Consider the following 125,624-nt stretch of genomic DNA (forward strand, 5'->3'; position numbering starts at 1 on the left):
ACGTTTTTCTTTATTTACAAAGAAGTTGGGAAATGGCATCGAGATATTTGAGATGCTCTTCTTTTTTAGGCACCACTTATTTATAGATTTGAAACAATTAATTGAGTTACAGAAAAAAACAATGTGTATTAATCATTTCAGTCAGTTTACCAACAAAAAATGGCACATATGCTAAGGTCTTAGCTTCTTAGATTTGATGCTGCTTTTTGGTGTTTATGTAATTTAATATTAAAGATGTTGGACCGTTCAGCCGGACACTTTTGTGACAGGTTGACAGGTTTTTGTTACAAGTTGATTTTATAACCTCAGTAGAGTAAATAATCGATCAAGCGATCAAGATGTTGAGCAATTAATCGGTAAGGAATATAATCTTTCCTTGGAGCTCTACACTAACCACACTTTGCCAGTCTGTAATGAAATATAAGTGACACAGTGCGAGCATTTAGCACCTCTGTCTTCAAACGCACTGGCAGAGTAGGATCTATATTTAGCCTCCAAAATCCCAAAACGGAAAATGGGGGAAAGAGAAAGTATGGATGCTATCAATACATCCTATACATCCTGATTGATAATTAATAATGCATATTGCTGGCAAACTATAGTTATTAAACTGTTATGAAGCACACACATAATTATTGCAAGCAAAGGGCTTGCAGGAAGCTTTGTAAAGCTACAATGGTTGCATTTTCCTGCTACAGGACATATGTCCGTGATTAAGACTTGAAGCATTTCCTCTTACAACATTTCAGAGAAACTATGAATACCCTTGGTTTTTTGGAAAACATTTTATTTATGAAATATCTTAAACAAGACCAGCTTCTGAGATTTCACTCTGGACAGACGTCACTTTTTGTATTACCTGGCTATAAAACACAAACCCAGTAAAACAAAAAACTCAACAGAAACACATACACAGTATTAGTCAAGTGCTGCATATACTGTGATTAAAGTCCACTGAGGCTTAGCAAGAAATAGACACAACCAATCATAAAGGAGATTTAAAAGTCTTATTTGAGATGCAAGAAGCAGAAAATAACGGCTCTTATTTAAAAAGGAATGTTACAGAGTTACAAATATAAAGAAAAAAGGGGTAACTGATATTTTGGAAGTGCAATATTAACAACCAATACTGACTTATCATTGATACATCAGTACTGATATGTTCACAGTCATCCAGATAGAAATAGCAGTGCAGTGGAAGCTTTACAAGCTGCATATTTGATCTACAGTTTGCCGTTTGTTTTTCTCATATTAAGGTTAATGTGTTTTTCTGTAGTTTCTATTAGTAATTCATACTTTTAAGTAATGCAGCAATTACTGTTATTAAGGAACTTGCAAAAAAATGTCTTGAGCAGCTCCCGGTCAATAAAGCATTACTCAAAATCTACTACCTAACAGTCCGTCTCTAAAAGCAGATTTTAAGTTGTGACTTGATGTAAAAACTGGTGTAAATTAATTTGTCTATCCATTAAGAAAAACATCTTCCTCTTTTATGTCCTTCACTCAGCAGGCCGTCTTAGCACCACATATCAGCAAACATACAGAATCTGGACAGTGTTGAAAAGTCCATCTGCGTCAGCTGTAAACACACACTTTGCCCCTGTCACTGCGGAGCCAGCGGGATGCCTCTTGCATCGGTCACCTGGCCCTCCTGGAGGTTCTTCACCAGCTGTGCCAGCCAGCGCTTGGTGGTGGTGTCGTCCTTCAGCACCTGGGCGAAGGTGCTGTCTTTCAGCTGGTCCGGCAGACACTGACGCAGCGCTTCTCTGGCCCTGAGGAAGGAGAAGCACATGTCACAAACCAATCTACTGTGTGTGCTTATGTAGTAATATATCCAGATGGCATACACATGTGTGGAAGACTCAAGCAGAGGAGGAGTTATTTCCAAGGTACGGCCTGTTTGTTATGGATCACCTGCTAATTACCACAGAGCCCTATATATCTATCTATCTATCTATATATTTTTTTTTAAAGGATTACCTCTCTTCTGCATTAAGCTTTCCTGATATGCATTATTGAAAATACTTAATGTACTTTCTTAGCTATAGTGGGCTACATCTTACCCATCCGGTTGATTTACATTTGTAAACTTCATTTAAATATAGCAAGCTTTCCAGCAGGAAACTGGTTAGTAGATCGATGTGCTCTGTGTCATACCTGGCATTTACGTGCTGTTGGAATAAAAGGGTATATGAGTTGCCTACTGGGAATGTTGCTTTAGAAAAAAACAAGTGTACTTCCAGAGAAATTCCTCATGTAAAAAAGCACAATAGCCCTTAAAGTGTTACCAAAGCTCAAAGAAATATTCTAAATTTGCTCTTTTTGTTCAACCAGGAGCCAAAAAGGACAAAAGCATCTATTATGTAATGGTAAACACAGGAGATGAGAAAGCTACTCTCAGCAACTGTGGCGCTCTAAAAAAGACATTCAGAACTAATTTGGAAATAAATCATCAATTATTTTTCTCATAATTTACTTATTGTTGTCATAACTGTGCAAACATTAAAGCATTATGGCTCCTCCTAGTGGCAAACACTGAAGATCAGTTTCTTCTATCATATTCTTTACCTGAAGCTCCAGACATAAGAGACTGGAGCCTATTGTACACTGAGAGACGTAGATATATCAGGTGACCACATAAAGTACACAATATATGTGCAAAACTGCTCAACCTGAGATTATCTGAGAGGCGAAGGTAGCAACGGACGACATGCTTCAACAGTCGAGCTGATGGTTCTTTAGAGAGCTGGAGGACCATTTTGCCCTGCAAATAAAAAGAAAAAGAAACAAGTCACGACAAAATTCTTTGTTTTGCAAAGACATCAGGAGGGTAAATTGATTTTTTTTTCTCATTTACTTTTTAGTAGGTTTTTTTCTTTTCAAAAACAAACGACGAAACAACAGTGGTACAAATGTGCCAACAAGACACAGAGCACACACACAAACAAAATACGCAGGTAAACTGATTGAAATCTAAATGTTTCTCAAGGGACACTTACAAGGATCATAGCAACGTGGGAGAAACGTTCATATGTCTGACATATATAGGCCAGGCCTGTGTCATCCAACAGGATCTTCTGCAGTATGAAAGTAGCAACCTGTAAAACAAAATGAGGTCAAACAAAGTGGGATAATACCTCAACTAACAACGATTTCACTTGGAGGAAATTTTGGAAAGCAACAGGGAAAGACAAGTACCGTCTTGGAGAGCTCACTCCCCGATTCCATGATGCGAAGACACAGTGGGATGATTTCAGTGGTAAGGAGGAAGTTAATCACTTCTTGTTCATCTGTTTTGACCAAGGCACCTGAAGGAAACACAGAAAGGCAGCTTCATAAAAATGATGAAGACTACATTTGCAGAACCTAAAATCAATTTAGAATTGATAGACCTAAGGAGATGTAAAGTTTACCTATGACACCAAGGCTGGTGAGACGCAGGTACTCAAATGGTCGGGTTTTGCTCACAGTGTGCAGAAAGGGGTAAAGGAAAAGAGGGATGTGAGCAGCCAGGAAAGCGGACCTGTTCAGGAACAGCATATATAAATGAGACAAGACTGTTAAAAAATATCAGACTAAAACTCCAAGCCACCTATATTTAATAAATAAGTGAAAAACAGGAAGTAAAAAGTCCCAGTTCTCAGATATTACATATTTCTGTGCCAATAAAGCACATAGCGAGATGCTGTCAAGCGGGAAACGAGTCATTTGTCATGTCTGATGAAAAAGTCAGTTCTGGAGCATTACATTTCACATAAACTAAAGATCTGTATCATCACATCTCACACCAAAATCCTTCAAACTAATCTTGTTAAGAAAAAAATCTTTCAATACTGAACTCTCCCTTACCGTGTCTCTGGGTGTGAGGCAACACACTGCAGAAGTGCCAGGGCATTGCACACTCTGTTAGACTGGTGAGCTGTAAGTGTGGGTGGGTTTATAGATGGATAGATGTTCACAATCTCCTAAAAAGAGATGGAAGGAAATCATTTAAACATATCAATAAGGCAACCCAACAGCAGATAAATTAAATATAAACATATAGTTGTATGCTTCAGCTTTGGATATTACATATGTCATACCTGCAGCAGGGCAGCAATGGTGCCACAGGAGTGCCAGAGCATTGGCGCCAGGTCTGGCACAGACTCGCGTTTCTTGCTGAGCTCCAGCAGGGCATTTTCTCTGGTCTCTGGACTGGACAACTCATTAATCCATTGGTAGATCTTCTCCCGATCTACCTGTGCCAGGGCTGTGACGTTTGTTACAGCCTGTGAAAAGAAGGAAAATGAGCAAAAAAGCATCACCATCCACATTTGCACATTACCAACCTGTACACTGTAATTGCACATTTACAACTCTGAAGAGGTTTATTTACACCTCTACCTCCCTGCAATGTTTGTTTACATTTAAGATATGTTGGTTTGCTAAATATTTTGTTACTGTTATTTATATTGTCAATTTTTAAATCTTTTTATTGCCACCTACTTTTTGTCTTCTTTATTACTTGAATACTTTATTTAATTTGCCTGTTTTGTGAGCTGCTGTTATGAGTAATTTTCCCCTTCAGGATCAATAAAGCTTTTCTTATCTTAGTTTTACATGTTAGATTTCTTAAGTAAGTTTACTTTTCAGATATGTTAGTTTATATTTTAAATTAATAAAGTTGAAGTTATTGTTTATTATTGCTGTTAGAATTCCTGGATGTATTCCTTTCTTCTCGTGTTAGGGTTATTTTTACTGTGTATTTATTTTGTCTGGTGCTGTATTCACTTTGATAACCTGCTGCTGTAACGCCTCAGTTTTCCAGTTTGGGATCCATCCATCCACCCACCCAACCACCCATAATTTCACAGAGATCTCACTACTGTATTACGAATAATTATTGGTTCACTTGGTCACGTTACAATGTTACAATTTCATTTAGCAGACGCTGTTGATGTCACAGCGAAAATATCAATGTTCTATTTAGTCAGTCATTTCAAACTGTGCAGCCAAACATTATTTAAAACCACAAAATGTTATTTTAAGCTTTGGCGGAGATCTCTTGCTGTCATGAGATACCAAATATGTCTGGGATGGGAGGGGGAGGCTGAGATTCTGAAAGCTAGAATATTTCCATAGGATGGTTTTTATTTATACATAGATATTTAGATCAGGGTGAACATTTATAGTTGGAAATACTAAACAATATAGGCACGACCATCTTAGAAAGTGTTCAGTATGATGGTTAAAAGAACAACCTTTAAGTGAGAGGAATGAATGGTCAGCCGGTTGGTAACAGGTAAACGTTACACAAGGCTAATATTAGATACTCACTGCTCCAGTCGCCAGCATCCTCCGAAGCTCTTTATAGCCCAACTGTGTTATCAAAGACTACTTTATCAGCTTAAGTGTAGTGAAGTGACGAAAAAATGTGGCGGCAATGAAAACAAAAAGTTCTCGTAACTAACGAATCCTGCGGGCAGCTAGCCCAAGCTAGCCGCTAACTAAAGGATTTGGCAAATGGAACCCAGCACGCGCGTAGACAAACATTACAACAACACCGTTTAAATGAGATAAGAGGTTAACAAAACGTTAATGTTCTAGTTTTGGTTTAGTTTTCACACCATAGACCCCTAAAAACTAAACGCTGCGGATCAGATTTCGTTATCTAGTGGCGAGTTTTTGTGAAGCAATGGAGGCAAGCTAAACACAAATAATTATGATATCGCGAGAAGGCGGGCCGACCAAGTCTCGGTTATCATTTCCGTTGTGAATTTTCACATTCCCGCCATCATCGCGCAGTGCTGCGAGGCGTCGTGTGCGGGTCCGCTGTCAACAACATACGTAGTAGGGAGCAGGTGAATGCCGGCAAAACTAACTTTCTTCCCTCGGAGGACCTACAAAAACGACATTGTTATATAAAGGTTTTTTTAAGAGCACATATCATCGACAGGTAAAGAACTGCGACGATGTAATCAAACCGTGACACTGTTTTCATCACCAAATTACAATCTGGCAAATTAGCCAGTTAGCTAGCTCCCGCTAGCCTGCTAGCTGACTTGCTAATGTCGGCCTCCTCCATCCATTCAGCGGCTGTAGATGAGCAGACGACATTATCAGCATCCCAGACATTCGGCTTGTTTATAGTGTCACCCTGGTTGGCTTTTATTAACTATTGTGCTAGTTTTGCACCTTTTATGACAGTTCGCTTTGTAGGAAAAACGTTAACGAATCTAGAAGTTAGCTTTAGTCACAATGTCTCGTGCACCTTCGTCCGTCTTTTCTGCCGCGGTAAAGATTGGCTAATGGGCTAGTTTGATGGCTAATGCAAACCAGGCTTCATTTGGTTCTCAATGGAACCGTTAGCAAGCTAACAGAAGTATGACTTTCCCTATGTTGTATATATTTACCAGTTTGCTGCTAGTGAATAAGCTGTCTGACACAATCAGTCCTTTACAGCCTGTCTGTGTTGTTTTGCTTTTGTGCTCTGTCGCTTGTGGAGTTTGTTGTGACTTTCAGCAAGCGCTCAGGAGGGAAGCGTTGCTCATAGGAAGCTAGCTTAAATGCACATATATTATAAACTGGGTAACGTTAACCAAACAAATTTAAAGTGTTTTGTGATTTAAATGAGATTCGATGTTAATAATTGTGATTTCATTTGAATCATTATGATTCAATCATTTCTTAGTTATTACTCCACGAAGCAATGGCAGCAATTACGGCAATACAGGGGCACTGTTATGGTTAAAGCATGTGATTTATAATGTACTCTCAGTAAAATTGCATTGGTAGTTACATTGTGGTTGTGCTGACATAGTCTGTTTAATATACCTTTTGTTTAGGATTTGTCTGATCACAAGTCCCAGCCTCCGAAGTGCACCAACTGGATACTAAGCCATGGCTACCGTAGTGCCCAAACTCTCCAGCGGTGGCGCTGTTAAGATGCGCTTTACAAGCATGGACCTGGGCACCACCAGATGGAAAGAAGGAACTTTTGAGATATTGGAAAAGGACAACAAAGTCAACCTCTGCCTTAGATTCAACTGTGGCGGAGCTTCCAAAAATTTTCAGGTATGGTTTAGTTGGTAATTATTGAAAATGGGTACCACGGCTGAAACGTTGTTTTGGATTCTGAAGCAGTATCTGTGATCACTTTATTTATTTGTTAATTTTCTGAGCCACCTGTCTCACCTGTAAGAATTTAATTGATGCCGTTTTTCAAAAGCAGGTGATTTGGTAGCTTATTGTTGATGAATGTTTTATACGTGGCAAGAGTTAGAAATGGCTTATTAAAAAATAAAATTGATACCACCACATTTTCTGCCAGTCTTCGAACTTGCAGCCGAGATAATGTCAAATGGAAAATGGAAAGAAGATGCTCCACATAATGAAGATGTGTATTAACATATGGATTTCTTAACACTTCTTGATAAAGAGACCGTGTTTAGGATTTAGGGAACACGGCAACGATCTGGTAGACTGTGTTCAGCCATGTTACTAGATATCCTTTAAAATCCTTCGAAAACCCTGCATTTGATTGTGCGAAAACAAGGCATATATGAAAAACTTTCTGAAAATCACTCAGAAAATCAAAGAAACTGTTAAAAAAAAATGACAGGTTGGGATGACAGGGAACTTGAAGAAGGAGAACTTTATAAAGGCCTTATACACTGTTTGATAACAGCGATCTCGCAGGCTTCTTGCATGTCACACAGTTCATTTCAACCTTGGTCACACGTTGTGTCAGATATTATACTTATCTGTTTCAGTTCTGCACTGAAACCAGATTAATGGGATCATAAGTTAATTTTAAAATCGTGCTCCCTTCAGTTGTGGAGGCAAATTGTAACTAGACCACTCAACAATCCTGAGTACCAATCATTCATTTAAAGCTTCACTCAAAAGGTATCAAACAGCCTTGGAGACTTCAAAATAGATATTTAAAAAAAGTTCTTCAGTCATCTAAAAAAAACAATCCAAAATTAATTTTGTGATGACACAGTAATGCCTGGTGATTGTTAACATCCCTCTGCAACGATCAGAAAACATTTAATGTCCCTCAAAGAAATGCGTCTTGTGTCACCAAGCACGTACATGTGCTTACACTGGTTTTTGCCCATTTCATTGGCATACAATGGTTTTCATGAGGCCCTTTTCATGGATGACATTTTTTACAGACATGATGGGAGAAGCACAAGTGATGACAAATGATCCCATTTTGCGACATATGCTAGTTCATTAATGATATTAGTAACACCTGCGCTTTTCCGACTAGTTTGAGTCTTGGAACTGTCATGCATTCTTTTCCGATACAGCTTGCATCTTGCAAATCAAACATTTTGTTGTGAAAAAGATTGTTCATATAAGTAGTAAACTGCTTTCAGGACATGAATCTTATATGTTTTATTTTTTCTTGCCCCCAGTTGAATCAAAATGTGAAGAATGTTAACCATAATATGAACCGAATCATACTGAATTTGAAGGACAACAGTGTCATCACACTGGATAAGATGCAGACGACTGTGGCTCAGAGGACAAAAGAATACCTGGAAAAGCTGATGCAAGGAAAAACGAGTAAGTACACCAGTTCTAATTTCAAGACATCACAGAACTTTGTTTATTGTTCACAGCAAGAATGATGAAACAACATTATATGTGATGTAGAAAGTAATTTTCTGAGCGTATCAATTTTGAGGAATATGAAGTCATATAACCTTTTATTTAATTGCATTTATCAACTGTATAATGAATTGGTACAGATTTGCACAATTTTAACACAAATTTATTAGCATATACACAAGCTGCAACTGTATGACTCTCCACCCTGTGAATCCCTTTTCCTGCGTTCCCCTTTGAGGGAAAAATACACCAAAATGGAGTTCATTAATTGGTGTTTTAATGTTATTTTAGTTAGACATGATGGCACATTAGTCTTACAGTAATTTCAAGTGATGTTGGAAAACATCCATTTACGTAGATGCAGACCTTATTTTGACACGACCAGTGAAATCTTGATAGAGCAGTGACATCAGCTGACTGAGCTATCAGCTGCCCTGAACTACAACTCACACTAACTTCCTGCTTAAGTCTCCTTATCCACCTTAAAAAGATGAGCACACGTCTTGTCAATCAGCACAGCTCGCAGAACGAGCAACCAAAACGAGTTTCACTGCAAAGGGCACTGCTAACGTCACTTGGCAGGTTGAATGCTTAGCGACAGCACATTTAACAGCATATGAATGTACCTGCAAGTGTCACTTTGGTCCAATGAGGTGCTGGTGTTGTGTACTCGTCAAAACCACTAACAATGTGTTGTCTGCCCATGACATCAAGGCCACAGCACTGTCATCAAACACAGACACGACGCACCCCTCCAGATTTTAGCTTTAATTTAAAGAGATAGTTCAGATTTCATGAAGGGGGTAATGTGAGGCACTTGTCCTGATAAGCTAAAGGTGTTTTTCATTTACAACCTTGTCCTGAGATGTCATTCTCTTGATATTGCAGTTTTAAAATCATCCCATGGAAGCGCAAACTTCAGTGTGCTTGGGAACCGCTCTGTGAAAAATGAGACAAGTCCATCAGGGGAGAGACAGGTGAGCAACAACACCCTTCCTTTTTTTTAAAAACACATTTTGACACTTACATTTGACTTAGATATTCAGAATCCTAACATCTTTCAGACAACACAGAGGCGGCAGGTTGTAGAGGGCCGGGAAGACACGACACCGCGGAAGCCTCTGGGCAGCCCGAGTAGAGCTGCCTCCACTCCTACTCGCACTGGACTCTCTGAGAACAGGTATTAAGGAAATTCATGTTGCAAGAGCTCTGTAATCTATGCCGTGTAAACAACATTTTGTCCTGTGTTCCCTGTAAAAGTCTTCCTGCATGTGACTGTCATCTTATTTTTTGTTTGGTTTTTATTTATCTGTAATTTAAGAATGGTCAGTTCAAGCTTGTAACAAGAATTGTTCCTTGTCATGTTTTTCAGGAGCGAGAAGAGGAAGAGACTTCTGAACTCTGAAAGTGACCTGACTGAGGACTATCCCAAGGAAAATGACTCCTCAAGGTAAAAGCTACGCGCCTCACTGCCCAGCCTGAACTGTGGTGGTGCTGGATACACACAGAATGACCTGACTTCTGTGGCCTTTTGTTAGACTCAGAGTTTTTTATGATAAAGACAGATACCAGAATGTTAAAATATACAGTAAAGTAAGTTTGTTTTGTAAGTGCATGAAAAAACTCTAAATATTCATTTTCTTAGCAACAACAAGGCCACTTCGGATCCATCCAGGAAGTTTCTACTGAGCTGCAAAGATAAGCTGAAGCAGGCAGAGGAGAACAGGAGCTCAGGTAAACCCCTACATCCACGAACCAACAGCAACTGAATGTTTACTGCTTATGATTACTATTATACTTGTGTTTTTTATCATGTCTTAAATATATATTTGCATAACTTCTTGAGATTTTAGATGCATATACTCTTTTGCAAATTGAGACCTTTAATGGCACTATATATAGAACAATAAGCTTTGTTTTCAGATGTAAAATTGACACAATTTTTCCTTCCTTTCAGCTCCACTGGGTTCAACACCACTTCAGCCAACGTCCTTCTACGGCAGCCGATCGGTGACTAAAGACTACGGCCAGAGCCACTCTTTCCTGGACAGGTGAGTTTCTTTTGTTGTAATGCACAAGCCAAAAGTGTTTAATGTAACGCTGAGCAGTGCATGCAAATATAATTCTGATGTGTCTTTTTCCTTATCTGGAAGGAAAACAGTGTCAAATTATGTAACATTTTTATATTTAAATAAGCAATTCAGCCTAATGATTACAGGAAAGATTAGTGGCTTTCCGAGATTGAATTGAGAAATTATAATCAAACTTTATAATCTGAACTAATCCCCTCAGGCAATCAAGTACAGCACAAACCACCAAGAGAAGCCTTATGCTGCCAAATCACTCCACTCCCTTCAAGAAGGTCCGACCCTCTCTGGACTACGGTGGCTGGAACAAACAGAGGCCTTCCACCCTGGCCCAGCCTCAGCCGCCACTGCAAGGGTAAGAGTTATCCTGATTCTCTCCGATAAATATGTGCATAACCTGAAGGTTTATCTGAAAGAGACTGGATTGCATTTATTTAAGATCATTTGAAACTAAATGAAACACGGGGAAAATGAACACAAGCTATTAAAGCCCTCATTCTTAGCTACTGCAAATGAAAAAATCTGCATCAAAGATCATATTTTTTGATTAAGAACAAGTATTAATAACACAATAAAAAACCTAAGTCCTGTAAAAGGTCAAGGTAAAAAATGAAAGGCCTGACATTTTTAATCCCTTTTTGTCACCCATGTGTAATACTTAAATTCATGTTTTGCAGATTTTCCAACCTTGGGAACACTTGCTACATGAACGCCATCCTGCAGTCTCTCTTCAGCCTACCGTCCTTCTCCAATGAAATGAGGCAGAGCATCCCATGGAAGAAGGTGCCCATCAATGCATTGCTCAGGTAATACATTAGGTCCATTGTTCTCAACTGGTGGGTCCTGGAGCTTATTTCAGTGGGTCGTGGAGGTGTCGCAAAAAGTCTATGCTGCGACATCCACTGATTGGGTAATCCCAGCTACAGTTACATTCTTGAAACTTGATGAGCCTTACAGTAGCTGCATTTATGTTTTATTTATTGTTTACTTGACTGTAATACTGTTGTGTTTTGTGAAACTGACATACTGTGATGTTTCATTCCGTCAATTTCAGAAATTTGGGTCACAATTTGTCATTGAGGAGGTGGTGTGGGGTCCTGAGGCTAGACCAGTTGAGAACCACTGCATTAGGTTATGTTGCCAGTAGCAGATGCTTGTTAAAAATAATTTAAAGACAAATTTATAAAATATTTCTTTGTTTTTTCTTAACTTCCTGCAGGCGTTTTGCTCACCTCATGGCTAAGAAGGACGTTGGCTGTCCGGAGACAAAGAAGGACCTCTTGAGGAAAGTGAAGAGTGCCATCTCCTCCACAGCCGAGCGTTTCTCTGGAAACATGCAGAATGTAAGACCTCCCTCTAGAAACAAAAGTAGAGACAGTTGTGGTCCACTTTGTACTTGAGAAGGTACCTTTTTAATAGAAGAAAAAGTTTCCATTTGTTATTGTAAAAGACAGAAACATACATGTTTACACATACAAGCATTAAGGGTTATATGTGCACTACATAGCAAAAGACCGAAAGACTTAACACCGAAAGAATCAGATGGAAAACAGGTTAAACACAATGAAAAGACAGAGAATAAAAGAGGTTTAAAAAGCATCAACAGGCTGTTTAATGGCCTATTGCACACAAAGGACTTACAGATGTTTACCGTACCACACACCCTACCTGAAAAATATATATTTGTATGATGGCAAAGCTGTTACCTGCTTCAGCACCTACATGTAAAATGGGATGGCAAATTTAAAGTATATGCAAATATTTTGCACAAAATAATTCACTGCATCAGTTTCCAGCCCTTTCAAATCAATATTTGCTATTGGCACCTGTAGCCTGAAGTCAGTGTAGATATTTGTATGTCAGTTTTGTACCTCTGAACACTGAAGACACTAAATTCTTTTTTACCTTCACACTGTCGCCTTTAGGATGCTCATGAGTTCCTGAGCCAGTGTTTGGACCAGTTAAAGGACGATGTGGAGAAAATGAACAAGAGTTGGACAAATGAAGCCGCAGCATCTTCATCGTCCTCCATGATGTGTGAGAACAGCCCTGATGCAACGACATCGACAGCAAAGGCAGAGCCTGGTGAAGAGGCGGACGTCTCCCGCATCTACACCTGTCCTGTGGCCGTCAACATGGAGTTTGAAGTGCAGCACACTATTACCTGCAAATGGTGAAGCCTGTCTCCAGCTTTACATCTGAATTTAGACACACTATCTTTGTAATGTAAAACAGTTATACATAAATACATACATATATATACATAAATAAATGCTACATTATACCTTAATGTTTTTTTTGCAGCTGTGGCGAGGTAGTGACCAAACGAGAGCAGTTCAATGACTTGTCCATCGACCTACCACGCCGAAAGAAAACCCTCCCGCTTCGCTCTATCCAGGATTCTCTGGATCTCTTTTTTAGGGTGAGTTGCTTGCATTAAATACTTGTAATTAAAGATTCATTTTTGAACGCTTTCTTAGATTGTTATGTTCCTTTGCAAGGAGTAATACTACCGTTTCGCTGCAGGCAATGGGTCAGAGGGGTACAGAATCTGAAATACGACGAGAATATACTCGTTTAATGTCTAAAAAAATCTTCAGGTGTGCAGTCTACATTTCAAAGCTGACGATTTTGAACTAGACATCTGAGGCAGGCGTCCTCGAATGAGGAAGTGTGGTTTAGCGAGCTCCCTGGCCAATGCCAGATGACACGTTTTACATTGTCTGGCGGAGGTTTTCCAGGGCCCATTCAAGAAGCGGATAGCGTCCTCCAAAGGCACAGAGCCAAATTGCATTTTTTTCTACCATAATGGCGTTAGCTCCCCATACAAGCATGACAGGATTGAGGTTGAAAATCAGGGAACTGGCCCTTTAAATTTGTACTTTTTTCCTTTTACAGATGGAAGAAATTGAGTACTCGTGTGAAAAGTGCAATGGAAAAGCAGCGACTGTTACGCATAAATTCAGCAAACTGCCCAGGTATCTATATCAGTCATATATCATGCCTATATCTATATCATCAAAGATTTGAAATTGAGCAGAAGCTCGTTGTATTGTAAACAAAAGTTTAGTAGCTGCTCTGCCAAAATTTGAATTACAACTTTTGATCTATTGATTAATGGACTTTTTCTCCCCTCAGAGTGCTCATCCTACATCTGAAGCGGTACAGCTTTAACGCTCAGCTGTCTATGAACAGCAAGCTGGGCCAACAGGTGGTGATCCCCAGATACCTGACCCTGCTGTCCCACTGCTCTGAATCCACAAGGCCACCTATTAGTCTCGGCTGGAGTCCACAAGCCTCAATGTAAGACTTCTCACCCCTCAAACCCTCACACCCTCAAATGAAATGTATAAAAACATTTCACACTGGGTAATTACATAGTGAGCTATTGATTGATTAATTAGGGTTTTTTGTAAACACTTTATAATGGACATGAAACCATTAGATTTGGCCCCTATTGGCTGACAAGATGATTAATTTATTGGCAGCAAGTAATTAGGTTTCTAAACGTTGTCTTTGTTGTCTCGAAGGTCCAGAACGCTGAAAACGTCACAGTTGGTTAACTCCTCCACAGCACCACTCCGGTAAGCACGGCTAGTTCTGTTAGACTCTCAAATATAATACTGAACCGTGAAAAAGAAGTGATTAAAAAAAGTGTTACATTGCACTGTCAACAAGATTTTGTTGAGCAAAGCTCTGAACTCCCAAGTGTGCATCCACTTGTACTCTAAAAGGTGCTAAACAGACAACAGAACAAGTGTGTTAATCCTCATATATAGCAGGACTAGGAAAAGGACATAAGTGTGCTGAGCCTTGGGTTTCTTCTTTTAATCACTGAACTTCTGAATGTGTGTAGAAGGATTGGAGGGAAAGTGGCAAACTCAAGTTGCACCTCTGGCCTCATGGACTCTGACTGTGAGGAGGAGCCTAGCAGAAAGGTGAACCAGAGCCGCAAGCGACGTCTCAGCAGTTGTCCTCCTGAAGACGACGACCGACCAGAAGAGGTGAGCATTTTCACCCAGGCCATTGTAACTCGACCTCCTTTTTTTGTCTCGTGCTGTTTTTGACACAGATGTATGTGTTTTCAGCGGGCAGCACAGCTTGATGCAGCTGACTTCAGTGGCATAAATGAAGATGAAATGCTCGCAGCCGTTCTGGAGATAAGTCGTCAAGAGGCCGGGCTCTCTGCTCCCGCCCCCCTGGAGGATGAGCCAACCAGCAGCCCTGACACGGGCTTTGGGGACACAGATGCTCATGACCTGGCCTATCATACAGATCTGATGGAAACTGACAGCAAACAGCCTACAGGTTGTCTCATATTATGAGGTTAAGACATTCATGAGTAGGGCTGCAACAAATTATTATTTTTATTAGCAGTTGTTGAAGTAAAGACAATCTAATGGGTGGTATAAAGGGTTATAGTATTCAGTAAACTGACTTGTATTTGTGTTGATCTTGCACAGATGTTCTGGATTCCCTTGACCTGACCATGGATGAGAACAAGGAGAACCAGACTCCAGAGGGGGTCCAACAGCAGGGGGAACTGGACTGGGTCCAGCAGTACAGTCTTGATCAGGAGAGGGAAGAACAGGAGCTGCAGCAGGCTCTGGCCCAGAGCCTCCAGGAACATGTAAGATCAACATCTACATGATATCTGGGGCCTTTTCTTACAGAATACAACAAGGGAGTTACATCTGAAAACCAAATTGATAACTGCAGTTCTCCTTTTAAATGTTTTAATATTTTTAAATATTCTATAGAATGTATTTGATAAGTAAGCAGACATGACCTGAGCATGCAATGATGACATTTCTTACACTCGATCTCAATAATTGTATTACTTGTCTCCACCTCTCCCCATACAGGAGGCCCAAGAGATGAGAGAGGACGATGATCTGAAGAGGGCCACTGAGCTCAGTTTGCAAGGTATCGTACTCAAAAATATGTATTATTATTTTTTGTTTCTTTGTAAGCTGGTTCCTGTTTGAATAAGTTAAAGTAGCGGTTGAGGCACCCAGTCAGAAATCTTTGACTGGTTGTTTACTTATGTCACAAGTCAATCCAGTTTTGCCTTTAACATAAGCAAATGAAACGAGGCTTACAACAGACATGCAAAACAAAACTTTAAAACAACTAACACGTTGTAGATTAAGCATGCAGGGCACATAATGACACTGTTTAATTAGACTCTGTGCTGTGACTGTGGCTGAATAGTAACAGTATCTCCTTCTCACCCTACAGAGTTTAACAACTCCCTGCCTGAGTTGCTGTGCTCAGACGATGATTCTGGTAACGAGGACGTGCTGGACATGGAGTACACTGAAGCCGAGGCCGAGAACTTGAAGAGGAACGCTGAGGTAATTAACATCCTCCTGCCACAAAGTGTCTGCCTTCTGAATATAAACAAGTAGAACAATCTAAATGATTGTAAAATGCTGCTTTGTTTTACTTTGTTCTAAGGCTGCATGATTATGGCCAAATGATAATCACGATTATTTTGATCAATATTGAGATCATGATTATTCATTTTTGGAACATCTTTTTTATCTTACTTTCTCATTTTAATAAACAAAGAAACGCTTTCAGTTCCATTTGTGCTGCCTTACGGCTCATGTACACATTTTGCATCAAACTTAAGACTTAACTGGGTTCTTGAATTTGGTGCTTCTTAAAGAGGCATAATGCAATGCAAATTGCATTAGTAATTCAGTCTGTCTTGTCTTGTCTTGTCTTGAGTTGGGTGGACAGGGTGTCCCTGTACGGCATCGCTGTTATAGATGTCTGACACTGTACATGGACAGAGAGTAACAACGTTATTCCTCTCGGCCTTCATACGCTCATCATGCTGCACTTTGTGCTGTTTTTTTAGGTGGTTGAACAAGTTACTTGTGTTGCTTTGCAGCGCAGACAGGTTTCATGCACTCTTTGCATATTATTTTTTCTTGCTCAACATCACTTGCATTAACCTGAAACAACTCCTTCAACAACCTCCAAACAACTGACGACGAGCCGCTTCGAGGGATGGGTGTTGTGGTTTAACGAGTCACTCGCTCTCTTCTGCTTTGGCTTAACAACAAGCAGCCTTCAAAACGGGGCCGAGATTTAGTACAAACACCGATGCAATCGGCACAAAGGCGCCAGTTAACTTGGTCAGTCATTAAACCAAAACACCAGTCTCTGTTGTTTACTCTTCAACTCTATGCTCATCACATGACATGCCAGCTCCCCCAAAAGTGAAGCCAAAACTCTCCATCGCCCCCAGGGGGAGTGTTTGTTAGTGTAGTGAGCGTTTGACTGATAGAGCAAATAGCTATAGCAGCAGAGTTTGCTACAGAAGGAGCACACATTTTAAACTTCAATATCGCCTTCTATCAATTTTGTAATCGTGGTAAGCCAAAATCGTGATCGGGATTAATATTCGATTAATTGTGCAGCCCTACTTGTTCCTACAATAAACTGGAAAACAACTATTGTGAACGACAAGAAAACTATACACATATTCCAGATGTATCGCTTTCATTCATACTAACCAGCTTCTCAACACTGACATTCACAGAGTGGAGACTTGGCCAACTCCTTCAGGCTCATCAGTGTCGTCAGTCACATTGGCAGCAGCTCCTCCTCGGGTAAGTGTGTATTTGTGCAGATGAATTCTATATCAACACGGCAAAAAACTGTATAGGAGTTGTTTTGCAGCCACACTTTTCTTAAAAAGGCAAGTCCCAACCATCAGAGGTGTCCCTCTACATGTTAAGATGCCTGTTAAGAGGTGTAGAAAACAGTTTGTCATGGTTTTCCATGACAAACTATTGTTTTGATTTCAACATTTTTTTTTAAGCTAACTTAACGTTATTTGATATATGGCCTGATCTGATATTTACACTGTGGAACAACTTCTCCTCAATAAGACGACCAAATTATCTACTTTATTGCAAGTTTGCTGAGCTGACAGAAGAAGCCCCACCCTTTGAGCTGTACACTTGGCATGCCAGTGAATTGACCTGTTATAGTCTTTGGTTGGATTGACTTACTGCCTGCCTTAGACATACCATAGCCCACCATCTGTCTTCATTTGAGTGTCCAAAAACAACCTTTGTGATTTTTTTCAGGTCATTACATCAGTGACGTGTACGACATGAAGAAGCAGTCATGGCTGACCTATAACGACCTGGACGTGTCGCGCACACAGGAAGCAGCCGTCCAGCGAGACCGTGACCGCAGTGGTTACATCTTCTTCTACATGCACAAGTGAGTTGGCAGAACAATCATGGGTCATTCTGTTACCATTGCCGTTTTTATTAGTTTTATTTTTATAATTATAATATGGAGGGATCTAACAGCCTACCAAACAGCAGATATAAACGCAACAACAGCCAGTGTGTTTACAATTTTTATGCAGCATGCTGGACACAACATTTCAAACTGACTGCTCTTTTACCATACAAGTCACTATGGTCACTTCTTAGATCTTGGTCTTTTGCAACTATCTTAAAACCAGATGAAAATTTTAGACATTGAACAGTTTGAAGTTAAGAAAAACAAGCTGAGCTAAAGTTAGCAGCAGCTCTGCGTGCAGCCTTGCCAAAGAACATTAAAGAAACAGCAATTTTTAACATGAATTCAGGGTTATAAATGTTTTTTTTTTTGTCTGTTTTTTATCAGTGCGTCTGTTTATTTTAGAGAACAGGAGACGTACAGTTTAGATAATTTTGCCCCCTGTACAATGAACATCGAATGAATCCTAACCTAAAAATTGAGCTAAAATAAGCCCTTTTTACACTGCGGTTCCGCCTCAGTGCTGTTACGAAGCTCCACCGTCATACAGCCTTTGCCATTTTTTATTGGACTAAGCAACGGCGGCATAAAGCCGCCCCAGTGTGTGTTTTTACACAGTGTTCCGGCGTTGCGAAATCAAAATGTGCGCGAGGTGTAAACAAACAGTGCGTGCTTCAAATACAGCACTGTTCCACCCTGCTGGCTCCGCTGTTTACTCAGATGCCGCTACGCCTGTGTTACTGCCTCCGATGCCAGCTCAGAGGTGGAACAACTTCGCCCCACCATTCCACCTTAGTGCGTTTTACATAAAAGACGGAACGTAAAAGAGGTGTAATAATCCCGCCATGAACTGCAGGGGCTATACTGACTGCCAGCTCAGCTCGCAGCCCCTCTTGCCGTCACGTGGGGACCGAGAAACACTAATTCATGCGTTTTTACTGGTTTTAATTGTCTTTACAGAAGAAATGAAAATATTTACGTAAAAATGTGTGATAAAACAAGGTTAGCACGTTAGTAAAGGATCCTCCTCACTCACTGATGAACCTTCTGGTTTCTTTAGGATTTCGTCATTATCAGGATGTTTCTCAATCTGGCAGCATTATCCAATTATTTAGCAAGATAAATATCCATGACAAACAATCCAGGAAAATATCATTATCAGATCATATTATTTGCCGTTTTGCCCAGCCCTAATGCATACTGGATAATGTATAATGTTTGATACTCTAACAAACATTCTTTTCTTGTGTGCCCTCAGGGATGTGTTTGAGCAGCTGTCTGAGATGGAGAGATCTGGAGCTAGCACCACATCAGAGGCAGGACGGAACGTCCTGCAGCCTCTCTGAGCACTTCATCTTGGGACAGCCACTTAAACAACAGAGCTGAACCTTGGTAGATGGAGTTGTCCTTTGAACAGCCTTGAGTACTACTGATTGCCGTCCTTTTTTGGGTCGTCTTCAGGCTCTTCTTCTCATCTACGGATTATTAGATGCTCTGCTAAGTCAACACCTGTAAATGCTAATACAGGTGTTTAACTTTCAAGACTTTTTAAGATACCAGAAATGCAGTTAAAATGTTCAGTGGATCAAAATTTTGCCTCCGTGTTTTGGGACTGGAGTTTTTCTTCACTATGATTTTATCAAACAACTGTTTTGTAAAAGTTTTTTCTTTGTTTCTTTCTTGATACACTTCTTTCAACTTTAATGCTGTTCTTTAAAACTTTCACTTAAAAGCAACTATCAAACACCAAGATGCTCATGGTGCTTCATGGATTGTATGTTTTGCAGGCCCTTTATTTCCCATTTAAACTAAATAAAGATATATTCTATGTTGGAGTATAAGCTATTATAAAGTTAGAGGGTTCTTGTATTTAGCGGGTACATTTGGTGCAATATTTACGTTCTCAAATCCGCTTTCTGTCAGAGTGTGTGTGAATGTTAGCCCAGTTGCTTTCTGTGCTTGACTTATGAACTAATATGTGCGTGTGTGTGTGTGTGTGATTGTCTTCATATTATAGATTTGAAAGAAAAGAAATCTGTAAGCTACATAATAACAAAGCCTGTTTTCATTGACGCTTCTCTCAGTAAAGCCCACTTTACTCTTCTGGGGTTTTGACCTTGTGCCTCCCAAGAATACCTTTATAAATACTGTATGTATACAAGCTTTACTTTGAATGTTGCACAACCTCGTTTGTTTTGGAAGATGTTTGTGGAACCTTCAACAATGTGTAAGCCAGAGTTTCTGTTTTAAAGAGCCAAGATTTTCTATTTATTGCAGCATAGGGGTTGATTTATCTTAATGAGCCCATCAAGATATGCCACGGCAGGTAGAAGTAATTAATACTAGACCACCAGGGAAGCCAGCTGTAGTGCAATGTCTTTCATGTCACCATCTTTAAGGCCAGTATGCAGTACTTAGACCTCTGCTAAATGTATTAAGCTAGTTCCTATCAGGCGTGCTTGCTTATAGAATGAATCAAATGGAAGTATTGTGATATTCCTGTACTAGTTCCAGCACTAAATACTGGTTGTACTTCTTTTTTTGTTACCACTGTAAAAATTAAATCACATTTCAGTACGCCATGGCCTTAAGTGTCACATGAAACAAGGGTCTCGTGAACGTGTTAAGACCACACCAAATTATTCCCACACACAAGAAAATATACGTATATCATTATGTTCTAGAAGTATGGGCTGAGTTTATTCGGGATCACCAGCCCTATACAGTTGGTGTTTGCAGTATGTTGCACCGGTTAAGACGTCAGCCTTGTCAGCCTTGGATTTACATTTCTCAAACAACGCGCTTTCCTGAACATCCTGTCCTACATGCAGTGTAAAGAGGGTATGAAGTATTTGTGAAGTAAAGACGAACAGCTTTTTCTATCCTTCATACACAACTGACTCTCCTTAAGCAGATTTTAATAAAATATTACAGTGAAAGTACAATGACTTTTTAATTTGATGTTTAAAAACACCCACATCTAGTCTTAAAAAAAAGATATCCACAAACAATCTGATGCACGTCCACTGCCAGGTGGTGAAAGTCTTAAGACAGTAGCTGTGACTGAGGAGGAGACGGCATCCAGTGTTCTTACATTTGTTTGTGAATGAGGCAGAACGTGAGGAAAACAGAAGTCCAGTTGGTTACAGGGTTGTGAGAAATATCGAGCACCATAGTACACTTAGTGTAGCTTAAAAAGTACGCAGGTGATGGTCACTGTCACCTGTCCTGAGTGCATCTCTTGGTCAGTGGTTCCAGATGTCTCCCTGTGAGTCTGTTGTACTCACTCAGAATGTAGCTTTCTCTCTGCAGCATCTGGAAAAATATGTATTTTTTTAATGTTTTGCATATGAGGAATTTTGAGAATTAAGTCAAACTTTTACAAGTGCCAGGTAGAAGAACATAATTGGAAGGACGGAGGTTCCTCAGAGGAGGATGTTTTTTTTATTTGAGGTCTAAACAAACAGTGGAAATGTTGAGATTCTGTCAAACTTGCTGCCAGGTGTATGAAAAATTGACCTTATTCTTGATGTTTCAACTGTATTCTGGAATTCCAAAATAATATTCCCTAACCCCCCGTTGTTCGATTTTCCAACTTGTGGATGATTGTTGTTGTACATTTGGCAGCTATCCTCGTGGAGAAGGATGGAATTACACCTAGGCGTCCATAACATCTTTTTTACATTTTAATATATAAGCAGCAACATTTCTTCCCTGAAACTGTTTCCACTACTCAAGATGACCAACAGACTTGGTCTTGTCTTCTTGATGATAAAAAAGTAACATAAAAGGTTTTTCCACAAAGAAATGTTGCTGATCAACTTTCTTTTCAATTACAAAAGGTCAGTTATGAGAGAAAAAAGAAATTCCATTCAACTAAGCCCAAAACTTTCTTCATTTCTGCATAGGGGTTAAATGACGACATGTGACTGTTATTGGTTGCACTGAAGTATTTTTAACATTATGATTATTTCACCAAGTAATCGACATACAAACCTCAGTCCATTCTTCTTCTGTCTCATGTCTGTAGCCCAGCAGGTGACAGATACCGTGTGCAGTGACAACCTAAAGCATGAAGCAAAAGAACAATTAATGCCAGCTAATGTCACTTTACATGTTCCTTTAAACATTCTTATCTCTAAAATATATTTATACATTCCTCATAATCTCCAAGCGCCAATAAATTGCTGTGAACCTTGACAGAAAATGTTGCTGCAAATCTGAACACATAACTGTAATCTCAGCCTCATTTGAAAAACATGATGTGAAACAATTGGCAGCCTTCAAATGAAACATGGTACACAGAGCTGATGCCACTCACAGTGAGGGCTCCATGCAGATCCATGGACTCCTCCTGACACTGTTTCATCACAAACTCCACTCCTAAGAAAATGTCACCAAGGTTCAGCTCATCTCTATGAAGAGGGCAGGGCAGTTTACCAGGTCTCAGGTCCTAAAAACACAAAAAGATCATTTCAATTGCGATCATTTATTAAAAAAAATGAATAAGTTAATTGTAATTAAAGACTTCTTGGTAAATCTGGTGAACTCATCGCAAAAGATGTAGTTGTTTATTCCGTTTCTAAGGGAAAACATACATCCCAGTGGAGGCAGAGGGCAGCCCATTAACAGCTTAACTGTCATTATCAGCATATTGTCATATTTACCTCATAGAATGGAAATGAGAGTACATCCGTAGGCACATTTTTCTTTCTGTATGTACTATTTATTTGCTGCATCCTGTGGTTATCTACGCAGATGATGCCCAGGTCGAATTTCTGGACGCCCAGTATGTGCCTCAGTGTGTCAACATCCCTGCGCAGTCTGGCGCGGCGAAGAGGCACCACCTTCTGGAGGTTCCGAAGTACGACTCCCATTTTAAAATTTGGTGTAAAAAGAGAAAGCGACTGTTTAAAAAATCATGAGACATAGGTGAACATTCAAATTATTCTACCTCCGGCGACCGTCTTCAATCCTTCAACGGTAAGCTTACGGGAAAGGTTGGTCGGTTTTGCGTTAGCAGAGAGCAATGTTCAACCAGGCAGTATTCAAGGTGACACGTCCCGGCACTTTGTATATATAGTTCCTCGAAACCGAAAAAATAAGCTTTGACTAAAGTATGCAGAAACAACAAAAACGTTGAACAAAATATTTTTCTAAAAATGGCAGTGGTCGTTCCCTCATTCAAGTCATTTCCGAGCATTAAGCCGTTCACAACGTTGGCATGATGGAACAGAGTTTAGCATTGAGGGGGAATCACAAATCGGACGGACCGGAACCGGAAATGTGATATCGTGTTTGAGCGGAACCAAAAAACACAACATAGCAAAGAAAGCTGTGAGAGGTGAGGGTTTTTCGTATAAAAATTACATTACTCTGCCCTTTTTTCTTTAAAAGAACAACGCGTTTTGTCAATATTACAACTTCAAGTTTGTCAAGCTAACTTGAGCAATGTTTGTGTTTGGCTTATACTAGCAGCAGAGCCACGCATTTTAATTTCCCTCTCTTTGCCTTTTTAATGTGCTTTTGACGTAATAGGATGTTCCACTAAAAGAAACGCGAGTGAGGGGAGCAGTTTACAGATTTCTGCTGCTTTAATGCCCGGATGAGAAACGTTTCTTTCAACAAATAGCCAACGTGCGCTGGTAACTGCGCCATGAATCCACCCAATCCATTTGGAAGTCCTCAAGGTGGAGCTTTTCAAGCTCCAAGCAACACCACGAAGACTAGTTTGTTCCAGTCATTTGGACAGCAAAGTGCTAGCAATCAACCCCAAACTATGGGCTTTTTCCCATCAACATCAGCGTTTGGACAGCCACCTGTCCTAAATCAGCCCCCAAGTCATGGGACTACAATCTTTGGACAGGCTCCTGCTTTTGGGCAGTCATCAACACAGCCTGCCCCGCTGCCTACAATAAGCTCAGCTCCAGCATTTGGACAACCATCATTAGGAATGAGTAGCTCTGGCTTTGGTGGCAACACTGCACCAGCTTTTGGACAGACTAGTGGATCGAACCAGAGTTCTGTATTTGGACAGTCACCTGCATTTGGGCAGCCTTCTGCATTTGGGCAGGCTCCAGGATTTGGCCAGCAGCCACCAAGCTTTGGCCAACAGTCCTCTGGGTTTGGAAACACCCAGGTGACCTCTGCTTCCACCCCTGCTGTAGGGCAACCTCAGCCTCTGGGTTTTGGACAGTCTGTGTTTGGACAGCCATCATCTACCAGTGTCACCACCAGTGTATTTGGCTCAGCTCAGAGTGTGACCCAGAACAGAGGCTTTGGAACAACTGAATTCAGTTTCAAGCCGGCTAATGAGGCACTGTTCAAACCCATCTTCAGTGCAAGCCCTGAACCTGCTAACCCTCAAACTACTTCAATGTCCAACTCACCTTTTGGCGGTAGTGGATCCCAGACAAGCTCCAGCACCATGATTAGCAGCAGCACTACCACCACCACCACAGGCTTCTCTCTATTGACTGGGGCCAAGTCAGGGCCTCTAGGCTTCAGCTTCTCACAGCCTGCTGCAGCCCCATCCATCTCTGCTCAAAACAATCCACTAACAACTGGCACTAGCAGTGGGCCTTCCAACACCCTCCAGTTCACCTTTTCCCAGCCAGCTGCCCCATCCAGCTCCAGCACTAAGACAACCACCACCGAGCCCACTACCCCATCATCTTTCAGCTTTTCAGCCAAAACAGTCCAGCCCCAGGCAGCCCCCCTTTTTGGTGGAAGTAATTTTGGTCAGCCCCCAGCTTATGGTGACACCAAAGCTAAAGCAGAAACTAGTACAGAGGAGAAAGGGACTAACCTTGAGTCTCTAGGAGACACAAATGTATTCGCAAGATTAAGCAAAGGCACCAAGCGCAAGGAAGATCCAGCAGTCCCAGGAGCTGGGCAGGAGAAGCCTGTCACAGAGGAGGATGTTCCAGGAGAGGCAGATTCTCCAAGACATCCCTCAAAGAGGCCCCTTATGAGGTCCCGTGGCCCAGCTGGAGGAGTATTTGGTAGGGCACTAAGCGGCCTACGAAGAGATGTCGGCAATCCAGTGAGGCGAGAGGTCACTAAGGAGACAGAGAGGGAAGACGTCCAAGCTCCTGGTGACGACCTACCTGCTACACCTCTCACAGTAACCAGGAATGAGCTGGAAAAAGCTGAACAGCCAGGTGAGACTTAGAAATCATATGCAGTACATGGATCAAAGAGAAATTTGATAATGATTTTTTTCCAGGGAATATGAAATATGCATTGCATTTTGCATATTAAATTTTCTTACCCGCTACTTCTAGTAGGAAACTCAGAGTAGTTTTTGGTTTTGATAAAGTACAGAAGTCCTTATCTTGCTGAACTGATCTTACATTATCTAAAAGACTGGATTGCATTTTTTTAAAAACTCACCCTCTTGTCTACCTGTTACCTATTATCACTCACCAGGCCCAGCAAAAGCCCCAGACCTGATGCCCGAGATCACAACCCCTGTGAAACGTGGCGTACGCAGGGAGAGCTCAGAGAGTCTGAGCGGCATGTCTCCCACAGACTGCACCACCATCATGTGCAGGAACGTGCCTCCAGCCCTCAACAGGAAGGATATAATGGAGAAGCACTTTGTACATTTTGGAAAAGTCCACAAGATCTTCTGCCGGCCTGCCAAAAACATGGCCATTGTACACTTTAAGGATCATGTGAGTTTACTCTATTGTTTCTACCCTCAGTTTCTTGACTTCAACTAAACCGGCAGTAAACAATAACAGTTCTTCCAATCTGGATCTCCACCAGCGTTGTTTTCTCAGTACACTTTATCTGCTTGAGTAAAAGTTTTCATAGCCGGAGTAGATTGCTGGTTTTACCACTTGTTATTTATACTTCTGATTCTTCTCCCTCTTACAGGTTTTAGTCTTTGTTATCACAAAATTATTTTGCGTTCTGTCGATGTTAACTGTCATCTCTTTCAGGGGTCAGCAGCAAGGGCGAAGAAGAAAGGCAAAGTCCTGCATAGACACGAGCTCCTACTTCTTTGGCAGAAAAAGAAGCAGCAGAGTAAATACAATACATTTATATAAACACTGAATTGAAATAATTACTTTTATCCAACAGTCATTGCTTTGATGTAATAACTTTTATCCAACCAGCTAGGGTACCTACAGACCCTAAAGGTATTCTTGTTGTTGTATCTCACAGGCGCTTTATTCTATCATTTAAAGTTTTCATGACTCATCAATTTGTGTTATTGGTGATTTTTTGAAATACCACTGCATTGAGGTCCCTAGGTCCTCAGGAAAAAGCACCCAGATCTGCCTATATAATAAACCATAGCTTTAATAAACATTTGCTATAATAGTTTTCTCTTAAAGCAGTTTATTCTTTGGGTCCTTCAAACCTCAGTTGGTAGCCCTTCAGTATTTTTGCAGTATGATTGTTTAAATTACTGTTTGAGGTCAGGACGTTGTTACGTACTGATGTTTATGTTATAATGTTCAATTCCCTCCATTTAGTCATGATATTAATTCTGAGTTGTTTCTCTTGTTCGTGCATCAGGTCCAGGTGATAAAGGGAGCAGACCTGCAGCAGGAAAGGAGGAGGCAGAGGAAGAAAGTACGGAGGACACTGGGTCGAAGGCGAGTTCTTCCCCTCTCAGAAGACCTGCATTTAGAGCTCCTGCAGTCAGCAGCACAGTGGCACTCAGCCGCAGGTACCACTTGCACTTTGTTTGCCGTTATTACAGTGTTTGTTGTACCTTTATTTAACAGGTCTGAACCATTGCACATATTGGATATAATTGAGAAAGTAGCTGTAGTGCTGTGACTGTCTAACATGCCTCTTTCTATGCGTCAGCTCTCCAGTGAAGAAGTCCTCATTGGCGAAGTCTCTGCAGTTTGACACCGAACCATCGCGAGACAGCAGCACAGAGGCGTCGGGCTCAGATCGCCCGGTCCCCTCGTCCCTCCTCCACCTCATCGGCCAGATGGCTGAGACCGCTGAGGACAAGTACCGCCTCCTGGAGCAGAGAGACAAGATCCTACGTCAAGGTTGAGCCACCTCTCACACCCATCTATTGCTGCGTTTAGTATTGCTTAAAAAAAATTAGAGACACTTTTAACTGTATGCGTAATATGTCCACACAGGTCGGCCCAAGAGGACGGACCTGGTCCTGTCGAAGGTGTTTGTGGGGACGTGTCCTGACATGTGTCCAGAGAAGGAGAGGTACATGAGAGAGACACGGAAACAGCTGAGCATGTTCGAGGTCTTCACAGATACTGAGATGGTAATAATGCATTCACACTGTTTGATCTGAGACTGTTCTGTGGGATGTTTCATAATGAAATCTGTGGTAGACTTTTGCAACATAGGTCCCTTGCTATTCTCCCTTTAAACTTACAATGGAAAGAAAAGAAGGAAATAAAGATAAACAATCTTTTTTATTCTTGTTGCATTTAATGGATATTTGGGTCTATCTGCATATGAATACAAATGGTAGACAGAAATTGAAACCATCCCCTCTTTTCCTCGACTAGGTGGATCACGCAGCAGCCATTAAGGAGTACAGTCGCTCATCAGCTGACCAGGAGGAGCCCCTTCCCCACGAGTTGCGCCCCCTGCCTGTACTCAGCATGACGATGGACTATCTGGTGACTCAGATCATGGATCAGGGTCATGACAACTACCGGGATTGGTATGACTTTGTGTGGAACAGGACCCGCGGCATCCGAAAGGTAAGGGCCTGTCTGAGATTAGCCTTCCTTAAAACTGGCTATTATCATGATTCAGTCTTGTTTTATTTACAGATGAAAATGATGCAAAACTAAAAACATGAGCGATTTTTTTAGGGGCAGCGGTTGTTTGTTGTTGGTTGTTTTTTTTTTATTTACCAAAATGAAATTGCAAAAAAATCCTTAGTGCAATGACAGGGCACTTGTGAGTGTATGTTGCATGGTTTAGTTTGTTGTTTGTTGAATTGTTTTCTTAACATGCATAGCTCTTTATTTCTGAATAGTTGATCTAATCTAACACGGATGTTTCATACAAATGTGTGAAATTTAGCTTTCAACTCCACAAGTATCAAGTTATGAAGCATGTTGTGTAGACTGATTTTAAATGCCAGCCGCTCCTCTATTGTACCCACAGGACATCACCCAGCAGCACCTGTGCTGCCCACACACGGTGTCGCTGATTGAGAAGTGCACACGCTTCCATGTGCACTGTGCTCACCATCTCTGCGAGGAGCACATCTCATCTTTTGACGCAAAGATCAACAACGAGAACATGACGAAGTGCCTCCAGAGTCTCAAAGAAATGTACCAGGACCTGGCAACACGTCAGGTCTACTGCCCCCGGGAGGCAGAGTTTCGCCAGTACAACGTGCTGCTCAAACTCAACGACGGAGACATCCTACGGTCAGTCAGCTCTAACTCCCCAACACTCTTTCTTATAGCACTTTGACTTTTTTTTTATACGTCTTGTTTGGTGAAGGCATGCTTTCTTACTCTTTTAATTTCCACACAGTGAAGTTCAGCAGTTCCGTGACGAGGTGCGCAATTCCCCTGAGGTGAAGTTTGCAGTGCAAGCTTTTGCTGCCGTCAACAGCAACAACTTTGTGCGCTTCTTCAAGCTGGTGAAAGGAGCCTCGTACCTCGCCAGCTGCCTCCTACACAGATACTTCAACCAGGTCAGAAACTGTTTCCTTCTTTGATGAATTTGACCAAAACCCCTTTCAACTTGTCTAAAGTGTTTTAACTTAAGGTGCTTTTCAATAGCAGGAACTTTCCCCTGGAACTAGGAACCTTTTGAGGAACTGTGTGTGTTTCGATAGAAGGAACCAGGGTCTAAATTTAGTTCCGGGGTAATTGATTTACCCCCTGAAAAGTCCCTGCTCAGGGTGTTGTACTTTCTAAAGGTCAAGGAACTTTCAGGGCGGGGCCTACAGTGCTGATCGTTTCTGATTGGTCGAGTACTCACAGCTTTTTACTTCACCCGTCATGTATAAAAGACTGCAGCTGCAAGCTCACTGTAATCATCTTACTTACGAGATTGTTTATCATTTGCAATACAATAAAACAAAAACAGCTTAAGTTAATTCTCCTCTATGCTAACAGGCTAACTGACGTGTCGCACAAATGATACCGGCCTGTTGGCATCATCTTTGTTCTGTGGCCTTCATCTTCTTCTTACCACCACCTTCTGGACTGGCGGTGTAGTGCAGTCACTTTTATTGCTTCTCCATACATCATTGGCCTGATTTGCATAATCTGCCTGGGACTTTGGGCTGGTGTGGAAACGTAGACAACAATGGGCCACAGGAACCATATAATTCCTTGAAAAGAAGTTCCTGGAACTAAAAGTTCCTGCTACTTTTGGTCGAAAAGCTTGTTGTGTTTTTTACCCTTTTATATCAGTTTTTTTTTTTACCTGCGTTCTTATTTTGTATGCTATTTTAGACCTATTCGTATCGTAGACTGCTGTTGTTACTAACAGTAATACTTACTGTATCGCATGCTAAAATGTTTGGAAATGTAACATGATGGAAACTGATCTAGCCAGAAGTTGAGTTGTTCAGTATTTATGTTCATTTAAATGTATCTTTTTGTGTGCAGGTCAGAGCTAAGGCCTTGAAAACCTTGAACATGGCCCACACGGTGGGTCCACGATCGACTGTGTTTCCTGTTGACGACGTAGTCCGCATGTTAATGTTCCCTAATGTTGAAGAAGCAACCGACTTCATCCAGCAGTACGGCCTGAATGTCCTTGATGGGTGAGTGTCTGATGTGGTGTGATCGACGTTTGAGCAACTCCCGAGAGAGGAATATCAAAGCATATTATCACTTTGTTTGTTTTGTGCCAATGTCCTGACAATCATATCTCAAAATATTGTTCACAGTATGGTGGAGCTGAGTCGAATAGCCTATCAGGAGCCAGACCTGCCTCTGTCCCAGAAGAAGTCCGAGGTCATCCTCGCTAAGAAGACCGTGCTGATTGGAGAGGTGGTGCACGGAGGCCCCCTCTCTAACCCTGTCCAGCACACCCCCGTCTGCAGCTTCGACTCCCAGAACAAGTATCGTGGAGAGGGCCCGCTGGCTGAACCCACCTCAAGCCAGTTTAAAGGTATATGCTGCACTTCTCCGAACATAACCCTCACAAGTTTTAAACTCTATTTGCAGTACATCATTAGAACCATTCTTATCAGTGACAGCTGAAATGTTGCTTTATTTTCTCAGCTCTTGCTGCCAGGATGGAGGTTAAGGCTCCACCTAGCGCTGAGCTGCTGACACAGGTCGTGCCGGTCCAGGTTCCAGACGTACCCGCTGTGTTCGGGTTGCCCTCAGCTGTCTCAGATGAGACGGGAGAGACCAGCCAACCTTATCACAGCCCGGCCCACGCAGCGGATCCCCAACAGCTGTTCCAGCCCATATCTCAACCTCAGCCTGTCAAACCGCCATCCCCTCCACCCAAACCTCAGCCGGTGTACAACAATGAGGTGGGCAAGATCATTAAGCACTTTATCCCTGAACACATGAGATGTTCCACGTGCAGAACTCATGAAGTCGATATTGTTATTTTTCCATAACTTCTCTTGTACTTGGATAATTTCTAGCTACAGTAATACAGTAACAGAACCTTTGCTCTGAACCGAGTGTTCCTTACTGATTGCAGAGAAGTGGTAGGAAGTAACTCAGTATATTTACAAGGTACATGATTACTATTTATGCTACTTTACTTGCACTGTAGTGCATTTCAGAGGGAAGAATGGCTCCTTTTACTTGAGTCCAGTTGTGTTAATTACAAGTAATTTACTGGATGTCCCTTTCTTCCACTGTGCACGTGACAGTAACAGTGCTGATTTTGTTCCCCTCAGGACATCATGGCTGTGCTCGACTGTGTGATTGAAGAGGTGATTGCAGCAGGAGCGAGGGAGGTCGCAGACGCCGGTGCCAGCTACGCCACAACAGCTCTTATGTAAGTTCAAAGCGATCTGCCCATCCAGCGTTTTTGTGCACAGTATGTAAATCATGTGCAGTGTGCAAAGGCTAGATGTTTTTTATTTACTTGCTATTTTGTGGTGTTTGCAGGGAGAGCAGCGTGCAGGTGGAGTCCCTGGTGGGCGAGGTGCTGGGACAGATGCTGCAGGAGATGTCCTCCTCTGAGATCAAGCAGGAACAGGAGCGTGTGGCTGAAGAGAAGCGGAAGCTTGAAGAAGCCAGGTTGGATAGAGGCAGCCTGATAATGACCTTTTGATTAGATCACACTGTATTTTTTATCATCATTAATGACAACACTTAGCTTAGTTTAGAAAGTGTAAACCAACTTCTACCCTGAAACAAAACACAGGATGTAAAATCATCATTGTTAGCTGTTTGTGTTTTTTATATTAAATGTACGAATAAAGTTTTAATCATCCGGTTATTGAAGCAGACGAACTTGTAAGATAAGGGCAGGGCTACACAATAATTTTATATTACAGGGAAAAAAACATTTCTTATCATGTTAGGTTTGCAAAAACGAACCACTTTTTATTTCTGATTAATCATTGACCAGACATCTTTATCTCAATATTTTTCCAATTTAAAGTCATTTTATTCTTACTTGTCAAATCTCACCTCCGTTTCTTTCTCCATGTCTGTGATGTCAGGAGGAAGCAGGAGCACGAGGCCTTCCTGGTTCAGTACAGCTTCTCTCTCTGCACAGAGCTCATCCATGAAGTCTTAGATGAGACCATCAAGGAGACCACCGCCTCTGAGATCCAGTAAGGCTTTAAAACTCAACCAAAGGCATATTATTATCACAACTAATTACGTTAATAATTATCATGTTGAAGTTTTAGGAAGTTTTTTTAATGAGTTTCTTTAATTTCTTCTTTCAGACAAGCAGTGAATGAGAAGGCAGACCGTGTGGCTAAATGCACAGATCAGGTCTGTAACAGTCTGGTTGAGGAGACGTTGAGTGCAGACATTGCTCTGCTGATTGAAGACATCCTTGAAGCCGAGCTGCAACGCATCCACAAGTACATCAAAAGGTAAGAAACGGAACATGTGGAAATATTTAGACCAGTATGTCACACTAAACTAAGAGTTTATTCCCCTGGTTCATTTTAGGTATTTAAAATTGTAATCTCAAAGATCTCAGTTTCATTCTCTTTGGCGGCACCTATGGCGATTAACAGTAATAGTGGGAGCACACTTCACAGATATCCAGACAGAGTCGCATGTGTGACGTCCACGGTTGGCTCCGGTTGTAACTCTTGATTTTCCTCGCTGATCGTCGCTTTCCTTTTAAGACTGTTTGCCTTCATCGGAAAGCAGCCGCGTAGCTCCGCCTACCCTCTCTGGCAGACCAACCACTGCTTGCTGATGGAATACACGTCACTAACTGGGCGCTGCTTGTGATTTTTTCCACAAAAGTCGCCACCGACACCCAGTCTGTAATACTGTAAATGCAAAGGCTTTCATCAGTGGGCCATCGGCTCAGTCACCATTGTGTTACCTCATTCAGTAGTGACTTGAGACAACCCTAACCCTTTATTTCAGTTAAAATCTTCGAGATTTTTACTTTAATATCAAGCCAACATGAACATCAGTTATACTTCAATCTGCTCTCCTCTCCACCACTAGGTGGCGTGATGTGGTCGCAGTGCGTCGGCAGCTGAAGAGACAGATGAGAGGTTTCCCTGCTGCTCCTTGCTGTGTTGACCCTCAGTTCAAACTGAAGGCTCTGGCTCCCAGCGCCCCCAGACAGCCCTCCATTGCAGATCTGGCTCGGGGTGTGGTCAACCTGGGCAACGCCGGCACCCTGGCCCTCTCCAGCACCAGGTAATCTCATCAGTAATTAGTGGTTTTGTCTGTGTGTTGCTGGAATTCACAATTATTGGATTTCTGCAACATGCATCTATTGTGAAATCAAGTTATCTTAATATAAGCATACTCAAGTAAATATAAAACATAAAGACATATTAACTGCTCCAGTAAATATGAAACATGTTCTGTATTTTCAATAGGTTGTTGAAAATAAGACAGGAAGTGATCCACCAGATGAGAGTCCATTACTACTATCAGCGGCTGCTCGAGTAAGTCTGTACTATGATTATTCATCAGTAAATTATTCATGTCTTTAAGCAGCATTTTGACTCTCTACATCTTTTCTCTCAGTGAGACAGTTTGGGCGCCGCTCGACCTGCCAGCACTGGTGACAGAAAACACCCCCAACCCACCTGACCGCATCTTCTGGAAGGCTGTTCTCCTCCTGCCAAGTGATCACGAGAGTGTAGCAAGCGTCGCCGACAGGTAAGCCACTGACAAATATGATAAGTCAGGTAGATGTTTGATTACCTTTTAAGTTAAGATTTAATGAATTCAAATCCACCCAGTGTTAATCTAAACCTTTCACTGACTGTGTCCTCATCCTGTCTGTTGTCAGGATCCTGTCAGACTGGCTGGAGGTGAAGCTCGGCGGTAGGAAGGCGTCGGAGCTGAGGGAGGAGCAGCCAGATGACGCCCTGCAGACCCTCTGTGTCACCAACACACTCCAGGATAGAGGCCATCGCACTCACAAGGTCCACATCAGCGTCAAGGTGGGGTCACACAGCTGCTTTTAGTGATGTCTACAGACACAAATATATGAAAGATAAATCAATGTTTTTTGTGTATTCAACACATCTTGATTGTGTCTTCCAGGCGTCCAGAGGCCCTCTGAGTGAAGACAGCCTGTCCAAAATGGAGGAGTGCTGCGAGCTCCACGGGACAGGAGCTCTGATCACGTTGCTCCCCGCCTTGCCGATCATGGAAGCGGGGCAGGATGAGCAGGATGTCCCTCTGCTGTCGGCCCTGCTGCAGCTCAAACAGCTGCAGCAGGCCAGCACCTGGCCCTGCCCGCTGCCCCTGGTCATACTGGTGCCCGGGCCTGACGGAGGAACTGGTCATACACAGAAACTGGAAGAAGGTAATGTATTACACTAATAGTAACATTTACAGGTTTCTAGTTGGTTTAAGTGATGGTGATTGGTATTAGCACAATCTGTGAATTTCTATTTGTAAGAAGAGTTTATGGAGGTTGCATGTGAGGCAGGATCTGTACAGTAGCTTAATTAATGTGATCAGAGTGTGTAAACTGAACTGTCCTCTCGCTGTGCTCTGTCCCTCTGTCCCTCAGCCCTGATGCTGCACACACTGGTCAAAGAACGCCTCATATCAGAGTACACATTCGTCTTCATACCGGAGACCACCAGTGATGTGCAGGGATCCAAACAGGTACGTCACACTCACACGTAGAGACACTCATGTCACAGTAAAACAGATCTAGTTTGCCTTTCACTTTCACAAGCTGAGCTTTGTTGGGAATTTATAATAACCATGTATCATATGGCAAAGTGAAAACAATGTGAAAGGCGTCACTGCTTCACACCTGAATCTACTCTGCAACTCAACTGTCCTCAGCAGGCGGTTGTTTTCTGCAAAAAGGCTCATAAAAACTACTGTATGCTACATGCTAACTCTTCTACTGATCACTCTTTAGTCACAGCAATATCTGGGACTTTATCTGGTAAATGCTCCAATATTTTTTTAAGATTATTTTTTATGGCTTTTGCATTTTTATTTATACGACAGCTGAAGATAGACAGGAAATGTTGGGAGTAGAGAGTAGGGGAAGACATGCACCAAATGATCAGCAGACAGGGAGTCGAACCTGCGATCAGTGCGATGAGGGCTGCAGCCTCTGTACATGGGGCGCCCGCGCCCCAATGCTCCCCTATTTTAAAGCTCCTGTGAGGAACTATCTGTTTGTGTCGATTTTGGCGCCCCCTGTGGACAAAGCAGTACCTCTTATCTCTTTGCTGATTTTGTCCTGTGTATGCTTAAGTGGTGGTTTTTAACAAAAAATCTCTTCCTGCTTTCTTTAACAGTCACATGTATCACTCGTTTTAAACTTCTGCCCTGGAAAATGTAAACAAAGGCAGCATGCAGTTAATCGCTCTGTCTGACACCTAGCCAGCAGTTGCAGGCACTAAAAATAACTATATAGAAATAATCAATCATGTCGCTGATGGTCTGGTTTGCCTTTGTAGCTCATATAGAGTTATCAGAATGAATTCTCATAACCAGCTAAAAACTCCTCACAGGAGCTTTAACTATTCTAACTGTGTCTGTCTGCTGGTTTGGTGGTGTATAGTAGGTTTTTAAACAGCTGCCTCCTAATACTATTAATACTAATGATAATGTCTGACTGAAACAAATTGGTATTCCTAATAGCCATAAAGTAAAATTGTTGCAAGAAAAGCAAAACATTATGATTAAACATCATAACTTTATAGGGCGGCATTGCTGCCTGTTGCTCACTGCTCAAAACTTATAGATGTATGGAAGCAGATCCTCCTTCACTGTGGCTGAAGGGGTTCAGAATCACTGCTACAGACTGATTGATAGTTTTAAAGCATTTTATGTATTGCTTATTAACATTCTTTAACTCCTCTCCCACCTGTTGTGTCTCCAGCTCAGTCATGCTATGCGTTGGCTGCTGGCCCGTGCTCCACCGCCCTTCCCTCTCTCCTGTCAGACCCTGGTGCAGCTCGTGGAGGCCAGCTTGAGTCGTGAGTTCAGCCCCAGAGTTTACGCCCAACGCCAGGAGCGAGCCGCTGCACGTCTTCCTTCCCAGGACCCTGCATCTGTCATCCAGCTGTACAACTCAGTCCTGGCTCACATCGCTGACAAAGTGTCGACCAAAGAGCTCAGCACACTTTCATGGCCGCCATTTGAGTTCTGCCTGCCTGACACCCGCAACTTTGTCCCTCATCTGGGCTGGAACTCTGAGCAGCACCTCGCCTGGCTGAGAGAAGCCATCCTCAGCTTGCAGCTGCCACGGTGGGAGACGGTATCTGGATCAGGTCAGTGACTGAGCGCGAGGAGAGTTATTAATAAGAGTTGTTCTGATACCAATAATAAGACCAGAAACGCCTCCAGTACACTGCAGAGTGATTAATTTAAGGACTCATTTCATGACTGATTCTTTTGCACTCAAGAGGAATTTATACAAAGATCAGTCCAGGAGAACAAGAATCTGTGTGTTATACTTCTTCTCCCTCCTCACTTTGTCATCTCTCCCTCTCTCTAGACTCGTGGTCCGAGCTCTGCTTCTCCGTCTTTCGTTACGCTGCTCAGATCCCAGTCTCCCATCGCAGTCAGCCTCTCCTGATGTCAAGGCTGGAGAACCTTCTGGAAAGGGTCAGGCTAAAGGGTCACCTCTCCCGAACCCCTGGATCCAAGACAAGCATGAGGTACCGGGCAGACAGAGACGAGACGGCATGCCCCACCCTCAGCCAGATTCCCTGGGACGACGTGCTGGTCATTTGCATCGACCACAAGCTGAAAGACTGGCAGATCCCCGGACCACCCGTCTGTGAAGGTGGAGACTTTCATGGGGAGCTTTATTTTACTGTGATTTAGAAAACACGTTTTGTAGACCTACTGATGATGGATGACCTTTCTTAAAATGTAATTGTTGGTTTGTTTTGTCGTTTAAGATGCCATAACGGAACATGGAGAGATCCTGATTTACTTCCCCACAGACTCTTTGAATGGCTTTGAACCACCTGAGGAATGGACCCAGGCTGTCAGACAAACCCACAAGGAGACACACCAAGAGAAGGAGGGGTAAGGAGGGCCAATAAATACTAACAGTTGTTTAGGATCTTTAATTTAACCTCAAATGTTCTATAACTTTTCACCTTGAGGAAGTTGAGTCTTCAAAAGTGCTCTTAAACCTTTAAAAGGTGGAGTTATTGCTGCAAAATGCATCCTTTTAATGACAATAAGTGGTTGTTGAGTTACCAACATCTGTTTGAAAATAGAAAAAAAAAAAAACATCTGTTGTTGAAATAAAACAGTGGAATTTTTATTTGGTAAATTTCACACTAATATCAGAACTATCAACATTTAAAACTGATCATCTCGAAGTTCTCCATTTCGTTGTATTTGGTCGAAACTTATGGCGATAAAGGCAATTGCAGGACTGTTTGCTTCATCTGAGCGTCGAGTTTGTTTCTTTTTCTCTGGATTTTCACTTCTTGTTGAAGTTGTATCTGTAGTCATCCATCTTTTCTTTGTTTGTTCAGCCATAGTAGATTACTGTTTACTCGCAACACTTGCAGAGACCGGAAAAGCAGCCGCTTAGCTCCGCCTACCCTCTCTGGCAGACCAACCACTGCTGGGTGATGGAAAACGCGTCACTAACTGGGCGCTGCTTGTGATTTCTTCCGCAAAATTCACACCAGACAGCCAGTCTGTAATACTGCAAATGCAAAGGCTTTCATCAGTGGGCCATCGGCTCAGTCAGCATTGTGTTACCTCATTCGGCGATAGATAGAGACTTAACAGACATTTATTTACATAAACATCTTTGAGATTATCACTTGAAATTTCACTTTAAACTTTTTTTGAGAAGAACCCAAGCTTTAAAAAACATAAAGCAAAGTGTGAGCTGCGTTAACAAGAACAAAGGGGGAAATCAGAAACACATTTTTTTAGGAAATACAGAAAAGAGGATTTGGTCTTCGTTTTTTTTACTGGTATCATCAAAGTTTAAAATTGTTGTATTGTGGAAATCCTGTCTTCCGATATAACCTGCTTTGGTCACTAACCTCACCTAACTTTTGGTGACTGGATTGGCAATTCTTATACTCTTCCATTGCTGTCTCCTTTTTCTCACTCTCTCTCTTTCCTCCATCCTCAGTGCGGGTGCAGCTGCCTGTGCTCCGCCCTTCAGTCTGTCCCTCAGACAAAAGTTGTTCCCCAGCCTGCTGGAGCCTCTCGAGGCCCCGACAGCCCCTCTGGACATCACTCACACTCCCACAGCGCAGGAGCTGCTGGCACACAAAGTCCTGCAGAGCTTAGAGAAGGAGAAGGCTGAGAGCAAAAGGTACAGATACAGCACTGATGGTAAAGGTGTCCTAGCAGCTAGACTTAAGGGAATGGAAAATTTTGCCAATTTGTAGGCAGGAAGGGACAGTAATTCATTTTAAAAGAAATACAAGACAGTTGAAGGAAAATTGGAAATTAAAACTCAAGTAAAATCACAAAAAGCTCTCTGATTTAGGTATGTTTGTCTTTGGGGAGCATCTCAAAAATGTCTTGTTCTTCCCTGAAGAACTGCGGGCCGTTTCAATTTGGATTAATGGTCCAGTCTCGTTTTTGGTCGTACTTTTCATTAACAAACTAATTTAATAACGTAATCGGTGACATAACTCAGATTAAGCTTTTGCCAGTGTTTAGTTTTAGCAAACAGAGGAATTAGACTCACAAAGAAAGAGGTGTTACTGCAATTATTATCATAAATAAACAGCAATATGTTTGTGTCATGTCTAACACACACACTAATGTCTACAGGAGCATGGAGCAGCTTCAGCGCTGGCTGGATGGTGACCCCTTGGACCACTTGTCCACACCGCTCTTCATCCCGTCCTCCACTCTGCTGTCCATGCCAACAACCATAAAGCTCCCGCCCACAGCCAGGACTCGAGAAGCCCCTCTCACACTGGTACGACATGTTCCCTCGCTTTACTCAGCGATTTAACAGCCATTCCAGGGGACAGGAAGCGTGAAAGTCACACCTACTGAGCTTTACACATTAAGACAATTTCAGTTGAATATTCTGCGTTTGACACGAGGAGCATATTTTATACATTTATAGACCAAAAAAGTCGTGTTTTTTTATGTGATTAAAGATTATTAAAAAATCTTTCCTAAACGTTGTAATCACTTAATTAAACATCGTCTTGCTTTGACCTTCCAGGAGTCAGAGCCTGACAATGATCTGTCGGCGAAAGCAGACTGGCCTAAAACCCCGCCTGTGTCGATGTCATGGCGACTGAAGGAACTCCAACGACAGATTGTGGCGAGCCAAGAGGAAGAACTGGCCTGCAGGCTGAAGCTGAGTGGTCTGCTGGGTATCGTCGACGACTGATGAACTTTTAAAGAAAATCTTTTTTTTATGCAAATATTTAAAAGCTTTGGACAAACTAAACATGCCCGCAGAAAGAGACTATTTAAACTCATTTCCTGAGCTCATGGCTGTGACCAAGTTCAGTCGGCTGAGAGTTGCAGACGTGTGCGTCTTATTATCTGTTTATATTATGTTTTGGTTTGTTACATAGATAGAAAATCAAGGTTTTTACTGTTTTTATTTTGTTCTATCAATTTAGCATTTATAACTTAAGTGTGTGTGTGTGTTAGAACAAACTCGGTACCTAACACTGTGTCATAAACATGATGAGATGCTGATTCCCAAAGTGTCTAAAACTCTGGAATCACTGCTTTTCTTGCCCGTCTTTAACACACATTGAATTCTTTGGATTATATATTTGTAAAACCAGCTTCAATCATAACAAGACTTCTGTGTTATTTGAACCAATTTTTGTACTGTCGACTAATGAAATTGTGTTAAAGCCAAATATTGAATAAAATGTTATTTTTCATTAAAGAAAAAGTTGTTCATCAATTTTAGTTAACATGCTAACTTCTGAAAAACATTACACCTGCTTAAAATCTGCATCTGGGCTTTGTCATTTTAAGTACGTTGGCTGGGGTGCAGGTTTAGCTCAGCGGTTAAATTGGGCGTCCCACATACAGAGGCCGAAGTCCTCGCTGTGGCGGCCCATGGTTCGACTCTTTGCCATGTCATCCCCCACTCTCTCTTCCATGTTTTTGACACTATCCACTGTCCTCTCTATAAATAAAGGCATACATTAAGCATGTTAGCAGTAATCTTACAGCACCACAGTGCCTAATAGCAAATTTTTTTGTGAAATTATGAGCGACAAAGTGAGAAAAACTGTTTGGAGATATCATACATTTCTGACAGCAAAGATACCTCCCACATAGTGAAAAGAAGAACAGACAGTTTGAGAGATTTTATTAGTTTTTATTTAAAATACTTCATCAAATACATAACCCAACAAAATTGGCTCTTTTATTTTTAATCTTTTATTATTTTAACTGGTGTGACTTCAAAGTTAGCACAAGAGCTAACCACCTGACTACAAACCAAATGGAGGCAGGAGAAGATGAAGTTCAGATTGAAGGGAGTGACTCATTCAGTTTGCATCTTTGGTCCATCATAATGTCAATGACTGTCCCTGAATTCCAACACTTTAGTTTAATGAGCTACAGATATGTAATGTGTTAGATACAAACTCATAATTACACATGGAATCACATAAACATTTAACACCTATGAACACAGGAGGTGAAAAGAGCCAGTTAAAGACGGGAACAAGATGTTTTTGTTTTAAAATCATAAATAATTCTGTTTTGTCATTTACAGTATGATTAGGACTCAGCAGGTGGCCTGTTACTGACATTTGTAGCTTATTTTTTCTTATCAGTAAGGACTAATTTTCAACATCAAACACCATGTATTATATTTTTAGAAATAAATCTGACGAGGTTGTGAAATATATATTTTCTATACTCCATTATTCAGGAAATATAGTTCTAAAGTGAGGATGAAAAGCCTCTACTAGGAATGTTACATTATAACACAAAGCCTGTTTGGCTTGGTACATTATTTAGTGTTCACAATACATATATATATATTTATACTAAACTACGCTTCCATGAGCAGATATACGATACATTCATAAACCTCGCTTTGGTTTACTTCTGTGTGAAAGATCGGTGGGAAAATAACTTTGTAGAGCAGAGGAAATTATTGCAGGTTCATTCAGATGAGAACTGTTTTCATCAAGTTGCCGTTGTGCTGCTGAAATTTGTGGGGGAATCAGATGACCTGCATACATTTGAACATTATCCACATTAAACCATAAACTTCTGTGAGAAAAATGTAACTTTGAAGACAAAAATAAAGAAACCAACTTGCCTCTATCCCAAAGAGCAACAAATTACACAACATAGATCCATTTTACACTTTAAAAAGTCTCTGAATAAATACAAACTGCTTCTATTGCATGTATTTCCACTGAAAAATACATTCGGAGTTCAGTCTTTGTTTCAAGTCTTCACAGGAAACGTGAAGCTTCGGAAAATCTGCCGACGACCTCGCAACAGTCAGAGAACGATCTTTGAGAATAGATGACGATATATGGAGACTGAACAGGCACATAACTGCAGCGTAGCCTGTTAGAATATATATACATTTACACAATCTGAGACGCATTATAAAGTTTATACTACAACATCCACGCACCTCACCAGCTCACAAAACTAACAGAGTAATCCAATATGTAAATACAACCAGAGAATAACATACAAACTATAACAGAACTAAACTAACACGCTTTGATTCAGTCTCGGGATACCACAGATGTGATGTAATATAGTGTAAACGTTGCATTACAGATATTGTATTTGTTTAAACGGTATTGATAAGGTGCTCACTCACACGTACAACAGAGGCGAGGAAGAGCGATGAAGCAGCGATTTACAGGCAGAAAGCAACACAGACGGGAAACTTCCTCCCACATGTCAGACAGTTTGGTTACGTATGTACAGAGTCGCTCCGGGGAAGCACGCTGGTCCACTGTTCTATAGAATCAAATGTATTGCAGGTGAGAGCAGCAGGTCTACAGCAGATTGTCCAGGCTCTTCTCAGCGGTCTCCTTTTCTTCAGCAGGAGCAGCTGGGCTGTATTTGTCGTGGTGCTGCTGCAGGATGGCGACGACGTCGTGGTGGCCAAACTGCACTGCTTCATCCATCGGCGTGTTTCCCCATCTGTGAAAAGAAAACACGGTAATATCACACTGGAAACACGCCAAGCAGTCACGTGACAGTATACATCCATCAGAGTTCACAACAGAAGGACAGTGTTACTGAGGCTGGGGAAATACAGTATATCCATCCATTATATATGCTGTTTATCCTGCTCAGGGTCGCGGGGGGGCTTTGACCTTTGACACTAAAGTCTGATCAGTAAATTCTTGAGCGGATGTTTGTGCCAAATTTTGAGGATTTGCCTTCCAGGCGTTGCTGAGATATCATGAAAACTGGGGCAGAATTAATGGCCAGAAAAGTGTCCCAGTGAAGTTGACCTTTGACCTTATGGGTAAACTCCACTTATTTTGCCATATTAGACATTGATGTGAAATCCTGTCAAAATTTGCAGATGAACTCTTGGCCAAAAATGTTTGCGAAATCAGTGACCTTTGACCTACCAAAATATAATAAGTTCATCTTTTATTCCAAGTGTATGTTGTGAGATATTCCCTGAAGGCGTCTGAGATGTCACATGCTGTTAATAAAATTGGACCCACCTGTCTCTGGGGACTGGGTTCACCTTGCAGGCCTCCAGGAGGAAGCGCACCACCTCAGCGTGTCCTGAAAGCAGAGCACATGTTACAAATGCAAAACATACATGTGCAACTTATACTGTACAGAGGATGTTAGGAATGCTTTCTCTGCAGCTCCTGTATTCCTACTACCATGTGCACTTTGTTTACCTGATGACTGCTCACATAATGAAAATAAAAGTATGCAAACAGACAAGAATAAAACTGCACAGCGTAAACTCTCCTCGCTTTGAATATGAGGGCATTACTTTTGCCACATAATTAAAAACAAAATAATATAAATCAGACGTGTTATGTATCTATATGTGCTGTAGTGACAACATTTCTCATGTTATAAAATAAGGCCAACCATGAAAAACTTCCACAGAACAAAAGCAAAAAACAAACAAAAACATGTGGACAGGGGAAAACATCATTTAGCATAATATGGTAATAATGACATGACGATGCAAACTGGTAAACAAACTGACAATGTCTGACAATTATAAGGATTAAGAAGCTGACTTAAGGCTGCTTATAATGATCAGACTGGAGTGCAAACAGACAAACTATTCTATGACAATAACAACGACAGTATAAAATTAAGTGAACTTCAGGCTGCATGTTACCTTCAGCTGATGCCACATGGAGAGCGGTTCTTGAGTCGTAGTCTCTCTGCTCCATGTCAACAGATGACAGCGCAAACCTACACACAAAGTTTGTTTGTGAGTGCTGTCAATTATTGCACTAAGAAATGTAGCAATGTATCAACAGATCCAACAAAGAAGAAGACGACAAGCTCATAAACAAGAATGTAAACGAGACTTGAAAGACTTAAGTTTGCTTCATAGACTTAACAGGAAGTGGACATATCCTCTTGGTGTAAAAGTGAAGCCTTAAACCCAGTTATGTGTAATGTCCAGCAGGGGTCGGTTTCAAGTCGAATTGTCTGCAAGTCCACCAGAAAATGACCCTACTTCTCAGTTCATTTATTACCTCCGTAAACACTCTCCTCATGAGATTATAGTCTCAATCACTTTTCAAATCACTTCACAAATTATGGTCCCATTTGATAAAAAATAGAGGATTAATCAGGGTGTGCTTTAGGGTGTTGCCAGAATATATGCATAGCACTGCATATCATAACGCAAGCAATAATCCTTCTGTTATGAATCTCAAAGTTAGTAAATGTAAAGAACAGACGTGAGATTGAACTGCTCACCTCCTCAGCGCAGACACGTCTCCTGTGTAGGCAGCAAACAGCAGGTTGATTACAGACTTGACCTGCACACAGACAGAGAGAAAACATTTGCAGTAGGACCACAGACTGTTGTCACGCTTTTTATTTCTCAGCAGCATTGAGAGGAATTCAGTTTCAGTGTCATTTATTCTAATGTTAATCTAACACGATGAACCTGGTGTTAATATAAAGTTTTCTTTTGTCAACAAAACCAGAGAAAAAAATAAAACCACCATGTGTTAGTCTCTACATATTTCCAGATTTTGCCATCATGTCTATGAAACAGTCCCAAACACATTTGTTCCCACTGAAGACAAATCGGTCTTTATTTCCAGGGTGCAAACAAGAGTGAAAAGTGCTTTTGTTTGGGACTTTTTTCAGCTGCAGATTAATACACATTGAGGACACACAGGACAACAGCAGGACTGTGTGAGTGGGACTGACTCAACGGTTAATGTGTTAGTATTAGTTTCTGAACAACAATGAAATTCTTTGGCATAGAGGAAGAGGATACAAAACCACAATTAGAGTAAATGTCATGATTTCATTATGAAACAGAATTCCCTCAGCTGACAACCACTGCACACTGCTACAGCTACACAAATATAACAACAATCCAACACACACCGACACGACTGAATCTTAGGAACACAGAGACCCCTGCATCAATTAGGACTTACCATCACACAGGAATGAATCATTTCGTACTTGAGGTGTTGAAAAACATACAAAGAAACACTGGACATGTGAAAAAATGACAACAGATACTAGCCTGTAACTAAATATGGATACAAGCTAGTACCTGTATTTCACTATGACAGTGTACCATTATAATATAGTATAATAAGCATGGAAATCAGGACGGATATTAACTGAGAAGTAAATGCAGTAAAAGGATCTTTTAAACGCAGAAAATCAAGATCTGAAAGGGCAAAAAAAAAAAAGCGTTTTGTGCAACATGGGCAGAATGACGGAATTTAATCTTGCAAAAGAACATTAAAGGAAAGTCCCGAGCAGGAGGAGCAGATCTGTATACACAGGTCTGTTCCTGCTGCCTGTAACTTCCTGTGTGTTTATATTCAAATAGGTCTACACTTAACCACTGCCAGGCAGAGCATGACACAGCAAAAGAAACACCCATCCAAATACACACTACTGAGCCAATCTGGAGCAAAACATCAAAGTTATGGAGAAGAATCATTTCGAGAAATTAATCTTGAGAAAGGATATGCTAAAGCCTGGGTGTGTATGAGCAGAAACTGAGACAGAAGGGACCAAGGAACAAAACTATTACAGTCAGTGCAGTGAAATCGTGCTGAAACACTTAAAGAGACAGTGACAAACAACTTTAGGATCCAAGGTACGGCCATGTCGAGGCCAAGACTTCATCTCAAATCCCTCTGTCACTGTATTTTGGCTCCTTTATTGCAAGATTTTGCTCAGGAATGTTTTAGACAACTTTTTCTCTTCTACCACAAAGGTTATTTTGTGGTCGTGTCTGCTTTCTCTGCGATGTCTGCCAAAGGGAGCACATGATCTAGAAAATTATATCTGAGGGAAACATGTTAAATCACTTTAGATTTTTGGTAACCTTCAAATGTCTCAAGTTTAAACGCTCAGAAACACTATTGACTGCAGCCGGTATTTGTATCCATCTCACTGTGTGCAGTGAATGGCCTGTAAAAGATCCTGGTGTGACCATGGACTGTATTTAACATGTGGATTTAATAAACTGAAGCCAATGCAGATGTGCCTTAAACCTGCATTCTTCCTAATGTCCAGCAGGGGGCAAAAAACCTCTGATTGTATGAAGGTAAATAAGAAAATGACTCTACTTTGCACCTGCTTTTTACCTCAGTAAACATTTTCCTGACAAGATTATTGTCCGTATTGTTAGTTTCAAGTCTACGTCAATACAGCATGATGTTTATGTTGTAAATTATTGTCCATTTAAAAGTGAAATAGACAATAAAGCGGGCTCGCTTAGTCTGTGTTTATCTAGAAGGTGCACTTTGAAAACATGCCGAAACAAACATGTTAATGTCCGATGGTTAAAACTGCAAAATGCTGCAGAACTGGAAAAGTACGATGCCGACAGATGGATGGCCCAGTTATACAACATGAAAGAAAGGATGGGCAGCTGGCTACTGACTCTCATTGTTTGATTTGATTGTTTCTCTGGAAGCAGTGAGCAAATTCACAGAAATGAACCACTCCACATACCTAATGCAGAAGCCTCCTTTTCTAACTATTTTCGTCTCTTGTTTTTCGACAAATGGAGCAGCATTTAGTCGGGTGGGTGGGGAGGTGGGTGTGTCAAAGAAAAGTGATCGGTGCAGAGAAATGAGATAACAACGCTTTATTTGATTTCATACAAGGGACACCAAGGCTAAAAAAAATGTATACCACTTTCACCGTCATGTCTGCACTGCAACTATTTACTCCAAATATTGAAGAAAGGACAGCTTTAGTCTGGTTCCTCTGAGCAGACAGGACAGATCATGAGGGTTATGGAGACTTTACATACAGAATTACAACAATGTGAACAGAAAAAAGAAAAACAGAGAAAAGTTTGACAGTCGTGAGCTTGGAACTGTATGACTTTATTCACTGTGTGTTTGGGGAAGTGTTTGGATTTTAGCTTTCAAGATTCAACAATGCACCTAACGTCTTTTTTAGTTTATAAATGAGGTTTTCAGATTTTTTTTTCAGCAGTCTAAATTTTAAAGTGTCTAGATATAAATATGTAAAATCTGACGAACAGTAGAAAAGCATTCAATTCCAAGGTCACTGAATTGTAATGGTCGTGATCATTTTGAAATTCATGTTCAATTTTTGTCACAAGCAGAATTTATGTTCAGGACACAAATCAACATTTAAAAGATGACAGTGAACATAATTATAACATGGGATTAACAACAGGTTTATGAAATCATACAAAAATATGCATGCAAGAAGGAGAAAATCAGGAAACATTACATGACCCATAAAAATGATGATTTCCATGGAAATACTGGTAACAGCATTCAAAAGCCCCTCTGTAGGAGTGTGATAGTAAGTAAGTGCTGAATACAAACTTCAAGTAACACAGATCGTTTACCCTCACTCAGAGGAACGTTAGGCTTTGATTCACAGAAGTGTAACGAATCAGATAATCTACCCTGATTGGTCGCAGTGTGGGTCTGGTCCACTGTTGTGGACAAGCAGGCAGTGTATTTTATATTTGTGTGCCCATAACGGAGGAATGATCCGGTAGCAGCAAAGAAAGGCTCACACATTGTCAGTGAGTTTCCTTAAAAGTTAAGGAAATTATTTTTGACCTCATACATCAGGGAGAAAACTGAGGGTGAGACGAGGCCTGAGAGGAGAGCAAGTCTCTACTGTATCAGGTAGTTACCTGTCTGACTCATTTATGGAGTTAGAATTAAACCAAAATAAAGCAGACTTTTACGTGTTTGAGAAAATGATAAAAATGTCATCACTGCTTCTGTGCATCTCCCACTTATGCAACATTTTACCACATGTATACTGTCAAGGTAAACTGCATTTCTACATTTAAAGTTATAATCCTCAATCCACCTTTAGTTACTGCTCCTCTGGATTACATTATTGCTGTTACAGTAACAAAAAGCTTTAAAACATGTTAAATAAAAACAACAGAACCAGGTGCTTGTTGCGCAAAATGTTCTGTTGCACCACTCTAGATCACCACTGGGTACAGTCCTTCACTGGGACAGCTCTACGTAAAGCCAAAATACGCACATTTTAAAGCTCTTGTCCTTTTAAATTCACCTAATTTAAGCGTGCATCATGTCCTGAAAATCCCTCAAGTACTACCTTAAATCGAGCGCAGGAATGGCTCCACAACTGGAAATGTCAACTACTAAAGAGAGAGGCAACCTACTATATGAGTTCAATCAGCAGAATAAATGCCACCCATAAATTATATCAAAAATTAAGGTTAAATAAGGATTATAACTTTAAAACCAGGAGCACTGTCAGGCTACTGCTCGTCTGAGTTCTTTCTAAGTCACTGCAAAACCTTTAGCAGGAAGCAACAAGGTCCAACAGGCCCACCTCAGCTTGGTGCATACTGTGGAAAACACAAGGAGCACGGAGGAGATGGATTCATTTCAGAGGCTTTTGAATACTTTGTACCTCAAAAAAATAATGAGAAAAAAAAAAATCACCAACAAAAGTCCATGAAATAAAAAAGAAAACCAAAGAAAAACTTCACACGACATGACAAAGTAACAGCGGGGTATTATCGGCTCCAGCAGCCGTCACATTGAGCTCAAGTCAAACCCAGTGCCAAACACCACTCACCACTTATACAGTCTTAAACAACATTAAACAACATATTCACAGATTCACTACAGTCGCAGTAGAGGGACATCTAAGGCATCTGCTGACTTTACAGTCATGTGCAAGTATTTCTAGTTCCTGGAGGAGAAAATAGCATTAATCGGAACGTCTGGAATTAAATATTTGACACACCTTCTGGTCTGCTGCTGCTGACTATCACTCAGGTACAGACACATACCTAAAAGCTATATACACCTGCCTATGTACATTCAGAGGAGCAAAATATGTATATGGAAAGAAGTTTGGATAATATACAACATTACTGCAAGAGTAACACTTTAAAAAAGAATACTGAATAGGTGTGGAGTGTGTGTTTGCATACTGATGATACAGGTGAACCTTTCTGGATCAGTGGACTTGAGGTATCTAACTTCACATAACATCAGTTTGATACTGCAGTTGTATCAAGTGTTTCTGGATACTGCAGTTTTTTATTAATCATTCTCTCCCTAAAAACACAGGAATGAATAAACCCCCCTTCCTCTGCTGCCAGAGCTGGGTATCAACCTTACTTTTCATGAAATATTACTTTAAGAAATATGCGTTTTTCATTTCACAGAAGAAGCTAAAGTTCTTAAAATGGGCAAAAAAAGGCCCTTAATAATCTCAAATTCAAACAACATTCCTGTTTAAAGCTGCCGAACTCATGATGACTAGGGAGGTTTTTTCTGAATCCTAAAGTTGTTTATGCTTAATGAATACCAGCTCTTGAAAGGAAAATGTCTGCGGGTCTTTAAATGTCAAGCTGGAAAGAATTTCTACTCTAAAAAAAAAAGTTTCCAAAACTGTGTTGAATGTTGAGACCTTTAAGTCTTCATGAGTTTAACCCCTAAACCTTTTCGAAGCTTTGACATGCTGTCAAATATCTGCTTTTTCCATTATTGACTGTGCTATCCTGCATGTGGCCTTATTGTTGAATTATCTGCATGAACTACTCCCTTTTAGGGATTAAATCTGATGACAGAATATGCACACATGGTAAGAATCTGACCAGAGAGTTTCTGCCAAGTCAGGGCAAATCTCCCCCCTGATTTTTTAGCCAGGGCCATAAAAGTATTCAGGTTAAACACCCAGCTCCAACTGCTCTGTGCATCCTCTAAAGCTACAAACCATTCACTATATCTATGATTACTTTATAGTACACTTCCAAAGCTCTGGTTCTGTTGAAAGCAGCTTCATGACTCTAAGAGTGAGTAAATATACAGTGATGTTTTTGGAATACAGCCCAGTCGACCCTGCAGATAAACCGGCAGCCGTCACCTCATACAACCTTTAACTTGTCTGAGGACTGGTCTGACCATACAGACTGAGAGGGGCTTTAACTGGAGGTTACAGCAAAAAACACACATCACCCTGCCACTGACGTCATACAGAGTTCACCTACTAACCTGGACAAACATGGCACAACCAGCCAGACACAAACACTTTTTCCCATCGAAGTTCAACAGCAGCTCAGAATGATGCAAACGTCCACACATAACATTGGATAAAGCTTGTGTTGTCAGTAGTCTCTCCTCTCTCCTGAACTTCATAATTGAGCAAACCTTTTGCCAACCCCCACATTATCCTTACACTGTCAGAAAAATCAGCCCAAACTGTGGTCCAGGCACAAATACTGACTGTAGTCTTTCTGTGCTGCAGTTTCTCTCTGTAAAGTCACCGCACACAATGTTCCTCAACCTTCACTCTGCTTTTAGGTCCCAAAGTTCTCATGACAGTGTTTATGTTTTAAAACGACTTGGGGAGGCACAAATGATGCTTTGTTTCAAGTTATTTCACTGACTTTTCACACTTCAAAGTAATCAGAGTAGGGCTGCGCACATATGAAAAAAATCATATTGCGACTTCCATAATATTACGATGAAATGTGCAGCCCTAAATTAAAGCACATGCAAGTGCGTAAGTCCTCAAAATCTCCTGCAACTCTTGTTGCATATAAAGTGACTCAAACAGGAGGTTCTCACTAATCTCAATTCATAAATGTCTGCATGAACTTCAGACATCTGTAGGCATGTGTAATGTCTGTCAGAGATGTACCACCTACAGAAAGATGGCATAGGTGCTTGTTTATTGTGCAGAGAGATGCTCTACTTTAACTTTAAACTAGCAAAAAGGATCAGAGGCTAACTGTAATGAGCTAAATGGTTAGCATAATAATAGCATAACATTTATAAGTGTTCAGTTTTTTAGGTCGATTTTTCCTTTTAAGGTCCCAAAGATTAGAAAAGTTAAATACCTGCATTATTTAAATCCCTTCAGAAGTCTCATCTTTTTAAAAATGAGAAACTAGGTAACTACTGCACTTCCGCTTAGACATTCACAGCTAACTGATATGTCCACAATATTCTCCTTTGACCCAAAAGTTTCCATTATTATGATGCAAAAACTGCCATTTTCATCATCTGCTACGTTCCACCAATCCTATGTATTCATGTGCTAATGTCACTAGAGTCCTAGGCCTCAGTGTGAGCTACAGTAAGCAATCGTCCTTAGGAAGTAGTCTGAATGTACATTTAGACACTGAGGGACAGAGGCTCATCTAAACGCATTCATAAAATATATTTTGGTCATTGCTTAAAATAAAATTGAATTTCAAATCAACCCTTAGCCAACATTTTTAAGATGATTCCGCAGTAAAGGCGGCTGCGATCAAACAGGAGCACCACCTGTACACTGTGTATCAAATCCTCCACAAACTAAGGCAACAAACAGGCCGAGGCTACGAGTTCATTTGGAAATCAGAGCAAAAATAAAATAAACAAGCAGTAACTCTTCCCATTTTCCATCACAAACAAAAACAGAAGTAGTTTCCCAGTCCATCCGAACAGTAACACACACTTCACAAGCAATAAATAATCCTCTTCATAATTTATATATAAATAGTCGAGGGTTAGGGAAGATGGTGGTGGTGTTGTGAGGGGTGGGGAGAGAGATCGGGTGAAGTGGGGGTGAGGGGGGACAGGTAGTTCTCTTCTTATTATTTCACTTGGCGACAGTGTCCATCCTATAGACTACAGTGGTGGAGCTGTCCTCGTGCGACTCAGTGGGGGACACCTTTTTCCAAAGAGGGGCTTTCAGAGCTAGCTCTTGTTGGAGACTCTCGTAATCCATGGGTCCGAAGGAGTGCAGCTGTTTCAATTGACACGAATGAAGAATTAGTTTCGCTCTTTCTGTGTGTTTTTGTGTGTGTGTGTGTGAGTGTTTGTGAGAGTGTACGTGTAGCTGTGTTCAGACCAAAAGCAAAGGTAAGTTTTCCGCTGGTTTTGTGTTGGAAGTGTTGGATTATTTGACTCTTCTTGTTTGGTTAAACAAAACTGCGAACTGGCACGTCAGCTCAAATGTTGCTTACAGTGGTAGGACTCAAAATGATTTTTTTTGGGCTGTGGTTCAATTGCAATAAAGAGGTAGAAAGGATGCCAAAATATTTGCATGTAAAAGTTCTTGCTATGTCAGGTCTGCCTGCAAGGTGGGACAAGCAAACAACTTGTCCAACTAATTGCAATCTTTCAAAGCAAAACAATGTGCTTGCTCTTGGCCTGAACACATCTTCAGATTGGTAGAAACCAGAGTCACTTTGGGTCCAGCTGTTCATCACTGTGGGCTCTGAATTTTTGTTATACTTTGTAATGTTAGTTCAACAAAGTGTGAGGAATTAATTGGCCGTTTTTGTCATTTACAATTATAGGTAATTAAGCTGTTTTTTACTCTATGCCCAGTGCGCAACAAACTAAACAAAATCCACTCACTTAGAAAGAATCAAACTAGAAAGAAACAAACAGAAAGACACAGCGCATCCAAAGACAGAGACAGAAAGGGGACGTGGGTCGTCTTGTTGGGCTCTTAATCCAAAATGACATGTTGCTTTATGTGAACTGTATGTACAGGTATGGAGAACAACCATCAGCTACAAAATAACAGAAGACTAAGAGCTGCCCAGTCTGAACTCAGTAACCTCAGCACATTCATGGACAGAAGGTGTTATGGTCAGTGTGTTGATGAGGGCAATGGGTGCAGCTTTTGGTGGTTTTGTTGTCACAACATGATGTTGTGCGTCCTTACCCTCTGGTCCCCTCCTTCTCTGCGAGGGTCGTGCTTCTTGGCAAAGTGCCTCAGGTTGTCGTAGTTGTGGAAGTTGAAATGGTCCACGAGGTCCTGAAATGAAACGACAAACATATCATTACATATGAAGTGAAACACATTTATTTAATCTGCACTGTTCACTTTGAGATTTCACTAGCTATAGAGTTTTTTAAGAACACAAGGTTATTAGAAAAGTAATCTGATTACATCTACGCAAATCAGCATTCTTGCACCCTGCCATGTGGTCTGAGATCTGTCTCCTGTCCTGTCCTTCAGGTAATCATTAATCAAGCATCACAGACTTATCACACAGGTTCAGTCAGAGTAAAAGAGAGTCAGCCAAGCTGAACAGGCACCTCAAGGACACTATTGCACAATCTCCGATAGTTAAACACAGAAACACCTGATGGAAACAGGGTAATGATGTTTGTGTTTCCATCAGGAATGTCAAACAAATGAAACAGGTCTAGATTTTCAGGGTTGGCAATACAAACACCCAAAATGCTGACTTGTGAATGGTCAAACATTATATTTACTACGCTATTCACCAATTTGAAAGTACCTTTAAGACCAAATGAGAGGTGTTTGTTAAGGTATTTGAATAAACTAATCGACTGTTAAATGCATTTGTGATGTTGTTTCTCATCTCTGGTCATGATGGATACAAACCAAACATTTTAAGTTCTTAGGGGGATTTTTTTAGGTTTTTGTGTGAAAGCCCAATCAGTGTTTTTGGTAAATGTAACTGAAATTGTACATTTGTCTGCTAAATTGTCTTTACAATACAAGAAAGGAAAGAAAAAAATCGTGCAGTTATTCCAGGCTTGCAGTAATCTGTGACCTTGGTCCTGGACGTTACTTACCGTGCAGAACTGAATTCCTCTGACTGAGTTGCCCAGCTTGTCGAGTGGAGGTGACCAGCACATAATACCCATCACGTTGGGTACAACCAGCAGGATCCCTCCTGCTACTCCAGACTTGGCCGGCAGACCGACCTACAACAGGGACGACAGACGGGTTACATAACTGAAGATCAGCTGAGAGTATCTGCAGTGGCAGCATGGCAACAGCACCATGCTGAAAATGGAAAGTCACCAAAGACGCAGCTTCATTTATTCATCTGTTAGAGAAATCTATCTCAGGTTGTCCTTCATGTGTCCTTTATACTGAAGAATCACTGCAAAGTGTAGGTGAAAGAATTGTTTGTATTATATAGTAAGATTTGCTGTTTAATGAGAATTACTTTATTAGTTAAAATTAAAGCAAATGAGGTCAGTGTTTCCATCAGACCTTTATTTTCCACCAAATTCAACTATGCTAACTAATGCTAAATAATAATAAATTAAAGACGAGTGGACCTTAAGCTTAACTTACAGCTTCAGATGTTTTTTATTATGAGATTTCAAAAATGCTGAAGTATTTTCACACATGGCTCGTTCTCTCTACATTCATCGGAATGTGTCTCATTAAAATGTGCTAACTTATCACACCAAACACCTCGCCTCAGGCAAAATGACGTGTTTTAACACCAATAATATGCAGAGGCTTAGGTGTTTTATCACCATTTTAAAAAAGATATGCTTTACAATTTGAAGAATACATGCATCAAGTCCTTCACATAGATAGAAACAATCTAAAAACACAAAAGCAGAGGGCCTAATAAAAGCATAAAAGTAAAACCGATGTGATAATAAAAGTAAAGATGAAAAAAAGATAGCATTCAGGGAACATCTTTGTTCTTAGAAAATGGCTTACAAGTAAATAAAGGCTTTACAAATCCACCTGTGAAGCAGTGTGTAATCATAAAGCCATTAACAATGTAAACATAGAAATCAATGCAGTCAATAAAAGCTGCTTCATTCAACCTGGCACCAAAGAGCTTCACCTGAAGGGTGTAACGCACTGGTTCAGGGTCAGTCTGGAATGAAGCCTGCAACATGTAGTTGTCGGGACTTTGTACTAAATACTTTGTAATTCATATGTGAGGTTATTGCGTTGCTTTTTACAACTAATAACTAATAACTAATATAAGAGAGATAAATGCATAAAAATGGAAGTGTAATGGAAAAGGGAGGAAATATAAATATAAAATTTAAAGTCTCCATTCTGTTCCTTCTACACTTGACTGGCTCACATTAAGTGATCTGTGATCTGTTCTGTTTACTCACATGGAATGCAAACTGCCCTGAGAAGTCGTACATGCCGCAGGAGTGCATCAGACTCAGGGTGTTCCTCACCGCCTCAGGGCTCAGCACACGCTCACCCGAGATCGGGCAGATACCGCCGTTAGCCAGGGTGGCGGCCATGACACTAGCGCTCTCGCAGGTCACCTCGATGGAACAGAGCTGGAGGTTCAAACAGAGAAGAAAATGTTTAATTTCTCTTGCAAAAAAATACATCAGAGCTGATACTGAAAAAAGGAAACCCCTGCTACACTCACTTGAAAGTAGAAGTCCAGTATGGATGTCATGTCTGTCCCCTCTGGGAAACACTGCAGAGAGACACAAAGTTCAGAACAAGCAGAGCTCAAAGATTAACATTAATCAACTGCAGTACAGTCTGGTGTTGCTGCATTTGCAGATAAGGAAGAGAGAGAACACAACAGCTAATACTGTTGGTAAACCTCTGCTTTGTTAAAGATAAGTAGGAGTTATGAAGGTTTATTAGAATGTTATTTTTAGGGCTCTAGGCTTTTCAACCTTTTAAATGTTGGTTGGTGAAATCATCCTTACAGTTCATATTTTTCCCTTTGGCAGAGGAGAGAAACAATAATAGAGAAACGGAGAACAAAGTCGGCATCAAATCATCCAAGGTCAAACCTTTTTTTCTTTCAGGTAGTAGCCAATGGCAAAGTTCCTGTCGCCTGAGTCACGCTCTGACTGGAATCTGACACACAAAGAACAGAGTGCACCCATTACATAGAGGAAGGAAATATTTGCACTTTGTGTGTGTGGGTGTGTGTGTGTGCGTGTGTGCGTGTTTTCACTTGTGTGATGGAATTTCATCACCCTCCCACCCCACCCGTCATGTGTACAGTACAATCAGAGCTCTCATGCTAACATGTGATGATGTGGAACATGAGCCCAAGCGCCTGGTCTTTATCCAGACACATTGTTAGCATGTGGTGTCATCATCAATCATGCACATGAGAGTGGCCTTTACGACCCAGATTCCAACCCCCAGCCTGAAGAGAGTCTGTGGAGATCACGGCTTCAGTACCACCGTTGTCGTTGGCTTCTTTTCGATTTTATTCAGTCATGTCACAATCTCTGTTTACCAGTAATTAATAGGGAAATGGGAAACTGGATTTTTGCCAATATGCCGATACTCTCTGACTTATATTGTTCAATTGTTGATACCATACCAACTATGCACCTACTTCTTTCCACCTAATTGCAGGGACCATCGAAGGTCTCCTTTAGAATTATTAACTTATTTATTAATTTTATTTAAAAGGGACCATGTACAGTTTAAATGTCACCATTTGATGCACCATACCAGATTATAGCTTAAAGCTAATTCGGATCTGTTAACATAATTATGCCTACTTTTACTGGTCAATGGTTACTTATTACAGTGCCTTTGTGTGTGCATAATAAAGGTTATCTGCCTGTCATATCGATGGATACCAGTGACGTGCAGATAGTATCATGCAGCACTTATAAGGACTTCTCTGACTATATGCAGTCACGTCGCCAAGCAGACGGACAGTTTTTAAAGGTTTAAAGGAGCTAGTAACAGATCAGACATGATATATACTGTCTGATGGTCTGTTAATTTTCCGCTGAATCAAATGAAAAGTCTTGTGCTAAGTGTGGTACTCTGGTGAGTGAAAGAAAAGATCTGGAAACAATACGGCATGATTGAGAGGTACTTACGTTGCATTGCTGAAACCCACGTACTCGTTTCCCGCCATGTCTTTCAGAAAGTTCATGACCTGGAGGAAAAACAGAGGAAAAAGATCAACAGAGGTCCGTGCCACAAGGTAAATCTCTGTGATTGTTTGGTGGCCTGTCAATCATTAACTTTTGGCTGAATAGCATAGCTACTACAGGTAGTTTTATGCCATCAGGAAGAGAAACAAAACATGCACCAAAAAAACATTACTGTGTGCCTTACAGTGCAGCTGCTATTAAACTTAGAAGATGTTCAGTATTTTTTTGTTTCAAGGATTCTTTGTTTAGCTACCCATCATCTTTAAACCTGCATTACCAACTTTTTTGGCCACTTGGGGGCAGCATAAACAAATTGAAAACACAACATTGACTTTGATATTGACATATCACCACCCTATAAGTAGATATGGCACTTGTTTTCTATTCACATATCCAGCAGGCTTTGAGGCTCTTAAGCAGTCACTTGGAGTGGTGGTGTGTGGTCACATAATACATATAGCCCCTATACCCATGCCCTGTTTTTGGTGCCTACCATCTCTTGAGGGAAATACCCAACACTTAAATGCCTCAATGTGTTCATCTGCTAGTTGCTAATGGTGTCTATACGCCATTTGATGCTGAGCAGATAGTGTACGGAGGGTTTTTCCTGCATCTAAAAGCAGCACAGAGTGTCCCTACTATAAAATCAAAACTTGGTCAGTGATTGTTCTGTCTTCTCTTTATAGAGTCTAATAAAGACATAGTCTCAACAAAAACTGTTCAACCATTTCACTTCATGTTTGACTTCTAATACTTACATAGTCAAATTTCTCAGCGTTGCTTGCACCTTGCTGTAGAGAGGATAAAAGAATAAGCAGTTAGAACTGTTCATTCACCGAGGGATGTTACAGAGGACAAGAACAGCATCATATTAAGATAAAACTGAAAATGCTACTGACATATTAGAACTACAGAATTAGCAGATGTGAATAGATTTGATTACAAATCAAATGTAAAAATCACATGAGCTTTGCCAAGAATTACACATATAGGTACAAGATATTAATAGGATTGGTTTGCGAATAGATACAAGAGGGAAGCCTTTTTTAGTTAAAAAGGGAAGTTACCAGTGCTTTGCCAGTAAGAGCTCACTGTCATTTCACTGAGTCCAAATAATGGATTCAGTCTTATTCTAAGTCTACGAGTAAAAAACACATTTTTTCATAATCTGAAGCAGCCCCAACTCTGTGCATGTTTCTACAAATACTATATGTAACTGCACAGAAATGTGGGTGTGTGCAGGCAAGTTGGTATTATGGGTTACCATAATGCAGGTGTGCATGTGTGCATGTGTTTGAGGCTGTGTTTCAACATGTGTCATCTGTGCAAATAGCCTGCCAGACAAAACAGAGGGATGGGAGGTAAAGAAGGGAAGACAGGCTTCCTCTGAAGATAAACTTCACAGCTTGTAGCTCAGTGTACTTTATGGAGTCATACTATAAGATCATTGATGCTGCTTATTCCCACAAAAAAACACAGCAAAGGAAAAATGGACACGCATGCACATTTAAAGTGCTATAACATTAATTAAAAAATGTTTAGGATGGTTTGAAAGATTTTTTAACTTTACATTTGAAAAGATATAATAAAAGGTAAGAGCAAGTGACACTGATGGAGGTGTTAAAGAGTCACTACATGAGGTTTCTACAGAGCTGATTGGAGGAGAAATAGAGAAGAGGGGAGGGGGGGTCAGGGGGTCGGGAGAGTGCGAGGAGATAGATATGGAAAAGGAAGAAAAAATTACCAACGTCATTTGACCTGCAGCAGCAGTCATTATTTCCCACAGTTCCTAAGTCTGGAAAATATGCAACAACATACAAAAACAGCAACAACATGTAGCCTTCAAGCACCATGTAACAACAGTTTGGGGCATATTGCAACGGCAACCATCCCACAATTTCCCACCGATGTTAAAGCAAACTGGGCAACCTGACTAAACGGCTGGATATTTGTGCTTCATTACAGAAAAAGAAAAACATTGAGACACTGATGACAGTGATGAGTAGATGTAGACACACAAACATACATTGTTGTCTCGGTGAATATGAGGTGATGTGTTTGTATGTTTTCCTGGCATGTGCCTGAGGATGTTTAGCAGGGAGTTTAACAGGTTTGCTGTGTGATGGAAGAGAAACCAGCACCTGCCCACATGCTACAATATGTACGGTCTGCATCACAAATCAATGAGAGTACAGCTATTATAAGGCTCCTGAGAGTGGAAGGAGGACCTCGCTGTACTATCTGGAAAATAGAACAATGATTTAAAATACAGAGTCTTGCTCTCTCCACTGTGTTTAGAAATGACACGGGGTGTCCACAAACATGACACTTTTTCTGAGAGAAAGCAGATGTGTATTTATCAGATTAACTATCCACAGAGAAAGCCAACTTACTCTCTTCTGTCTGTGGTCACTGTTGAGTATTTTAGCATACATTTAACACGATTAGTCCTAAGTTCACAACAGCCAAACTAACAGGATCAAACACTGTAAATGCTGGGTTCAGTTTTGTTATGTAGACTGTAAAAACTGTGTGAAACTGAAAGATGTCTCAAAGACAGCACAGACTGAAGTTGTGAATCCAGCTGCCTTGGTGTATGCACGACAGTGCTTACAGTACAGAAATTATTCTCCAAGGTGTCCAAACTGCTTTTCCTGTTGATGTCCTGAGCACATTGTGACCCATATATTTCATTAATAATTATTAGAAAAGAAAAAGATATGTGCAAGCTATTTTATTGGTCCTTTAGCTGATAACTCATTGATCCCTTGCCCCACATGCATAAATGTTGCAGCTCTACAGAAAGGTAATTTAAATCACTTAGCTTAAAAATTAACTGTTGAAACCTACTCCGGGAAAATGCCGCTGTAAGATGGTTTACTGTGCTGTTGTTTTTCTGTTAAATGCATCTTGAAAACGTACATTTGACATACCAGGGCTGTAGTTGGGATTTAGAAAGTACAATTATTTGTTACACTTATTTAAATCTTTTATCATCGAACAGGCTTGTTCACGGGTGTGACTACAGACTCCACTTTGGGTTACTGCATATTGGTTTGCCGTCACTGTACATCATGGCACAATCTTTATCCAAAAGGCAGTGATATGTTGACAAGTGTGTGTCTGAATGAGCTGATCAGGTCAATATAAGGCAAAGGGTACTCACTAAAATTGTTATATATTTGCATGTTAGTGATGATGCAGAAAAAGCACAGGTGAGGAAAAAAAAGGGAATGGTTTTTAAGAACATGTTGACACTGAAAAAACACAGGTCCAAGACCCTGAGGCTTTAAACAGAGCCACTCTGTTGATTTTTGCTGTCTGCTACTTGTGAATAAAATTGATTCATAATCTTATCAGGATCACATGAGCCACATGCTTCAGCAGCTTTGTCATACCTGGAGGAGGATTTTGGCACCATGCATGGTTTTATTACTCTCTGACTGACTTCCCTCAATAAAAAATATTTCATCACACCTCCAAGCTTTGGTAGCTCATTTTGCTAACAGCATCAATAAAAATGCAACAATGAAGGAAGTCATCTCCAGAAAAGGCTAAAGTAAAATTGTGTGGCAAAGAAGTAAAAATGTCTGAAGATACACAATTTAATTAGGCTACTTTCAAGATATTTCAAATCAAACTTCTACAAGGCAGTCTTACAGCTGAGAGAAGAACACGTACACAGAGTGTTTATAGATGTGTGAGTTCATGTGTGAGAAGGCTATTAATACACAGCTAGCACTGATTGTGAACCAGATAGGGCAGAAGGCGAAATCTGGTATTTTTAAATCTGTCTTTTACATATTTAAGGATCTAATTTTAAAATAGGCGCTAAATTGTTTGGAACTCTATACACAGATTGTGTCAGCTTGTAGAATTGTCAAAGGCAGAATGAGCAATTGCTGGGAAGCATTTGCACTGAAGATTACTTTGCAGAGATTACAACCACTTTTTCTAAACATGTTTGTCCCTATTAGTCATTTAGGCCCCAAAACATGCAGATTAGGGCCTAGTTTTGAAAATAGTGGAATTCCCCTTTAAAGAATTAAAACTGAAACCTGTGAAGGATGTTAAAAGGTGTAAAGGTTTCATCTGCCCTTTATTCTGATACTGTAAGCTGAAGTTTGTTTGATCGGATGGATGACAGAATGTTAATTTCTGTGACTAGAGAAGCCACGTCACCATCTTCATGTCTTTACAAAAAAAAATTGACAAATGTGTGTCAACAAACTCTGGTACCAGGTTGGAGGGGCTGTGGCAGGCGAGGGACTTATCCAACTGACCCCACTGCTGCCGGTCTGCGTGCAGCTGCATTTGACTAGCTCTCCGTGCAGGTTATTTTCAGCGGGGCCAATCACAGTGTGTGCCAAGTGCCCTCAGGAAGGATTAGCACAAGTCTTAATCACCACAACAAGACACATGGCAGTGGACTAAGGTAGTGACCTAGAAAGATTCCAGCTGAGTCAAGAGTCAGACGTGAAAACACTGAGAGGTCTAAAGTCTACTGCGTGTCCAAATGATTTCATTGTGTTCAAACATATATAGCTTAATTAGACTGGTGTTAAACAGCCATCTCTTATCCGCTAGCATTATTTAATGTACATGTTATCTATTTAATAAAGCAGCTCAGTGATACCCACCGTACGAGGAATGTTCTAGCTAAGGTTTCAGTGGAAATGACTCACAGACAGAACATAAAAAACACGCATGAGAGAAGAAAAAGTGTCACTGCTTTTACCTTTATCAGTGAAGTACAAACAATAGCGCCGGCATTCACCATGGGGTTGTGGGGCTTATCTGTAAAACAACAAGAGCTCAGTTAGCGTGCTGAAGAGGATCATAGTGTAAACGTAGGGTTATATTTCTTCAAGTCTGAGAGGTCTGCATACAAACTGATCAAACAGTCATATACAGTACATGTAGAGCACACATTGACTCAAAACACTTCAGGTGAAAGACAGCTGTGTCTGTAAGGGATATTTGGTTAAGTATATAGAAAATAGCAGCAGGGTGTTTTTAAAGGGACAATTCTCCAGTTTTCATCCTTACCATTATCTATCCCAGTTACGTATACAGTGTGAAAAGTGCCTGCAGTTGTCGCTGTAGCCCCTTTCCCACTGGTCAAATACCCACTAACACCCGGCTTTCTTGCTTAGTGGGAAAGGCTACAATCGGCATTCAGACCCGGGTCAAATGACTCTGCAGTAGACCCTTGTAATTATCGCCTCGGCTCCGATCAGCAGTGATGGGAACACAAAACCTGTGTCGACACGCTAAATCTCGGCTCCCTTTCCGGCGCAATGCTGTGACGCACACAGCTTCAAATTCCGCACGTCTCCTTCCAAGCATTGCTAAAACATCAGTGTTTCCGCTACATACATGTAGCAGCGGCGGAGACGTCCGCTCCAAATGAACATCGTTCACCGATGTCATTTGGTAATGATTGATTGATTGTTCCGATCGCGACGTCATTAATAACGCCCCTCGTGCACACGCAGCTCACGTGCCGTTTTGAATTGCGAGAGAAAATATTTAACTTTTGTAACTTAATGAAACAGACTGGTGATGAAGGCAATCAACAAAGCAGACAGAGACAGACAGAAGGGGGGGTGGAGCTAGCAGCTGTGCAGAGGGCAGAGATGCAGGTTATGGGGAACAGTTATCTGTGTTCACTTAGCTGCTCTGAGTTAAAAATAATCAACTACTGCTGAAATAAAGACATTTATCTTAAGCTGGTGTTGTCACATGACTTCTGACATGTTAACCCAGGAGATAATTGTTGCCCTCCATTTCCACAACCTGCTCATTGATGTGAGCCTCTTTAGTTCTAGTAATGCTCAGGACATTCAACCCCCTGGTGAGAGGAAGCCTTCCTCCCACAGGTCTCTAAAAGTGTTCAAGTTCATTTACACTTACTGGTGTGTGATCCCCTTACACAACACAATAAGCACGGTGCTGTCCTGGCACTGGTCTTCATACAGGATGTGACAACAAGACGGCTGACATTTCAGAGCCTTCCTCCGACAAACAACCATAAGTTTGAATATGATAACTATAACCAGATTTTAAAAAATATAATATCCCGTAAATAACACAATAAGGGTACTTGTGAAATAAACGTGGTTGCTTCCAACTAAGAAGCCATGTTTGTGGTTATCCAACACCTGAATTATGCTGCACAACGCTGTTAAATATGCCAGCATCTGACTCATTCACTTGGCAGCTCAGTCGTTGCTCTCATTCTGTCTCTGCAGGGTGATAAAGCCAGACAGTCAACGAGCATTACTGAACTATCTGGGTAGATACAGTGATGGTAGGCTGCCAAAGCTGACTGTAGCTAACAGTGTCAGTCTACTGAGCCTTGAAAAAAATGCCAAACCTCTGGTGGGCAAAAAAAACAAACATTAAAAACGTTCCTCCTTTTCTTTTTATAAACTTGTTTTTCTACGATTTTGATGATACATTCAACCCTTAATGCTCCTTTATTTAAAAGATTACAAAAAAAAGGTTAAATCAGTGTCTGATTTTGTAGATCATCACTGGCAGTGTGCACACAGAGGAAGGATTCATGTTTCATCACTTCTGTTTCCTCTTCAATGATTTCAATACTGATTATGTTATTCTGCAGAAAAAGGAAACACAAACTTCCTAAATCCCACGGCCCACCCCACGTTGAGCACTCTGCATTATAAAACTTCATCAGGCCTCACTGCAACATTTCGAGGAGGAGAAATAGTGTGTATGTGCCGATACGTTTATGGAGTATTCTTCTGTATTAATGTCTAATACCCTTACGGATGGAGAAGAAGAAAAATCAAAAAGGCTCACCGTCTTCATCCAGGAATAACTTATTAAATCGCAGGCCACTGGGCTCCTTCCCAATGAAGCTGTGCACGTACTCTGTGCCGTAGTCATTAACAGCCACAGCGTACTTCAGAGGCTTGACACAGGACTGCAGACAGAAGGGCACCTTGGTGTCTCCTGCTGTGTGTCTGCAAAAAAACACAAAAGATATTTGAGCCAACGTGAGTGTGAGAAATAAAAACGAGAAATTAGAACGGACCACACTGATGCTTCTTGAGATTTTCATAATACTGTGAGTGTTCAGAGAAAGCCATAAACATCAATGACAGAGCGTCAAGGTATGATAACAGAACCACATGTTCTGTTCACTACCATGTTATCTTTATAACTTCCTCTCTTACACAAACAGAGCAAATACACTCACCTGTGGAATTTTACAACTGCCTATCAGAGAATAAGGCGATCAAAACAACTGCGGACATCATTACGCCACACTTTGGATTGTGTTGTTGTACTAGTTTTGTATCTACTGGAAAAACACCTGCACATTATAAAGCAAGACCCAGTGTTACGGCTGCATGTGCTCCCTCTTGTTTGTCCCTTCTCCCCTTCTGTTCTCAACCCTGCAGGTGAACCTAATTGCAAATGAAGTACACCTGGCCTTGGATCAGTAGCCTATTTAAGACACCAGCACTGACATCAAGGGAGGCTTCTGGAGTGAGGACTGCTGTGGTTCTGCCTGTCAGACTGGGATTCTGTGTTGTGTTCTAGTTGCTTTTGTTAGACGTCAGTTAATGATTCAGTTGATAGTATTGTCTTCAATAAATCCCTTGGTTTTGACTTTTTTAAGGTGTTTCCTGTGAGTTTGTTGGGTCAAATGTGGATAGTTGTTAGCCCCATAGGGCCGCCTTAGGGTGGGGCGTAACACCAGCTATAAATGAAACCCTGAAGCTAAATGAACACTTCTAAAGGTTTTCCATGTATTCTGTCCAATCCCAGGGCTTGGAGAAGTGAAACTTAGCTCAGTTTAAGGATTATTAATCATTATAAGGCTCTTCAGAATGAACACATTTAACTCAAAGTTGGATTTATTTAACCGTAAGAAAATGAATGTTAAACTATTACCAACAAGATGAATGCTTTCTGATATGCAGTTAAAATAAACAAAAAACAGCTTGTTAACATTCCCCACTGAAACCCCTGGAGGCTATTTGGTGACTGTTCACCAAACAGAAACTCAGCGCACACAGCACAGAGCTGCCATTATGAAGTTAACTCTGGAACATTAAACAAACATTCAAAGTAATGTGCTCATATGTATAAACATCACAGTATCCCTTTAATACTTGAACCTGCTTTAGACTCTGTCTCACCTCTGTCCGTCCACCGTGCACACAGAGATGGCCCACAGGTCGGGGCTGAATTTGGCGAGCTGAGGAATGTAGTCTGCAACCTGAAAGACAGGAGAGGAAGCTGAAAGAGAGTCGCCTTACACTGCTGACGTCTGCTGAGGCTCAGGCTTCAATGGAAAGCTAACACCGTTGACAATACACAGAGGTCATATCCTCATCTGAGGACCAGAGAGGAAAAATCCACACTCAGATACTCTATCTCTACATTCTGTTTATTTTGTGCCTTTTATCTCTTTGATTTACAACAATGACAGCATGTAGGGTCCTGCATTTTCCAGGACTCCTTTCAAGCTGTTTCTTTTCTTTAGTACATCCACACTAGGGCCAGCTCACTTTGAAAATGCAAATGAAAAATCTTTTCTCTCGATTCTGACTCTCTACCACACTGATCTTTTGTTGTTATAGCATCTCCAAAGACTGAATAAACCCTGAAATACCATGTGTGTAATTTAGTATGGCCTTGCAAAATCTAATATAGCAATCATTAGCCCTTTTTACTTAGCCCTTTACACTGCGGATCCGCCTCAGTGGTGTAACGAAGCTCTGCTGTCATGCTGCCTTTGCCATTTTACATTGGACCAAGCAACGCCAGCGTTAAGCCGCCCCAGTGTGTTCTTACACAGTGTTCCAATGTGGGGAAGCAAAACATCAACGAGGTGTAAACAAACAGCGCGTGCTTCAAATACACGCACACCGCACTGTTCTGCCCTGTCGGCTCTGCTGTTTACACTGACATCGTTTCGCCTCTGTTATGCCTCTGTTACTACCTCCGATGCTCAGAGGCGGAATGACTTTGTCCCGCCATTCTGCCTCTGTGCGTTTGACATAGGAGACGGAACGTAACAGAGGCATAATAATCCCGCCTTCAACTGACAGTGTATAAGGGGCTATTAAACCCCACCTGTGCTTTCCTTCTTCAATGAGTCAAAATGTGCTTTAGGGTTTTTTCCTCTGTGATTAATAACTATTTTGTTGGCACCACTCAATGCCTTCATTACACAAAGAGCCACTGTATATTTTTTTTAAATCAGAGAAATAAGACTTTCATTGTTGTGGGGTCATATTATCTGGGAATCAACACCATGATTTCTGACTTTACTGTTTTTTTTTCTCCTTGTTCTGTTCTTTTCTGTGTCTAGACGGTTTTAAAACTGGCACCTAAAGTAACAGGATACAGCCAACAGATACCTTCACTGATATGTGCTGGGAACACAACTATCATGCTTTAAGATGATCTGAGGTGGATTTTTCCCTCAAGTGTATCGGGTCATAGTGCTACTGGTTTCCATTCTGGATGTATTATCAAAGACAGATCTACTAAAGAATGCAAACTGAAACCAGACTGTTGGCACAGTCTGATGGTAATTAATCTAAACGGGATAAAATCATTTTAAAGTTTTAAAAAAAAAACAGTCATGGTTGTAAGGACACACCTGTCCTTCAGAGAGATTTTTGGCACTCTCATACAGCTCATCAATATGGGAGGTGAAGGACTGGAAGTCTGGGATGACGAACTTCTTGCGGAAGGCCTGAGTGAGCAGGACAATGTTGCTCTGGACACACCTGATGAATAAACCACAGATAGCATGCTAAAACATTGTGACTGCATGCAGTTGAAGGAAAAGTTTGTCAACCAAGTTTGCAACTATGAAGTTCGACAAACTTCTATGAATGTTATTAAAAGTTGCTGATGAGAGCCTCATCATAACTTATTGATCAGCTGCTTTTTATTGAAACAGTGTGATCCAACATGAATCCATAGAGTGATTAATGAGTATTTAGAAACCACAGACTGTAGGAAACCACACAGTGTCTGTGACATCTTTGGGTTTCACTGTCCTACTTACATTTTTACAAACAAAATCCTCCAAACCAACAAACATATCCTAAAGCCTTAATGTGATACTCACAGAAGAATACTTTTTCAGATTGGCATCAAACACAAGAGGAAGTGAAATTAAACACTGAGAGATTAACTTTCTGTGGACAAAACTCGATGGCCTTCTACATCTTTATAAAGAAAAGATAGAAGAGAAGTAGGAGCTTTCCCGCTGAGGGCAAATCAGGGTTTTCTTTCAAGAATTATCTAGCAGCTATGACTGACTCTGACCTCAATTTCACAGCCGCATAAAGACTTACAAAATAGATTACAAAATAAAACTACCACCTACCACCTTAAAAAGAAAGCAACAAAGAGAGAATTCCTGTCTAAACAAGATACAAAAATACTTTGATATAATTCTTACTGCTTGAAAGAATAGAAGGATGTCATGCAGATCATTTCTTGCCATGAAGCTGTACAATCACATAAACACAGAATTGCTGCCAAAATGCTATTTGATGGGACATATTTTTTCATTTATGAAATATGCAAATTTAAACAATGAAGTATGTTTGAATTTGCAGTTAAAATATGTCCATCAAGATGTATAAAATGCTTTTTGAGTCTGAAAAGTATAAAAAGGTTCTTTGGAAACAAACATGATAAAAAAGTCCACACAAAAATCAAAACAAGACAGGACACGCCTTACTTCTTGAACAGGTGCCTGTCCAATGTAACGCCATCTACTGTGTTCTTTAGAGTTTCTTTGAGGGTGTCCATGCACTCCTTCAGTCTGGGGTCTCCTGTGCGAAGCCCAGTGGCTTTAAGCGCCTGAAATAAAAAATATTTAGAAACAACTCAGAAGAGAAACAATGTAAAGGAAACAAACAAAAGCAAAGAGACAACTTGGTGGTAAGGTACTTAACAATGCACTGCGACAATAAAACAAAACTTACTGTGAGGAATTTATGAGCAGGAATCGTCTCTTGACCTTCTGCGACTGTGTAGAAGAGCAGGTCCTCCAAACTGGGGAGAATTCCTGCTTTTCTTCTCCTGTAATGAAAAGTTTGACACAGACACACATTTATAAGACACAGTACACCTCTGAAGTTAATACATGCAGGAAGGCAGGAACAATATGCACATGTTGATATGCGTGGTTGATTTGTCACAGGATTGCCCTTTGGCACCAGGCAAATAAAGGCTTTTCCCACCTGTCCTTCCAGTGTAAACACAGAGCTTATCTGAAGCTGTTTATACAGTCCTAATACTTCAGTGAGGGATTTGAACAACACTCACTGAAAGTTTGCAATCAAAGTGTAAGCATAATCCACAGAGGTGTGTGAATGTAGAGCAGAGAGATCAAAGCCTTCCTTAAGCATTAGGGACATAATTACGACATGTCCTTGTTGGCAGTGTTTCCTAAGGGTATGTTTTATAGCTGAAAATCAGGAGAAAAATCACTGAGCCGAAGCTGAACTGGCACAAAAATAACAAAAAAAATAACAATGTTTAGAGTTATTGATTACAGTAAACAGCTGGTCCCAAATCTGTCTTCCTCCCAGATAAAGCTGAACAATATGCATTCTGTGGCCCACAAAAACACTGTCAACAGACTACACAATGCATGGCAGCCAAAGAGCTCTGCAAGAAATACAGTCACAGCTTCCTTTAACTGCTTTTCCAGTTATATTTGTTGCAGCATTCAGAAGTGTTTTGCACAATGTCCACAGGGAGAGGAGTGGCACAGAAGACCTGTGGTGGGAGGAGGTTTTGAATATGAATTGGACTTGCTGCTCAGCCTGTTCACTACTCAAACACCATCAGTGACAGTATAACTAAATGTTCATGTCACTACGGTTCACATGCTTACAAGTCTGTATGTTGGAATAAAATTATCAGCAGCCAAAGTAAGGAGTGACTTTTTCCTCCTAAAATCAATATCACAATCCATCTCAAAAATGTCGTATCGGTCAGGCTCCAGTGTAAACTCACACAGTGGTTTGACGACTCTAGAGCAGTGTTGGACTGGGCCTAAATTCCAGGAATTCTCCTGTCTAAAGCTGCCCGGCCCTCTGTGGCTCTTGGATTAATAAAGCCAACATTGTGGCTCGTTCACACGCCGGTCATGACACAGCAGCATGGTCTGCAGTGGGAAAAACTCTGCTCAGAACAGAATTAAACTGGTCTAACAGCCCACCCTAACATTCTGTTTGTAAAGATAACTCTCCCCATCGAAGAAGTAATAATGCCACTCAACAGCACCTTTACCGCTAAAGCTATTATCCATTAAAAGTCAAACTTGTCCCGAGAAGTACATCAAACCGAAGCTTTACATTTGCAGATGCTTCTGCTCTAACACTGAGGCAGTAGCTGTGCTGCATACAGACTACATCAGCATTTGAAATTCCAGGATTCAGGCTGCACCTCCTCCCTGCCTTTATCTCTTCTCCTTTTGTCACATCTTCTGCTCTGCACAGAGTAAACACTCCACATACAGCCCAGGTAACTGCGCCTCAACATGTGCAAACAAACCAAGATCGACTAAAATGCTGTCTGTCAGGCATGTCTAATTCAAAGCGAGTGTTATTGACCAGACATCTGTCTCCACAACAGCCTTTCAACACTAAAGTCAACAGGTGCAGCACACAGTCTGGAGGCAACCAGCCAACAAGTGTGCAGGTGAATTAATGGGCAAGGACGACACCAGAGACCGTAACATGTTTACGAGAAAGTTAAACCAGACTTGTGTAATCAGACTTAATGGTTTATTTCATGTGGCAAATGTGGTACTAAGAAATGATTCATTCAAGGTTGTGAAAAGCTCATTAACCACCAACACTCTCTTTGGCAGGGGAAGTGTATTTGTGTTTCTAGAGTGTTCTGCTGTGAAGCGTGCAAGGGCTTGCATAGACGCCACTTGGTGCAGCGACTGCAGAAAACATGAGGGCAAATAAGGAAGTATTTGGCCAATTCAAAGGCACACTTCTGCAATTTTAAAGATCAGGATAAATTACTTGGTTATAACAAAGAGTCCTGGTGATAGTGTCAGTGTTGTTATCTCTGTATTGGGCACTCATTTTCATTGTTAAGTAAATTACTTGATGGTGTTGAAACACTAGAATGCATCTTTCACATTCATGTTATACATGTTATGTAACAATAGGTAAGTGACAACTGGGCAAGCAGCATTTTTAACATACATCTTCACATTCTTGCCTCAGTACTTTCTGTGCGCCAGGAATTTTTTAAAAAGTACATCACCGCGGACCCAGAGGTCGCTGGAGGGATTAAATATCCTGTTTGGCCTGGGAACGCCTCGGAATCCCGAGGAACTGGAAAATGTTGCTGGGGAGAGGGACACTTAGGCAAAGTCTTTCAAGTGTTCTACTAGTTAATGCTGTCTTATAAATCTGCCTCTGACCCAATGTGATCTATTACTTAAGTCATCTATACTTACTGCATATGAACTTAATCTGTGATTAATACTGATGGTCAACTGATGGCTGACTTAACTTGTACCACATAACCATGCTGTGCAATATTGTGGTTGGTCAGTTCCATATTCTCAGTGATGTCCAGCCAATGTGAAATGAACTAAATAGGCAAATGCACCAGAGTGTGTTTAAACTAGGCAAACAGGCGACGACAGCCTGAAACACCTTGATTTTCTACATTTGTGCAGTTAAAAACCTTCTTCCTCTTCACAGGCAGATGGCTCAGTCCATTTGCTGCTGGATGGCTGCCCAGTGGTGTAAGCAGAACACTTTAAGAGCTTCCTGGAAACAGGGTTAATACTGAGCTGTGGTTTTCATCTTTTGCCTTTTTGCACTGGAGGAGTTAAAGCTCGGTGGGATTACTGTGAGGTATTTACAAGAAAACGCTATTATACTCAATGGTCTGAGAGTGTAAGGATATCCTTAGACCTGCCACATCAGTGACTGAACACCAGGGTTAGTTTCACTGAGCAGTGTGTTAGTGCTTCACCAAGAGTGCATTTCACTTTCTGTTTTCACTGCCATGCGTATCAGCACAGTCATTTGTCTGTTTTTCATATCTTAACCCCAGCCACCTCCTCCCACTGAAGCTGTAACTGTTTCCAGAAATTGCTTTGGATGGCTGTGAGCCAAAGAAGCTCTTTCAGTATGTCTGTGAGGCCTTCATAGCAACCTAGCAGTGTCTTTTCCAGGAAGCTATACCGGGTAGCAGCTACACTAGTTTGCCCTCCTCTGAAGTTATTCAAGTTTAGTTTACAGCTCAGTCTACAGATTGATAACTTGACGCAACATGTAAACACTGTGCTTAATCACTTAGTAAAGGAATCAGAGAAGAGATGAGAGTGATTATTACTTAATCCACATAATGGGATGTAAATCATAAACAACATTCCCTGCTGAGGTTTTTTTTGTGAGTCATCGTCATCAAGCTGCTCAACACGGCACCTCAATCACGTGCTGCTGACTCATAAAGTATGAATCACTGGACTGACCCCAACTACTGAGAACAGAATATTTCCAAGGACAGTGTCGTCCTGAATATGTGCACTCATCCAACTTCGCCTCTGCTGAAGACACTTGCTGTTTTCATTCCTCCAGCTGAAAAACCGTTGCTATTTACAACATGCCAAAAGTTCACGTTTGTACTGCAATGACTCATGGGCCCCATGACGCCTCATCATATGCATGGCAGGCTCAGAATGAAGCAGCATTCCACCCTAAGTCGTTTTCTACTGCAAGAGCTCGACAACTTGTAACCTGGGGCTTCCACTAACAACACTTTTAAGAATTTCAACACGTGTCGGTGCTAGGCTCATCCCTGTGTTTCCACTAGGGTGGCGCAACAAATTACAATTTCATTGTCATCACAATACAAGCATGTGCAATAAAGACATTGCAAGCGACTATCTGAATCGCAATGAATAAGTAAGGTAGGTGTAGGTGAAGGTGATGAAGACCTTTGATAAAAGGTACAGAACTACGTATATTGTCTTTGCAAAATTGAAAATGTAATAGAACATTGCAGAATTAACTCCATCTCTAGAATGAATAGCCTAACATTTCAATTTACTGAACTTGTTAGTTTTTTCCAAATAGCATAGTTCATTGCACTCCGTTCTTTTAAACATGGTTGTCCTAGTCAATATGCAGTAGTAAAAGTTACTGGTTGTTGAAATGTTCCTTTTTGTAATGTGACAACACGGCTGCTTGCCCTATCACTGAATGTATATTTGGTATCAATAATGGCTGAAAAGTGCAGATGTTTAGTTCAAGGCACTCGTTCTGAAAGATTGTTTTATTGAATTGGATTTGGGGGCACAGCGGTTACATTTGCAGAGACGATCAAACAACCCAGTACATATCTTAGTGATGACACTGCCCTGTACTAAATGTATACTTATGTCTAGGTCAGGAAATCAACTGCCTAGTTTCAAAGGAAACACATGGATTTTGATCAAAGGGAAGAATGTTGTGCATGACTGAAATTGCATGAATATAATTGATGTTACATAAACAAACAAAACCACGTGAACGCTATCAGGGCTATCTCACCAACCTGAATATTTTGCTTCTTACAAAAACACTTGGATGTCGGGGCAGGAGTTTATATCAAACTCTTAAAGGGGGCATTCAGAAAAACAATCAATCCTGTTCAGATAGCCATCTGACTGGAAGGAACAAATGCTGGAATGTGAAATTGCGTTATGGCTCATTTAAATCCAACTGTGGTGAATGACATTAGCACCAGTAAATCTGGCACGTCATAACCGTATTGAAAAATGGGCCAGTTGAAATGCTAACAAATCTAAATTAAAGTTTTGCTAAAAAACATAATCGAGAACATTGCCAAATTACTAAGGAGAATTCATTACCACATAGATTCACTGCTGACTTCTGAAAGAGTTTGTTACATGCTTGACAGTGATGTCATATCTCACTCTTAAACTTCACATCTCTGCAAATAGCATCACAACTTAATGCAATTTTGAAATCAACATCGGCGTAATGTATTTCTCATTGAGACCACATATCAATATGTGGTCTGGTAAAAGTTATTATAGTTTAAGTTTATTATTGCCACATTAAGCAGTTAAAGAAAAGGCTTTTCCCCACTCTCTATGAGGCTGCTGCCCTGCTGTACAGCATAGACAGTAAACAGAGTCAGTCGTCTGGAGCAGCCTCTACACCATGAGAGTGGGAGGTCATAACAGAACCCACTAGAAGCCACACAAACCATTTTACACAGACTATTCTCCAACCAGGAAGTGGACCACGTGAAAAACAATCACATTTCCTTTAAAGGTTTCTTATGTCACTTTAAAGGCGTTAGCTTTCATTTTATTTTAATATAGCTACAGTCTGTAAGCGTGTAAAGTCTGCTATCTTAATTTTGTGTTTTTGCGCTCCATTTCATCCTTGTCCCTTGTCTGCAACGTTAATACTGCTTCACTTCCACAAGTGACGCACAATGCTGCGTGTTATTTTGACATGAACAAATAGCAAACCTAACGTTAAATAAAAAACGACAAAGGCCAACTAAAATTAGCTTTGGTTAAGTTTCAAGGTCAGTAAAAGAAGGATGTGTGTTTCAATTGGCCAAAATCCATGAGAGGGTGCACCGGTATGAAAGAGCCACACATGGTTCCATGAGTTAGGGCCATTACAATAAGCTAGCTACATTCTCATGTATCATCGCCTTACATATAAGTGTTTTGGTGACGTATTTTCATTAGAAATGATAAATATGTAATGTTATACTCGATTTTTAAGATGTTAAGTGAGCTTATTACTAAGAGCTATGAGCAGTTGTAATACATCGTTTGTGACGTTTGGAGGAAAAACGTTACATCCGCTCGCGTCTGTATGCGTCAAGAGTCTCAGTGAACGCCAGCCGTACCTTCATACCCCACCACGGGGTCAGACAGTTTATTCAACAAGAAAGAACTTGAAACCTACTTGTCGCTGCCTGTTTCACCGCTGACACCATCCTTCTTCAGCTGTTCGTCTAGCTCAACGGCACCTTCAGTTTTCGCGCAGTACGAGCGGAACGGGGCGGCGAAGGGCGCGGCGCGGAGAGCCGGGCGATGCGCAGCAGCGGCATGGAGGACCTTCAGTTGAGTAGACAGAGATCTGGCATCAACGGAGGCGGTGCCGAAGCAGCGGCGGTTGGTCGGTAACCAGGTCTTCTGTCTAGAGACGGACAAGGGACGCTTAAAGGTGGCTTCAAACAACTCCTTCAGCACTGTCGAGGACCTAAAATGTAACATCTCAATCCTGTCAGGCAATGAGAGAGAAAGTCGTAGATCCAAATATATCCGCTAGAAGCTGATGGTTGGTGAAAATTTTCTAGAAACACGTTGACTGTCTGAATGCCGATGACTCACAGACACCGGCGTCCTAAGATAAGTACAGGCACAAGACACGCCCACTGCTCCTATTGGTGGAAATGAGGTGGGGTCCGCCTGCAACGATAATTTATGCTGGCTCATTGGAGCATATTTGTATCTATCAATGCCTGTCATGGGTAGTTTTTGGACAGTAGGGAAATTGAAACTCTAAGCACATTGTAGCTTGTTCAAATGCAATAGATATAGTCTATAATTAGTACTTTTTTTTTTGTAACTGAATGATTTCAATGAAGACATAAAAATCCTGTTTTGGAAATAAGAACGTGAAAATCTGAATCATGAAAATATCTACAGAACACACACTAGTATAGGTGTCTTGGAAACTGGAGACAATTTCATCTTGTCACTCTCATGCCATTGTAACCGGTAATAGAACAACTAAGCTCAATCACGTAGGCTCCAATTATAAAATACAGCTTGAACATAAAATTAAGGCTGGGAAAGTAATGGTAGCTGCCCTTTGTTTTTTATACACTAGGATGCAGAGATGAAAATCACGTTTATTGATTTACAGTAAAATAATTGAAAAAAAGAATAAATCTCTAAAATAATAAGGAAATAAAATGGTAAAATGTGTTTATAACAGTTTAATGAAAATATATTACTGGTATTACTGAAAAATATATTACAGTTTATTGAAAAATATAAAAGATTGCATATTCATCATTATTAAACTGTAATAAACTATTGCCTATTGAAAAATATTAAATATTGCATTTTCATCATTATTAGTCTATATAGTTTAATATTTATTTAATCAGTCAATTATTCCTATTTATATTTCCACAATTATTATTAAATTTTTTTTTACAGCACTCATGCCTTTACAGCAGAAATGTTGACACTTAAAGGTATGCATTGATATTAATGTACTGTGTTTTTCCACACGTTTATATATAAACCACTTCCAGTTATTCATTCAGTTATTCACCAGTATACAATACTGTATTTTCTATATCCAGCTGTTGCAAATAGCGTCGGAGTGTGACTATTTGTTTGCCCTTAGCTGAGTCTTTCAGGCAGTTTTACGATCAGGCTGCGTACCATTCACAGAAAGCTCATCCACGTTTATGAGTGATGATGGGGGAGGGCCAGGGCTCTGGCTTGGGCCTGTTTTTGTGAAGGAGGTGTTACTTGCGCACACCAGGAAGAGAACATCCCTGACAGTCTCAGCTCAGGGCAAATAACCCCATACAATGTGAAGCTCTCCACGTCCTCTGTTGTGTTGAAACGTCACTTTTCAGAAGTTGCCACGAATGCACAGCGGTATGATGTGGAGATTAGTGAGCTGCACGTTGTTCTTCTTTGTATCCTCACAGATCAGTTTATGGTCTGTTTGGGCCGCAGCAGATGATCTGGAAGGGGAGGTCAAGATTGAAGTTTTGTTTAAACCAGAACAGTGCACCAAAAAGAGCAAGAGAGGAGATCTGATAAACGTGCATTACGATGGGTTCCTCGCCGATGATGGTTCCCAGTTCTACTGCAGGTTAGTACACTAAGAGAAAACTTAGCTGCAAGTTGATAGATATTACCTTAACACGTTAAATTGATGCTTAGGAAGCCTGCCTGCAAAGTTGCAGGCAGCTTATTACTATGTAATAATGTAGCTGTGCGTGTCAGTGAGTGATCACTACAAGGTTAACAGTGCATGCTAACTCATATGCTAAGTCTTCTTTTTGTGTAGTAATTGAAAAGCCCTATATGCTATTTAAGTATGACATACATAGAGTTTATTGTAAAATGGGTTGGTTCATCCTACTTTAAAGCCTATTTCATCAGTCCTCACCTCGAGCCATGGAGTGCTCAGGGACAGTACGAACATTTCGGATGTGGATGTGTTGCCCAGATTCACCCAGAAGCTCATGTTTCTTGCAAATCCTATCAATGTCAAGCCTGGTTTACTCACAAGATGTTGTTTCTTTTTGTTTGTTTATGTTTCAGTCGGTCGGACAAAGCTGGGCACGCTCAGTGGTACGTGCTGGGTGTTGGACAAGTCATCAAGGGCCTAGATATAGGCATGGAAGATATGTGTGTTGGAGAGAAACGCAAAATAATTGTTCCGCCTGCCTTGGCCTTTGGAGAAAAAGGAAAACGTAAGTAAATGTAACAGAAAGTGATTTAACAGGTATCAGCAGAAGGGCTAAATTACGTATTGCTTTACCTTAGAATTACACTAAACTTCATTAATTTAAAAGGGTTTTATTTCTTAGTATAGTTCTAGCTCTAAAAACAGCACGTTTCCTGTTTCAAGAAGGCTTAGTTCCTCAGTAAAGTACACGTGTGTCCATGAAACAAAGGTAGGAAATCAATGAAAATTGGCAGCAGTAGTATGAATATGTCATGAATAACAACTTTAAAACAATCAATCTTACCTTTATTTTATTTTAAGTCGATTACTAACTGTGAAATGTATGTCTGTGATGTAAAAGCTGCCTTCATGATGTCTTGTCTTCTTTTACAGCACTGTAATTTAAAGGGCATTGCATCCCTTGCAGTGTTTGCTACTCATCCTCCCCTGGCATGTAAACTGTAAGCATGCACAAAGGTTTAAAGGTCTCTGCTTTATTTCACTCTGTCTTGCATGCTTATGAGAAACAGCAAATGAATCTTAAACTACTTTTTACTACAAACCCTCTCATGTTTGTGTTCATGAATGCACTATCCTATGACTTGATGTTGACGTTGCCTCCTCGCTTGGAATTTTAAGTTTCATCACTTAATTTTGCTCTTTGTCTTAAGAGGAAATTGTTATGCAGCATGTTTATTCTTTTGCTGTTAATAATTTGCCTTACACTGACATGTAAATCCATAGTTGGCTGAGAGCTGCTATGTAAAAATTAACTACTTTATTTGCATGTTGCTCCTGTTGTTCTAGTCTTAAGGGATTCATTTCATATCTCTTATGAAATTAGTGTCGTTACTCTTTACATTTATGTAATTTTGTGAATTTTGCTCAAATATAAAAGTTCCTAATCATAGACTGCATACATAGACTGTATAAAAAGATGAATGACATGACAGCTCCCTTAAGGTGAAGCCAAACCCTCTCTATCGCCCCCTGCTGACTGGCTGCAGTATAGTTCATAAAGACCGCCTGGGACATGGGTCAAACTAAAAAACTGGTTTCTGTCATTATAGTTAGTTCTTATCATGCTGATTTATGTCCAAAGTGGTCATATTTCTGACAAGTTTTTTCTTTTAATTAGTTATTTGATGCTATAAAAAGGGGGTGTAACCTCATGATTGACAGCTCTGCTGACAAATCCGGCTCCTGCTGTGTTCTGTTCCCGAGTAGCAGAGTACAGGAGGGACGGCGAGAGCAAACATAACAAACACTAACACTACAGACATTGAACGTTCCATAACCAAGAACGTCTGCTTAAAACCAACACAAGAAGCTGTTCTGCAGTTAAATACTGTCAGGTTCGGGATCCTGTTTTAAGTATGTCAAATGTGTGTATTTTGACTTAAAGTCAGTAGTACTGTTCCAGTCTCTGGAATGCATAAAAGTTATCAGCAGCAATAATTCATGACTGTTGCATTATAATGCTTGTGATCTTTTACAATCTTAATTTGCTGTTATTTCCTTAATTAAATAGATCCGGTGCCGCCCAATGCTACGGTGGTCTTTGAGGTAGAGATTTACGCTGTGTCCAGGGGACCGCACAGCGTGGAGGCCTTTGGGGATATAGATCAGGATAAAGACAAGACTCTCTCAAAGGCTGAGGTAACTATCCTTAACTAACTGATAATGATCACACTAGCATAAACAGACAAACGGAAGGTAATAATCATGTTTGGATTAACATGGCAGGGGACCCCATGGTGACAATTAGCGGTAAACACCTGTAACTCTTCCTAGAAAGTGTTTACAGTGTTTCCATGGTAATTTGATTATATATAGTTATGTAGGAATATACATGCAAGTCATGCATGCATGCTGTCTTTTTGTCAGGGTCGTATGATAGCAAAACAGGACCCAGCATTTTGTAAAATAACTTGTTTTCTTTTCCCATATCGCACATTGTAAAGAAAACAGAAGACCTGCTATTAATACAGTTTACATTTTTATAAAGCACTAATGTAATATGTTGTTTGTGGAGCAAAAAAGTGGCTTTTCATGGAGGGTGACTTTTCTAAGCGTACGATATATGTCTGTGATTTATCAGTCAATCAATTATCTTTAGTGGGGCAGTTGCTTATGAAGCAGTGAGGCAACCACATCACAGGGCACATAATACAAAACAGTAAAAATATTCAATTGCAGTAACTCACTCTCCTCCTTGAGTTTAGGCGATAGATGACAGAGGCCATAAACGAGTGTTAAATGTGTTGGAGAGTCGGAGGACGCACCAGATGACAGAAAAAACTGTCGACATTAACCAATCAATGATTTTCTTTATTTTCAGGTGAAAGAATACGTGAAGCTGGAGTATGCAAGACATGGGGAGTCACATGATGAAACTTATTATGAGAAGGTCATGGCTGACATATTCCACAATACCGACAAAGACAAAGACGGACTGATCAGTGCGAAGGAGTTCAACGTTTATCAGCACGATGAGCTCTAGTGATGGAAGACGTGGATCTCTGTCGTGTTTTTAGATTATGTGCTTTTGATAAATAAGACAGAAAACATGTAAATTAAAGGAAAAACCCACCCTCAGATGATCTTAGAGATGGACTGTGTTATTATGTAATGAAACATTTTTCACATAGTGGTTTCATACTTTTCCCAGAATGCCTTTTTAAAATCCCCTGCATGCATTCTGTGGAAGTATGACAGTATATATCTTTCCACTACGGTCAGTTTGCCCCCATGTGATCTTTCATTATCAGTTTAATGGCATCAACATAGAGAGAAGTCTTTGTTCAGTTTCAGGGTGGATTTTTCCTTTAAAAACCAGACAGGAAATAACTGTGTTTTAATGTCTAGCCTCTCTATATTTATACCAAGTATTGAACTATGCAAGTCAGAAGGTCTCCTACACTTCTGACAACTTTGACTTTTGTGCAAATACCACTCATTTCTTTGCATTGGAATATTTTTTAACCCTGCATTAACACCGATTCACTTTTGCACCACAAAGAAGAAATCACAAGATTGCACAATGTTGTGAAATCTGTGAAAAGATAAAGGAGCATAAATTGTCCAATGTCCCTGTGAATTTCTTGCCCTCTAATCTGCAAAATCAGACCAATGTACAGCTCAACAGATAAACGTGTATGTGTGTTTGAAAAGGCCATTTATGACTAATGTTTTCTTCCCCAGATAGTAGGTCCAGTTAAACAAGCCAAAACAAACGCAGTGTGGCTGTGATGGAGAAGTTTGAATATGTTTGTTGTCATGTCTGTTGTCAGACATGTTTACAAGTTTTGTTTACATCTTTTTGTGGTCATGCATCATTCGTCATCATCACATTGATCCATTGTCTGTTACTGTGTCCAGTTGAACAACTGTTTTTGCACTTAATAAACCATGTGGAAAACAAAAATGTGTCACTTATAATCCAGATTTCTCTCCTTGAAGGACAACATTGATTCAAAGGCTTTCTACCAAAATAAGAACAATACATTTAGCATTTGGATTTAGTGTGTACCTTAATGTATCAGGTATGAAAAGATGAAACTGATAAACAAATGGATTCTGTGTTTTTCTGGTTATGTTTTGCTAAGGGATATGATTTTTGGTCCTGATGATCAGCCACTGACTGGATGGTTAAGTCCTGCACATGATATACATATTGTTATGTAATTTCTATGTTCCTTACAAAAGCATTTTTATTTCATCATCTTCAGGATTATTACTGTAGCCGTTCCTGTCCACACTGTGTGGAGGGTGCACATTCATAAACTACCACTAGAGGGTAGTGCTTGACCAACAAAATAGGTGAACTCTTTGTAACGTCAGATGATCATAACTCGTATCCCCAGAGTTGCAAAAGCACAAAACAAACATAGAAACATGGCATGTCCTGGTCTGTAATATCACAGTGAGCAGCCTGTTGATTTGTTTTCTAGATCGCCAGAAAATTATCCCGTTATCACGAAATAATGAGATAAATAAGTCAAGAAAACCACCAGAAATTGCTCGTTATCAGGGGAAAATGGAGCAAATAAAATGTATGTCCGCCTATGGCTTCCGTAGCTATCACAATAAATGTAGTTTCTGTGTATTGAAGAAGACATTGGATGATACAATAAGATTGGACAGATTGGCTTAAACATACAAAGACACAGTGAACACTTGTTCACTTGTGGGAAAAGGGTTAATCTCAACATAGACACTGAAATAGTGCATAATTCTATGCAACACTCCTTGTTATTCCACATAAATGTGTAAAATAAAGACAAACATGTTGCTCACCACAACACAAATAACACACCAAGACACACACTTACCTAGTGTTTTTTGCTCTTTTTTTTATCAGCGTAAAACACCTTTGTATAATTATCAGACACCTGTAGTTTATGATTTCAATGGTTTTGTATTGTCACACACTTTCAATAAAGGGGAACTCACTTATTCTTTGTAATAATAAAAACGATGGCTTTATTGTTTCAAAATCCAGTCTGAGCAAACCAAAAAGAAGATTTCACATTGGTGGATTTTATATTTTCAGGTCATTTTGTGAGTTATATATTTTTTTTAAAACTACCACTGAGGTGTCAAAATATTTATTAATAAATAGATCTTTAATGATCTTGTACACATAATGTATTTACACAATGTTGAAATCAAGGATTAAAGACAAACTTTTTCACTGACCAAACCAAACAGACTGTCAGTTTGGGATCTTTATCCTGACTGACGGGAGTTTGATCGCTGCTGCCCTCACCTCTTCTGACATGTCAACTCCCAGTGGTGACCTGGAATATAACATTCATGTATTAATGTGAGATAGTGTTGATTTAATCAGCAGTGTAGCAAATAAAACAAGAGCAGTTTGGCTTTGCATCTTCTCTTACTCTTTACAAAAACCTTTTTATCAGTGTTAACTTACTTTGCCTCGTAGAAGACATCCACGTTTGGAGGCAGGATCCCCTTTCCTTCTCTCAGGCGTTCAACACCGTTCCTGGTTATAAAACAAAACTCTGTTAGTTTCAGATAGACCAGACTCTACAGTAAGTCAAAACACCCAACCAGAATCGCTATCAAAGCCTTACTGAACATACGCACCATGCAATCATCACTCCATTGTCAGTGCAGAATTTGGCTGGAGGGCAGAGCAGGTGCAGTCCTTCCCTCTCAGTGATAATTGACAAAGCTTTGCGAATGTACTGATTGCTGGCAACTCCTCCAGACACAACCTGTTACAAAGGCGTTAATGATGAAATCTTCAAATGTATATTATCAATTTTCTCTAATTAAAAGGTTACGGCTGGTATTATTTTACCCTGTCCGTAGGTTTCAACTCCAAGCCCGTTTGAGGACATACATCTTTCAAAATGGGTCACAAATATTATTTTCTGATTCATAAAAAACTCAAAACAGTAATACACTTTTAAAATAGACTTTGGCAATGTTGTTACCTTATTCTAAAGTGTCATGTTATCATTACGACAAACTTATTTTCATATATGAAATAAAACACAAAGTTATGATACACACTCACCAAGGTGGGGCTGCTGGATGGCAGCATGTTGTTTGCCTTACAGAACAAGATGGCCCGATGTGTTCGCTTTGCAAGATGAGTAGCTACCGTGTGCTGTGTAGCAGCTGCAATGTCATTTACGCATGATAACACCATCCCCTCTTCTATACCTACAGAGGAACAAGTTAAAAATCAAAGATGTCGAGGCACAAGGTTCCCCAAAGGTTTCTGTCAACCTGTAAGAGCACCGGTGATATATACAAATGAAGTGGAAGTTTCTCATTTGATTCTGGTTGAAAATTAAAACAACCTTTTATTCAACCTGTAAGTTTTTGGACACATAAACCTGTAAAACCTTGCATTTTGTTCATTTAATTACGATATTTTGACTTCACAGCAGGACAGCAGAGGTGAAACATCACAACATTATTGTTGTCATTTCTAAGACCTTGTGTGTCTTCATACCTTCCTCTGCCTCTTGTTTCATTATTGTCATTTTAACATGATTTTGTAATCCTGAGAAAGAAAAGCAGCAGTCATGTGTTGATCCCATAGGCGTCGTTAAAGGGAACCTTGTCCTGTCGCCATCTTTTGCTAGCAACTCTATAGCTTGTCCTCCACTCAATGTGGAGCACCGAGGGTGTTTGATAAGGGACAAACGTCTTGCAACCTGTGAATCAATAAAATACATTTTTTATATTTTATATATTTATACAATGATACATCATATCATATCATCATATATACATCTTTAACAACAACTACATTTTACAGTTTAGACCTTACTTTATCCAGAGCATCCCCTGGAGCTGTATCCAGACTGTGACCCAGAAGCAGAAAGTCGTCCACACCACGAGCCACAGCAAGGAGCGCGTGACCGCCAGAAACCAGCAGGACCAGGAAGGGGAAGGCGACAGGGTGAAGCATCCTGACGGTCAGAGCATGAGCTTCCATGTGGTGGATGGGGATGAAAGGCTTGTTGTGCCGCCTCACAAACCTCTGACTAAACTCCAGCCCGACGCCTAAGCTCAGGGCCAAGCCTGGCTTCACAGTAGTGGCTACAGCCGAGAGCTGACTTGGGTCCACATTGCTCCTCTCCAAAGCCTCCTTGACCACACGCTTGATGTGTTCTCTGTGGAGCTGTTGTGCCACTGTGGGGATGATGCCACCAGTCCTGCAGCGTTCAAAAGGGAAGATTATCTCACAGTAAAAGCCCTAAAGCAATGACACTAATAATCGACTACAAAAACCCACTTCAGATGCACTTCTTTCTGATTGTGTAGAGACTCTCCCAGTATTTGCCCTGTCTCGTCCAGCACAGCAGCTCCAGTGTCATCGCAGCTTGTTTCAATGCCCAAAACCAGTCTGGAGAAGGGTGCATGTCCGAAAGCGCAAATTTTGTGTCTAAACTGTAGCAGCCGGTGCAGATATTTTTCTTTTGTAGGGAACATGGTCATGAACTCTATGTAAGCCAGGAGTGAGCTAAAATAAAACTGACCTCAACTCGGTTTCCATTTAATTTTAAACTCTCAAAACTAAATAAAAATCCGAGACGAATATGGAAACAGCATCACATTACCGTTCAAAACAACAACCTAAGATCAGAAAAAACACAAATTCATGAGCGATTCAAGCACAAACCCCTAGTTAGCCTACAGTACTGACAGTTTTCCCCCAATGCTCCGAAGCCATGGGGCTGCGTCACATGTAAATAAGTCCGTGCTCCGGCAAGTTTGTTACCTTAGATCAATTAAAGGTACCGAGCAAAAACAATTTATTAAAATATGGGCAATCAACGTTACATTTCTATTTGTCAAACATGTAATATATAGGCATATACTAAACCAATAAGTAAAATATTATTTGGTAAATAAAGCATGGGTCCAAAAAATGTGAGACTTTTTTCAGGGGACATTTTAGTCCGCTGCACAAGCTTGAATGCATGGAGTCGACTGGCTAACTGATTTTCAGCACAGTTTTAATGTCTAAAGAGGTAATGTAGATTTTTCTTGTCCCTCCGTCGTTAAAATAGATCCTTTAAGGTTTCCAACGGCTTCATTTTGTGCTGGTTGTGTAACAAACATGGCGCTGTTTCACAATTTAAATCAGCCTTTTCCATGTAGTTGGAGGTGCTGCCTTCACTGCCTTCACGGGTAACTGAAATGCGGGACTTCCGAGGAAAACGCACAAAAACTCTCGAAGAAAATAATATGTTGATGGGAAAGCTGGTAAAATCGGTGAAGCAATGGCTTAGAACAGCAAGTGCTGGAGAAAGGCAGCACATAGGCCTAAATGTAACGCTTGTTTTAACAATTATACTGTACATATAGATATTAAACTTGTGTATCAAAGCATTATCTGGCAACGGTGTCTTTGGGGACATAATATCCAAAAAAAACAACAACAAACTTTTAAAGCTTCCTTATGGCGATGTGTCCAACGAAAAGTTGGAAAATAATTCTCGTTGGAATAAATTATTAATGTGCGGTAGAATGTTCAAAATATCCATAATTTTGAGGGCACCATTATGTCCAACTCTAACGTGATTTTAAGACTTGGGTTTGTTCCGTTGTAGACTTGCTTTTACCGGAGGAAAAAAAAAAGACTATCTATTTCATACGTATCAGTGAACTCGTAAAGGATCATTCAATGTCTTAGACGCTCTGACCATTCTGTATTTCTGGTGTTATAGGCATAGAGGTTAGAGGTTAGGTTAGAGGAAGCTAAACGTTGCTAATGCTATCACCAAACACGGAAATGCTTTTAATTAGAACGTATTAAGACTCCATAGGTGTATTGGGGACGTCCTGCTGCTAACGGAAAGATACAAAGGATTATTAACTCATTAATTAGACCTGTACCTTACCTGAAAGTGTTAAAGCGCATTCTATAGATTTTAGTAATGTTTTATTCTTTTAGCAGTTCTCAAACATGGCTGTTGTGCACTTAAATTTCTGTTAGTCAACACCAGGAAGGTTAGTCAGTGTCAGTTTTTCTTTTCAATTAGGTTTTAACAAGCATTTCATGTTGACTTTTCCAAAGGAGACATGGAACACCCTGCTTGTAATTTGGAGGAGTTGAAGCAGTTTGTGGTAAATGGTGCCCCACCAACAGTGTATTACATCCCAGATTTCATATCAGAGGACGAGGAGTCATACCTTCTACAGCAGGTGTATAAGTCTCCAAAAACTAAGTGGACTCAGCTGTCAGGCAGAAGGCTTCAGAACTGGGGAGGGTTACCACACCCCAAAGGCATGCTGGCAGAAAAGATTCCTGACTGGCTCCAGACATACTGTGGGAAAATTTCCTCTTTAGGTGCATTCAGTGGCAAATCAGCCAATCATGTGTTGGTGAATGAATACAAACAAGGAGAAGGGATTATGCCTCATGAAGACGGCCCTCTGTACCACCCTACTGTCACCACCATCAGCCTGGGCTCTCACACCCTCCTTGACTTCTACACGCCTATCAGCAGCCTGGAGGGCGATGCGCCCCAGTCAGAGGAAAGCCGCTTCCTCTTCTCCCTGCTAGTGAAGCCGCGCAGTCTTCTCATCCTGCAGGATGAAATGTACCAGCGTCTCCTTCATGGCATCCAGCCCTGTGGCCAGGACACGCTGACGGACAAGGTGGTGAACCTGACTGTTGCTGGGGCCCTGCAAGGAGAGACACTGACCAGAGGCACCAGAGTGTCCCTGACCATCCGACATGTGCCTAAAGTTATGAAGACCAAACTTTTTCTGGGGAGGAAATAAAGAAAGACTGCATGTTGACACAATGTTGTCATGATAATTCATCCTGTGTTTGGCACTGACACAATCAAGCATAATTAATAGGAGTCTCCTCCACGCTGCTGTATGAATGATATCTCACATTTGTCTATAATGGATCACTACAAGCCTAGTTAAAAATGTGTGCTGCCTCCTGTGATCTCACTGTACCTCTGGATCTTGGATGATTTTGAGATCTATGTAGCAAACATCTGTCGTAAAAATACTGTCTATGGTTAATAATTGTGTCTTGAAATGTCTTAAAAAATCTTTGATCAACTTCAAAACAATATAAAATACAAGGAAGCTAAGCCTACAGTACATGCGCTATTCAGAAGCTGAACTCTTAAAATGTTCTGTATTTTCAAGTGTATGAAATCATTACTCAATTGTGCAGACATGAATCAGTATTTGTTTAACTTTTTTCAGCACTTCCTACACAAAACGGATTATTGGTTCTGCTTTTTGTATACATTGTTTACTTTATGGTTATATGTAAGGCCTACAAATAAAGGTAGATGATATACAAGTGTGCCCAAATATATGTTGCTTTTAGCTTTTTATGGGTGTTTTATATCTGCAGGTACATACATTATAACAGTAATGAAATGCTGCACTTAGACTGTAAAGTATATATTGGACATAGCTCTTTAATACACACATTTAAGGATTCATTATCAATGAAGGAGAAATGGCAAATAACAATTATACTGTTCATTTGTAAATAACTCTAATGTACAGAAGTCTTTTGCATCATAACTTATTTTTGCATTTAACTTTATTCTGGCAATTATGTTCAATATGTCTTATTTATTGTACATATAAAGCACATATTTGACGTTTTTTCTTACTGATATTTTATGCCATATATTTCTCTATGCTTTATCTGTGTCAGAGCAACTGTAACACCAGGGGATATGCAAGTATTTCTGATTCTGATAACAGATAACATAATAGATATTAAAACAAAAATAATTCAGCATTATATTGCCCCCTCTAAAATGTAACTTCCCTTCTGCAACAAGCATGCAAATGCATTCAAATCAGATTGGTTCCAATTTTGAATTTTGTTGTAGAAATTGAGAATAATATAATAAACTCCTGCACCAGACTTCATGGCTGAATGTTATCTACTATCATTAAATAGCACATCCAGTGTCCACTCTGGTGCAGGTGACACACCAAAGTAGACCGTCTGTTACGAGATCACTGTTATCCTTGAAGTAACAACTAGCTGCTTCAGGTTTGGAGTTAGAAAATCTGCAGGCTGATCTCTGTTAAGTAATATACGTACATAACACATTTTTTTCTAGAAGACAATCTGTCATTTATAAATATTGAGTGTCTTACAAAAAAAGAATTTCTTCTTAGAAGCATATGCTGTTTTTCTTTCAGTGCGAGGACTAAATGAATTCAATGTAGGCTCTTTTCAGCAATTTTCTGCGGTGATATTCTTTATATGCATGCAACCTCATCTTAGCTGAAAATACTAGATGCAGTGTACCATGCTGCCATGTGATTTCCTCTGCACGCCTCATGGCAGCTTATTTAAAAAAGTTGGTTTGTCCTACTCAGACAACCATAGAATGAAACATTGGTACGTGTTTCTTTTTATGGCCATTCTGTTTGTTCTTTTACGTGAAACTGAATTTTTGTACCTCAATCTGAATATTTCTGATTTAAAAAAAGGTTAAAAGGTTAAGTTGAAAATACAATGATGCAAAGCAGCAGAGCAAACATCATGGGCTGAAGCTGTTGTATTACATAGATCAGGTAGTGTCTGAATGGCTTTGTCATCAAGAGCTCTGCCCCCAACATGCCCTGACTTTGTTTGACTTTGGTGTGAACTCATATTTCACAGGAGAACAGCAGAACAATGGAGCCACAGACCAAACGCTGGAAGGGCTCAGAGTGTGACACCGACTCCTGGGTTGCTTATCCTGTACTGTCAGATGAGCAGTCACAAGATGTCGAGTTAATAGAGGCATTTGCTGCACCCATTGTCAACAAGAAAGAGACGTCTCGACTGGTCCGGGAGCTGAACAGCCTCTACCCGCTGAACGGCCTTCAGCACATCAAGAGGGTTCGGGCGGTCAAGGAGAAGGGCAGCCCTCATCCTCTGGAGGTGCTTGTGTGCCTTGTTAGTGAGGCTCCAGATGTGAAGGTTGGCAGCATCGACTCTCTGCTCCCCTCAGATGGAGTTAGATGTGACGGATTAGGTGAACCTTTTATGGTCAAGGTCCCTGCACGTCCCCCTTTGACCCGACCCCAGTTTGAGCTGGCGAGCAAGCACTGGCCCACCTCCTTTCATGAGGACAAACAGGTGACCGTTGCCCTGAGAGGAGAGCTCTTTAGTGCACCTCAAAAAGCCAGGATGCACACATACATGATGTCTGCTTTGACTGCTGCCAAAGCTGGGCAGGAGTTGGGCATGGAGGCAGTGGGTGCGGTGGTGGTCGACCCAGCATTGGAGAGAATGATTGCAGTGGGTCATGACTGCAGAGGAGACCATCCCCTTCACCACGCAGTCATGGTCTGCATCGACCTCGTGGCTCGGAGTCAGGGTGGAGGATGTTATCCTTTTGACAGATACCCAGCTTGTACTTTTTCTGCATCAACCTCAGGTAACTTTCAAAAGGGTTCTGATGCAAAGGCGAGCTCTCAGCCGTACATCTGCACAGGTTATGACTTCTATATCACCAGAGAACCTTGTGTTATGTGCACCATGGCGCTGGTACACTCCCGGGTCGGTCGTGTCTTCTATGGCTCTGCCTCTTCTGACGGGGCCTTCGGGACCAAATATAAAATCCACTCACAGAGGGACCTGAATCATCGCTTTGAGGTTTACAAAGGAGTCCTAGGCAAGCAGTGTGAGGATCTGAACAGTTCGGACAATCAAAAGAGAGTTTAAAGGAAAGTAGATAATGAAGGGATCAACTTTATCAGTGGGCCTGTAATCTTGTTCTTGTTATCACAGGTGTAAGTACAGGAATACATCATTGTTTTATATGAGCATTTCTTTTACAATAAAGTATTTTAATCATGTGCTGGTCGTGGTTTTCAAAGGATTTATATAGATGAGCACAAGCCTCCCCCGATACTGCTGACATCCTCTAGGTGGTGAGTCAAGAGGAAGAGCTGCTCTTAGTGAGTAGGTCTAAATCAGGGAACATACGTGTGAACGTTTGTGTTTTTGTTGTATTAATTCAGACTCAATAAAGCTCAATAAACTGAACTGTAACTCATAATTCAGCATTTAGCTGCAGATTTGAACCTGTTCACTGTGGACTAGTTCTGGGCATGAAAACTCTGCATTAGCTGGAGGAAAGTAAAGTAATATTAGCCACATTTTATAACTGCAGGTGTAGACATTGAGATGTCGTCCCCTGCCAACAAAGAAATAGATAGCCACGGCATTTTTACACGTGTCTGTTAGAAGCAGTTTAACAGCTGGAGTTTTTCTTTTTTTCATAAGCTGATGGGGTTTTTGTATGTGTGAGGTTTTCACATTAACAGCTGTAACCACCTTCTAGCTAAAATAAAAATTTCCCACTGCTGAATTCACACTTTCACAAGTCAAGTACAAAAAACGTTGCAAGCAAATAAATATATTTTCTGCAAGTTGGACAGTGTGCAGGAGTTTACTTGCAATTTGTGCAACGGATTTTGCAAAGGATAGGACGTATCTTTCCTATGAAACAAATGTGCAAAGTTTTTCTCTACATTAAATGCACACTAACTAAATTGCTTAGTTTGTGGATGTACAACGGAAAAAATATTATATAGCAGTAAGATAAGAGAAGCTACTCATTTGCAGCAGGAGGCTGGAAATGCAGGTGGGAAACAATGGCTGCATAAAGTTATCAGAGGGATTATTATGGTCCGGAGCAACAGGCAGTAGGCCTCTGCTAATGATTTAACTAATTCAAGTGATCATTTTTATGCCTTGCTTTTTTAAAGATGACATTTTCTTGTTTAGAATCTGACAGTATCCTGCAACTTGCAAAGCATGTCAAGTTAGTTTTCCAAGTGTGCTGTGATTTTCTTTCCAAACTTCATGTTATTTCTTGGCAGTTTGTTGTTATACTCGACGATTGCAGCTGTGCTTTCTTCCATGTTTTAACACACAGTAAGGCAGGTGTTATCCTAAAGCAGCTTGGATTTGCAGTGTTACTTACTCTCAAGTCAAAAGTTTGGTTCTAGTTACAGCCCAGCACTCTGCTGTCAGTATTTATATGTGTAAAATTCCCTGATAATCTGAGAGAATCCTCGAGTTAACTGGCTTTTGCTTTTTGGAAAGTATCCAAAAGTCTCAGCACAGTCCTAAATACAATGCACAACAGTGACACACTTGGAGGGCACCAACATTTTAATAAGATTAAGAACAGGAAATATCAAGAGTACTACGAGCTACGGCCAAACAAAGCAGGACTAGCTGCCTTGATGATAGCAAAAAGTCATAATCTAAAGAGAGCATCTACATGAATGTAAGTTCTTCACACACACGACGGACCTCTCAGTAAACACTTAACCTGACAACAATTATTTCTCTCATTTCTACATACAGGACAAAACATTCACACAAAAACTGTACAATGAAAAAAGCCTGCCCTTTTCTGATTGACATACAAATGAGAAATGATTCACACGTCAAGGAAATCATGCAAATAAAGAAATGATTCAATTTTTCACTTAGCATGAATACGTTTGACACCCATTACAAAATGAGAGTGTACCAAGAAACACTGAGCCACCCTTAGTAAGTAAACATCTTTGAAAAATACATCTGGGACATCTTTGTGGCTAGAAACAGACTCATACTCACAATTTGTGTTGCCATGTGAACTGGAGGGCAAAGACAGGAAAGAAATAAACTCAACCAAAAGCCTCACTGTCGCCTGGGCCAGCCCAGGTCTATGCAGGCCAAAAATACATCATTAAATATTCACGTAAGTTAGTAATGCATATGGCATCCTGTCACCTACAAACTTACTCCTATTTTTTAACATTTCATCTTAAACCTGATATATCTAAACGACAACAGTGACATTTACACAAACTGTACAACTTCGGCATTTCACGCTACACAGGACTTAACTTCTGCTGCTACGACGCACAGCATTTTCAATAACTTAATACTTGTTAATACCGAACAGTCTCACTCCGTGTAGCTGCGGCAGCTTTGGGATCAGGACGCTCAAAAGTGAGGCAGTGTTTATGACGAAGTGTGTCGTGTCATACTTTGTGTAGAAACTTGCCAGGAAGTATCTGTGGAGCCAACAACAAACAGACCAGTTAATTAAACAATAATCCCTCTAATTAAAAAACAGGCAGTTAAGACAAAACAAAATGTGCAGAACAATCAACTGTGCAAGGTTTCTATATAGTTCACCATTTCAGTTTCCAAATCTATTCCCTTAATGTTGTTGTCATTAGGCCTGTCATGAAAACTACTTTTGTTTAACAAAACACCTGCCAAGAAATAATTGCAATTAACAAACTTATGGTCATTTTAAGACGACGACTCATTCAGCTTGAACCAAAATATGTTGCTACATTAGAGCTGTGCAGTGCAGCTTTGAAACCAAGTCCATTTGAACTTAATCCTCATATTTTCTGAAGGAATTATGCAACCTTTTAGCCTCAAGTAACACGTCATCTTCACTTGGTTAACTTCATTTTGTGTGTATTTGAGCAGCTGTCTGAGCCCAGCCCACAGTGAAACTCTGACACACATAGCAGATGTGAGGACAAAGGCAGTGTTGTAAAAAAGCTTAAAGCTAGAGTGGACAATTTGACATAGAACTTTGTCTTGTTATACTTTGTGAAATTCTCTTATCTTATTCAAACAGCCATCATTAAATGATATGTTCAAACAATAAAACAAATCAATCCTGCATCTCTGGCTGATAAAGCCTGCTATAGATCCGTTTATTTAGCCTTTATGTATAGATCAGATGGCCACCTGCCTGTCTACCGAGAATCCTGCCGACCATTTGCACCTTTTGTGCATGAGCAGAGTCATCCACAAGCTCAAGCTAGCGAGTTAGTTGATTAACAATGGCAGAGAAAGGCAGTTGGATACCGTTAGCAATGACAATGACTTTTTACATTGCAATTCTGCTACAGTGCCGTAACTAGGCTCCGCTGTAATGCCACCATTGCCAATTTACATTGAACCACGCAACACCGACGTAAAGCCGCCATGTTCCGGCATTGAGGAAGCAAAACGTGTGCGAGTTGGCTTCACATACACACGCGGCGCTGTGCCGCCCCGATAGCTCCGTCGCTATTTCGCCTCTGTTACCATCTCTGATGTTGGCTCAGAGGCAGAAAGACTACACCCCACCATTCTGCCTCTGTGCGTTTTACACAGAAGATGAGACACAGGCGTAATAATCCTGCCTTGAACTGGCAGTGTAAAAGAGGCTAAAGACTCTACAGGTTTTTTTCACTCACTTGCTTTCCAAAGTTGTCTACCCCAGCTTTAAATCTTGCATGGGTAAGTCTTGTTCAAGTATGCTATTGACTTGAATGTTGATGACATTCTTATGTAAATACAGCAAATTGAACAAAAAATAAATGAGGTCATGTCCATATTTTGTACAATAAGTCGATAACGTAATTGTCATGACAGGCCTATTTGTCGTTATCAATAATAATCAATAATCTTTGAATGATTAAGATAATGAAGAATGTGTGAATAACCAAGGATTTTTCTAATACATACAGAATGATTGGAGAGATGGTGAAGAACTTTCTAGATGAAGTGAACTGCACGCCATAGTCCAGCTGTTCCCAGTGTGTAAGAAGTCTGGCTTTTCCTTGGTCAGGGGTCTCAAAGGGTGTGCCTTTCACTGCATGCATGAAGACATACATTCCCTGCAGAGACAAAAACACAAGCTGTGGTGTTGTAACAGTGCAGTGTATGAAAAACAAGACCATAGCAGACTGATTAGTGATGGAGGGACTGCTTTTTATCTTGTTTTCTAGATGCAAAAATACTGTTGTCATCTATCGTTATCATTAAATACTATGAATATTATATTGAAAAGGGGTACTTAAACCATTTCAATTAGACTGGTGCAGAGATTTATTTTCCACCCTGAAAATGAATTATGTAAATTCTGGCTGATGTACAAAAATTGGCTCAAACTAGTGAGAATAAAAACACTATCTTTGGGTCGGCGCCTGAGTTTCTGTGTCTGAGCTGCAGAGTATTTAAAGCAGTCAGAGAAGAGGGTGTTGATGCGGGTTAATTGCTAAGCTTTCTATCTTTGGGATGATGCTCATTTCCAATTACATGCCACCAAGTCAAAACACAAGAATGCAGCTTTAAATTGAGACCCTGCATTACAGAGGGAAAAGTAATAAAACTAAAGCGCTGGCATCCAGCCAGGGCATAATCAGCACACTGCTGCTGTATTGTGTGAAAACAATAGGCTATAGTTGACCTCAGTGGTTACTGTTAATAGCCTTCCGTATTGGCCGTGATACAAAATCCTTGTTAACTACTTCGAGCTTGCACAACTTCATGATGTCACACACATCTACTTTGTTTCTTTATTGAGGCCAGCCATGTAACAATAAAAGGTCAGTTTTCGCTACAGACCTAATGGGTAGTGACGAAATTATCATAATAGGTCACGCATCAGGCTGCCAGAGTGACAGCCTCCCCAAAATAGAGGCTTCAATCACAAACAGAACAGGAGAGGCAGAAGGTAACAGACACTCGGCTGTTAGGCCACAAACCCATGCAAGATTCATTTGGCTACGGAGGCTGCAACTTAATTTTCTTATACACCCTTAAAGCAAACTATTATTTGTTTTAGTTATTTGAGAGTCATTTGACAATAATCTAATTGACCTGATTAGCAGCAGTGACAGTGTGAGAACAAACTTACAAAGTTGTGTATGACGTTAGTGAGAGTCCACACCACTGGCACGCTGAAGAAGGGAATGCTCAAGAGCACAATGTGAAGTATGCCAACACCAAGTGCATAGGTCAACCAGATCCCTCTACTGTTCATGACCCGAGTGTTTGGGTTCACCTCACTGTGTGCCACACCCACATTCATTCTGGTCTGTAAACAGAAAAAACATGCAGATATTCAAAACAAAATGCATCAGTGGGCCCCATCTGGATGTTCTCTTTCCTTCCCCATAACCTATTTAAGGAAGTTCCCTTCAAAATGTAAAAAGATAACTCAGCTTACAGCACTGAATGTCTTGGTAATTTGTCAGGGTAAAAGATCTGTTCTATTGATCTATTCACTGTAATGCATTTGGAGTTTTCCCATGGTCTTTGTTACTGCTCTAAAAAAACAATTGTGGCCTTTTGCAAGCACTTGAAGAGTTACAAATGTAAGATCAATGGTTATGCAACGACTCATTAACTAAACTTGACTTAATAAAAACTATAACAGTTACACAAGCTCTGAATCCTACAAATATGACACTTCAATTAAACACCATAAATATGAAGTGCAGAAAAATGCAATATATACAATTTTCTATATTTTTATTTGAAGATGGAAATGATACTACCTAAGGGCCATTATAACACTTTGTCCTCCCTGCATGTCTTAATGTGATACCAGAATAAATTGTGCAATCTAATTACACTTTGCCCTCTGGTACACTTTCAGCTGCCAAGCTGGATTAAAGAAAATGAACAGGGCTTAAGTTGCACCCACATAAGGCAATGATGACTTTCTTCTTCTACATTCCCAAAGCCTGATGCATGCCCCCACTCAGCAGTCAATTACATTTTTAACATTTTTAACAGCCAGATTACATGGTTATTTTTTTGTTATTTTCAGTTTTTGTACAATTGTTCTATTGTTGATGAGACTTTCAACCTTTAATTGATTTGTGACCCAATCTCAGGCTCAGTGTAACATTACATATACCCTAACATTTGACCAATAACTGTACACAGCTGCTCTTGTGTAACATGAAGTTATCTGCTACATTTTGGATAAAGTTGCTCTTTTCATCTGACACGTACAGATTTATGGCTGATCCATGAAGTGAGAGATAATGTCGCTCTGATAACAGAACTGATAACAAGGCCTATTACTTGTAGGAGGTTTCTGCAACTACCTGGATCACTGAGACAACAGGAATGAATACTTAGACAAGATTTGACTTACATACAAATAATAAGTGCTTTGGTGCTTGAACTACTTTCACTGGCTTAGTCTATTTGCTGATAACTCTGTGGCTACAGCAAAATGCACGACTGATAAAGTACCTTGAGAACAAAAACACATAGTGAAACAGATTGAACTGAAATCAGCATTTCCTTTAGATTTAATGTAAACCGATGGTATCTGTTCTTAAATGTCTAGCTTGCCTTGCAAAGTAGATGTGTAAACATGAGACGTTCCTTAACATGCTTTCGTTTTCAGAACATAGCCCGGACCAACCCTCCACTATTCTAAACACAAGTTGGTCAGCGTTATTACATACATAAGAAACATTAAGTAACGTTATGTGGTTAAAATGTATATAAAACACTCACACACCCAGCGTTGCAACCTCACAGGTAGAAACGAGCAGTGGAGGTATTTATAGAAACAACTGCTATGGAGAGAAATGGTTTATCTCCTTGTTGATGTGTGCAGTTCACGAGCGCAGACAGGCTGACCCGAGCGGAAGTAGACGTGGTTAGATTGCACTACGGGAATTTATACCCTGTTATGTTCCCTCAGGCTGAGTCCCGCCCCAACAAGATGAACGAAACATATCGTTCTAGCAAAAGTGACTTCATATATAATTCATGCTATGTTTACTTGGAGTCTAATTTTGTTTGGTTTTGTTATGTCACACCATCCAAAAGCGGGTTTTCTAAACAGCCTGACAAAACGTTGTACCTGTTAGCTCTTGTTCAGGGCAAAATTATCAACGAGATATTTTTGTTAACCCGCCCTCGTGTCCCTTCTAGCCAATCAGAGGGAAGCGAAGGGGGCGGGAATCGGTTCGTTTCCGGCGTGTGACTCGTGTGTGTTGTTTATGAAAGATCTAACTGGGGCTACAGTCAAAAACTCTTACAGGTAAGCATTTAACTACGTTATTTAGCAACTTCTTGATGTTAACATTAATCTTTATATAGAACTGTAATACCAGAACGTAAGTGTACGTGAGATTCTGGTTTTAATTGTATGCTAACGAGTTTTACAGGCGATAGTACGTTGCAAATGAGTTAGCTTACGTTAGTAAAGTCAGTCTGTTGTAGAACAAATCAACTACTCTACCAAGGTTTTATGTACATAACGTAACAACGTTTTTAGAACATATTTGATGATTCTTTATTAAACTGTGTCTTTCTTTGATTGAAAGGAGATATCTTGCGCGTTTCGCCTATCAATGCACTGTTTTGAACGGTACTGTAGGTCCAGTTAAAATAAACATTACAGGTTAAGTATTCTTATCATCACTTTGTCGTAGAAATTGACGTTTTCACTTGTATTTTTCTCTCTATTTACAGAACTCTTTATGCACTTGTGGAATTGTGGAAGTGTTTTGTAGTGTGTGTAGCCACAAATCCTTTAACAATCCGTTGTTGTGAGTCAATAAAGTACCAAACTAAAGCAAGGTTTTTTCTTCAACAGGTATCTTAAACCATGAAGCAGCTGCCTCCAGATACTGTGCGGCTGCTGTCCAGCTCCCAGGTCATCACATCTGTGGTGAATGTTGTGAAAGAATTGATGGAGAATTCCCTGGACGCAGAGGCTTCAAGCATTGACATTAAACTGGTAACGTGTCTAAAAACTGCATACTCTAAAGTTAGACTTCGGAACAAGGAGAAATGTATTCTTCTAATTTTTTATTTTATTTTGCAAGATGATTGATTACTTAATTATGGGATGATGTGGAATTGTCTGTTCGTCTCAATAGAGCTTAAAAGACTTGAATCAAAGCTGGTGATGCCATTGCCTATTTTATGCATAAGTACATCCTTTCATGCAATTTGCTTTGTGAAGGAAAGGAAAGAAAATATAAGTTGTCTACCCTCCAGATGCACTGGCAGTATGAAACAATTTTTCCTGTTGCAGGAGAACTACGGTTTTGACAGGATAGAAGTGCGTGATAATGGCAATGGAATCAGAGCTGCAGACACACCTGTGATGGCTGTGAGACATTTCACTTCAAAGATTTGCTGCCATGAGGACCTGGAGCAACTGGAGACGTACGGCTTCCGAGGAGAGGCACTGGGCTCTATCTGCGCCGTGGCCGAGGTGAGAAATATTTAACAACTGTAGTTTTAGAATTACATTCAGATCAAAAGGAAGAAAATATCCCACAGACGTGATGGATGTGATAGATATTGGTCTTTAAGTTATATAGATGCACCTAAAAGCAATTGAATTCATTTAAGTGAAACAGTTAGACATAGATACATTTATAATAATTAACAGATAGCATGTCTACTTGATTTATCATTGTATATAGTGCTTTCTTAGAGTATCTAAAGTGGGATGGTTGAGAAACTGATGTCTTTTTGTGCTACATCCCTCCAGGTGGCTGTCATCACAAAGACAAAGGAGGATGACATCAGCACGCTGTACACACTTAACTTCACAGGAGAAATAGTTTCTCAGAAGCCCTCTCACCTGGGTCAAGGTAAGGCACCAGTAACTGATCAGTCTAGCACTGAGCAACAAAATCAAGGACTGGGTTTTTAATTTAATGTTAAAGTGTAACTTTGAAGCTTTTCGTCATCAATGAACACATTGTGGACAGATATATTTTATTGATTGATTTTATTTAATTAGGACAGTGCACATTAATAAACCTATCAGCAATATGCTTCAAAATAAAGATGCCGGAATTAGCACAATAGCTAAATTTCATCCGTAGTCCTTAGGCAGGTACTTACAGAACATAAAACTAATTTTACAATTACCGGATACCTAACAGGACAGTCCACAAGACAGCACACAGAAATGCACACAAATAGTTTTACATACAAGATGGACACATTTGTTACATTACAAATAACATACCCACATACAATAAGTTAAAATGCAAAATAAGTCCGAAGCCCCCAGGAACGGGCACCAGAGGAGGAAACAGATGTTATGCATGAGTCCATGACTAATTAGTTTGTGTGATAAGTATATGTAGATGTATTGCTAAGTCACTGACAGATTTAGATCCACATTTGCATGATGTTTGGCCTTCTTACTACAAATATGAAGTTACTCTTCTATTGTTCAGTTTTTACTGTTTATTAATATCTTGGAAATATGTTTGAAGAAATGTTGTCATGAGTGAAAAGAGAGATGCAATTTGTATGTGTATTTATAGCAGTCAGGAAAAGTAAAAGAATTGGTCATTTGGCCTGAAACAGACAAATTCAGCTAAAAGCTGTTGCAAACTTTTGCTCTTTGTGTTTTCCAGGTACAACAGTGAGCGTGCTGAAGCTTTTCAAGAATCTTCCAGTGAGACGGCAGTACTATTCCTCTACCAAGAAGTGCAAGGAGGAGCTGAAGAAAGTGCAGGACCTGCTGATGGCCTACGCCATAATAAAACCTGACCTGAGGCTCTCACTCATTCACAATAAGGTCAGTAACTCATCCTCCCTTTTCAGATTTAAAAGCATTCTTACAGGGGTGTTGATTTAGCTCAGTAGGTTGAGCGGGCGCCTCATGCACGCCACATCGGCTCCATGTTTGACTTTGGCCCTCAGCCCTTTGGTGCATGTCATCCCCGCTTTCTCTTACTGTTCTATCGAATTAAGGCCATGAAAAATATCTTTAATATAGCATTCTGACAAGTCTCTCTGAAGACTTACAAAAATTACAATTCGGGCAATTTTATTTTCCCAGCAACTTGTCTCTTAAAGCTATATGACACTCAAAATCTATGGAGTATCAAACACTTACCTTAAAAAGCTTTAAAAAGCTGGAAAGTTATAATTTAAGAACACAGGCAGTTGTGGTAATAAGTTACAATGTTTCAAGTCTTGTAATCGCAGGTAGATGTGTGTTTGATTGTTGCATCTTAGGCGGCACAGACAGGGACAGCAGAGAGAGGAGGCGTGAGAAGTTTGTGTAGACGTTACAGTGCTTCTTATTTGCAGAGAAAAGTTGTCACTCTTGTAATCCATTGTGACAAATATAGATTAAGCTCATAAAAGCAGAAGTAAGTGTGCAGCTATGCATGCATATGTATATTAAAATAGTCTGTACTAAATTCATGCAGTATCCCCCCACACACAGAAACCACTAGATGTCCTCATAAGTCTTTAAATGGCTGTCCCAACATCTCTGGCTTAAAAATCACTGTTGGTTTTTGATAATATGCCATTTGGTTTTATAGTATTCTGTTATATGTACGGCAAACTTAACCCCTGTGAGATTACAAACTGTACAATTTGGACCTTCATTAAGATGCTACTGATACTAATACTACTGATACTGGCATTCCTACACCTACCACATCTTGAACTACCACTACTACTAATAATGCATGCAATTTATAAAGCACTTTCTTTCAGGAGAATCGTGTAGAAAGGCAACAGCAATAGTCAAGTGCATGAAGAAACTAATCAATCAATATAAAATGATATTAGTTTGCCTAGGGAAATACAGTCAATAAAAAACGTATAAATAGTGACCACAGCAACACAAAGCTAAGGAAAGGGGAAAAAGTACAGAAAGCCAAGCCTTGATGTCACTCATAAGATATGTGAAAGGTAAATTGTCTTCTCAGTTTACAGCTCTATGGTTTTCACAGCTTCCTGTGACAGTAGAATTTGGCAATATTCTCTCTCTAAGGATTTTCTGTCAAAGCTGTAAAAGCTCTCAAACAGAGAAAACCAGGATACTCAGGCGCTTGTCAGGTAAATTATTAATCAAACACCTTCATGAAGACGGTAATCGTCTCCAACATCCTGCTATTGTTTTGTCCGTGTAAACACGAGTCAGTGAGGTGTGAAATCGTTACGTGTGAAGGAACATATTTGGCTTTTCTAGAAACACTCTGAATTAACGTTTTATCGAGCCAAGCATCAACAGACTGACCGAGCAGACAGAAGGAGGCTTCTCTGCAGGTTAGTTAGTCAGTGCTGGCTATGATGGATAAAAGTCATAAACATTAAGATAATGTGTCATAATTGTGCACATACAGCAGCGTGTACCTGTTGCTATTAGGAGCATGCTTAAGTCCAACAACTCTTTGAATGAGTGTGCATGTGGTTAAGAAAGAAGGAGCCTGTACTTGCTAATTGGTCTTTTTAATTTGAGTTTTTTGGGATGCAAGAAATACAGTATATATTTAACTGCTGAAGAATATGTCATAATAACTAATTGCTCTATAAATGAGTCTGCGTACAGCAGGCATTCATAGACCTTTTCACTGATTACAAAACCATTTGATATAGCTTTTTTAACAATGATGATAATATTGATACCCAATCATCCTTAAAAGCAGCTATAATTTTACATGTTAATTTGAATTAACGATGATATACACCTGAGGAAAGCCGCAAATCTTCACATTGAAGAAACTGAATTCAGAGAATGGAATGCCATTTTCACTTGATCATCAGTTGATTATCCAAATCAATCAACTTGTGTTTTTGCACTACTGTTTATTAAGGACATTAATTAATAAAGTATGTTAACCAATACAATACTGACATGTACATCATCATTAAGCAATGTACACTGTACACACAATGTACAGGTGTGACTTAAAGGTCTCCTGTTCTTCTGAAAGGTTTGGCTGAGATCTGCTGAAGAAAATTTTAATTATTGTTATTTAATAGTGTAATGGGAGGAAGAGAACTACTAATAACAACTACAGAACTACAAAATACAATAAGAAAACAACAGTTAGAGAGCCGTTCACACAGGAGGAATTTATTTAATTTGCTGGCTGTGCACGATGCTGCTGGAGCAACACTGTACGCCGTGAACAAGTGGGAAAAAGACACTGCTTTATTAAGTACCATGAACAAAATCTTTTGATCCAGCGAGCATCTACTCGTTCTTTTAGTCTTTTTGTCTTCAACAGATAAAATGTTTGACCTGTGGCCAAGTCAGACCTTTAGCATGTCTGCAGTGCATTCTGTATATCAGTTAAAAACGTACCTGTTTAGACGGGCGTTTGGTTAATCAACCTACGTATTGTTAATGTACTGTGTATTTCATTATATCTGGTGACGATATTTTAAACTTTTTGCACGCTTTTATTTGTGTGGCTTATATGGCCATCGTATCTGTCATGTTTATATTTCTGTATGTGATGTCACTGTAAAGCACTTTGTAAATACATTTTTATTTCTTGCTCATTACAACTTCTCAACTTGACTCCACAAAAAAGTAAATATACTCATGATTTTTTTCCTGCCATCATATATAAATGTGACTCTTGCAGTAACAACAGCTTGCATTTAGAGTCAATAATAGTTAGTTTGAGACTGTTTTCAGATCAGTCGTGAGGTTACTTTTTGATTGTACAGAGCTGCATACTTTTGCTGTGCACAAACAAAGCACCCTTTTATTTTGGGTTCCATAAATTACATCACATTAGTTTAATCAGCAGAGGAATTATTTAGCAATTAGACATTTCCACCCTCATTCTCTCTCCCACCACAGCTAAGTGTAACTGTCAGGTGCTCCAAACATAAATATGGCTGACTGTGAACTCTGATTTGGCTGATTATGACGCCTGAGTAAGTTGCTGAACACAGCTGCAAACTTAACCCCAGATTGTGTTTCAGGCTGCAGCCAGTTTGCACACGGGAGTGTATAGGTGCATTGGGTCATGCAGGGGCCAAAAACCCACTATATAACTTTCATAGAAATCAGTCTCGTGGTCTTCAGGGGAGGATAGTGAACCCATTTTGTACGATCAGCACTCAGTTGCCCCTATCCTTTACCTCCGGCTCTGCTATTCGGCCTGTGTCGTGTTTCACAGCTTCTTCAGGAACTGTTTACAAGAGTGATCCGTTTACATGTGCCAAATTGCGTATTTAATAGCTGAGACATGCCCTGAACAGAGTGCGTGCTTTAAGAAATCAACACCCAGGAGATATATTCACTGATGGACACAAACGCAAAGAATTCACCAGAGGGTGCCAACATAGTATGCACGATGACTTAGTCACTTATGCATGACTTGAGGTAAAATATCATAGTGTAAACTGAACTGAGTCACTAAGACTTAAAATGCATTGTTTTGTGAGTTGTTGTTGCATGTAGCATCTTGGGCTTTTGATTTGATAAAGCCCTACTCTTCTATATTTTACGGTATTTATACATTTTGAAACAGACTGATTCGGCCATGTTTTGATGATTTAATTTAGTTTTCTTGCTGAATCTTCTGACAGAAATGAAATGCATGAACTTTGCGGCTCCGTGGCCCAGTTACTATCTTGACAGGTGTTTATGCCGCGTGCTCTGCCTGATGTGGAGTCGTGGAGGTTGACTGGTGTCATATTGTTGCAGGTGGTGGTTTGGCAGAAGGCCAAGGTGGCCGATCACAGAAGTGCCCTCATTGCTACGCTGGGGCCGAGCACCGTTGCCAACCTGCTTCCTTGCCATCATCACCAGGAGCAACCAGAGGTTAGTTAAGGGGAAAAATGAGGAGATGAGAGAGAAATGGAGCAAGTGTTAATAATCTGCACCTGCAGGTTTAAAGAAGATCCCTGAGTTTGTTTGTTTGTTCTGTTGGATTTTCATAAACTGTAACATCTCTGGCAGAAATTCATGCACATGCGTTTGTTTAAAACAAGCATTTCAAGTTCCACATACCACAATGTGAAGCACTGAATTAGGCTAAGTTGGGATAAATACTAGGGATGCACGATATTGGATTTTTAGCCGATATCTGATATGCCGATATTTTCTAACCCTTTTGCCGATTTTGATACTGATATATTAGGCACATATTTTTTTCCACCTAATTGCAGAGAACATCAAGTCTCCCCTGTAGAAGAATTGATGTCATGCCTACTCTTATTGTAGTGGCCCACTGGCAGATGCAGAAATAACATAATACAGTGCTTTTCAAAATGTACACATTCAGTGGGCAATATTAGAAAAGTACTTAAACTTAGGGTATGTACAAAATGGCATATTTATTTGTTTGTAACATTTTCTTTCAAATAAAACATATAACATAGACAGGCTTGGATGATGCTCTCCCTGAGACAATCCTGGCATAGCCACAACTAGGGCAAATTTTAGGAAAAACGCCTTGGCGTCCGTTTCGGAAACTGGCATACCGCAGACATCTTGCAGCCTTCTTCCCGCCTGACAGAAGAGGTGCGCAGTGCGTGCACACACTCGTGCCGAGTTAATGTTATAGCATTACGTCAAGCTCCTTTAGGGAATCATCGAGCATTTAGGCAAAATTAAAGCGTTATTTCTTTGCCAGAAAATATCGGCAGGAAAATGACATATCTGCCAATGCCGCTAGGTCATTTTAAAGCCAATATCTGCAGATACCAATAACGTGCCGATAATATCGTGCATACCAGCATGTAGGCTTCATAGTTACAGGTTCTGTGGTTTCGTGGTAGATGTTTTGTTTATTGTTTCACACGTTTTATTGCTCAGCTGGACAAAGTCACATCTGAACGCTGTAACGATGTAAATGATGCGGAGAATGTGAGGAGACTGCACAGAGTGTATGCACTCTGACGGATGAGCGTCACGGGCACATAGCTTGGCCGAGCTGGCACAGGGCCGCGTACTTACCCTCCCGCCTCGTGCACACACCTTGCACTCTTTGCTCTCATGCTGTGGCTCCCAGGACCCTTTGGCCTTTATTGTGCAGCTATTGGGCCGTTCATCTTCATAACACACACACACACTTTCACCCTTAAAATAGCTAAACGTAAACATTGTACAATGACATGCTATATGGCCTCAAATTCAGGAATGTTCCTGCAGTCTTTGACATTGTGTGACATCACAGCTTTAAAACAGAAATATAAAAAAAAAAAAGTTTAAATATGTAAAATTGCATTGGAAATGAATGATGATGACTAACTTTCTTATTTGTTTAACTTGTTTTACAAAGGTCTAACTTTAACATCAACTGTCAGTATTACATGACATGCCTGGTTAAGATGGATCATTTTTGCAGAGCAAATGAGAGCCTGCACGTTATACTTGACCGTGAGCTAATAACCTCATCACAAACGCCTGGTCTGAAGCCAGCAAATGTGGTCAGTTGGTGGCTGGCCAACTATTCTCTTGCCCTTTTCTCTTGAGTTCTGTCCTGATGAACAGTGAGTGATTTTTGTTAGCTAAGCTTTGTTGTGCTGCTCGTAATTGAATTACCGTCGAGCGGTAACTTTCTGCTTGGTCACGGTAGGTGTCATGTGGCTCGTACCTGCTGCCAGGCTCCCAACTAATCTTGTCTGACAGATATGGAGCAGCCCCTTTCACCCTGTTTCTCTCTCCTTCTCCTCTTTGTTGTTGTTATTTTGCTGCTGCGCTTTAGTGCCCAGTTATGAGAACGGCCTTTCACCTTTTCCTCTGACTCCCTGTAGCAATGAAAGAGAACTTTTATCCTCTTTGTCCCCAAGACCAAAGCTCAGTGATCAAGGGAACCAGGTTGACAATTTCATCGGGGCCTCGCTTGGGGAGACTTGTTCCCCTGCAGAACAAAATGGGACAGTGGTTGTTGGCAGAATGACTACACATACCTGCGGCCCTTTGGGGCCAGAGGTGCCATTCGTGCTCTCATAAAGTGACCCTAATGAGCAGAAATAGGGAGAAGCATATGTGCCCCGACCTGAAACAGCAGTTCATTTATTAACTTCATTGGCGTGCGTTGCTGCTAATAATGAGCCTGAGGCCATGTGGAAAAAAAGCATAGCTACTTCGCCTGCAATCTTTAGAGCATTAATAGCTTTCTATAATTTCTTACATTCATAATGGAGGTTTAAGTGCAGTTGTTCGGTTTCATGCTGAGCCATCAGCTCATGAGAACTGCCTCTGGCCTGATTCTAGGTGAAAGGTCGTCATGTATGACGCAAATTTTAATAGAAAAATGTCAAACACCAGCTGGTCGGGCTTGTTGACAGTGCAGCCTGCATAGTGAGACACTTGAGAGGTGTCGCACTGCCTGTCTTCATTTAGTGTTTCAAAATCGAAGTTAAAAACGTAGACCTAATAAGTTGATGTTGAGTTGATGAAACAAGTGGAGTTAGCCTCTTAAGAAATGCATCTGCACGAGTGCCTGTTTGCTGCACAACCAGGATTAATGGCTTTGTTTCCAGCTGTGCAGCTGTGCTGTCAGCAGAACGGATCAACAGTGCCATCCTAATTGGAAATGTAATGATGGTTAAGTTTAGGTTATGTCCAGTTTTCAAAACACATACAGTAGTAACATTGTTACGCCGCCCCTGCACCAGATGCTGAGCATGTCAGTCTGAGTCTCAGGAACCGACCTGCCAAATTCACTCTTTATTTCCAAGATTACTTGTTATGTTGTCTGATATTTGTCTTTTTTGTGTTTGTTGTTTTTCTGCATAGTTCTTGTATGACTCCTACTTTGTGCTTGCAGATTGTTTGATTATTAATATTATCCTTATTTTTCATTTGATTCAGATTGTCTTAGAAGGGTTTTTTCCGAAGGCCGGAGCAGACTACTCCTCCTCAAGCTCATCTTACCCTGACAAAACATTTATATACGTCAACAACCGGCCTGTGCACCAAAAAGATGTCATGAAGGTAGAGTCATTTTAGACACTTCAGCACAACAGAGTTTATGCAACGCACATGTTTCTGTATCTTATGCCATTCTTTTATTTTATGCTTACATGCAAACCTTGTTGTGGTCTGACTGTGGGATCCATCATCAGTTGTTGCGTCAACACTACGCTGCTCAGTATCCAGATGACTCCGCTCGAAGCCGCTATCCCATCCTCATGCTTAAAATCACAGTTTCACCCTCCTCAGTCGATGTTAATCTGACTCCGGACAAGACCCAGGTTCTTCTTCAGGACAAGGTAGCTATCAAGTTGTGTCGAAATCCATGACATCACCCAATGTTTCGTAAAGTCATGTTTTGAAAACTCTTGTTTTTATTTGGAGCCAGAAGTAACCACATTTGGACAGCAGGGTGCATTTCTTATCTTTGATCATGGTTTTCAGGTCGCCTGGGTAGCAACTTCAGAATCACAGTTTGCTACCATGGCCTTAAAGGGCCAGTTCGCTGACTTTCAACCTCAGTCCTGTCATGCTATTATGAAGAGCTAACGCCATTATGGTAGGGAAAAAAATGCAATTTCGCTCTGTGCCTTTGGAGGACGCTATCCGCTTCTCCAATGGGCCCTGGAAAACCTCCGCCAGACTATGTAAAGCGGTCATCTGGCGGAGGCCAGGGAGCTCGCTAAACTACACTTCCTCAATTTAGGACGCCCGCCTCCGATGTCTGCAGTGTTTAGTTTTTTAGTTTTTCCACATACTGTAAAATGTAATTATTTGTTTGTGAGGTGCCTCGAAACGCTGCCTGCGCTGCTGTTTTCCCTCCCAGACATTCCAGACTTAAAAACCGAGTCATGTCTCGTTCAAAATCGTCAGGTTTGAAATGTAGACTGAAGTCCTGAAGATTTTTTAGAACGCCAACAGGTATATTCTCGTCGCGTTTCAGATTCTGTCCCGCTCTGAGCCGTTGCCTGCAGCGAAACGGTAGTATTTCACTCCAGCATCTCTCGCTGGGCCGTTCCTTTCAGAGGGAGGGGCGCAATGCATGCTGGGTGTTGTAGGAATGTAGAATGGGCGAATCCACAAGCTGTTTTATGAGCCAATTTCAAATATAATTACTTCTATCGATTACAGAGAACACCAGCTTTGACTGATAGTGGCTTTTTCCAGGGGTGAATGATTTACAAAATAGTCATGATGCTGTATTGAAGAAGACTTAAAAATGTAGACCAAAAAAATCATTAGGATCATATGAAGTTGGCTCATTTTCTTATTTGATAGATGAATACTACATCTCTTTGCAACCAGGGGAGTCGCCCCCTGCTGGCCATTAGAAAGAATGCAGGCTTAGGAGACTTCAGAATTGGCTTTACTTTTGAAACCAAGAGGCGTCCTTCACTTTTTTATACAGTCTTTGAGTCAGACATGCTCCCGCTTTGCTCTCACTTACCCTCTGTGATCTGTCTGATACTTAGGAGGCTGTGCTGACCGCTGTGGAAGCGTTTCTGGTTTCTCTCTATGGTTATCGGCCGAGCGGTGAGCCCCCAGCTGTGAAGCAGCATGGCCCTGAGACATCACCCTCTAGTCCTTCGCACAATGATGATGTTGAACAGCTGAATGGTGAACAAAGCTTAGAGAAGGATGACGGTCTTACAAAGCACAATGGTAACCTTCCCAAAGATGAACCTAAACACAGTGACACAGCAAAACGAACTGATGCGTCACTGGACCACCAGACATTAAACAGCAGCTCTTCATCCTCTGTAGCTGAGGACTGGGTCGTAAACCACATCCCAGTGGAGCTTGAGGCTAACTTTTCTCTGTCTGATGATCAGAGCTGCACTCAGACAGCAGAAACATGTCCAGCAAGCCAGTCCCCTGAGAGACTGGAGGACAATGTCATGTCAGGGTCTGACACAAGCAGACAGCAGTTATCAGCTGAGGACTGGAGCCGGGGGACGGCTCTGACCGACCCCGTGTCACGAGAACCCCTGCAGCCCGTCCAAGTCCATCAACCCTCAAAGAACAATCCCTCTGACTCAGAAGAGCTGAAGAATCAGAGCAGCTCAAACAAAAAGATGATCAACGCCATAACAGAGAAGCGGGCCGCTCTGACGGCCTACGACCTGATCAGCAACCGTGCCATGAGGGCACCGCTGTCCCCCGCCGCCCTGTTCGAGAAGGAGGCCAGAGCGGAGGTCCTCAGGGAGAAGCCCTCGGCCAGCCTGCAGGATATCAGCGTCACAGTTCAGGAGAGGTGGAAAAATCTGAGGGAGGAAGAACGTAAGAAGTGAGTTTCCAGACCTTCACCTTTCCAAGCAGTTGTTTCCATTTCTTGTTATTCGCAGGACAGTGAGACGGGGAAAGTCTGACCTGTCATTTGCACGTTAAAAGCATCGTCTGGAAATTTTGTTGATACGAGCTGTGTTTCTAATTTCCAGACAACTGTGTTTTAATAGGGGCTCTGGGTCGTAACATTTTCCTCAGTACAACAGGTATCAGTCAGGGTGAAACCTCCTTTATTTCCGAAATGTGCCATTTACTGAGGTCTGAGGTTCGCGTGAATTTAACATTTATTTAGTATTAAACCCACTGAGGTTGATTGTTCTTTCCCAAGCATACTAAACAGAAAGGCTATAACTAGCAAATATTTTCATCATGGAATAATCTTACTATTATTTTCACAAATAATCTTTTATTTTTGGGCGGCTGTGGCTCAGTGGTAGGTCGGTCTTCTCTCAATTGGAAGGTTGGGGGTTCGAGATGAGGACTTGAGACTTGGTGACTTGGACTCGAGTCACTGCTTTGATGACTTGCAACTTGACTTCACAAAAAATAAATGACTCGAGACTCCACTTGGACTTGCAAGTTAATGACTTAAGATTTGACTTGACTTGAGGCATGATGCCTCGGATGACCTGAGTGTGTTCATAAGTTTGAATGTTGGCTGTTAAATATAAAATGATAAAATAAGTTTCTGTTTAACTATCAAGTATGGGGTTCATGATTGGACGACTCAAAAAGCTCCCCGGTATGCGATTGTCATGATTGGATGGCTGGCTGTCAGTCAAACTCCTCGCCATGGCAACACACAACATCAAAGACCCCCGCTACCTGATGTTTTTTCCCCAAAGAGAAGCCTCATCAGTCGTACTCGTTACTACTCAATACGGCCTCAGAGCAGACCATCATCATGGCTGCGTCTGTGCCAAGATAACACAGATACAATTCACTGTCATACTTTTTGAACAGGTTATATAAATTGGCCAATAATATCATTATTAGACGGGCTGCTAACACCTTGTGTTTTCTCTTTATAAAGACCGGATACTACAGGTAAGAGTGCTGGATCTTGGGAGGGTAAAAAGTGACTTGACTTGGGACTTGAATTGACTTAACTAAGGACTCGACTTAACTTTTAAATTTTGTCTTCAAATTCCTTCTTTTGTCCAATGCAAAATCCAAAACCACAAACCACTGACGCCTTTGAAATAGGCATCATAGTGAAAAGATTTAGAGATGGCATCTTTGATCCCATCGGCTTTAGTCTGATGACGATAAAGTCAAAGGAATTTCTCTCAAGTTGAATTTTAGAAAAGGAATTACGGTCTTTGCTGTGCATTACGTTATGTCTGATTTTGCTCTCGCACAGACTATCTTTCCTGCATACACCGAAACCTTATAGAAATAGTAACTGATGCTAGTATGTGTGGTAGTATGGTATGAGGAGTGACGCACAGTCCGTCAGTAAAGTCATATTTGGTGCAGAGCAGATGGAGGTAACGAGTGTTTGACCCTTGTTTGCTCCCTTACAGACAAAAGACAAATGATTTACATCAGTGAAGGCATGAAAGGAATGGACTTATTTGAAAAACAAACACAGGCTGATAAAAACATGTTGATCATTTTTGCGTCAATTGTGCGTCATTCTTCAGACACAAACACAAATCATTTATAAAACAGGCTGTTAGCAGGTCAGAGAGCAATCAACGATGCACAAGCCAAGAGCAACTCTCAACTATTTCACTTGATGGATTGTATCCATCCTAATTACCAAATATTTGGTGATGTAAAGCTGCTCACGCAGTCATTGGTTAAACTTCTAAATTGGTCCAGATGCAGGAAGACATTTCAGTAAGTTAAAGTACACACTGTGCTTCCTACTGATCTCTATCAGCTGGTCTCATCATGGAATAACACCATTATTCTGTGCTGAAGGCACTTCATTATTGTATGCGTACCAATTTAAAGTAATTGCAAAGTTGGAAAATGCGTCTCAGCAGTACTCGGGGCCTTATATAAGGTATGTAGGAGTGTATGGAAAAAGACATCTGTTTAGAATCCTGCCTCTCTGTACGGCTGTCTTACACATGAAGTCAGATGTGACGAGGACTTGGCTCCTCTCACCGCCACTGTTAAGTGGCACAGCACTTCTAGGAATTACACTTACACAAGTTCACGAAACAGGTTATTTGAATGATGGGGTGCTGAAGTGTAAGCCCTAATGCCTAACATACGAAGATCTGTGGAAACATGAGTTGGCAAATAACTGTTTTGCTGAGGAAAGCACCCTATATAAATACATATATCATGTTCTCAGCATGTTCTCTCCAAGTACAGTTGGAACTACACACTGCTCTGTATATAAATCCCTATTTAAGAACATACTGTTATATGGTCTAAACAGACAACAACAGATGTGTTCAACAGGCACAACATTGTAAAGAAAGATTTGTTAGACTAGTAAGTGGTCCGTGTCACTTATTTGCTGATTAAGGCCTTGAAGATATAATCTCGAAGATTTTCATTTAAATAAATGATTACACTGATAAAAGCCTTTTTATTTGCAGTGTTACAGACTGGCTGTCTGGTGCGACTTTCACGGAAAAAATCACAAGCGGCGCCCAGTTAGTGACACGTTTTCCATCAGCCAGCAGTGGTTGGTCTGCCAGAGAGGGTAGGCGGAGCTAAGCGGCTGCTTTTCCGCTCTCTGCAAGTGTTGCGAGTAAACAGTAATCTACTATGGCTGAACAAACAAAGAAAAGATGGATGACTACAGATACAACTTCAACAAGAAGTGAAAATCCAAAGAAAAAGAAACAAATTCGACGCTCAGATGAAGCAAACAGTCTGAAAGAAAAGAAGAAGAAAAGAAAGCCCAATCAAGGATGTAAAATTGGTGGTTTGCTGCTTTAGTTGAGCCTGTTTTAACGTACAACACTTTTTTATGTTATACAAATCACGATAGATAACATCAGAATAATAACAAGGATGGTTGCCTCTGCTGTTTGTAACTGTTTCTGACTTGGTTGAACCCTGCAGGTATGAGGAAAAGGCTAAAAAAAACCTGGAACACCACGACCAGAGGACCATGTTGGCCTCTGCTGAAGGCCCCAGAGAGACGAGCAAGAGCATCTCGACAGGCCCCGCTCAGGGCCAGAAACGCAAAGCTCCACTGTCCAACCAGCAGCTGCTGGACGAGCTCTTCACTGCAAAGCCCGAGAAGAAGACCAAGAACCCTGCGCCGAAGCGCTCACAGCCTCTCCCCTGCAGTGTGGCTGCCCTTCGGGTGCAGCTCCAGCGCCTTTCATCCCAGAGTTGTGCAGTGCCACGGGGCCTCCGTCTTGTAAACCGACTGGCCTCTCAGAGCGCCTGGGTCATTTTATGTGGTCAGAGGCTCATGTTGTTAAACCCATTTCGAGTGGAGGAAGCCTTGCTGTTTAAGAGACTTCTAGAGAATAATATACTTCCAGCAGTGAGTCTGCAGAACCCGATACAGTTAACAGATGGGTAACGTATCACTCCCTTCTTACCTGCATAACACCAACCAGCAGTTTTTATCTTTGTGAAAAGCTGCTCACTCATCATTTGAATACATGTGTGTGTGATTATTTTTAAGACAAACAATTCCTAAACTTTGGCTCTAATTGAGGCGTATTTAATGTTTAAAGATACACTGCTGCTCTATGCTTAACATCCTGTTTTTCTCTTTTATAGGAGTCTAGGAGGAGCTGAATATACAGAGGCTTTGTGCAACATGGAGAAAGAAAGCCCTGCCTTAAACGGAGAGGTCGTCCTCTCTGATCCCAGGCTTGTGGCTAACGGATTTAAAATCAAGCTCACTCCAGGTACGTTTTAAAGCCAACTTACATTTTGTGTTGATTTTGGAAGCTCCTGTGGACTAATATGATACGCAGTAATCTTCTTCTTAAGTACCACGCTTCGTTTGTTGGCTGTTTTTGATGAGTTTGAAGAAAGCCTCAACCTTTTTATACTTATAACAGCTGTTTGCAGGATGCAAAGCAAGGAGAAAGATGTTTTACAGTAATCACATCCATGACCTCTTTGGACTGTACACACCCTTACTGTCCATTTATTTATTCAGGGAATTTTCAGCTTATTTTTTTTTACTGATCCTGCCATTGGCATGCGTGCATATGTATATATTACTCAGTATGAAACTTTGCTACATGCTGTCAATTGCCTCATCTGGATCCGACCTAACAAATGTGTTGACAGGCATGAAAAACTTTTATATAGAAAGAGCCATTCTTCCCTTTGATGGTCCGGTTTGCTTTTAAAGGTCATATCAAGGCTGATCTCCATTTACAGATGCTGCATAAAAATGCTACCATCAGCAGTCATCTAACAAAAATTTTGCTTCTTATTTATCTCTATAAACACACATCACCATGCAAGTGCAGCTAACCATTCATTCTTAAGCATTGTTTGTCAACTCCATTCTTGCTTCTCACATTGCTAATCGGACTGTAAACAATGGTGCATTCCAACAACCGCTGGCTACACCAGCCTCGAGATTTGGCCATTGCTCATAGAGGGATCAGTAATGTCTCTACTGTTTCTCATAAACCGTTATAAAACTCCTCAACCTAAGCACGTACGGGGGAGGACATACAAACTCCACACAGAAAGGCCCGAGCCAGCTGCCAGGTTCGAAACCAAGAACCTTCGTGCTGTGCTGCTCCAACTCTTCCATTGGGCAGTTTGATATAATGGAACATTAGTATGTCAATCATGTGGCATGTCCTTCTGAGCTGATGACTAAAAGTGCTAATAGTCAATACACTACAGCATGCCGGATCAATCAGAGATCAAGCCTTTCTCATTGTTCTTAATCACAGTGTTTAAACGTTTTATGGATGTCTAGCTTCTTTAAAGACCAGCTCCAGTCAGGTTTTAAGACATAGAAAGTGCTCTGTTCTGATGTGTTTGTTCTGCAAAATACGTTTAATTACCTTGTCAAAATCCTCCCAAGGCATCTCCTCCTTCTCCCTCCTTTAAAAATTCCTGGTTCTGCATAGTCCCCGCCTGCTATGCAAATTTCCAACCGCCCCCTCCGACGCACAAACAAAACACATCTCAGCCATCGTTTAGTGGCAACTTGTGGAAACTTGAAGCTAGCTGGAAATGTAGTAATCAGTAGTAGTAACGTTAAAAAAATGTTAAAAATTACAATGATGGTTACAGCTGCCTCACACATCACCGAAGTGGTTGCCATAGGTTGCACATAGTGATATGCATAGCGTCGCCCCGTCCGTTAACGGGATTGGCTCCTTAGGTTTGTGACGTCTCAAACCTGCCAATCTGAAAACGTGTTGTTCAGCCTGTCCTCGGTACAGTTTAAAAGCAGACAGGCCCAGCCATGGAGATGACGTTGTCCCTGATATGTCTTGTAGCACATGAAAAAAACCACATGGAGATGTTTACAAGGTTCAAAGCTTGATTTTCACTGGAGGGGGTCTCTAACAAACATTGGAGCCGTTTGTGATCATTAATGTCACAGTTCACCAATCACTTAGAAATGTCAAACACAGAGCCCCGAAAAACGGGATTACAGGCAATTATTTGTGACGCAGTTTGTGTTTATTGGATTTGCTGTGGAAAAGACTAAATATTCCCACAACTATGACAACTTACTCATACACAATATGTGCATTGGCCACAGCACCCCTATTCCCACATGTTTTGTGTCAAGTTTGCTCATTCCCTCCTTAAGAAGTATCTCTTAAGAAGAACACACTTCTTGTTCTGACAGTGAAAGGTCTCGACTGACAGATTGTCAGTGACATTTTAACCTCCATATAGTCAAAAGCAAAGTTAATGCTAATGATAAACAAATGTAACAATGAACCAGAAAAACTCCCGTGATTAAGCTTGTTTTTGCCAGCTCCTTCATCATTATTGTGACATTATTTCTCTGTTCACTTGCAAAGGGTAAACAGTGCCCTGCGAGTGTTGGTTGTGTTTGTATCAGGAATGGTTCACCTCAGTTGACATTGGCTCTCTGCCCGACAAAGTGGTCTCACAGTGGGTTTGTACCCAGTGTGCAGGTGATGAGAATGGCTGCCCTTTAAGAAATTCAAGGAATTTTCATTTTGCACTGCCAGCCTCGGTGGGTGTGCATGGAACTGAAGTTAGCGGCGTGCATGAGATGGTTTCAGTGCACAGTCTCTAATCTTCTGCTTTTGTTCGGAGTGTTTAAATGTGTGATTTTTATTTTTCTGAAACTTAGTAGTAGTATATAAGTATGTAGTGGATCCTGCATTTTCACACAGGCAACACAACCAGTACAGAAATATGTAAGAAATGTTATAACTGTTTCTACTTCTGCAGGTTTTTTCATACCTTGCTGAGTTCATTTCGCATCCAAAGTCATCAATCAGAAATATAAATTGTGCATGATTTGCAGTATTTCCTCATGAAATGAGAAGCAATCATTCTTCCACCCTACAAGACAACTTCCTTCCAGTCTGCTGGGGCTTCTATTAGTCATTTAACACTCCATTTGGCCCTTGGCTTGTTTGACTTGGTCATCAGTCCAGCCGTAAACCACAATATTTATTTATTATTCTTTCCTGGAGATAGTAATAGCGTCTGGAGTATATTAATCCTTGTTTTCTGCTTGTTTTGGCCAGGCCTCACGTCAGCCGAGAGACATCTGGAAGTGACAGCGATGGCAGACTGCGTGCCTTTCCTCGGTGTGGAGGACCTCAGGGAGATCCTGACTGCAGTTCTTCACAGGAAGGCCCGGACCGTGCAAGAGTGCAGGCCACTTAAAGTCACAAACTACCTACAAGTGAGAGAAGCTCTGAATTTAGATTAAAGATACTAGTACTTTACTTTTTGTTTGTTGTATTAAATATCTGAATGGTGAGTTTTTCCTCTCAGGGTGAAGCCGTTCGACTTGCCCGTCAGTTACCTACAAATGTATCCAGGGAAGATGTGGAGGAGACCCTCGGAAGGATGGAACAGCAGCTCGATGAGGAACACCGGACCTGCATCCATGGACGACCGTTTCTCCATCATCTATCTGACATCCCCTCCTCCGACCAGGAAGCTAAGGCTCTGCTGAAGCCTTTAGAGCTGTAAGACACGTGAATGAAAAGTCACAGCATTGTAATATCTATGGAACAGCTTTCAAACGTATTGATTATTGTTTATGCAAGCTGCCCTCTAAATTGTTCCATTCTGCTCACATGATGTTAATAACTTAAAATAAACATATTTTGTCTTAGATGTTGTGCTTTTATATCTGATATTATGAAATTGTGATTGCTTTGTGATCAACACATATTCAAAGTTTAGAATTTGACCTCTGATTTCCACAGAGCACCAAAAGAAAGGGGTTAGCTGCTGCGCTGTAGTGAAAGGATGCAGGTTAGAATCCCTCAACTGGCTCAGAAAGTCTTGATGAGGAAAGTAAACAGGTAATGTTCTGTTAGGCAACAACTGTTGTAAGAACAATTAACTTTATGTTGTTAATTAGGCCAGTGGTTGAGACGTACCTAACGTGTTTTATATAAAATATAAAGGTGCACAAAATTTACTCTAGGAGTAGTAAGTAGAGCCAGAGCGATGTATCGTCAATATCGGCCCCATGCCATATATAAGTTTATCAGTGCTTATGTTTTTGATATGTGCAGAGGATATCAACTCATTTCTTACAGAACAAAAAATGCAGAAAACAATGTAAGGCATTGTTTGGAAATGGTGTCATTGCGTTGTTTGTCCATATGACCGTGCTCTAAATTCATACTTCAGTACGTCAGCAGCACATGTAGCAGAGCATCACATTATTGGTTGAGGACAGCGGAAAAGTGGCAGCGGAGGAGCAGCCCCGCCTACTCCCTGAACAAAGTATCCAGAGGCATATGTGGAGGTTCACTATGCTCCATGATCTGCATTGCGATGTCGCAACTCTCTCTCTCTATGGCTCTGAAAGTACCGTCACTCAGTCAGTCAGTCAGTCAGTCTGTCACATACAGACCCATGTGTAGGGCTGACCCCGGCGGTTAGCCAAAAGCAGTTGTATTTAAAGGCAGAGTAGTTTGTATTCGTAGTTTTAAATTGACCCACAGGTACAAATGTGTTAAGGTTAAACGTATGTTGTAAAATCTTCCACGTGAATGCAGCAGAGAAGCTATGAGCAGTTTTTCCAAATACAGTGTTTGCCTGTGGGAGCATCAGCCAGGTGCTAGAACGTGTTTTGTATTGACTGTGACTGGTTTAATAAGGAGGTGAGATATGGTGGCATGTTGCCAAGTAAGGCTTATAAATAAAGAAAAAACAATGTCTGTCACATCTTACTGTTAGAGGTGCCCAACCAACGTTTTCATATAAGATGCAGTGATGAGTGGAGTAACTGTCACCAGTAATGAATGTGTGGGCGGAGTGATAAATGGAATCTAGGGGGGTAAGAGTGGAGGCAGACGTGTGCTTATAGACAATGTTATTATAAATAATGATTTGTTTAAGACAGCAGCCTTCCTTTTAGCTTTGCACATGGGTGCACAATCAATTTAGAAAAAGTTGATTTCATTCTATTTTAAAAGTTCGCTTTATTGCCTGCAATATCTTTGATTTGTAAATTTCCTTCTATATAATTAGCATCAGTATTTCAAAACAACACGCATATGTCACATTTAAGTTTCATGGTTTGACTACACTTAATACAAAGGCATTTGTCAGCAGATTCCTTGCAACAGAAAACTTGTATTTCAAACTCATTACAGTCAACACTTTGATGAGAAGCCAATAGGTACAACTCATTACTCAGATATTAAACATAATAAAAAGTCTTTATGCAGAATTCAACTGTGATACTGTTCTAGTTTAATTGGGACTGGCTCTCTGCATCTGTTTGAATATTATATCTAAAGCTCCTGTGAGGAGTTTCTGACTGGTTATGAAACAGGCTGAAATTAATACTGATGACTCTATCTGACCTACAAAAGTAAACAGGACCATCAGCTAGATTTACTTTATATAGTCATTTTAATGCCTGATACTGCTGCAACCAGCTTAACAGCATTCTACCTTACAGTTTCCACTGCAAAGATTCAGCGTGAGTAAAGCGTTTGAATGTTAAAAGAAAGTAGGATGGGATTTTTAATTACAAAACATTACGTATGCATGCACAGGACAAATCAGCAAAGACATAAGTGGTGCCGCCAAGATTAACACAAAATAAAAGTTCCTCACAGTAGCTTTAATGATTTGCCGTTGTAGATTGATTTCTTAGATTGCATTTTCTTGGATTAACAACAACAGTCTCCACCTGCGGAACGACATCCGACTCTCAAACTTGATTTCTGTCCAAAGTATCTCACTTCGCCGAAGCCTCATTGTGGCACCATTGGAATGGGCATTGGCATGCTCCAAGCCACAGATGTACACTGTGCCAGCTACTACCCATAATTCTTTAAACCCAATTAGTGCCAGCTGCTCTGCCTCAAGTATTGACAGATAGTTGTGTATTATCCCTGGCTGCATTAAATGCTTAAGAGATTTGCACTGTAATTTCAACCACAAAGTATAGCAAATCCTTGACACTGTGCTAACTTGTAGTCGTGCCACTTCCTAAAGACATTAGTCTGTTACACAATCATTCTGCTGCTCAGTGTGTTTTAGGTTTCCTGCAGCCAAACACATTTTAGCTTTATCTTTTGCTCTATAACTTATAATCAGAGATAGGTGGCAGGGGGTCTAACAGTATATTGATGTAAAGGTAAGTGAAAGTACCTCATTAAGGGACGTAATCAGAGAAAATTCAGTTTTGGAACACTGACTATGATTTCACAATCACATATGGCCTGACAAGGTTTTCACTCTTCACCTTTCGTATGGACACTGAATCCCAGCACAGAGGAAAGTGCAATCTGATCATTCATCTTATGATAATATTATAGTTAGGAGCGTGAAAGGTCAAACCACAGCACATGTCTTGTTTTACGTGGCCTCTGCTGGGAGAACACACAGATGGCTTTAGCATTTCTGCAGTACCAACAGTCTGCAAAGTGCCTCTGGGAAGGGGATAAATGCCAGTGAGGACCCTGTCCCTCCTTTCACCTTTCTCCCCTCTGCATTTTTGCCTCTCACTCCTGCGTTGATCCTTGTTTGAAACTTGTCACTGTTGGATACGTGCTCCTCAGTTGCTGCTGTCAGAAATGCGTGCGGCAGCGGAATCTACTCTGTACGTGCTGCCTTCGGCACCCAAGGGGCATATCAGAGTAATTGGGGAGGATTAACTGATCATCATCTTTTGACCATGTGACCACACTGTTAAAAAGGTCAGCAACGGTTCATTTTGCCAGCTGTCTCTTAAACCACTCCTTTTTGGACATTTTATGCCACTAAAATGATGCATTTGTTGATGACAAACGCAGCTTGGAAATGGAAAAACAGACCGTTTTTAAAAAGGCAGCGAAAAGCAGAATATCCAAACCTCCAAACAAGATTACTCATTTCATGTAAGACGTCATCTAGATAGTTATACGTTCTCTTATTACTGCCTTAATGTGCAGAGCTACTGCTTCTCAGGTTGTTTTCAGCAGCCAGGGCAACTGTACACCACATTCACAACCCAGAAGTAACAGTGCTCTTTAACAGACTCATCAAGTCCAAAATAAAATGACATGAACTATATTTAACACCTCCCTACTCTATTTTTGGATCTGTTTGGAGAAAAAGTCATATAGAGTGCTGTGGCTGGGTAAAAGTAACACCTGTTTCTAATTAGAAATGTGATAGAAGATGGAGAGAAGGATTTTTATACCCTTTGGGAATGCATAAATACATGATTTATAATTAAATCACGTCACACGTTTAAATGCAGTTATGAAATAAAAATGGAAGTTCCCTTTTTTAAAGCATTACAATTTACAAATGATCCTTCACCAAACCTTCCTTAAAATCCAGCCTTTTATATTAACATAACAAAGGCACTAAAAGCATGAGTGCTTGCAACTTGAGTGCTCGTCATTTTTACCTTGAAAATTTGGAGGAATTGCATTCAACAAGTTTGGAACTTTTTAATATATCAATTTGATAAGTACACTCAGTTCACACAGAAGTTGTCCAGGCGTCCGTTGTGGTCGCAGGCATTGTGTTCTTGGGTTGTCCGTCTGTCTTATTCTTTTGAATGTAATATCTGAGGAATGCAGTTTGAAAAAAAATCCACTTGGACCCAGGATATCATGATGAGCCATTTGTAATAAACATTTATACTAAACTGCAGCATCATAATGGCCTAGAAGAACATTTTACTGGATATTATTCCCGTCCCATTCCTGTGAAAGTGATATCTCAGCTACGACTGGAGGGATGTCTTCAAATTTGGCACAAATGTCCCCTTGGACTTCAAACCCTCATTAATCCTACCAAAGTCCTACCAGAGTTGCCAACAAGTGGAGGTGTGCCGAGGGTGTCTGGATCCTCAAGGAGGAGAACTGCAAGGAGTTTAGATCCATATCGCTGCTCAGCACAGTAAGCAAGATGTTTTTCAGTATCTTGTCTCGACAGCTTATGGAGTGTCTAGCAACACCTGCATTGACATGTCCGTACAGAAAGGTGGGATCTAGGGAACAGCCAGCTTCTTGAAGCATACAGGTGCAGTCAGAAAGCTACTATGAGAAGCCAAGGAAGGAGAAGCCGTTCTAGTTGTCCTGTGGCTTGACCTCGCCAATGCCTATGGGGCCTGTACCGCCCAAGGCGGGTAGAGGAGGCTCTTCAAAGACAACGTGCCCAGTTACGTCAGTTTGCTCTTTCTGGACTACTTCAACAACTTCCGGATTGGATTTCCTTCTGGATCTACATCATCAGAGTGGCATGGGCTTGAGAAGGGAATTATAACTGGCTGCATCACCTCAGTCATCCCATTTGCACTTGCCATGAATATCATGGTTATTTCTGGAAAGGTGGCGTGAGGAGGACTGATGACCAAAATGTATGTGGCAGCCTCCAGTTAGAGCATATATGAACAATATGACCCAGTCAAAAGCAGCAGGTAGGTCTTACAAAGAAAAAAGGGAAAATAGAGACGTTCCACTTCACGATTTCCAAGACCACCATCCCAGCATTGACAGCACAGCCAAGAGCCTAGGGAAACTCTTTGACTCCAGTGTGAAAGACACACCTGCCATCCACAATGCCTGCAGGGATCTTGAGATCTACGCTGCCAAGGATGACAAACCATGGTTGGCCATTTCATATACCAGCATGCCTTTCTGACAAAAATGTTATGGCCGGTGCTACTGTTTGATGTCTCTATGTCAACTCTGAAGCCCTGGAGCAGAAGACTGGCAGCTATCAAAAGATGGCTTGGCTTGCCAAGGAGCTTTAGCAGTACTGCGCTCTACAGGTCTACCAGCACCCTAAAGCTCCCCTTCAGTGGCCTCAGAGAAGAATTTGTGGTTACGCATACAAGAGAAGCCATGCAGTACGGAGACTCCAGGGACCACAAGATAGCAGCAACTGGCATTGAAGTTCATACAGTCAAGAAGTAAAGCTACTATTCAAGCCTTCCAAGGAATATCTCCTGCAGGAAGAAAGTCAAGCTGGTGTACAGGAGGAATGGGTCCGCAAGATGATGGGCCTCTGTCAACAAGGAGCTTGGACAAAATGGGAGAACACAATGCAGCGGAAGGTTACTTGTTTCAAGACTTTATTGATGCATGAACGATGCAAAGAGGTTACAACAAACATTAATGCAAGGGTATTCAACATCAAGGATTTTGAGAATTACACCAACGCTTAATCCTCACCAGGTGGGGTTACAGAAAGGTTCTGAAAATAAGTGGTTGCCACCTTTTATAGAATAAGCCTAGCGGAAGATTAATTGGTTGATATTTTGGAAGCTGGACTTCCACCGCATCAGTTTCCTAGTCCAAGCAATCTTGGATACCTTACCAATCCCAACAAACCTGTGCTTGGAGAGGTAGACCTCAACATCTCCTAAGCAGCTGTTCCAAGGCCCTTGCTGATGGACACTATCACTGGCAATATGACAAGGTGCTAAAAGCTGTTGCAGGAGTGGTCATCACAGCCATTCAAACCACCATATACCACAAACAAATCTACCTCTTTCCTCACAGCTGGAGAAAAGCCCATTCTAGGGCCACAGACAGGACCATGCCTACTCTCCACAGCCATATGAGGAGGGCCATATGTATGTGCACAGATACTGCAGAGAAAGCCACCAGGTGGCTTTGGATAAAGAAGGGAGATCTTTGGTTTGCTGCTGCTGGGATGCTGGACTAGATCAACCTCAGCTGGGTCACCTGGGTGAGCGGCTCCAATGTTAAAAGACCCAAACCAGCTGTGACCCCGGGAACATCAAAAAAATCTTTAAATCAGATGCAAAGTGAGGTCTTTAAATCACTTAACTCCAACACTCACCACCAACACCAAACGTCACAGAAGGACTTAATCAAGTTCCTCAAACCTGTTAACCACAACAAGGTCCATATGGGACTGACTATAAAATCTGTTTTTCAGCTGGTAATTGGAAGTGGTGCCTTGCTGTGACTCCACACTTTTCTGCCATCCACAGAGGAGCTACTTAGTAGTTTTTATGGCCTTCAGGCTCACACTAATGTGATGGGTGTTAAAAAGCCACAGGTTCTCAACTGTTGAAGAATTTACAGCCACACCACATTCAATTTCATGGGTCAAGGGTATCCACAATGGGGCCATCGAGTCTACTCTTTTTTTTTTTTTTTTTTAAATAACTTGTCAACAATTCCCTTGGAAAGTTTTGAAGTCATATTCTAAGACATGTTTCTTTGAGGCATACATTTGTGATAATTATAAAGAAAGAAGAAACTTAGCAGGAGGGAAAATACATTTACAATTAAAACTGTTAAATTCACAGAGCAAATAGCTGCTCACGGATGCCAAGCTCAAGGAATAGCTGCTTTCAAGGAATATCTGCATCAGCTACAAGCCTGCAGGCAATGTGATGTTTTTATTCTTCGAGAAAATCAAACCTAGAAATAAACACTGTGGATTTTTTAATTTATTATGCAAATATATAAAAGTATTGAAACATTCTTGACAGTTGGATTTCCTTCCATATCGATAAATTTTAAGCCTGTCTTCAGACAATCTTCTGCATTTATCAACTCAGCCCTTGTTTTGGAGAGTCCTACATGCTGCATGAATGCCATGCAACGGAGCTTCTTGTTAAATTAATTGTACGCAGTTGTCTGTAAAATGTTATATCTGAGATGTCAAAATTTATCCAGGCCTCTTGACACATACCTGATACTACTCTACATCCGTCTGTGTTAAGAGCATAGGTGTATCATCGGGAGACAGGAGGTTTCCATAATCTGCCCTCCCTTAGTCTCCTTGGAGGAACATCTATTCGTCATCACTGTCAACGCTCTATCCCCTGAGAGAATGGCTTAGGCCCACATTTTTTGCTCGTCACCTTACCCCTCCTCACAAACAAACACTGACATGGAGGAATTTCGTAAACATATCTGGAGTGAACACCAAATTTGACCCTTCTCCAAACTTCCAGTAGCTTTATATAGCCATTAATCATATGATAGCTTCCCAGAGGTGACTGTCAGTTTAGTGGTAGGAATAGTGATTCCTCATCCCTAAGTGAAAAAGCAAGCCGAGCGCAGACGGAAAGGATAAATCACTGGAGAAGTGTAGACAGGTAGCATTCAGCAGCTGGCCATCTGGCCCTTATCGTGTCCTAGACTGGCTGATTTTATTGCTTTTCATTGCTTTCCGTAGGCCCAAGAGAGATTTCCACAAACAACCTGTCAATCTGGCCCGAGGTGATCATCCTCTGCAGGTTGTTTAACTGATTATATGGACATAATGCCCTCGTTAGATGAAGTGGCTTCCCAGGGGCAGATTGTTTAAGTCGGTGGTTAGATGGACGTTGGTCACAACTGTAACCCTGATCAGTGTCTTTTACATAAAATAAGATTGTCTCTTAATGTAACTCCATTTCAGTTACAGACTGACTTGATTGGATCTTATCTTTTTCTCTAAATTGTCAAATAAAACGGTTATAAATAACTTGATGAATTTACCTATAATGATGATGCATGGGGAAGAAGCGGTGCAGGCTTAAATGCTTGTTTAAACTATAAGTCTGGATCAAACCGAGCTCCGAACAGTCTTTATTGTAATGATCCGAAAAACCAGTTCCAGGAAAATGTATCACTATAAACTAAAGATTCTTTAATAAATAAATATTGAAAATGACCACATACTCCGGCCTCCAGTAGAGTGGCACATGTTACGTTACTAACCAGCCCATTATAAACGAGGCTAAAGACAAAACTTATCACAAAAGGGTCGATTGAAGAGGGGTAGAAACAAGTAGAAACATTAAGCTGGAAAATAATCCAAGAACTATACAGGTTTAAGTAGCAATGTTGGAAGCTTGCTTAGTGCATTGTTGTTTGAACTGGTTTCATGCTATCTTATATCCTTGATCTGTCATTACTCTTGAAGCGTGTTCCTGTCAAGGAAGACCTTTGCCACAGTGCAGTCTGTCAGCAGAAACACTTCTCCAGATGGTACCGTTCGTACATCTGTTCAAGGGTCCAGATGTTTTTGGATTCATGGGCCAAGCCCTTTTTCTATACTCAACCATTATCCATGGTCCTGTAGCAAGTCAAGGGCATGGGCAGGGCACCCCCCTTCTATGTTCAGGTGTGGGGGAAGCCTTGAGGCCCCTTTTAAAGATAACTAACCTATCTGTGACGGCTGATACGGAATATTCTAGTTTCTGGACTATTTGATTTTTTATGACAATGTGCTCCCTATTACACCTTAGTATTAAACCTAAATTATTGCAACTGTCAGGTAATAGAATCATTAATAAATAAAATCGTGAATAAAAACTTGCTTTCCCACTCCCCCTGGAAATAGTATGTGTTCTGCTTTTTCTTGGCGTGGCCACTTTCACTGTCCATCATAAATCTGGCTAAACAGGCTAACAGCATCAAACTCACTTTAGCACAACTAGTGTACAGCATAACTGACCCGACCTGTCGATGGAGGTTGCTGCAACATTGCTGTGATTGGTTAGGTTTAGACGTTGACAAACTTACCAGGAGCATCACTGTTTTTTATTGACAGCTGATCGGCCTATCTTATTATTTTGTATTGGAGGGGTGGGACATCTGTGTATTTAATTGAATTGAAGTGCGAAGAGGCTTTCTAGGTGCATTTATTGTTGTCAGATTTTCTGTACATAGTCTGTGAACCTCTTGGCGAGCTACTAAAAACCAGGCCACGAGCTACCTGTTGGAGACCCCTGAGTCAAAATGATGGCTCTGCTGCGGTGAGGTGACCTCTGTAGTATATCATGGTGCCTGACCATTGGAAGCTTTGTAGGTGGGAAGAAGGATTGTAAATTATTTTCTAGATGTTGTATGCCAGTGTAGAGAAGCTGATACGGGAGAAATGGGATCTTTTTTCCTAGTTCTTGTCAGTACACGTGCAGCAGTATTTTGGACCAGCTAAAGAGTCTTTAGAGACAAATTAATGCAGCCTGTTAAATATACATGGTTTCTAGAGCAGAATCCCTCATGACTTTGTTTTAGGCCTGTACGGTTAGCACTGTTGCCTCACAGCTAGAAGGTTCCTGGTTTGAATCCCGGTTCGGATGTAGTGGGCCTTTCTGTGTGGAGTTTGCCTGTTCTCCTCGTACATGTGTGGGCTCCTCCCACAGTCCAAAGACATGCACGTTAGGTTCATTGGTGACTCTTAATTGCCCTTAGGTGTGAATATCCCCCCCAACCCTTAACAGGATAAGTGGTATAGATAATGGATGGATGGACTTTCTTCTACTTATCCAGTCATCTTATTGGACAGTATGATTTCCATTATATGTCGTCCTGTCAGTTAACACCTGCAAACGTATATATCTTACCATCAGCTTTGGCCATACTTTTTTTTAAAAAGCGTAACCACTGTTAGCATGCTAACATGCTACAATAAGGTATTGACCACGGTTAACATTGTCATTGCTAAATATTAGCATGCTAGCATCGTCCCTGTGAGCATTTTAACATGCTGTTGTTTAGCATTTGGCTCCAATCGCCATTGAACCCAAGTAGCCTCAGAGAGCTACTAGTGTGGCTGCAGCTCACAGTTTGGCCAACGCCCATCAAAAGATCACATTTCCTAAACTCCTGTCCTGGTTGCTCTGGATAGCTACTCACTGTCGCATGCTTTCCCTTTTTATAGAGCGCAGGTCCCAAAGAAAACTTGGTGGTTTAGTTTGTGTATCTTTTTTTAAAGAAAAAAGGTTTTTTAATGTATATTTGTTGTGCTTTGAGCACCACAAATCTAAAATCATCCAAGAAATAAAATTAAAACTATACATGGACAACAATCAGGCTTAGTTGGATTGTGAGACTTTTGATACGGGTTATTTAATCCTGTATTGTGAGGGTGCAAAAACAGAATCCATTTTCATATTATTAGCAAACATTATTAATCAGTTTTATCATGCATCATTTGATGACCCTTGATGAAGACTCAAAAAGGAATACAGGTTCTGTCAATTCAAGCTCTATTAACTTTACAAAACAGGAATCCTGTCCACTAACGGGGTCTCCAGCTGCCTTGGACTATTCCATTACCCCCAAACATCCTTCTTCCCGTTCTCTCACTCTCACTTCCTCACCTGTCAGAGGAAGAATGTCGCTGGCGGACGCAGTCCTCCAGGGTCTGTGTCCTGACGGATGCGGCGATGCTCAGTCAAAACATTTACCAGCTCCTGTTCACGAAGTCGCTTCAGACTAGCAGAGAGAAACAATTACCGCAGGACAGAACTGAATGAAACGATGCAACTGGGCCCGATAAACAGCGCAGAATCACAACAGCTCATACTGATGCAGGCTGTTACAGTTGAAGACAACAGTTCTAATAGATTAATTACGTCCAGCTTTCTCTAATGTTTACTATCCAAATGCCTTAAACCAATACTGGGGTTTTATATACATAGATAGCTGTACAGACGGGTAAAATTGAAACTTTATTGCTGGTAAGCAATGAAAACAAGTTTAACTGGTATTTATACAGGGGACCTGGGAGCAATGATATTTTCATAGACTTCGACGGATAATTTTTAAGACGTGCGTCATTAGTAATAATGTGAACGCAAAGGTTGGAAACTGTTAAAGAGTATTAGACTCATAAAGAGTTCATGCCCATGTCAAACTGCAGATGGAAACGGCACAGCTCTAGGAACACAAATGTAAATGGAGATTAGAAATTGCTTCAGTCCTGTGCTGTGAAATCTCCAATAACTAATCCAGCTCATATTGAACTTGGTTTTTAGTCTTTGCTTTTCCTAAAGATGGCTCTCTTGTTTATAGATCTTGACATTTTCCCTCCATCACCAGTAAGCTCAGGAGGGTAGAATCTAAAAACCTTCCCCCGGGGAAAAGAAGTTCTGTGGATCCACTCGACCCGGAGTCTGCTCTCTGCTGTGGCCGATCTTCATGGCAGCTTTCCAGCTCTCAGCAGGAAAGGAAGTGGCTCTCAGGGGTAGTGCTCAATTCGCCCTCTACTGGGCGGAAGTCAAGCCTCTATGAGGTCGTCAGTGGAATAGGTCATGCTGTCAGAGCACACCAGTGTTCACATCCTCTCATTAGACTGCAATACTTTTAACATCCCTTCACTGGAAAAAAGCAAAGTCAGGGAAGTTCTTCTGAATCGTGATAAAACAGGCTGATGGTGATGGGACTGTGCAGGTGTAGTCAGGTGGACGGAGTGTGTGTGTGCAGACATTACTTTCTCCCTGCAGACACACTCGCACATTGCCTGTGTAACTTATCAGTTTACACCATGTGTTGAAGGCAGAAATTCTCAGCTGCTGAAGTGAGAAATGGGGCTGCGATGTTGCGGTTCAGGTTGTTGTGTTTGGATCAAGTTTGGATTTGATCTGTGAGTCAGCAGAATGACACTGAGCTACGTCTGTCGCTACTGTAGAAACAAAGACACGTCCAGCCTTATTCCT

General features: G+C 40.8%; 11 protein-coding genes across 15 annotated transcripts; 6 read left to right on the forward strand and 5 right to left on the reverse strand.

Annotated features, from left to right (window-relative positions):
- Window positions 1-790: 790 nt before the first annotated feature.
- LOC138592379 (CCR4-NOT transcription complex subunit 9-like) lies at window positions 791-5,679 on the reverse strand. The gene is made up of 8 exons (XM_069663167.1): window positions 5,317-5,679; window positions 4,083-4,268; window positions 3,850-3,965; window positions 3,414-3,523; window positions 3,199-3,308; window positions 3,000-3,098; window positions 2,673-2,764; window positions 791-1,772 (listed from the first exon to the last, which is right to left on the reverse strand). The coding sequence occupies exons 1-8, from the start codon at window positions 5,332-5,334 to the stop codon at window positions 1,604-1,606; spliced, it is 900 nt and encodes a 299-aa protein (XP_069519268.1). The 5' UTR covers window positions 5,335-5,679; the 3' UTR covers window positions 791-1,603.
- Window positions 5,680-5,816: 137 nt separating this feature from the next.
- Window positions 5,817-20,898, forward strand: usp37 (ubiquitin specific peptidase 37). The gene is made up of 24 exons (XM_069663647.1): window positions 5,817-5,935; window positions 6,825-7,053; window positions 8,406-8,556; window positions 9,490-9,578; window positions 9,666-9,781; window positions 9,974-10,051; window positions 10,247-10,335; window positions 10,559-10,652; window positions 10,894-11,043; window positions 11,366-11,494; window positions 11,908-12,031; window positions 12,614-12,861; window positions 12,993-13,110; window positions 13,587-13,666; window positions 13,827-13,991; window positions 14,219-14,272; window positions 14,545-14,692; window positions 14,777-14,996; window positions 15,152-15,318; window positions 15,554-15,614; window positions 15,930-16,045; window positions 17,245-17,314; window positions 17,798-17,936; window positions 19,222-20,898. Exons 2-24 carry the CDS (start codon window positions 6,880-6,882, stop codon window positions 19,307-19,309), a joined length of 2,868 nt encoding a protein of 955 aa, XP_069519748.1. The 5' UTR covers window positions 5,817-5,935; window positions 6,825-6,879; the 3' UTR covers window positions 19,310-20,898.
- LOC138592779 (endoribonuclease YbeY-like) lies at window positions 20,768-22,948 on the reverse strand. Its single transcript, XM_069663649.1, has 4 exons — window positions 22,631-22,948; window positions 22,285-22,416; window positions 21,960-22,028; window positions 20,768-21,278 (listed from the first exon to the last, which is right to left on the reverse strand). Exons 1-4 carry the CDS (start codon window positions 22,838-22,840, stop codon window positions 21,183-21,185), a joined length of 507 nt encoding a protein of 168 aa, XP_069519750.1. The 5' UTR covers window positions 22,841-22,948; the 3' UTR covers window positions 20,768-21,182.
- Window positions 22,949-23,244: 296 nt separating this feature from the next.
- On the forward strand, window positions 23,245-39,400 carry mcm3ap (minichromosome maintenance complex component 3 associated protein). Its single transcript, XM_069663780.1, has 29 exons — window positions 23,245-23,307; window positions 23,502-25,126; window positions 25,395-25,642; window positions 25,913-25,997; window positions 26,496-26,649; window positions 26,793-26,986; window positions 27,083-27,222; window positions 27,473-27,670; window positions 28,083-28,351; window positions 28,461-28,623; window positions 29,549-29,706; window positions 29,833-30,056; window positions 30,170-30,429; window positions 30,808-30,908; window positions 31,022-31,153; window positions 31,582-31,695; window positions 31,813-31,965; window positions 32,561-32,758; window positions 32,944-33,012; window positions 33,095-33,229; window positions 33,363-33,516; window positions 33,620-33,884; window positions 34,095-34,192; window positions 35,433-35,823; window positions 36,051-36,341; window positions 36,460-36,589; window positions 37,668-37,853; window positions 38,321-38,471; window positions 38,727-39,400. The coding sequence occupies exons 2-29, from the start codon at window positions 23,620-23,622 to the stop codon at window positions 38,895-38,897; spliced, it is 6,339 nt and encodes a 2,112-aa protein (XP_069519881.1). The 5' UTR covers window positions 23,245-23,307; window positions 23,502-23,619; the 3' UTR covers window positions 38,898-39,400.
- Window positions 39,401-39,844: 444 nt separating this feature from the next.
- LOC138592006 (glutaminase kidney isoform, mitochondrial-like) lies at window positions 39,845-73,233 on the reverse strand. 4 transcript variants are annotated; one of them, XM_069662598.1, is made up of 18 exons: window positions 72,828-73,233; window positions 66,831-66,927; window positions 66,584-66,705; window positions 65,486-65,615; window positions 64,014-64,093; window positions 62,665-62,828; window positions 60,575-60,633; window positions 56,595-56,627; window positions 55,780-55,838; window positions 54,721-54,787; window positions 54,342-54,392; window positions 54,070-54,246; window positions 52,765-52,896; window positions 51,881-51,973; window positions 43,439-43,500; window positions 42,846-42,922; window positions 42,202-42,265; window positions 39,845-41,662 (listed from the first exon to the last, which is right to left on the reverse strand). In XM_069662598.1, the coding sequence occupies exons 1-18, from the start codon at window positions 73,136-73,138 to the stop codon at window positions 41,515-41,517; spliced, it is 1,926 nt and encodes a 641-aa protein (XP_069518699.1). In that variant the 5' UTR covers window positions 73,139-73,233; the 3' UTR covers window positions 39,845-41,514. The 4 variants fall into 4 exon arrangements, with proteins under 4 accessions (XP_069518699.1, XP_069518702.1, XP_069518701.1 ...); XM_069662601.1 differs by lacking the exons at window positions 65,486-65,615; window positions 66,831-66,927; window positions 72,828-73,233 and having other exon boundaries at window positions 66,584-66,687; XM_069662600.1 differs by lacking the exons at window positions 39,845-41,662; window positions 42,202-42,265; window positions 42,846-42,922; window positions 43,439-43,500 and adding an exon at window positions 45,801-47,549.
- A 1,225-nt stretch (window positions 73,234-74,458) lies between these two features.
- fkbp7 (FKBP prolyl isomerase 7) lies at window positions 74,459-78,755 on the forward strand. The gene is made up of 4 exons (XM_069663358.1): window positions 74,459-74,765; window positions 75,221-75,372; window positions 76,879-77,006; window positions 77,689-78,755. Exons 1-4 carry the CDS (start codon window positions 74,536-74,538, stop codon window positions 77,848-77,850), a joined length of 672 nt encoding a protein of 223 aa, XP_069519459.1. The 5' UTR covers window positions 74,459-74,535; the 3' UTR covers window positions 77,851-78,755.
- Window positions 78,756-79,834: 1,079 nt separating this feature from the next.
- On the reverse strand, window positions 79,835-82,536 carry osgepl1 (O-sialoglycoprotein endopeptidase-like 1). Its single transcript, XM_069663390.1, has 7 exons — window positions 82,129-82,536; window positions 81,661-82,048; window positions 81,340-81,544; window positions 80,896-81,044; window positions 80,460-80,590; window positions 80,284-80,355; window positions 79,835-80,149 (listed from the first exon to the last, which is right to left on the reverse strand). The coding sequence occupies exons 1-7, from the start codon at window positions 82,329-82,331 to the stop codon at window positions 80,065-80,067; spliced, it is 1,233 nt and encodes a 410-aa protein (XP_069519491.1). The 5' UTR covers window positions 82,332-82,536; the 3' UTR covers window positions 79,835-80,064.
- Window positions 82,537-82,801: 265 nt separating this feature from the next.
- On the forward strand, window positions 82,802-85,241 carry alkbh6 (alkB homolog 6). Its single transcript, XM_069663492.1, has 2 exons — window positions 82,802-82,867; window positions 83,917-85,241. The coding sequence occupies exon 2, from the start codon at window positions 83,922-83,924 to the stop codon at window positions 84,624-84,626; it is 705 nt and encodes a 234-aa protein (XP_069519593.1). The 5' UTR covers window positions 82,802-82,867; window positions 83,917-83,921; the 3' UTR covers window positions 84,627-85,241.
- On the forward strand, window positions 82,808-87,730 carry adat3 (adenosine deaminase tRNA specific 3). The gene is made up of 2 exons (XM_069663491.1): window positions 82,808-82,867; window positions 86,503-87,730. Exons 1-2 carry the CDS (start codon window positions 82,856-82,858, stop codon window positions 87,550-87,552), a joined length of 1,062 nt encoding a protein of 353 aa, XP_069519592.1. The 5' UTR covers window positions 82,808-82,855; the 3' UTR covers window positions 87,553-87,730.
- Window positions 87,731-88,992: 1,262 nt separating this feature from the next.
- ormdl1 (ORMDL sphingolipid biosynthesis regulator 1) lies at window positions 88,993-94,272 on the reverse strand. 2 transcript variants are annotated; one of them, XM_069663211.1, is made up of 4 exons: window positions 94,172-94,272; window positions 92,546-92,725; window positions 91,372-91,523; window positions 88,993-89,909 (listed from the first exon to the last, which is right to left on the reverse strand). In XM_069663211.1, exons 2-4 carry the CDS (start codon window positions 92,717-92,719, stop codon window positions 89,774-89,776), a joined length of 462 nt encoding a protein of 153 aa, XP_069519312.1. In that variant the 5' UTR covers window positions 92,720-92,725; window positions 94,172-94,272; the 3' UTR covers window positions 88,993-89,773. The 2 variants fall into 2 exon arrangements, with proteins under 2 accessions (XP_069519312.1, XP_069519311.1); XM_069663210.1 differs by having other exon boundaries at window positions 94,168-94,272.
- A 382-nt stretch (window positions 94,273-94,654) lies between these two features.
- Window positions 94,655-113,807, forward strand: pms1 (PMS1 homolog 1, mismatch repair system component). Its single transcript, XM_069663264.1, has 13 exons — window positions 94,655-94,699; window positions 95,258-95,401; window positions 95,702-95,884; window positions 96,167-96,269; window positions 97,050-97,213; window positions 101,105-101,221; window positions 104,222-104,344; window positions 104,476-104,622; window positions 105,796-106,610; window positions 109,643-110,110; window positions 110,318-110,448; window positions 113,257-113,417; window positions 113,510-113,807. The coding sequence occupies exons 2-13, from the start codon at window positions 95,270-95,272 to the stop codon at window positions 113,708-113,710; spliced, it is 2,745 nt and encodes a 914-aa protein (XP_069519365.1). The 5' UTR covers window positions 94,655-94,699; window positions 95,258-95,269; the 3' UTR covers window positions 113,711-113,807.
- The last annotated feature ends 11,817 nt before the right edge of the window (window positions 113,808-125,624 follow it).

This window comes from Semicossyphus pulcher, unplaced genomic scaffold (assembly GCF_022749685.1).
Source record: "Semicossyphus pulcher isolate SPU_LCO1_2020_fin unplaced genomic scaffold, fSemPul1.0.p SCAF_15, whole genome shotgun sequence".
NCBI lineage: Eukaryota > Metazoa > Chordata > Actinopteri > Labriformes > Labridae > Semicossyphus > Semicossyphus pulcher.

Coding starts and splice junctions, on each gene's coding strand:
- fkbp7 (XM_069663358.1), top strand. CDS start 74,536: ATGCACAGCGGTATGATGTGGAGATTAGTGAGCTGCACGTTGTTCTTC. Junction 74,766..75,220: donor GGTTCCCAGTTCTACTGCAG/GTTAGTACACTA, acceptor TTTATGTTTCAG/TCGGTCGGACAAAGCTGGGC. Junction 75,373..76,878: donor CTTTGGAGAAAAAGGAAAAC/GTAAGTAAATGT, acceptor TTAATTAAATAG/ATCCGGTGCCGCCCAATGCT.
- LOC138592379 (XM_069663167.1), bottom strand. Junction 3,309..3,413: donor CACCAGCCTTGGTGTCATAG/GTAAACTTTACA, acceptor TGTTTCCTTCAG/GTGCCTTGGTCAAAACAGAT. Junction 2,765..2,999: donor CCCACGTTGCTATGATCCTT/GTAAGTGTCCCT, acceptor TTTTATTTGCAG/GGCAAAATGGTCCTCCAGCT.
- ormdl1 (XM_069663211.1), bottom strand. CDS start 92,719: ATGAATGTGGGTGTGGCACACAGTGAGGTGAACCCAAACACTCGGGTC. Junction 91,524..92,545: donor CTAACGTCATACACAACTTT/GTAAGTTTGTTC, acceptor TTGTCTCTGCAG/GGAATGTATGTCTTCATGCA. Junction 89,910..91,371: donor ACCATCTCTCCAATCATTCT/GTATGTATTAGA, acceptor TTGGCTCCACAG/ATACTTCCTGGCAAGTTTCT.
- LOC138592779 (XM_069663649.1), bottom strand. CDS start 22,840: ATGGGAGTCGTACTTCGGAACCTCCAGAAGGTGGTGCCTCTTCGCCGC. Junction 22,029..22,284: donor ATCTGCATGGAGCCCTCACT/GTGAGTGGCATC, acceptor TTCATGCTTTAG/GTTGTCACTGCACACGGTAT. Junction 21,279..21,959: donor CAGAAGAAGAATGGACTGAG/GTTTGTATGTCG, acceptor ATATTTTTCCAG/ATGCTGCAGAGAGAAAGCTA.
- pms1 (XM_069663264.1), top strand. CDS start 95,270: ATGAAGCAGCTGCCTCCAGATACTGTGCGGCTGCTGTCCAGCTCCCAG. Junction 95,402..95,701: donor CAAGCATTGACATTAAACTG/GTAACGTGTCTA, acceptor TTCCTGTTGCAG/GAGAACTACGGTTTTGACAG. Junction 110,449..113,256: donor TAAAATCAAGCTCACTCCAG/GTACGTTTTAAA, acceptor TGTTTTGGCCAG/GCCTCACGTCAGCCGAGAGA.
- osgepl1 (XM_069663390.1), bottom strand. CDS start 82,331: ATGACCATGTTCCCTACAAAAGAAAAATATCTGCACCGGCTGCTACAG. Junction 80,591..80,895: donor CATCCAGCAGCCCCACCTTG/GTGAGTGTGTAT, acceptor CCTTTGTAACAG/GTTGTGTCTGGAGGAGTTGC. Junction 80,150..80,283: donor GATGTCTTCTACGAGGCAAA/GTAAGTTAACAC, acceptor GTTATATTCCAG/GTCACCACTGGGAGTTGACA.
- alkbh6 (XM_069663492.1), top strand. CDS start 83,922: ATGGAACACCCTGCTTGTAATTTGGAGGAGTTGAAGCAGTTTGTGGTA.
- usp37 (XM_069663647.1), top strand. CDS start 6,880: ATGGCTACCGTAGTGCCCAAACTCTCCAGCGGTGGCGCTGTTAAGATG. Junction 10,052..10,246: donor AAGGAAAATGACTCCTCAAG/GTAAAAGCTACG, acceptor TCATTTTCTTAG/CAACAACAAGGCCACTTCGG. Junction 14,997..15,151: donor TGACAGCAAACAGCCTACAG/GTTGTCTCATAT, acceptor GATCTTGCACAG/ATGTTCTGGATTCCCTTGAC.
- mcm3ap (XM_069663780.1), top strand. CDS start 23,620: ATGAATCCACCCAATCCATTTGGAAGTCCTCAAGGTGGAGCTTTTCAA. Junction 29,707..29,832: donor GGCCTGAATGTCCTTGATGG/GTGAGTGTCTGA, acceptor TATTGTTCACAG/TATGGTGGAGCTGAGTCGAA. Junction 33,230..33,362: donor GTAGCAAGCGTCGCCGACAG/GTAAGCCACTGA, acceptor GTCTGTTGTCAG/GATCCTGTCAGACTGGCTGG.
- LOC138592006 (XM_069662598.1), bottom strand. CDS start 73,138: ATGTTACATTTTAGGTCCTCGACAGTGCTGAAGGAGTTGTTTGAAGCC. Junction 54,788..55,779: donor GTGGGTTTCAGCAATGCAAC/GTAAGTACCTCT, acceptor TTTGTGTGTCAG/ATTCCAGTCAGAGCGTGACT. Junction 42,923..43,438: donor GACGTGTCTGCGCTGAGGAG/GTGAGCAGTTCA, acceptor CTTTGTGTGTAG/GTTTGCGCTGTCATCTGTTG.